Here is a 144,179-nt window from a genome sequence, read left to right on the forward strand (position 1 = left end):
AACAGTACATGGCCGCGTTGATTCTTTAACTCTTGTCACGCTAGACTCTATTCTTTACTTCTTATAAAGTGCAACAAATTTAAGTCTCCAGCCCAATATTTTTTTGTGTATTTGCTATTGAGATAGCCAACTTTCCTAGTAGGCAAAGAATAGTATAGAGTCATTACTTCTAGGTCACAGGGGTTAACTTGAGTTCACTTTAACAGTTAGAGATCTAGTCCATGGGAACGAGAGTGATAGGCGAACGTTGGCAAAAACAAAATGGCGGAGACTAGGAAGTTTCAAGTTTTAACTTGTAAAAAATGTGATCAAAACAAGACCCTCTGAGACCGGCAAATAGCAACTTTATTTTCGAAAATGTCACTCTTGGGACACGTAAAATCTGTTGAATTTTGTAAATCTTTTGTATTTTGTAAGTAGTTGGGAATGCAAATGTGACCTCCTCCATGTTTTGAGCATGATTGCGAAGCTGCCTGGTAACTACAGGACTTCGTATATGTGCTTCATTAGTTCGCAAATGTGTGACTAACTTCTGTCTCACAATGTTTTCAATATATTCACATACTTCATCGAACACATTGTAAGACAGAAATCAGCCCTACATTCGCAAGCTTATGACACACTTACGAGGACTCTTCAGAGTTGTTACTGGGTAATTTTGTCATTATACATGGTTATTCACTAATTACCAACAGGACGTCCTGTATGTATAGAGAAGGCACTGGAAGACCAATTATTTCTTATCAAAGGCACGTTAATTGTGTGGTTACCCTCAAGCTTCGATCTCATATGTCTTTTTGTTTATCTGGTGATCAAAGGATAGCAATGCCGATAGTTTTGTTCTTCTTGTGTTTCTCAAAACAACTACATTTTGTATATAGGCATTATTTTTCGCGTTATGTTTCAATTCTAGATCCTTGCACTGACAGCGAGTGTCTTTTTATATTCCAACATTTCATTACTAGACATGGTGACAGCACACTCAAGTTATATCAACTTATTTCATGCCGCCACCAACGCAGAGGACAAATACAGGACAGGACAATACTCATTTCCACCTGAGTTAAGTGAGGAAAGTCGTGTAAAGTGCCTTTCCCAAGGGCACAAGATCGGTGGCACGAGTGCTTCGATTGTTAATACTCGTAACGCCCTGTCAGTTGTTTTATATCTTCGCCAAATGCAAGCGTTTTTTTTCAGCTTAGGTAAAACAACTACTGCCACCAGAAAGCTGGAATTATTAAAGTTGGAACATGTAGAACATGTTTCCTCCATCTCCATGATTTTTGCTTCTATGTAATCCCAAAGCACATTTTGGGTAATCCACACTTTAAAACGTTTTGATTAATTATAGCCCCATGTGGCCTCAAGGCTAAGCTTTTATAGTGCTTTTGTGCATGTGTCAAGAGATTTACAATCTGTGAAAGGTGGCCCTTAGCTGACCAAATCGACCTAATTCTTTAAATACACACGCCTATTCCTAGTGTACACATTCGCAACAACTAAACAACTGTTTACAGTTCAAATATTCACGAACGTAATATGAAGGTTAACACACATAAAGTAGTCTAAATAAACACACAAGTCCGTAAGTGTCCTTTTCCCACATTTTTTTCAACTCCTTTCTTCACAAAAACATGCAATTCAGTTAGCTCGACTGTTAATCTTAAGAACTCCATAACCAACATTACCTTACCTTTTCTCTTAAAACCATTGATTAAAGTATATTTGCTGGTCATTGGTTGTGATTTTGCTCTAAACTTTGTTTTGCGTTTGCATTTATTTTCTGTGACCGACCCTGTCGTTTTTCCCGCCACTTTTCTGTCACGGTCCCGATGTAGCAGGCCGAAAAATACCCCTAAACAAAAAAATCCCTGGGTACATTCTCGATAGTACTACATTTTGGCCCAGTACGCCGGCTGTTGTCCTTTTCTTGTCGTTTTTCCCGCCACTTTTCTGTCACGGTCCCGGTGTAGCAGGCCAGAATATACCCCTGACCAAAAAATCCCCGGGTCTATTCTGGGTTAGGTGTATATTTTGTCCCAGCACACCGGCTGTTGTCTTCTGAGATTCATGCTTTCCTATTTTCTAGAACTGAAGCAGATGGAAGTGTGAGTGAAATGATACTTTTCCTCTTAAAAGTTATATTTTACCGTTAAACATCTATCTACCAAACCCTTTGTCAATCAAAACATCGAAATATTTTCCCAAATCTAATGTTACTACCACTAACATCTCCTACTATGACTATCAGACAAATTTAAGAATGGTTATTTTTTGCCATTCTGTGTCTGAAACTGCCTTTTTTCCTACGGTCTTCAATTCTTCTTACTCTTCTCCCAAGCTCGGCCATACTTCAGAAACTCGCGGGCTTCTTTGGCCACCTTGTTTTCCAGAGGAGACATCTTTCCTTTCTTGGAGAACTGCTTCTCAAACTCCAGCGTCTCCTGGAGCATGTTCAGGAAGTCGCTTCGCTTTTCCTTCGTTTCATCGATGGAGCGGCTCTCTGGTACCTTCAACCCCTTCTTCCTCGCTTCCCAGGCCCGTCCAGACTTGAGGTACTCGCCGACTGCCTTCGCCGCCTTCCGCTCGTGTGGAGACAGCTTTCCTTCGCGGGAGAACTGCTTCTCGAAGCCGGCGACCTTTTGCAGATCGGACAAGAAACTCTCCCTCCGGCCTTCGGCGTTCTTCCTCTCTTGCCAAGCCTGGCCATATTCGCGGTACTCGCGGACGGCTTCTGCGGCCTTCATCTCATTCGGGGAGAGTTGACCCTTCTTGCTGAACTTCTCCTCGAACTGAAGAGCGCTCAGGAGGTCGCCCATGAAAGCGCCGCGTTTTCCGACCACCTCTTCCTTAGAGTGGTGTTCCTCTGCTTTCAGACCTCTCTTCTTGGCCTCCCACGCTTTTCCAACCTTCAGGAACTCGCGAACGGCCTGCGCGGCTTTCAGCCCTTTGTCGTGCAGTTGCCCATCCCTGGCGAACTGCTGTTCGAAAGAATGCACTTTTTGGAGATCGGACATGAACGCATCTCTCTTCTCGCTGTTTTGCGGTTTAGCTGTAGAGAAATCACAAGCAAATCAGCTGTTTTTGAGGAAGACAATGTGTTTTGAAGCAAATGTTTTGACAAACATTCATTTGTGTGAAGACCTTTGCATCTCGGCCTCGCTACACTTGGTGGCAGCGGTGGGATTTTGTATACCCTACACTATTTTCCCAACAAAGCAATGTTTGTGTTTAAACAGATCAGGCAGTCTGCAAGAGGGGCTTTCTTTTTGTTAATATCCGATGAAATTTTACAATATTTTGTGAATTCATATCCATAACAATGCGACAATTTTCTGAACATAAAACTTCCTTCTATGAGTTTATTTTTTTAGTTTCCATCTAAACGGTCTGTATAGTTTGATGCAATTTCGATGCAGATTACCGATATAAACATACCATCTCGCTTCACTCTGGGTTTTCCGTGAACCACTGCTGTGGTCAGCACCAGGCACAGGAGGTAGACAGCCCTCATCCTGACAGCTCAATTTGTACCGTCCTGTGAAAGAAAAATAGACAAACATGAATCTTTGTGTCAGCCACAATTCCAGAGTGCTCGACTCGGAAACAAGAGGTCCTGGGTTCGAGTCCTGACATATCACCGATCTCGTGCCCTTGCTGCGAAAGGCACTTTACACGACTTTCCTCACTTAACTCTAAAAATGTAAAAATGAGTATTGTCCTGTTCCGTATTTGTCCTCTATCTGCGTTGGTGATGGCATAAAATTAGTTGATATAACTTGCGATTGCCGTCACATGTCTAGTCATGAAATGTTGGAATAAAAAAAAGCCACAATACCTCAGAAATTTGGAGAAATCTTTTTGATTTTCTGACTGTGAAGAAAGTGTAGGAAAAAGCATTTCTTTCCAAAGAATGTCAGATTTTGGGATCGTATGAGGGTTTTGGTGATCCTGTTCAATTTCAGATGATCTCTCTCTGTATGAAGTAAGCTTCGAAAGCAGACTTGTTTTATGCCCAAACTAGTCCAACAAGTCCTTTTAAAGAAGGTTGTAATTTTAGGGGGCGTATTCAGCACCATTCCTTGGTAGGATGTGTACTAACTAAAAACAATGGAGTTACGACTACCCATGTGTGTTTGAATTCACTAACACAATCTGTAGAATGTAGCATTTAGTTCGCTAATAATCAGAAAGGCAGATTAAATTTTTTTTCCAGGGCAGAAATTTTATACCTTATTCAGGGCAAGGTTACATCATCTGGGGTACCTTTTCAAAATCTTAGATATAGACCTGCATTTCATCTATCCCCAAAGGAATACCTGTGCATTGTGTTATGCCTTATTCAAGCCAAAGAAGGGCACAATCTAGAATACCTTCTTAGTAAGTTGATGGTTCAATTGAACCACACGAGAAAGTTCCCTTCGCTGAGATACACCCCTTCTTCCCATGCCGCCATCTTTACACATCTTTATAAGCTCACAATTATATGGGCCAAAGCCGTTTGCTTACTCCTACATCCAGAGATAGAACACCCCTCCCCTCAGTGAAACCAAATTCATCTAGTTATACGATAGCAAAGACAGAAGAATAAGACAACTTACCGTCAAAAATGAAGATACTAACCGAGACGAAAGAAGATCTATTATCTTCCTTTAAGATCTTCAAAGTAGACAGGGCGGGAAGACACCTGGACAAAAACCTGGTTTCCTAGTAGGGATCGTCCAAGTTGAGACTGGGGGTGAGCAGATCTTTTTTGTTTTCAAAATGGGTACAGCAACTTCACTTCTAAACAAGTAAAATAAATATAGGCGGGCAGCAAAGATGTGTAGCTATTTGAATACCATTGATTTATCTTTTTATTAAGAATAGGCTTAGAGATTGCAATCTGTAGATTTTAATGTCACCTCCTGGATTCCAGAATTGGTTCATGCCTTAAATAACAGGTCAGACAACTTTCTCTTTTGTTACTTAATTCCTCTCTCCTCTTACAGGCTAGTAATTAAGATGGGTTCTGTATTCATCTCCATTCTGTGTACAAAAACGTGATTTAAACCAGCAGTAACTTTGCTAGAAATCTACATAAACGGTCATTGGATTGAAAATACAATGATGAAAAGAAAAGCATAGTTCCATTGGTGAGTTGTATCACTTTGCTACATAATTCGGCCCAAAATACACCAAGATGTTCGAGAAAAAGCGTACAGAGCCCTCAGGTATACTTCTCCTCGCTTCCCGCGTAAGAAGAAAAGATGCACAATTATCTATGCTGTCATCAAAGATTGATGTAAAGATAACAAATATAATGAATACTGATATTATCATTTTTGTTTATCGTTTTTCAGCCAATTCGGTGATGAAACGATGAATTTTGATCCTTCAATCTCGTCTGCATCAAAATGTGTTAGGAGAAGTACATGGTTACCCGCAGTGACACTAGAAGCTGTACAGGTGTTAATTGTGGCCTCCATGGTGTTGAAAGCCTGAGGCGGTACCTTGATGTCCACTTTTCTAGTGCTGCTGAGTGCTTTACGACGCCAAATTCTAGTCCCCACCAGACTCCTTTGCAGGCTGAATAGATAGTAGAAATCGGTCTAAAAAGGGTTTTTAATTGGCTAGAGGAGTTGTTCGGACAGAGGTGAGAGAGGGTCCATTTGCCTGCACGGTGCAGGTGGAGACTAGCCAAATCCCAACTTTTCTTTCTGGCCTGTAGCCACTACTGCTATCACTGCTGTTCGTTCTTCGGTAAATATGATGACTGACGAACACAACATACTTTTTGATATCTCTAAGAGGACGTCAATTCTGTACTAGTTCTGTCGTATGGTAGCCCTTTGTACGAAAGTATGCAGTTAAACGACATAACAGCATACTGCCTAGAGGCAGGCTACTGTAGGGCTGACCTATAGTGTCAAAGGTCATGAGGTATCAGACGCACCAGTTACTCCTATGTTGTCTGTTTTAAAGGCATCCGGTGAAGTTTTTAGGGCTTGGAAAACCCGATTTTTCAAAGTCTATATTCTAGTCACTTATCTACATACTGAGTTGAAACCACACTACTCCAATGCATATTAACCCTCATGGAGCAAAGACACCCAAAATTCTGACAGAAAATGGATACTGGAAGAGCCCTTGGCTGATTTTTAGGTTACCACCCATAAAATAAAGGATTCATCTTGGGGCTAGTTTCTGCAGTTTTACATACATAAGTATGAAATAAAGCTGATTGAAATGTGCTAATGTGAAGCAGTATGTGTCAATATCATACAGATTGCCTTATTCATAATATTTCCAGTTTTGCTGCTCTGAAATCGCATTGGATTGGGGGGTCTCAAATAAGAAGACCGACAAGAAGAAGACTGCAAAGAAGAAGACCGACAAGACAGCATAGTTTCATATTATCTGTTCAGCATGGCATTGGGCAAGGTTAGTGGACAAATTAAAATTCCCACTATCAATGCTTTTGTATTATTCTGAGTGCACAAAACCACGTTGAATCTAAATATCACACAACACAAAACACACACAATCAAAATCCCATTTCAATTTTTAATATACATCACTCCTTATGATGATAAATTAAGTACATTTTCTTAAATTATGAGCGTATCATAATTCATCTATGTCGCAACAGTTGGTTGGAAAATCTGCTAATATATGCAAAAAATAGAATGCAACTGTGTAATTTGGCTACAGCTAGCTGCCTGAAATGTATCGTTGTTTTATTGTTCTTGCATAGAAAGTTGCAGCTGAGTTGAGATGCTTTTGCGAGTGTTTGTAGATCTACCACCGACGGAGCTTCCGAATAAATTATCATAAAAAATCCACCGTAAATCAATCATATATTTCAAGATTATTACACCAAAGATAGAAACTTACCAATGAAGCCGTTGCCATCTACACAGACATACTTGTATATGTGGACTCATCACTAGAGACTAAACTTTATCATGCAATGTTAGTAAACGATACCCTGTGTTCCAAAAATCAGAAGTATGCTTTGTATAAAATTACACTCTGTATTTTCAGATTTACATGTAAGAAAACAGCTTATTGTACTCATTGAATTGGATTGATTACAAGAAAAGAAGTCTTTACCAGATCAACATTCTGACATGTACTTTACTACGAATGACCGCTTAAATGTACACCATGTTAGTAAACCCGTATCTCTACTTGGCTTTAAGTCTTTAAGTTGAGAATTCAGAATTTCAGAATGACTTGGGTTGTCCACTGATGTCAGCCGCAGTAGGGCATGATCTGACTTTTACTGGAGAAAAAGAAAACAAAATACAACATTTATTTTACATTTGGCATCAAAACATACTTAAAACTGTTGTAACAACTGCAACACATTTGTATCTTTCCCTGTCGATGTATGTTTCAGCAGCAAGAAACAAACAATAAAGAAAACCCATGCATTCGGACAACTATGATTTGATCTACTGTTGAGGTATGAATTCACAGATACCGTGGCCGACAAGTACACACGCGTCGTTGCGCGAACACCTGCGTCGTGTACGACGCATGTGTGTACTTGTCGGCCACGGTACACGGAAATACAGAATAAAAGTAAAACTTACTGAACGAGCCTTTTGCAGGACCCCTGACAACAGTCGGCGTCTCGCTGACATGGAGAGAACGTGCGTTTGCAGACACCCTGAAAATTAAACAAAACTATTTCTAATACACGCGTATAGGTACGGTACAGGTTCCATATAGGTTCATGGTTAATTTCTAATTAGAACTAAAAAGAACTCATTTTTTTCGCGGTTAATTTCTTGCTTGGTCCTTACATGCTTCACCTCAAATATAAATTTTCAAAAGAACAAACTACACCTAGTTTAGCCTGTCCTTTCGGATGTAGAATTGAGTGTTAAATAGATTTAGCCTCCGCCCCTTAGGCGTCGCCAAAAATCACCAAAAGCCCAACCTTGAATGTTGTTGACAGTACATATTATATAAGTAACCACATCGCCACAGGCAGGTTTAGCTATGCTACGCTGGGTGGATGACAAAAGACACTAGTACTGGGATACAGCATATATATACCAAGCAAGCTTGCCAGACGTGTCCGAACTACTCTGGGAAATGTACAATACGCACTCCTTCTGTTAACAGTTCATTCAGCTTATGTGAAAACAGGCCATGTTTCATAAAACTTACAATACAAGCACGTCAAGTCCCTGACATCGCCCGTGAGGCACTTGCATGTCGAGCAGAGGCACGCTATAGCTAATTGGGGTTACGAGTAGAGCAAGTGGGGTTACGTTCCAGGGGTTAACTTTTATTGGGGCTCATTACATTTCCTCCGAGTTCAAACGAAATTATTCCAATTACACATGGTTTTCTCTTTTAGATTCGATCAAATGGACTTATTTCAGACTTATTGACTGTAAGTAAAAGGCAAGGTCGCAGGGTCTCATTGTTTTGTCCCTGAATGACTCGATTGTTAGGGTATACAAGCATATACCTGAACTGTGTCTGTATGCTTGAATGCCTGCTGCATTCTTTAAAAGATAGGCCTTGACATGTTTGAAGCAAAATCAAGTTATGGTACAAAATGTTACAAATTGATCATGTAACAACTACTGATATTCTGCTTACCTCGCTTTTCTTGGATGGTGTTTCGTCCTGATCCTAAAGGAGAGAAGAAACGTGTTTTATCAATCTGTGTTGGCCAGGAATATATCATTTTCACTAATTTATGGGCTTTAAAACCACTACCAATTGATAGCAACAAGTTCGTACCCTGATATCACCAGCAACGTGCTTACATCACCTATGAAGTGCTAGACCGTCGATACTATACAGTATTAAGTATGATTTTCATACCTAGAATGCTAGTAATACACAATGCACCATCTGAAAACTGCACCAATACCAAGCATAGCTAGTTAAATCACTAGTATCATGATTTTAGAAGCATATTGTCATCTCATACTACGTAATCATTTGTAAGGTAGTCTCATATAGTAGTGTGTATATTGTTATATAGCAGTAGATGCCACAAGTAGTTGTATCTTGTACAATTGGAGTGCTATCCATTTTCTAATGATTGGTTTGATTTGATTTGATTTGATTTATTGAAATTGTAACAATACAGGGGATACAGGCAGCTGTTACTGGTATTGTGTCCAACACATAGAAACAAATACGAGACAGGACAATACTCATTATCACTTGAGTTAAGTGAGGAAAGTCGTGTAAAATGCCTTTCGCCAAGATCGGTGGTATGTCAGGACTCGAACCCGGAACCTCTTGGGTCCGAGTCGAGCACTCCGCCGTTACGCCACCGACCCCACAAAGATTATAATGTGGTCACCTTAAGGTACATCTGGTAGACTCTGAGGCTCTCTGCGACGATGGTGTCGCGGTTTGTTTCCTCGTTCAGTACTTCTGACACGTCTCTCTTCTTGATCTCTCCGGCCGTGGTGTCAGACGTGCCGAGCATGGACAGGGTCTTCTTCACCACGTCCAGACTGTTCCCGAACCAGTCCGACCAGTTCGTCCCCTCCGCTACTGCTTCTTCCTGGTCCCCTGGCTCCTCATCAAGCGTGCTCTCCTCCTACAGAGCAAAACAAAAATTCATCTATAACCTTCTTTCACCTAGACGGGGGGCGATGTCAACTTCCAACAACCTTTGACCCGTTGCTGACGTCATACGTGCAGTCACGTGTCCTGATTGGGTCTGAAGAAGACCGAGTGATTCAGCTGAAAATTCTGTTGAGTCCAACTGTTTTAGTTGGAGAACAGTTTTACTCTCAGCTAGGAACCATTGATTCGCCAAAAATATTTAGAGCTTTAAAGTCAATTTTACTTGTTGAAAATTACTATTTTCATAACTTTCAATGGACAAATTCAACACAAGTGCAGATATTAATGATTGCTGATGACTGGATTTACCACATAAGTATCTTTTTCATCCATTGATATATATTGTAGTTTCTGGAAGGGGCATTGGCCTCCCAGCTGTGATTGTCTACTTACCATGTCTTGTGCAATGTCTTCATTGTCCTCCTCTAGTTCCGGACTGTGTCCTACGAACTGGACCATCCCATTGTCATCTTCTTCCTCTTCTGTTTCTATGTTCTCAAGTTGGTTCAGCTCTGCCGACATCTGGTTCTGGTCGAACAAACCACGAAGATTCTCGTCCGCTTGTATGGCTTCGTTCAAGCCGTTGAGGATGTCTAAGGCCTGGTCACCTCCATCGTACTCTTCTTCTTCTAACTTGTACATTATCTGCATGTTGTTACCCTCTTCTTCGTTAGTTGTCTGTGAGGTCAGTTGCTCATCGTGGTCACTTGGATCAGGAAGGCCCCTCGCAAGATGGAGAACTTCAGAAAGGACGTTCGCCAAGCTGCCGTTCTCTTCTATTTCTTCCACAGGGTCCATGCTGTCTGTGCTCTTCTTCCGTAGAACCGCCCTTATTTGAAAAGCTAGCTGCAGGGCCTCTGTGTCGTCATCTGATGTGGTCCCTGGCTGGTCTCTGGTAGACATCTGAAGACCCTCCTCACCGAGAATCTCCTGCAGGTTGTCGGTCTCCCCTGCCGCCTCTTCTATGAGCTGCCACGGGTGCATCTCTCTTTTGTCTCGAGGGTGGCTCTCTCTTCTGGTCTCGTCTCTGAAGAACAGGAAACTTTGGGAGAACAGTTTCCCCAGGGCCTTGGCCAGGTCTTTGAACAACGCGGGGGGTATGAAGGGCTCTTCACCACTTCCGTCATCATCATCTTTATCTTTGCCTTTAGCTTTACCTCTCTTCTCCTTCATATCCTTCAACATCTGGAGAAACTGTTCTTCCTTCTCATACAGTCCTTCTGGATCAGCTGATACCATGAGCTTCAGGTTTTTCGGTTCTTCTTCCAGCCGCTGTGTTAGAATGTTCAGTAGGAACCTTTCCTTCTTCTCTCTCTCCTGATCTTCGTCGTAAAGTCCCATCTCCTCTTCACGGCGAATGTGCTCTTCCAGAAGCTTCAGGATGTCCTGTTCCCTTTTCACAATCTCTGCTGTGTCGGGGAAACCATGTTTGGAACCGACGTGGTCCTTCTTGCTTGCTAGACCAGCTTTAGCCTGTTTATCCAAGCTCGACTGGGAGCTGCCTGACTTCCTTTCTTGATCTTGGTCTTCGAGAATTTCTTCTACCGATCCCTTTTTCTTTTTCCCTTTTTCTTTAAACTCTGACAAAGCTTCGGTCAGATCCTTGACTTCCTGTGATTCGAGCAGGCCTTTCCTCTTGTGTTCTTCCTTGCCTTTCTTTTCCTTCCCGAACGCGTCTTTAAGGGTTTGCCTCAGATCCTCCACGGGCACTTCCCTCCCGGACTGTTTGGGGTCTTCTAAGACATCCACCAAGTCGTCCTCGCCTGTAAGGAAGTGTATAGGAAAAGGGGTTCAAGATGCAAGAAACAATTTCTGTCGATCACAATTTTAACCAATGAGAGAATAGCAATTAGTGGTTCGACCAATGAGAAAGGGGCTCCATGTCTTTCAAATATATTAATTTTTCATGTCTTCAGTTTGCTTTTCTACATTTTGAAGGAGGTGGGCGGAGCTATGGGATTATGTATGTATGCTGACCAATTAAGTTGAAAGCAAATCGTATATCAATGTATTAAAATACATACTAGGACATGCGTTAGGAGTATGTTGTACCTCTACATGTATGTTGTTATCCTACCACCATAGTGAAAACTAATTGATCGTTATGACAAATAATGTAGAATTGTATTTATTCCTTGCTGACTTACCTCGAAGAAAAAGAGCAGGAAGATCCTCTGAACGTTTTTCCTCCGCATGTTTGAGAGCTCTCTCCGCTTCTCGTAGTTCTGCTATATGTAACATATAACGACAACATGTTAGAACATTCATAGTTGCATTCTGTAACAACCATCCAACAGCTGAGGAAAACAATACATGTATGTCTCATAACTGGAGACATTAATACGAATAACCAGTATGGACAATATACAGGACATGATTTCAAGATCCAATGTTTTAAGTATCCGTGCGTACACAAACCACATGGTCTTCAGTGATTGAGTCATTAGCCAAACTTCAAACAGGTGGTTTAATAGTTTTTATAAGTGAAAAATGACACAACAGACAGGTGTTTGTAATAACGTACCTTCTTCAGACGCAGGTGACAAGGCTGACACGACCACAGTCAGCATACACAGGGCAATCACAAGCCTCATCTTTGTTTATACTTTTTAGCAAGATGGCATCACACTCCAACAAAAGTCTGTAGCCGCAAAAAAAAATTAAAATTCTTTTTATAAACATTTTTGCTACACAATTCTATTCAGGTAAGTCTTACTCGTAGAAATATAATCCTACGGTCTACCTGGCTTATAATTATCTATTTTGATGTGCTCTCCTCAACAGGTAGGTCAACATACAACAAGACAAGGTTACGAGAACTATTGTTACTATGCCTGAAGGTGTGATCTTTATCTATTACCCGACCTCACTGGACGACGTTATTGAATTGATTTCTCTAAAAGATTGACGCTGTCTTTTGACTTCTGTACCTCCTAGAACATAAATATCTAGAAACCCTGCTTACGAAGTGGTTACTTTCGCCTTAGGTCGTCGTAGGGTTTATATTTCAAGGCGTGGTGACGGCACACTCAGTTTTTTAAAAACTTATATTAATGCCGCCACCAACACAGGGGACGATACAATACTCATTTTCACCTGTGCGCAGTGAGTAAAGTCGTATAAAGTGCCTTTCCCAAGGGCACAAGATCGGTGGCACGTCGGGACTCGAACCCGGGACTGCTTGGTTCCGAGTCGAGCACTCTGCCGTTACGCCGCACGACCCCACAAATTTTGATTTTGATTTTGTAGTATTACTTCAATAGGTAGTGACATGCCCAATAGACTCGCCAAGGAACTATGAATTTTTTGGTAACAACACAACTGAATCCACGACTGCCCAAGAATGCTTGATAATTCCACATGACCCCATTCTACTTGAGTGATGGTAACTTCATACCACTAGTCTCTTAATCCTTTTACTTTCTACACTGACAGGCATATCGTGTACATGTCTGGAACTTTCTCTATGTTCTATCTTGTAACTGGATGCACGTTGTCTCTTCGTTATATGATAACAATATGAATTCGATCTTGTTTTTTGCACTACATGAAGGATACCATTAATGGCCTATTGCTTATCTTTCTCGACAAATCTGGATAGTAAATACGAATTTCCAATCGTTTGTTACAATTTTGCCTGTATTGGCAGTTTCCTTTTTCTACTATGCAAAACAATGATACATGTGAAACTTTTGATTAAACACAACAAAGCGTCAAATAGCGACAACCTTAAACATCTGTTCAGTAAATTGTTCAGAGAACAGACCATGGAATTCCCTAAATGAATAATGATAGCCTGGCCTAGGGCTACTTTCTCTATAGGAGAGGTGTTACCTTTTTCCAAGGGTACCTAAAAAAGCCAAGAAAGATCTTAAGATTTTATTTCAATACATGCAGATTGAATTAGAATGTGATTATCATTTTTAAGAAATCATATTATTTTGTTTCCTACAATTACTAGATCGTTATTTTTAACGCTATGTAATATTAATATTTAATGTTCTATGCTGTGTTGTATTGGTATGCACAAAGACCAAGGGAAAAATATACCTTCTCATATTGTGAACCTTAATACCACTCAAGAATCAAACTTCTGCATATCTGCAAGCTCCCAACATATGATATATTTGGTACAGGTACAAATTAGTGATATGTAGAGTACGCATGTGTTGAAGTTGTATGCACCAATTTAACAAGACTAAATGAGACCGACAAAGGGACATATCACAATGCAGGACAACCAGATACATGTAACTTTTTGAAATTGCACAGACGAAAGACCCTACACCTACTAGTATGTCCTTTTTTTTAACAGAGTGGTTCAATGCAAGGCATATACGACTACATGTACTTCTCGGCATTGAACTAGAAATATGAGAGAAACATGGCTATGTCAAGAGATGGCGGTGAACGTTTGATTTGAAAGCCTGTAGATTGTAGGTTGGTGGGAAACACTTGTCAGGGAGGGAATTCCAAAAGCTTGACCGTATACGGGGAAAAAAACTGTCACTGTAAAAAGATTTGGAACAAGGAATTTGGACGGTGAAGTCCTACGTACATTCTGTTGATAGCTCTATTCTTTCGAATTTCATATAATGTTGCTTCCCACAGACTCTACATGTATTCCAATGTTTTTTAACTACATACTAATTTTCTTGATGATTATACAGACCATACTATACGATATTATTCTATAGATAGTCAGACCCCTGAAACTAGTGACATTGTTACTACAAAGCTATGCTGACAATATTTATTCGTCAAAACTCATTGAAATTGACGGAGGCCATTTCTATCGACTCCCAAAACTGTTAAATTATGCAAAAAAAATTAATGAATCAAAAGCAGCCGTTCGTATTTACTGTGTGAATACGAGAAACCAACCAGAAGACAGTGTATGGAACAATTAAAAGAGAGAAAAATCTCGAAAATTGGACATTGCGAGTTGGTTAGGTGTAAGACCTGGCCTGGGTCATTTTTGATTCACACAATGACTGACAACGACGACAACAACACATTGACATGAAAGACATTGAAGTGTAGCTAGCCATCCGAAAGCGTTATGATTTTTTGCCAACAAATCTATTCACTCGAATTCAAAATCTGCACAACACGACAACCAAAAAATTTACGTGAAGGCATTCTAGAAACTGGAGAAACACAATTGCATTATGCCAGCTGGTTGAATGGGTCATGAGGGGTAGTTAAAAATCGGCGAAAAACAATTAACTCTAAACATCAGACAAATGTACGTTTTCTAGCATCTAGGTTTTTACGAAGACAAGAAAATGGGCAAAACAGAAGCGTCCTGTGTCACATTGTCTATAGGAGGCCCTACTTTCTTCAATAGTTAACAATACGCCCCCTTTGGCCATGTCAAATGCTTCATCAATAGAACCTATAGTTACACTACTTAGCTTTGGTGTAAGGGCAATTGTAGCAATATTTCTGCAGCTTGTATTGTAAACTGCAATGTTAGACTTTTCAAGGACGTGGAGTTGTGAATCCTACCTTGTTTTTGGAGAGGAGGAGAGCTCCCGGACACACACACAGATTCTCCAGGCCACTCCTCAGCGGACATGTGCCATCTTTTCACACCCAGAAAGTGGAAGAACAACTTCGAGGGTCTTTCGCTGGGGTCACCCGCTTACAGCTGGATCGTCAATCACAAAGCGTCATCTACATAAACCCTATGCGTATAAAATGCATTCTATATCGTATATCATGATTGGTAGATTTTAGCCGATTTGGTGGGATACATGGTATGTTATATGACGATAGAAAAATGTATATTGTACTTCGAACATTTTTTTTGGGGGGGGGGGGCTGAAGAAACTCTGTTTGCTTGCTTGTGGAGCAAAGGTATTGATCATTTTCAAACTTAAGTTATGGTCACAAAGATGTTCACAGTTTTAAATCAGAAGACATTTTTTGTCTTTCGCAGAAAGTATCAATGTGGGCTTTCGGCAAACCCCATGAGGACCCCATAGAGAACCACCGAGTTGTTCTATTATCACCACCTGCCCTTTGCCCCAAATCACAGGAGAACCCATTCTGAGCTGATAGCAGTTCATCAGAAGATTTGTAGTAGCAAAATCAATTTTTCAACACACTTTCCAGTTCTTGCATGATTAAGGCAGTTAAGTTATTTTTACTCGTCATTTTTTGTCCAGGTCGATGAAATTATTGGGATGGATGCTTCTTAACAGACTGACAAATCCTAGCCTGTATCCCTTTTTCGGTATTTTTAGGTATTTTTCCGTAGTTATTCCACTCTTTTCCCAAAGGTTTAGTCCTACTATAAACGTTTTCATGGAAAGATGAAATGATAACATACTTAACCATACACATTAACAACGTAATCTGAACAGTAGCATTTTCTTGCTCCTAGTAAAAGGCAAAGTTTTTGTCATTGGTTTCAGACGATACAATTAGAAGATTAGATGGTTAGAAGTCATAGTTTGTTTTCCCTCCCAGAGCTTAGAGGAATTTTACGTGCCGGATCAAATGACATGGCCAGCCCACCGTGACAAACTACTCGCCAAACAACTTTCACTGGCTGAGACAAGCCTCGCTCTCATGATCAGTTGTTTGTTTGGCGCCATTTTGTGGTCGTCCGCCATCTTGCTTCAGGCTACGTGTTGCATCAGCCTGCGTTTGTAGCAAAAATTCTGTCAGAAAAGTCCAAATTGCTTCTCCAATCCATGTTTTAACACGGGTCTATGCGTCTACTGTGATGAAATTAGCACCAGAAAGTCTGAGTTAGTCTGGAGACACATTTTGGTTCTCACATGGCCCAGGTGATTAACTGTAGTGGTTGCGCTGCTAGTAGCCTCAAGGCAAAACTTACCAGTCTTGTCAATCCATCAGATTATCTATGGTCCTTTTCACTCACAGATGTTATCTATACATCTTAAAACTTACCTTGCCTTTTATACACATCCTATTAGTTTATAGACCGTTCTTACTGAACTTAGAGTTCGTCAAATTTCAATCTGATTCAAGATCTCTTCTGTAATTACGGATCAAAATTTGCGGTGTAAATGAATGCGCGGGTAACACCCTGTAATTATTGCAGTGATTTAACTTCTGCGTAGCCCGGAGGGAAAGCTTAGATTCTATTGTTCGTCTCGGTAATTATATGAAGTGGAGCTTTTCTCTTCGATCTGAGGGCAATGCAGGCGGTGTTTTGTTGGCTTTCGGAGCTTTCACAGTCTGTTAAAGCTAGCGTACAGTGCTTTCTGTACACGCACCAGAGACTAAAGTAGCCGTACATACAGACGAAGTGTCGAGATGCATTTGTTAGGTTGTAAAGTGTAGTTAGGGATAAAATTAAATTGCGCCCCCTATGAAGCCTTGGCATGTAGATATCAGTGTATGGACCATTTCTTACGGCTATTCTTTCTGCCATCCATGCTTTTTTTGGCGAAACGTTCACTTGTAAGATATATTTTTGAAGTGGGTGCCTGATGGCGCTCACATGGCTTACATCCGCCATTTTGATTGATAGACGTCATACAGATCCATGCACGGTCACAAAAAATGGCGGGGAAAAAAGAGTCCTCAAAGAAATGATTTTTTTGTGGGGCAGCAAGAACGAAAGTTGAAAGAATAGTTGAAAGGTTCCCTAGTAAATATATATCTAAACAAGGAGCTTTCATGTGTGAGGAAAGCTTCTTGATGTAAACGCCTGGCTGCTCTCATGGCTTGAGGGCTCCTACGCGGTTTTCTGCCGCCATTAGACGTCAAACAGCCTCCGGCGTGGTCACAGAAAATGGCGGGAAAAAACTCCTCACTGAGAATGCATCTTTTGTTCTTTTTTTTCTTCCCCAAGGGGGCACGCGTGATGGCAAAGAATGGAACGCGAGGAATGAAGATGAAGAAAAGGTGAACAGAAGGCATGGAAAGAAAATCTTGGTATCAAGAATTCAAGATATAATCGAAAAGGTCAATCAGCACTCTGAAACAAGCATCATCCTTAGTAGAGCTCCTGTTTTGCAGTGCTAAAATGGATACTTAGTAAATGTTAAGTCCTACAAAAACACTAAAAGTGCTTGACAGTTGACACCCTATATAACCTTTACGACAGATGCTACGGTTTGCATTTCTTAAAGGTTGATGTGACTACTTAAGTAACTATTCCTTAATCTTGTTGAGACCACAAGATGTTAGTGACTTCTTGCTGTTTCTATCGGACATGAGACAAATCTCGAACTATCCTGAAAGACCGATATAAAATGTAGCACTAAGTTATGGTTGGATAACATACAGGATTCTGACCCCCAGGCATCTTCTATGTATCCTCCAATATCCCCTATGTTTTTCTGAACTATAACCTTTGAACTATGTTGTTTACCTGAACAGAAAATAGTCTTAAAATTTTACTGACGTTGTAACATACCTATATCATTACTTTTCTGTCAACAACAGTTTTAGGTACATAGTTACTAAATATCTGGACTCTTTTTGAAAGAAAAGGTGAGGTCAAAGTTCAAACTATTTAGAACATGACAGTACTTGATCAACTGCTGTCTGTAGGACACATGTACCATATTTGAAGTGCAAAATATACCAGGTATGACTTTATATGTCTATATCATAAATAAACCATAGGATATACGTTTATGAGTAGCTTGAACTATTCTCTCAACCTAAAGAGTAGATGCATTGTAAAGGCATATTGATAGAATGGACCGTGTCTTGATTCTAGGTGAGTTATGCTACTTGTTGAGACCTACTGCCACTAACATGTAACTGTAGTAAACTTATATATATAGCCTGGTTACCAGACATATCATAGCTCCCGAGTCCTACATCCTCTCAGCAAAAATCCTCTATTTGCGGAGAGGATGTGGGACTCGGGTGCTATGATAGGTCTGGTAACCAGGCTAGGAAAACTGACATGTTAGTTGTTTATCATCAAGTAGTTAAAAATGAAGGAAGATTACAATGAAATTCGAGCAATTGAGATTAAGTTTCCATAGTCTTTTGATATACTCATAATACGTGTTTCTGTGACAGAAATGGGCAGTTTCTACGTCGAGAAAGAGCGGTTTCTTGAGATGGGCGGGAAGAAATAAAGGCCCTTGTGTTGGGAAACGCCGGGGTGGGAAGACGTGCCTCATCCGGCGGTTTGCAGACGACGTTTACAAGGACGGCGCGCAAAGCACGGTGGGAACGGACATGTTGGTGAAGACCGTTGAAGTTGACGGTCAGGAGGTGACGGTGGAATTCTGGGATACCGGCGGGCAAGAGAGGTTCTGGAGCCTGCGGACGCCATTTTACCGGGACACGGACGTCTGTATACTCAGCTTTGCTGTGGACGATGAAATCAGCTTCAAGGTGGGTCGTGGGGAAGGGAAAAATACAAAACATAATCCCCAAAACCCTGTCAAAAATCATACTTTAGGATGAGAAAATTGCCACACAGTTCAAATGATGATCTTGTGAAATTGAGACAGAGATAGTATAAAAGCACATGTGGCAATAATATTCCCTATTCTGAACACGATTTCACCCAAACAACATGGTTGAAAATAATAGTAGTCTTTAGCGACATAACAAAAGGGCAGTCTTTTTGCACCACTCTCTTTCAACAACCCTACAGTCAGTAAAGGAGAGAAAAGTTTAGAAGTCAACAGACTGAGATGGCAGCACTTGGTAAGATGCTTTACTAAGGGATGACATTCTCCTAATTATGTATCATTTCTTTCCAAGAAATTGACGTTATCTAGACGTCATAAACGTCTTTTCGTTTCCCTCTCAGTCTTTTTCATAATCACATTTCAGAAGCTTGATGACTGAAAGGACGAACTCAAGGTTTATCTAGACGTCATAAACATCTTTTCGTTTCCCTCTCAGTCTTTTTCATAATTACATTTCAGAAGCTTGATGCCTGGAAGGACGAATTCGAGTTCTACGCTGACGTCATAGACGCCTCCTCGTTTCCGTACGCTGTCATAGCAACCAAAAATGACGTCACCGACCGAGCCGTGTCGGAGAAGGCTGCCCAGGCTTGGTGCAAGGCAAACTGGGACATGCCGTACTACGAGACCAGCGCCAAGAACGGTCAAAACGTGCAAAAGACGCTGAACAGAATCGTCAAGATGGCATGTAGAGAGAAATGGAAGGTTAAGCAGCGAACAGCGTGCACGACTGGTCTTGATCCTCAGAATGAGATGCAGCAGCCAATCAAAAGGGCGATACACCTGTCAATCATGTCACCCCTCGATTCTCATTGGAACATTGGAGTTGATAAAGTTAACTCAGACAGAGGTAGAATTGATCTGGACCGTAAACCGATAGTCCAAAACGATCGGTGCTGCTGATGTAATCATTCTTGTTGATTGATAAACAAATGAACTTTTAACTCTACTTTTAACTTTTAACACTATCACAGCCCAACAAGCCTGAAAGTTAATCTGTGTTGGTAGTTTACAAAGTACAACGTCAGAACTTTGCTCTAACTTTGTTTTTATCAATCTTATGGTGATTGAGAGGAAGACAATAATTGTTCGCAAACGCCATTCTATACAGAATTTCTGTATTATATTTACAGTAATACAAGATTATACATGTAGCTTCAGATATTGATGAGTGATCAAACCGTATTAAAGATATGGCCAATTAAAGACAATCTATTGGTTGTGAAAAAGAGTGAGAAAGATGTGAGAAAGAGAAGGAGGGAAGGGAGCGGAAATGGGTAGAGAGAGAGAGATTCTCTTGTTTTGGTGTTGCTCACTTGAAGCGACGACAAGCGGAACTACTACAAACTGCACGTTGAATCGATACAGATTTTACAGCTGAGTGAACATCTATGCCTCCTACGTTAAAATCAAACATGGCGGTGATCATGGACGCTGACGATAACAAAATAAATTTAGCCATCGAAAAACTGATAATACTGTAGGTAGCTTCCGTTTCCATGATTTAGTCTCTCTACGTCTCCAATAATGAAAAAAATACCATAAGACATTATTTAACACAACCATTGTATTTATTGAACAATAACACACCACAAAATACAATAAGTACTGTACTCCATACATCATCTACGAAATATGATCATAAGTAGATACCCTTGTAAGTAATATCAAATGAAAAGTCTTGATAGTCAATCAGAAAGTAATGAATTTTGATAACAAATTTAAATTTTACTACCTGTTCATAAATTGATTAAACAATTGGCCATTTCAAACTGACATTAACTTGTTGTTTTTTCGAATAATGTAATAAAATTTTCTGTAATACTCTTGATTATTAATCTAGGAATCTAATCTAGATATAGTTTTATTCGTCTCGGGGATAATTATATTGGTGTGAAAAAGTAGCAAAAAGGCACTTTTCATCATAATACATCGTGCGAAAAGTTTTCTGAATCACCAGAACTTGTACATTGTTTCTTAAAGTTATCAACATTTATACGTCTACAATCCTTATACAATGGCGAGATGAAATGCAATTTTTTTCCTCTTTGCTGTCCGTTCAGAATGTTTTGAAAAGCACAATTTGTTGGTTCTTGGGCTAGACTTACGTCATATTGTAGAAAATTTTCTTGAAATTGATCTTAAACAAGGATATCTTCAAATGTAAGCATTGTTTCGACACTCACATTTCTATATGTAGATGTAATCACCACTGGTTTCCAACGGTCATATGTCGTATGCAACACATGCCAATTTCATTACCTCACAGTCTCACCATATACTCATATAGATGACATATAGAATGTCTTTAACCAAGGACGTTGAAATAAATGTCTTTAGAGCTAAAGGCATTATGTAACATTTCGCCGTTCAATCTCCTCAAGACTAGAAATGTAAATTTTCCTTTACTTTTTTACACAGTAAGTTGAATCAACTCTATAGCATTGCACAAGGATATTACATTGAAAGGCCAACTTGTTACGTTACTTCTATATTATTTGATTTGATTTGATTAATCATATTTCGTTACTTTGATTAGCTAACTCCACTTTTGGTTAATTATCTACTTTTGGTTGACAAACCTTTTGACCTATCGTTATGATTTGATAACTGAATGATTATGATTGCTTCTATGCTGCCTTGTTTCATTTTGGTTGTATAATGAGTTAGCTACGATTCTCATTTTGTTCACGATGAGTTTATCTATTTTAATTGACCTGTGTTAGTTCTTCTTTTATCTTAATTATTATGTAATGTAATTTTATGTTGGGGTTATCCCCCCAGGAATCTTTGAAAACCGCCATACAGGCGACATGTATATCCTGGATAAATAAATAAACAAACAAACAAACAAACATAACGTTCTTGCATTGCATTGCCTGACAATATCGTTGCAACATCGCTGTACTATACAAGCATGTTTTTAAAAACTGCTTTTGTTGCTTTTACATATGTGTTTTTTCTATCTATTATGTACTATCCTTGGTTGTTACTAATCATTTATTTTTGGATCCGTTTTATATCAATTAAGCCATGTTTAGAGTAGTAAAATCGAAAGAAATTTAGATGAACAGAAAGAGATATCAGGTTTTAACGTACCGTTTCTATATTTGGTTAAAAGGAAAGCTCTCAACATTTTGTTACTCAGAAAGATTTTAAAAAATGTACCGCACGTAGTTCACGAAAATGGTTCTCGAAAATATTTTCTGTTCTGGGGTCAAAATATTACATGATGCCTCCTTAAGGTAAGTCATCTAGCTCACACTTAATTTGTAAACATCTAACAATTAAAGAATAAACTAGAGTTCCCCGATCTCATACCTTCGCCAAATGATGTTAATCTTTATAACTGACAAAGTTTAGATTAGATTATTCTCCCCTGATTTAAGAAATAGGAACCTAATTTTCATGAATTATATCATTTTATCATAATCTCAACCAAAAGACAGTCTTATATTAACAAAGAATGCATTCTAGCATTTTTGTAATTGTATACATAATACAACAATAATTGTAAAATTTTCTCATTAATTATGCAAATTAAGTCATTATTAGCATAATCAACATCTTCCTGTGTTTCTCTCGTTGTCAATTACCAATGTCACAAGCTTCAATTGTCCTATCATGGAATGCAGCTGATTTATAGAATTTCCCCATAAATTATGCAAATTACATCCATATTTGCATAATAGTCACATAATTATATTAAGCATCATGTAAGCTACCTACATACCAAAAATCACGACGATCCGTCAACCGGTTCTTGAGTTATCCCCTTTTGAATATTTTCAAGAATTTATCCCTGCAGTTCCAGAGCAAGCCGCTAGGGGGCCTAAACTCACGTCACCTCTTTCCCAGCACAAGAGCTACCTACCATCTAAATTTCATCACTGTAGCATGTCTAGATCATGAGATATCAAAACCGGAAGTTCAGCTGCAGTACCATAACAAGTCGCTAGGGGGTCCAAAATCTAATCATTTTGAGGTCTCATCATGACCTACCCACCTACCAAGTATCAAGACAATCCATCAAGGCCTTCTCAAGTTATCGTGTTTACAGACAGACAGACAGACAGACACACACACACACACACACATACACGAACGCCCCTGAAAACGGCGAAGGTAAATATCTAGTATCAACTTAACTCTAAGTTACTTTTATTACAGAGATTTGGTTGAAGTTCAGGGACATTCGGCCATTTCGTAATCCTGTATGTTTATTTCGTCTATTAAAGAACCAACTACTATCTTTAGACTGGCCCTTCAGGCTTGCTCTTGTAAACTTTGTCCTGTTGGCATTTTTTACACAATAGGTTTCAATTATTTAATCAGGTCATAGACCCCTGAATTTTTGTCCCTACAGTTACTTCCACATTTGTTGCGTTTCGCTGCGGCGTGATGCGTTGCACGAGAAATACCCTCAAATCTCACATATACAGGTCGCTTTATGGGTACTTAGGCCACACCGACTTAATTTTTTGGATGACATCCACGCGCGCATTGATTTTCGCCTGTCCTCAAAAAAAAAGATCACGTCCTCCGAGGCTCTAGGCCTGGGTAGTCCATGGTAGCTAGCGACAATACGGAGGTGGTAACTCTGGAGGACGGCATAAAGCTCCACGACTCAAGAACTCATAAATTCCTCAAAAAGCCATCATGTACCGGCTTGTCGTATACGTCGCTATGTACTGCCGCAATTTCACAATACAAGCTTTGTATTCCTGTGGTTTAGTAGCATCTTTATTTTTGGCCGGATATATGGGCTCCGCAGTTGTCACTCAACTTAACTAAATCTCCAAAAGCACGGGACTACAACTACAGTACCTGTCACACATTCAGACTGACCTCCCTCCGACCGCCAGCCAACCAAGGTCTGACCAAAGTTGCCTACCATTCGATACGAATCGAATTGGAGTTAAATGTGAATCAAATTTGACTGCCAACCACCAGTCAGTCAGCTTACAACCATTGCCCTACCTCCCGCCCAACATTAACAACCTTGCCGAACATCAACCAACCACAGCACTCCTTGCTCCTAACCTATAGTCCTAACCATGGTTGTGTGAGTTGGGCAGTGTTAGGGCAGCCATATACTCAGCTGTGTGTGACAGGACCTCAAAATAAGAAACATACTTTCATACATAGCTACTTGACACAAATTGTTGGATGGAAGCAAACAAGTGCTTTGGAGGAGAGAACCATACAAGAAGTACATAACGCTAAAGTTCACCATATACGACCCACGTGCTTGCAGAGAAAGATAGCATTTCTCTTCTTGGCAAGACGATTGACTCACCGTTCTTAAAGCGATATTATGCAAGATTTTTGCGCCAAAACTGTAAAAATAAATAGATGATTTTTTTTCGTCTAGATTGGTATTTTCAATAACTTTCAACATATTAGCGTCACTATTTCGCGACTCGCGAGAATAAGTTGCGCCCGCTGTGTTTTTAGGAGGCTCCTAAAATGAATGTAAACAAACAACGGTTTCGTTCGGGTATCTTTGGCAGCTTCGACACGCAACGACGTTGATCTTTTACTCCCCAATTGTCCTCTTGAACGTAGGCAGGCTTATAGCGCAAGAAAACGTACGCGTGTAAAACAACGATACTTAAAATAGTGAAAAATCTTACATAACTTATAATAATCGCTTTAACAAGCGGAATAAAGATGGCACACTTAAATATACATCTAGAATAAGTAGTTTCTGCGTAAAACTTGACAAACCGTCACTTAATTGCATCTCCTACTAACGTTCATTTCGATGATCAGATCGAATCGCCATTTAGTTGCATCTCCTACCAACGTTCATTGTGAATTGCCACATCATTTTATCTCCTACCAACGTTTACTGCAATGATTAGATCAAATCACATTTAGTTGCATCTCCTACCAATGTTTACTGCGATGGTTGGATCGAGTCACATTTAGTTACATCTCCTACCAGCGTTTACTGCAATGATTAGATCAAGTCACATTAAGTTGCATCTCCTACCAACGTTTACTGCAATAATCAGATCAAATCACATTCAGTTGCTTCTCCTACCAACGTTCATTGTGATGATTACACAAAATCACCACTGAGTTGCATCTCCTACCAACGTTTACTGCGATGATTAGATCGAATCGCCATTTAGTTTCATCTCCTACCAACGTTTACTGCAATGATTAGGTCAAATCACATTTAGTTTCATCTCCTACCAACGTTTACTGCAATGATTAGATCGAACCACATTTAGTTGCATCTTCTACCAACGTTTACTGCGATGATTAGATCAAGTCACATTTACTGCAATGATTAGATCGAACCACATTTAGTTGCATCTTCTACCAACGTTTACTGCAATGATTAGATCAAATCACATTTAGTTGCATCTCCTACCGACGTTTATTGCGATGATCACATGGAATCACCACGTCATTGCATTATTCTACCAACGTTCATTGTGATGATTAGAGCAAAGTATTGAACAGTAGCAGCCATAACTATCGAGAATACGTATTGGTAGTTTTTTTAACTATGTCAAAACATAGTTGAGCTTGATTGTAATGCATGCATAAGAGACATGCATAGGATTTTGGCTGACCTACTACAGTCTTCCTCAGGGTTGGATGTTGGATGCCCAATCACGAAGGACACGTGATCTAATGGACATGTGACGTCTACTACTGGTCTAAGGTACCAGGAAGCACTTGTTTATGGCTTTTCCCTATGAACAAGATTTTTTTTCTTCTTTTTTTCTTTTTTTTCTTCTTTTTTGTCCTGTTGTATCTCATCTACTTCATTTATTGAGATTTGTGACATAACTGGTAAATGTATTGCCTTTTCAACACATGAAGAGACTGGAAGATTTGAGCCACTCACACCGGGAAGGACCCCTACTCTTTTAGACAAGTGTGGTGGGTTCTTTAACGTGCTCGAGGTGTGGCTCTCCCCAAACACAGGACCTCCAGTTTTACGTCCCTAGTAGGTACTCATTTTCACCTGAGTGGACAAAATAGGTGTCAAATGCCTTCCAAGCACTGACGCCTGCCAGGGTTTAGAACTTAGGAAAACAAAACCACGAGGCCGCTTTACACCCCTTCAATATCTCGATCATAAAAACTCCGATTCTTGGTTCGAGCACTAGCATGACAAGAAACCACCATATTCTACTAACGCTATTGCGATTCAAGATATACTTGAGTTGTATTTGAATCGTTACACTCTCTTCTATCAGTTTCCTAGAAAAATACTCTGGCGAATATGGGAATAATTTCCCATTCTTTAAAATCGGAATAATTTCCCAATCCTAAAAGCTAAGAAAAACCGCCCACTACGCGTTAGACTTCAACGCGAGATTGAGTCGCGTTCAGGCCTGCTTTAAGAATGTAATACCAGGCACTAGGAAATGTTGTGAATTTCCTGTAGCGTCATTGTCTGTAATCCCAGCAACACTGTGAGATCATGTAAACCGATTAGCCTACAAATATATCTCGTAGAAAATTTCTGTCAAAGCAGGGGATGTTTCTTTATCATCAAGTAAAAATGTGTGTACGTGAGTGAAAAAAGCTAAATTCCCGAAGTTACTGGTAAGAAGCTATGGCTATGTACAGTTAATACAAATGTATTCTGTTGCCTGGGAAAACCCATACTCTCACCCTATTGTGAATTTACTTACTGTCTTCAATTTTTCATAAGACATGATCTCTTAAGAATGCCGACGCCATATCTATTTTCTTAAGTTCAGTTTCTCAAACGCATACTTCGAAAATTTCTCAAATCTTCTAGTATAGCTTTAATAATAAAATAGCTATTCCTCAACTAGCCGCAAGACCAGGAGATTCTATGTACATTATATACACTAGTTATTAGTTCAATATGCAGGGAAACATTTTTTCTTGAGTAGGTGATAACTTTTCTCTCTTCGTTATGACTAAAACTGTTTCCATCGATGAAAGCCAACCTGATGGCGACGGGGGGCGCCACAGACTTTCTTCAACCTATGATCCACTGCTCACAGAGTCACGTGTGTTATCTGCGTGACGTCACGGAAGCGGTGGATTGCCCATTCCTTGACAAAGACTGGACTTGTACAGTCGAAAATTTGGGTTAATTCCAATTTTCTTGTGTTGGAAATTGCAGTTCAAACTTGTTTCATATTGATATGAAGAAATTAGATGGATGGGTGTGTATGTGGGATTTAGCTGAATCCTGTTGGCAATATTTTGCATTCTACGCGCCAAATATTCTTTTTTAGTTGTTCTCTGGCAGTTTCATTCTCTGCTTCTTCGGGAAAAGATTCAGACATCAATCCCGAAGTCGCCAAGGCCTTAAGGTGGTTAGAAGACAAGATAATCTCGCCTTTGTACTATAGTGTTTGTAGAACTGACGGGTATCTTGTGACATATTGTAGGATTATTCTCCAAGCAGATATTGGGGGACAGATCGCAATCTTTCCTATTGTGACTCCTATTTTCTCTGGTTGTCACACTGCAAGAAACTAAAACAGCTCATTGAATCATTTTTGGGTAGAAATACAACCAATGTGGCCTCGACCACTGCTCAATTTTCAGTGATGGCCCGATATTATTTGTATTTAGATTTATTATATCCATACATAATATTTATACATGGATGTAAAATCTTTGGTGAATAAGATACACTAAATTGTGACTTTTTTGAAATTCTGTGACTTTCTGGCGACCGACAACTTCGACCGAAACTGTGACGCCGACTTATACTTAGGTCACAATTACACCAATGCCCACGTGGGGTGTAGGTCCCGGTGTCAAGCCAAATACATGATCCTACCAAATACATGACTCCGTCACTACTTGGGGGTTTCCAATATACCTGGGAGACAAGGGGTGGGAGGTGTTTAGTCATGATGTGGGAGACTAAACCTAACATAACCCCAATCGTAAGTCTAACCCTAGCCCTGAACAATGATCTCAATTCTAACCCTAACTCTAATACCAACCCTAACCCTAGTCCTAAACACCTGACTTCTCACGTATGTGGCAGCTCAAGGATTTGGTTCAACACCAGTGAACTGCCAGGCACCGGGAGGGGGAATGTGAGGCTCAACACAATTAGGTTCCGAGTTAATGAGTTTAATTTTTACTGGCAGGTAGAAAAAAATCCGGGGCCTAAAACAAAACAGTCCGGTAGCCTAAGGGGATCCCATTGTCCGATAAACGACATAGATTGTTACGATCTTCCAATATCTGCTTGGAGACTGAAAAGGAAAATGCGCTCATGCAGATGTCTGCATGTCTTTACTAGTCGAGCTCGTTTTCAGAGTGGACGGGCCGGCCTCGTCGGGCGTCGCGTTGCCCGCCTTGTTGTTGCCGCTCGGCCCCGGCACAGCGAGCTGCAGCTGATCGTTGGCGGGGGCCACGGCGTTGATCTTGAAGCACTTTGGGAACGCCTTCTTGAAGTTCTTGCGGAAGTCTTCCCCCATGAAGCTGTAGACGATGGGGTTGACCGACGAGTTGGCGTAGCTCAGGCAGAGGGCAACGACCTTCGAACAGAACAAGAAACAGTCACGATCGCTAACACAAGAAGTTAGGTGTTCAAGATTTCCTTCTCCCCTAGAATTGTTGTAGAGTGAAACTACCCCCACTTGATAGCTTGTGATAACCTTTTTTATAATATTATATCATAAAGTCCTTCTTCGCCGATACTGTCGATGATGTGGTGCCCACAAAGCTCTGTGTTTACGTTGATATTGTTGTTTTTGTGGACAGATTTTAAAATTTATGTATAATGCTTTATAGTTTTAACGCCGGTGATCTTTTAAATGAATTGTTTGTCATAAATGTACTATAAAATAAGGCACAGAGGCAAATACACGCACAGAGACGAATACAGAAACAGATACAGACTGAGGCAAATACACATACAGAGGCAAATGCAGTACATTGGCAGATACAGATACAGACACAGAGGCAGGTACACATACAGACCTTGATGTAGTGGATAGTCGGGGTCATCGGTGCGTTGTGGTCGAAGAGGCGCCAGAGGTTGAGGACGTGGTTCGGCAGCCAGGACAGCGTGAACAGCAGCACCACTGTGGCCACCATCATGGCCACCTTTTGTTGAAGGAGAAGAAGAAACTTCATTATCAACTAGAATTTAGAAACGTAACGAAGCAAATGCATAATATTCACCTCCACCTGGTCTAGCCCAATAAACTACTGCTCTGCTTATTCTCAAAGCCAAATTCATGTATATGTATGTATGGTGAGCAGGCTTGCTACCCTGCTACAAAATGTAACCCAACACCACAGTGTGTAGCTACAGTACTAGTTACCATGGTGACAGACGTCTGGTTCAGGTCATTGTCCATATTTGTTTGGAGAAGAAGAGGAAGAAGAAACTAAGCAGAAACAATATGTTTTCCATCGAATTCTACATAATTGACGTCTGAAATACTTCTGCTAATTAACTTACATTGGCTCCCCTCCGTCTACGATACTAAAGAGAGGGAAGTCCTAGAGGATCCTAGAGCCTCCAGTCTCCTCTGGTAGGGGTAGGTCCCTGAGGTTCAGAGGGAGTTACACTTACCTTGCGCTTCTGCTGGGCCTGGTGCGCCTGGATCACGGCGTTGTTGCCCTCCGGCTGGACGGCAGGTCGGCGCAGGCGCAGCAGGATGAGGATGTACGACGTGGCGCTGACCATGAGCGGGATGACGTAGCTCATCAGGACGGTGTAGACCTGCGAGAACACGTGACACGATTGAGAGGACGCTTATGAAAATCCGTAGATCTTTTGTTGCTATGCATTTATATCACATTAAATCGATATTATGTGAGATTTTTTACGCCAACACTATAAATAATTGTAATTTTCTCATCTAGATAGTCATTGTTCATAACTTTCAACATATTAGCATCGCTATTTCGCTTTTCAGGCGACTCAGCCCAGCGCGAGAATAAGGTGCACCGGGCCCGCTGTATGTTTAGGAGGGGTAAACAAACCGACGAGTTGGCAGTTTTCCAACACGTTGTTGCGGCCGCGGCGCAACGACGTTGATCTTTTACTCCCAAATGTCATTATGAACCCAGGGTAGGCTTATAGCACAACAAAATGTGTAAAGCAGCGATGTTTGAAATAGTGAAAATCTTAGATAACATGAAGCAACGACCCTGGTGTATTGCCCTTTGTTCCGTCCCTGCGTTAGCTCTGGCAGGGGTGTCAGCCAATCAGATATTTTCGCTCTTAATGTTGAAGGGAAGGTTACTAGCCAATCACGTTACCCCCTGACAATATGGGAGGCCGTGATTGGTTGGGGACGCGCGTCAGAAGCGAGAAGAACGGCACGCAGGCCGGTACGCCAGGGCTGTTGTTAGATATCTACATGCGATGGGTCTGGTATGAGAGGATAAACCAACCAGCCAGCAAGCCATCTTACACTTACCATGAAGCCCTGGGCGGCTTCCAGGCTCGGGAACTGCCGTCTGCAGTATGTCTGAGGTCCGTACCAGTACCCCTTCACTTCTGTCTGGTACACGGCCACGGGGATAGACGCAAGGAACGACCCTGATATGAAGAAAACAATTAATCTACTGTAAGAAAACTTGGAAGAACTCAGTCACTCATTCTTTCTTTCCAATATGTTTTCTCTTACATTGAAACGGCTTTGCAGACAGACGGTTACCAACGAGACAATAGATAACATTCAGTCAATTTTCCTTGCTAAACTGTTAATTTGATCTGCGACCTACCTTAGAAAAAGGAACATATAGCGTTACGTACAAATATTTTGTATTGCAAAGGATATGATCTTACCCAGCCAGATGCAGGCACTGATAGCCTTGGCCTTGCCCTTGGTGCGGTAGACCAGAGAGCTGACCGGGTGTACGATGGCCAGGTAGCGGTCGAAACTCAGGGCAGCCAGGGTCAAGCAGGTCGCTAAGACGGTCACCTAAAAGAGCGAAGCGACGCGGATTTATTTATTTTTGTTTTCGCTCACCCCGTACACCACATTTAGGCGTAATTAAAACACCTTTAATTACCACCTCATCTCATTAAACAAGTCGTAAAACCTCCCCACCAGATAGCATCAAAAGCTAACATTAAGAGATGGGCTAGGAGTCTGATAATATCAAAACAGCAGCTACGTGGTTGAAAAGTAGCTGGCGCGTTACGCACACCGAAAGGCAGTTACCCAGGTTGATATGTCACATGGGACCGTTTTGAATGCGTCTTACAGAACTCAGCTGTTATGCTCCAGTCGTAGATCCTTGTTGTGACGCTTGTTTCTGTCATAGCCTGGCTAATGCTTCGGTCCCAATTAGAAAAATGGCACTTGCCGGGTACTTCCCGGGCTGTTTTTATTATAATTGTTTTTACACTGTCGGGCGTGACTCCTACGTGGTCCCGCGTGGGTCACTACAGGACATCGTCAGAGCACCTGCTGGGTCCCGGCCGGAGACTGACCAATGAGGGTCACAAAATTGCCAAAATGCCATTGAAGGAAACTTTTAATTGTGATTACGGCAACCGGTGCCCCCAGACTGCAGAGCCCGGCCGGGGCTACACCCCCGACGGGCACCGACATTAAAGAAGCATAAGGAGTGCCCTACGGCGAAATAAATTGCAAGACGAACTTGACCGCGCCATTACACAAACAAACACACGTGCACCTACCAGCATGAAGTAGTTGACGAACTTGCACATGAACAGTCCGTAGTTCCAGCTCGTCGTGGCGAACACTGACGCCGAAAACGGCACGCAGCAGACCAGAAAGGCAATGTCGGCAATGGCCAGGTTCACGATGTAGTAGTTGGTCACTGATTTCATCTGCTGATATCTAAAACAATGGGAAAAATGATATGAAAATGACGTAAAGTAAAGTAAATATATGTTTTGACCGATAAATATCCACTTCATAAAAAGTACATTATTCGACAATCAAACAAGGGCATTAATAGGCAAAAAGGTAAATGCCGCATAGCCTCTTTGGATTGTTAATCTACTGTGCTTAGGACATGATATTGGAAGAAGGCGTGAGTCTTATACTATAGAACTGTATCGTGACAGAAAACATACATTATACAAATTACATTACTTGACAACCAAACAATGATATCAAGAGCTAGGCCAAAAGGTATGTCCCCATAGCCTTTTTGGATTGTGTTTACGTGTAAGATATTGTAAGGCGGAGCCCATCCCTCTCCTTCCGCCGCATACTACCGCACCGGCCACCGAGGGAGGAAATTCGTGAATTCCCCGTGAAGCTGTCAATACCGTACCCACTAGCCGTAACCTGGTATCCTATCTCGTGGTTGGGGCAGGCTGTCTTCGGGCCTTTAATAGTACTATAGTTTTCCCCTGCCCTGTACAAAAGACCGCCCGGTAGGAGTGTTACGCCTGTGATAGAGAGTGGCACACCAGGAGTTGATTGTGGGACTAATCGGGCGGGATCGGCAGGGGCTACATCCCCGACGGGCACCGGCGCAATTGGGACCGAAGCATTACCGGGCCCAGTCCAAATACATGTAATCATAAGTCTTTTCTTACAAGTTGTCTTTCTATCCGGCAATTTTTATCATTGCCGCCCGACAGCTAAGTTATTGAAACCATCAACGTAGTGCTCTAATAAACCTGGGTGGGCATTCAACACTCCCAGCACCGCAGAGATACAGTGGGATGTTACGAGGCTAAGAAAATCGACGCAAATGCAACAATGTAAAATCGACCGCAGATGTATTCTTCTAGAAAAGTACACCAGTAGTCCTATTATCAAGGCATTAGAAAGCTTTCTATCCTGACTTAATCGCGCGGTCCTGGCGACCCGTTCTACTGAGGGGCCATTTAGCGAGAGCGAGAGATTGTGGAGAACGTGAACGTAATATGGCCTATATTCCACCCGATACGAACACGATTCACTGCGGCATTTTCCTTTCTAATCAGAGCAGCGATGCCCAGTCGACTTAGCACCAGAATCCGTAGTACCGAGGAGGATACTATTCGCCAAGCAGATGTCGGCAGGGAAAATCGTGACGTTTTTCTAACTGCCCGTTTCTTTGACAAACCGCCTCCTCAACGGTTTGTGAAAATTCTCCGGCGTGCGCAATTAGACCTGGACGGGAGGGCACCTCAGCACCGCAAAGGCACCGTGGAGCTCCTGATGGGATGTTAAACTGGAGTCACATTTCCAACGGGGCTTGCGCGGCATGTTCCCGATCCAGATGGGCGGATGTCGGCTGTCATGTTCACATGTACATGTAGGCTACGGCTTGGTCCCGGCGTATTTTTCTCGCCGGGCACCGGAACCCGGGGTGATTTAAAGCTCGAGTTAAAATCAACTCGGCGACCGCGCGGGGTCAAAGATGGACGTCGGGAGCCCCGCCAGTCTCCGTCCAGCTCCTGTCCAATAGTGTAAAAAAAAAAAAAACAGCCCGCCGAGACGCCGCGCGGGCCACGATTTTGAATTGTGACCTAGGCTTTACTAGGATTAGAAAATCGACGCCTCGAATGTAGTCAAATTTTGTACAACACACACACGACTATCTCAAGAATTTCTCACTAGGCTAGCGATCGTGTAACGATCGTACGACAAATTTAAGTGTGACCAGGCCCTAAGGACGGTGGATCGATAGGCCATTGACTCGCAGTATCGATCGACCTGTGCTACGAGGAAACCGCGAGACGCTGGAATCTTGAGGCAGCAGATGCCGCTCTCCACGTACCAAGGTCTCTTGGAGAGCCGGGCACAACCGGTAACCCGCGGGGCACAACCCGCCGTATGTACAACTGCGTGCTGTCTACGTAATTTTTTTTTGGTTTGAATCCGTAAGTGGTGAGCACTGCTTCCGTACGGAATCCAACGAATTGGGGAGCACGCAGACACGCCGTATCACGTTCTCTGCGTTCGGGCTTCGGATTGACCCCTCGTACAGGCCAGTGTGGGCGACGCGCGTGCCGTGCGATTGACGTACGTTGACGTACTCCCCTACCTCTGCTTATGCCAGTCCTTCCCCACGTTTCCAGAAAAACGTGGCGGGCGTGGACGTACGGATAAAAAAACACGTACGGCGGGTTATTACCCTCGCTTAAGAAAAGCTGCGTCGTGTAACACTCTTTTACATCACCGCTTCTCCTTAAAGAATAACGGTCAATAATCCAGATAAGTATCACCCATGTACTCTTAGCCTACTTTAAAGTATTGGACATAAAAATGAATGCATTTGATCTGCAAAGTACAGCAAAGGGATTCCATTATATACCATCTGTGCAAGAAAAAGGCCAATGCCCTCGTTTTGCTAAGCACTGTACAAAAACATAGTTGAAGTAAGACGCCTTAATAACGATTGACACCGCACAATTCTGTGTGCCCGTGGCCCTACACTAGACCTAAAAGGCGCTCTTTAGAGAGCGCGCATCGTTACTATACACTTATTGTACGTACACTAAGTACTTCCATGTACTGTTTCGTGAGTACAAGAATAAGAATGACATATCAAAACTGCTGGCAGTGACCGTATGAAACTTCTAGGAAGCGCATCATACATGCACGCCGTTAGCCTGGTGTCCATGCAGTCTATCGTGGTTGTGGTGGGTTTTCTTCGGGACTGCAGCTCTTCCCCGCCCGACTCAGCTAGGTTCCCCCGTTAGGTTTTTTGTTCAATTGTGGTAGGGCTAATCAATCTCCCGTCGTGAAAAACCGGGGGAATCTACCTAAGTCAGGCGGGGAAGAGCTCCTGCAGCCCCGAAGAAAACCCACCTCAACCGCGATCGACTGGACACCAGGCTAGTACGCCGTACTATTGCAAGAACATCCGGTCTAGACAAAACCAAGCGGATATGCTTTGACGAATATCACTAGGCCTTTAAACTAAGAGACATTCTAAAATTGGGGAATAACACACGCAGTTTAAGACATAATGAATTGATGAGACAGTCTCAAGTTGAGACTTACCTCCACACTACATAGATGACGAGCGCGTTTCCTGCTATGCCGATAGCGCAGATGATGGCGAAGACGGTCGGGACGACATAAGCCTCGGGCCCGAGGTCTGGCGCTCCGACCGCCGCTGTAGTGCCGCTCGTGCTCAGCGACAGGTTGCCGGTCAACTCATCCTTACCAGAGGCGTTGTAATTGTAGGCCTCCGTGCTGGTGTCAGGGACAAGCTCCGTGGGTAGGACGTCGCCTATCCCAAAGAGCGATCCGTTTTCGAACAGACCTGACATCTTTTCTCTGGATCCTCAAGTTACATGTCTCAAACCTGTGAAGCGCAAACAAATTCAACCTTCCAGACGTTGCTTTTCTGCCAATGACTGAAGCTTTGCTGAACTATACACATGTCTTTGTTATGCACTAGAATCTTTCAGTGGATGGGCTATTTTACTTACCCTTACGTGGTTGATGAAGGTTTAGTGGATGAAAGAAAAGGCACCACCCAATTATTACCAAGCGACGTGCATATGCGCGGAAATTCTACCGCCGGTTCTGCCACCTAGTTTGACTATAACCAAGGACGTTATATCTTGTTGAAGCTAACTAAGGACGTTATATCTTCCGTGAAGCTCCTTGCTATTACTTGTTGCAGCGGTGGAAAAGTACAATCTGATCCTAATGACAATGCCTAATCACGATCTAGTACAAGTACTAACTCTATCTTGATTCAGCTGTGTTCAGCCTTGTAGAACGAGTGGCACGTGGGCGATAATCATCACATCTAGTGAGTGATTACATACTATGAGAGCAAATGTAGCTCATTATATGATTCTTACCACAGGATACAGGGGAAAATTACGTTCTTCCATACGGTTAGTGATTGAGATCTAATGTTCACGCTTGTCACTTGTAATAAGCTCTCGGCAGTCATTATCGACAGAAGGTACAAGTGCACACGACTGAAAGTCGTTAACGTTCACAGTTAGACGGGCTATAAGGCCTGCTTGCGTCACAAGGCCACGGGTAAGTACATCATTCCACGAACAAACATGTGAAGGAGGAAGCAGTACTCGTGCACCTGTCTGAACCTAAGGCGTCGCGCCAAATTTCTGCTCCTGGCTGATTTTTGCTACGCCGTTCCTGGAGTTTAAAAGCGATATTATGTAAGACTTTTGCGGCAAAACTCAAATTTTCTCATCCAGATTGTGATTTCAGTAGCTTTTAACATATATGCGTCGCTATTTCGCTTTCCGGCGACTCGGCACAGCGCGAGAATAAGTTGCGCCAGGCCCGCTGTGTTTTTAAGAGGCTCCTAAAAGGCACACATAATGTGACAAACAGCGGATTTTGTTCGGGTATCTTCAGCAGCTTCCAACACGTTTTTGCGGCGCAACGACGTTGCTCCTTTACTCCCTAAATGTCATTATGAACCCAGGTAGGCTTATAGGGCAAGAAAATGTGTAAAATAACGATGTTTCAACTTAAGAAAATTTGACATGATATTTCAGTAGTAGTCAGTTATCTGTGGTTAGCACTGCTCTGGTTAGGGTTAGGCTTAGCATTGAGATTAGGATTCACGATCAACTATGCATCAAATAAAGGCTAAGGTTCTTTCAACTACAAAATGTATGCTTCAAATAAAAGCTAAGGTTGTTGGGAATCAGCATGTAAGTTGCAAGAGAGATGGTACGACTCCGTGACAAAGATAAATACATCAAGTCCCATTTTTTGCGCTTTCCAATTGTGTTTGAAAAGTGAGGCGTCTTTTCTTCAACATACTAGTAGTAACCATTTTCAACTCCGATGCTGCGCCGTCAACCAGTCGAGACGACAACATATCAAATGAAATATAAAAATCCATGGAAATCAGCACACAAATTTGATTCATAAACGCCATATATGCTCGCTAGCGCTCTTAGCATACAAACTTGCCATAAAATGCGTAACGTTCAGTGAAGACGTGTTTCACAGCTAACACCAATCATGGCTAAGCGCTAAAGCTTGTTCTTTAAGCATGCAAAATTTCATGGACCTGCAGTCAACTACCTTTGAGCCACGAGTATGAAAGTATAGAGTAGTTTCACGGGGGAGCCCGGGGCCCGTTACGCCAATTTTGCCGTTTTCTAGAGCATTGGTCATTTGACTAGTAATGCCGCCACTTGGATGAATCGTGTATATGGGATCGCTATCGATATCATAGACCTTTGCTGGACTCACCGATCAAAAATCGGGAATGCACATCTATACAGCCGTACACATTATTGTTCTTGATAGCAAGGCGGTTAAACCTCCTTGATGATGTTTTACACTATTGCACCCTAGTCTCTACCAGACTAACTACGCAGGCTATATATGTAGGAGAATATTTGCCAGGGGAGTTTGGCCGCCTTGGGGCTTGACTAGGAGGGAAAGAAACAACCTTCCGCGGCCTGACTCCTCTGCCCAGTTTTACTGTACTTTTTGCCGAATTCTACGATCCTTATTCCCGTAGAAAGGCCTGACGGAGGCCAATTGAACCCAACGGGCTTGCCACTTTGTTGCTTACCTTGTGTCATTGCCGCAGCGAGTCGCCTATGAGTGAAAATTTACAACATGTAGAAAAGCTTGACAACATATCAGAGTCGTGCGTAGAGAATATGTCGATGACTGTGAGCTTTAACCTTGCATATGTTGTAGAATAGTTGTTGGCAAATCTGCGAGCAATTTAATAGATTCGTCGATGAAGGTTAGACATCCAGGTAATAAGATAAGCGGTGCAAAAAAAACAGTTACTCAGGCAACTGGATATGATTTTGGAAAATCTACAACCGTACATATTATTTTTCTTGATTCTTGGTACCAAGGAGGTTAAAAAAAAGAGATACCTTAAAAATAAGGTCAACTGGATATAATTTCAACATCATATCCAGTTGTTTGTGTAGCTGTTTTTTGGCGTAATTATAAAGATTAGTCTCTTGGGAGACCGGCTTAGTGACCTTTCTCGGCTCAGTATCAAATTCCACTATCGGCTAATGGTTTAAATATACAATTTTAAAACTGGGATTATGTGGCCAACAAGGCCTCTCAGGTACAAAACTGGAAAGACTGAATTCGCGAAAGAGGAAGATGTTGAAAGCTTACCTGAAGAAGATCTTCGTTTACGAGGAGAAAGAGCGCCGCACGCGCGAAGACAGCGACGGGGTGTTCGCCGCTCTAGTGGCAGAGAGAGAGCAACTTTCACGTCGACCACCTGGGAATACGCGTTAGCGCGCTGTGCGGATCTTACACGGCTTACCGCGCACAGGCAGAGGACACAGTGTGGGCAGAGGAGGTGTTACTTGTCTGGAGGGCTGCATATATTAACGACACTGCGTCACGCCGTCTCCTGGATTCGTCCAATACGACAATGCGACGAACGATGGTAATAATTTATCCAGGCTACATAATTAATATGATCGAAAGAACCCACATATTATTAGCCTGGGTGCCATCCGCCTTGATTTTTTTCGCGGTTGCCGTTACAAATTAGCCTGGAATCCATCCGTGAACGCTTTGTCTCCGCTCCGTTCCACACACAGTGTGATAAAAGAAGTGGGTTAATTCGTCTTCCAATGCCTCAAAAAAGAACCAGTACCGCGTATGTTGTAGAATATAGTATAATGTTAGACGTAGTCACTTATATCATTGTATTTTCTTTCTTCACACGTTATTTGTACCCAGTGTCCTCGAGCATGTATTTGCAATACACTTAAAATCGATATATCCAAGTGGCGGTGTCAAAGCGTAACAAACCCTTCTCAAAAGCTATTTTCACATATATAGAATTGTCTTTTAAATTACTAAAGAAATCTTTGCCAAACACACTCACGGGCCTTTCTACTAGTAGGTTATTTTACATTCAGCACATCGCTTTAAGTGCAATGTCCTCTACGTAACTTGTATGTGGGATCCTGTCACTTCAGAACCATATGTTAACACGTTGTCTCAGTGACGACGTCGATTTAATAGATTTTCGCTTTCTACGAAAAGTTGTCTAATTCTGTCTTGATACGTCGGTGAAGGTTAGACATCCAGGTAATAAGATACGCCACAAACATTTACTCAAGCAAGTGGATATGATTTTGGAAACGGTCAGACGTTTCAGGTACATTTTTGTACCTGCCACTACCAGTGACGGCAGAAAGGTAGTGGATGCTACCTGAAACGTCTTACCAACATCGTAAATATTTTGAATATATTTATTTAGTGGTGGTGTCAAAATACGTTCCCAACCTGAATGCGCCACCACTACGTCCTGTATTTTGTTTGTGTGTATGATTGATAAGATAAAAAATAAAAACAAAATTCTGACCGTTTCAAAAACCATATCCAGTTGCTTGAGTTTGTGCGTCTTGGTTATCTATATCAAACGTCGTTTGTCCTTTGAATGCAAAGCTTGTTATTAGCGTTTATTGAAACAAAATTTGGGAAATTTGTGTTTGTTTCATGTCCCTTTTGAGCTTTAACAATGACGTGTGTAGAAATTACTTCTCGGGCTATTTTTGACGCTCTTAAGTTAAAATGTCACGACAAGATGTTATTTCAATGCAACGTTTTAACAGAACTTCAGTGCACCCATGTACGGTCTATGAAATACGCACGCCAGTAAAACAATTTAGGCCTCTATCAGGGCTTCGGGAGGCGGGTGGAAAGAGTAGAAATTGGCCAAAAAGAGAGATAACATGCGAGGGTGGTTGGCCCGCTTGAAAGTACATTTTGCCGCACCCGAAAATGTACCCTCAAGCGGACCAACTCCCCCGGTATGTTACTCTCTAGTTGGACAATTTCTACTCTTTCCAGCCGCCTCCCGAAGCCTGGTAGAGGATAAAGATATTTTATTCGGTGCTGTGTCTTAATTGTCCCCGAAAGTAGGCCATATTTAACATGTCGTGATACGAAAAGCTTTGTACTTTGAAGGGGCCGGGAGGGTTGGTATTAGCCTTTAATGACATCATAAACCACGGGTCGCTTGCAGAGGTTGAACAAGGAACCACGGCAAATGAGTGAGGTCAGGTATCAAGTACGAGCCAAATCAAACGTTATGATGTTCCTGACTCTCGTTATGGCCTTGGTTAGGGTTTTGATATTTGAACGCCTGTCCAGCTGCGTCAAACTCTACCAGAGACCCGCATTCACGAGTTTCCCATCCCCAGAATGCATTGCGAAAACAGGGGTCTATCCTCATTTGCATAGGACAGGAAAGCATCGGAATGATCCTTTTGACGTTAAACAGCTTGTTTTTCAGAGTGTTTTGAGGTGTTGGGGGCATTTTATGCTCAACGTTAATTCAATCACTATGGGTTGAATCTGACAACAAATAGAGAATGACTTTTTTTGGAATATGTGGTTTCTAACGTTGTAGTGGTAACGCTATACTGATGCTGTAACGTTAACTATTATAATTATAACCACATATTCCTAGTTGAAAAGAACACGAAAAATTCATTCTCTAGTTGTTGTCAGATTCGACCCAAAGCAATTTAATTCATATTGAGCATAAAATGCCACACACCTCAAAGCACAGTGACAAGCAAGCTGTTTAGACCCCTGTTTTCGCAATGCATCCTGGGGTTGGGAAACTCGTGAATGGACAAAAAAAGTCAACCCAACGGCCTTTACCGACATACTGTCCTTCACATTTTCACGCACTCAGGCTCTATCACCGTCCGGATCATCATGATCACTAATTGCTATTAACAGTAATGTGAGTTTTCAAGGCTCCATCAACTTGAGTACTATGATAAGCAGGAAGCAGCATGTGCAAGATGATTGCGTATTTTGTAAGCTTTAAGTGGCGCTTCTTGGCCCCAATACAATTATTTGCGTTCTGAGAGAGGGTGTATGTTTGTAACAGCCTCCAGTTTAATTCCGGACTACTTCCATATCTCAGCAACCTTACATCTAGATGGGCTGATATAGTTAACTACAAGTAAAAATAATGTAACAAATATGTACATAGCAGCCATCGAGGACCCCTTGGGGATTACTTAAACCATTATGGTCTAAAATGTGGTAGGGAATTTTCCCGTCCAGCCTCGTAACCCCTGCTTCTCCTATTGGGTCAGTTAGTACTCACTACTTGTGAGAAATTGGGCTGGTCTCAATCTTGATGTTTCTGACTCAGGGAGAAGAGTTGCTGTTACAGTTCTACTCGGTACCCCGTAACACAGGTGAGTGGTAATACCATTCAGGTGGTAATACAATTCAGGTGATACCATTCAGGTGGTTGAGGTGGCCTAATGGCCGTGTTACGTGGCGACCACTAAGTAAAAAAAAATTAACCCAATTCTGCAGAATTCTGTACAGAATTAGTCTCCTTCGCAGAAGGATTCGCGCTCCGAATCCTTCTCTCCGCGGCAAAAACTCAATCGGCAGCAAATCGTCCCTCGCGGCGGCATGCATATTACTCGCGTCGCTCACAGAAAAAAACAATAATTCTTAGACCTCATACCTCGCCTCCACCCCGCACATCTGTTTTCCCTGCTATTGTTTTTCTCTGTTTTCCCGGAAGTTCTGCTGCAGTACCAAGGTCAGACACCAGGAAGCCCATATTTGACCTTGACCTTTGTCTTCCAAAGACCTACCAGCATACCAAATATCATCACAATCCATAAAGGCGTTCTGAAGTTATGCTGACTACAAATGTGCGTATACACACACACAAACACACATACACACACACACACACAGACGCGCCAAAAACAATACCTCCATTTTCATGGAGGTAATAAAATAACGCCAGTCGACGCCCAACAAGACTGCGATGCGAAGGGGGCTTGGCTAAAAGGGTCCTTGATGGCTGCTACATATTTCTTACATCATTTTTTTTTTACCTATAGTTTACGATATTAGCCCATCTAGATGTAAGGTTGCTGAGATATGGGAATTAGTCCGGAATTAAACTGGAAGCTGTTTCACATTTGAACTATCATGGGGCAGTCTACAATGTAGAATCGATTGTAGATTCACAGTTAGTTATTTAGTCATCATGGTGACACTGACTTCTCTAATTCATGACTGCCCCGTGCGTTTGCCGACATCTCTTCGCAGCCCCTTAAAAGAGAGGACATTGCCCTTAAATGTAACATCTGCAGTTAAGTGTTTACAACCCACCGCTATTATCTGCCGCCTGAACATTCGAACGGTGGAATTATTTGCTCGTTTTCACCACGCTTACCATGACAACTAATGGACCCTGTTTTCCCGGGTTTTCTAGAGTAGTGCGCTGTGAAGTATGTGAAAGCCCATTACTTTTCTTATTCCTAACAGCTTTCGTAAAGGCCAGGATGACGTCCTACCATCTTGTGTAAACAATTAGGTACAATCAGTCAGTGGTATCCAGTCCATAGTGGTTGGGGTATAGTAGTTGGGGCACTCGGCAGGCTGTGTCTTCGGGGCTCCAATAGTTTCCCCCCGTCCAGTACAACAGGCCGCCCGGTAGTGTTACGGTAGTATAGTAAGAGTTTGGCACGCCTGGAGTTGTTGGGCCTAATCCACAAACTCCTGCCGTTAAAAACCTACCGGGGGAACCTAGCTCAGGGGGGCGGGGAAGAGCTCCTGCAGCCCCGAAGGAAACCCGCCCAACCACGCTAGACTGGGTACCAGGTTAATAAGGTTGTTTTTCCTTCCTACGCAGACTTCTAGGGGCCGAGGTAGCGTTTGTTTCTGTGAGTTGCTAGCGCTAATCCCCAAGCAGATCCTTCGGTGGTCGCAAAAGACAGTATCAAATTGGCCAGGCAGTATCCACCAAAGGCTGGCCAATGGATACTGTCCGGCTAATATTATTGATACTGCCTGGCCAATTTGACACTGTCTTTTGCTGCCAACGAAATATCTGCTTGGACATAAGCTATATCGCCGAATGGTCGATGAAATACTAATATCAGTAATATAACCATAACCATTTTGAGATAAAAAAAATTAAAACGTACGAAAAGGAACATTTCAACTGCAAATGTAAGACAGAATCGTGAAAAATTGTAAAGATATTTGTGAAAAAAAAAAGAAGTCTAATCCCAAAACCCCAATCCTATTGGGGTTAGGTTAGGTTTGGTCTTAACCCTCCTACCCTTTGCCTCAGGTATACTGGAAACCCCCAAGTAGTGTCGGAGTCATGTATTTGAAAGGATCATGTAGATGGCGTGACACCAGGTACATAGAACTGTATCCGCGAAGGTAGCTGTAAGGCGGGACGCCTTTTATCCTCATTGGAATGGTTCTTCAAAGAAACTCTTACACTTAATAACCAATGACAAACAACAGAACGATCAAGGCCCTACCTTTCAGTAAAACATTTTACAGACTGGCGTCTCCCAAGTAGTTTGCCAAGTTTCATTCCACAAAGTTGCATTCTACAACTACCAGAGGGTTTGCCATGTCGATTCTTAGTCACCTAGAAGACTTTGGACATGTGGTAAGGTAGTTTAGGTCGTAGGGCATGTCATCAGCTAGTTGTGTGTGGCCGTTTTTCCCAATTAATCACCGACAGGAACATGCAATTTTTGGCAGTCGTGCTGGATTTTTGAGGGTGGCGGTCATGCCTATGTTACTCTCCAAGCAGATGTTGTGGGGGAAAGATTGTTAGATTTTAATATATGGCCGTTTTTTTTTTGTCGCTACCCCCACCAACAGTGGCCGGCGACCTTCAGTGGCTAATGGACACTGTCTTGAAAAAGGGATCTGCTTGGTGATTAGCCTAGTACGTGAACCCGAGACCTAACTCCGATTCTGGAATTCGTTCTGTAAGAATTAGGAGAGTAGAAACAGAAAGACACTCCTGGGCCGGGGATCGAACCCACGCCAAACCCGGGCCCCAACGCTCTATTAACCGCTCCGGATTCCCTCTATACGTATATAACCATTCGGCTAAAAGGTCTAAACCCATCAACGGATCATTTGGTAGCGCATATACCCCCTCCCCACTGTTACATTTGCATAACCGCATTCCTCTACAGCAAAGGATTTGCCAATTTTGTGATTTAGCTAAAATTGAGTGACTGTCATTTTGTAGTTAATTGTACATTATAAAGACAGGAGAGGGATTCCCTCTATACTTATATAATAGATAAGTTCCCCAGCTTTAGATTTTTAGATCAAGCAGAAAAATTTGTATGTAACATTCTAGTTAATAAAACATCAAGTGCTACTAATATACATTTGTACTAATAAAACATCAAGTGCTACTAAATATACAATCGATGCAAGTAGGGCTTACATGTATCATGAGTTTGGGTATTTTTTTCTAATGAAAAAAATATTACTTCATTCGGTGATTCGATAAATGTGAATAAACTGTAAAATATCATATATTTATGGTATTCCAAGACAGTGAAATTCAACTTCAATTTGCTTTGGACAAAATGGACGGAATCGCAAATTGAAAGCATTTTTTGGACAGTCGCGTATTAGCCTAACCTGTAATTTTAGCCTAATTAACACATGTGCCGCTGCTATCCAATTGGCTATTATTAAAGCAGTATGAAAGAGGAATGCTCTAGATATGATGTCCTACGTGATAATCTATTCAAATATCTCACTTCAAATACGACAGATTTCAATAGACTTGTTGCTACAGATAGATTTGATTATATATTTAAATGCAACAGCGAACACAATGCAAAAATAGGTAAATACATAAAAGACTGTTTTGTTATTAGAAAGAATACTGATTTGCTGTCACATGTACCCATAGATAACTCCGCCTGATTGTAAAGCCTAAGCTAACTTTTGATTATTTCTTTTCTATATATAAGTTGTTAAGTTTTATTCTATACATGTACCTATCTATTTTACTATGCTACTTATTGTTACCTACTAGTATTTGCCATACAATGTACCCTGTACAATTGTCGTGCAATAAAGTTCTTCTATGAAGCGCTAACGGCAATACCGGATGATAAGAGCAAAATACATCTTCGGTGCCAGCTTTAGTGTTATTTGATCCTTCAATGCAAAAGGTTTTGCACAACATATTCACCGTACGGTGTAGTCGAACGCCAAATTGCCACCACAGCACCAAAATAAGCATCAATTTACTGTAAGTTAAGAGTTGCCGTTTTCTACTGAAAACCGGTCGAATTCCGTCTCATCGTTGTCATCTTCCCACCGCTACGAATGATATCTTATGCTTATAATTATTTGTGATAATTACTATATTAATGTTTGTCACACCGTTTCTTTATACAGATATATATCTACCAACTATGCTTATCTTCAGATCATAAAAGGCATTAAGAGGCTGCACAATATAAGAAGAACTCACCTCACGCAGTACCTCGGTATCTGTCACTCCGTACCTTACTGCGTTACTTAACCTAATAGTGATGCCACACGACAACTTGTTCCAAGGACAATATACAACTCCCCATCTTGGCAAGGTCACTTGAGGGACAGTGCTTCTCACTCAAGCACAGAGAACATTAACCTTCAACAAGGCCAGAGGCGACTATTTCCTTAGGCGTTACATGCGGCGCAATGACAACCAACCAGGAGTCTTCTTCTTAGCATGCCAAATACACCACTAAGCAAGTAAATTTTATGCATGACATCCTCCTCAGACTCCAAATCTAATGCGATAGGGCGAAAAGAAAACAAGGCGGGCCAGATGAATCCAAGATTCCTAGTTTTTTCAAATTTTGACATCATCAACATTGTTAAACAAGGAATGATACCTATATTGGCTAACGTTGCTAACTATTGCAACATCCATTGCCACTGAAAAATAAAACTTTTCAAACATTGTACAAATGGTTTTGATTTAGTGCTACATCACCTATAAAAGGAATAAAATACATCACTGCATCAACTTGAGTAAATGACAAAATATGATAAAAAAAGAGCCTTCTCTTGTCTCCTCTCTTCATACCCACGTTCCGGCATGGCAACAGACATCTTTGCCCATTTTCATCAACAAATTTTTTTCCAAATCAGGCCAAAATGAATGCGCACGCTGATGTCATCCATAAAAATTACTTGCTGTGGCCTAATAACGCACTCAGGACTTGGCAGAGACGCATTAACAGCTCCGGAAATGTACCCTGTCATCTTAATTTCCTGCCAATTCACCAACACACTTGTTGGTCTAATTTTGTGCTATAACTAGTGATGTGTTTTCTAAAACCTTTATTTAACCTTCGATAGTATACCATCCTTTGGTCTTTATCTTTAAGTCTCGACCAGACTCTAGCAGGTTGGTGGAAAATAGTAAAATTTGGCTAAGGCCACACCGTCTTAATTTTAGGGATGACGATGTGAAGACGCGGGCGAATAAAAAAAAAGAATTCAGCCAAAAATAAAAATGCTACTAAACCACAGGAATACAAAGCTAGTATTGTGAACTTGCGGCAGTACATAGAGACGTATACGACAAGCCGGCACATGCTGGCTTTTGTCGGAATTTATGAATCGACACGGTACCTATATGTACTGAGTTCTTGAGTCATGGAGCTTTGGTGTCACCGGTGCCATCCTCCAGGGTTGTCGCTAACTATCATGGACTACCCAGGCCTAGAGCCAGGCCAGACAATGCGCGCATGGATGTCATCCATAAAAATTAAGTCGGTGTGGCCTAAATAATCTGAATAAATGCCACTTGTTGAACATTTTTCAGCAACACATTGGGGTCTGGTAGAGACCATATGAACTGGTTAACTGCGAGTATATGAATCTTAAATAGGCCGTGAAGTATCCTTATAACCTCCGTGAACAGAGGTATTGTTTTCGACTTGCCAATAATCTTATCATTTTTAAATTTTGAGAACATCTACCAACATAGCAAATATCATAAAGATCCATCCACAACTTCTCGATCTATGCTGTTCAAAGATACAGACATAAGTCACACATGGGCAGAAAAACATAGCCTTCTCGATGAGGGTAATAATGTACAGTGTATTATGTAAATGGCATGAACAACTAAGTTTTACCAAGGCAAAGTTTCCATGTGTTTTGTCACACCTTTGCTATGAGATAGTAGCCTGGGTGCCATCCGTTTTGTAACAAGGCTCCTAACTGGCTACCCCGAAAAATGGGTCGTGTGGCGTAGCGGTAGCGCGTTCGGCTCAGGGCCAAGAGGTCCCGGGTTCAAATCCTGACCATGTCACCGATCTTGTGTCCTTCGGAAAGGCACTTTACACGACTTTCCTCACTTCACTCGGGTGTAAATGTGTACCTAGCTTCGGTTAGGGACGTCCCTCGGATAAGACGTTAAATGGAGGTCTGTGTTCGGGGAAAGCCACACCCCGCGAACCCACCACACTTATCGAAACCAAAGAACAACAGTGGAAAGAAGATGTTTACCTCGGATGCAACAGATCCACAAGCAAGGACGCTTTGCTGCAGATGTTGGGGTGGTTGCCCGTGAAAGAGAGGATTCAACAGAAAGACCTTTTGACTTTTCGCAAAATGATGGAGAACAGACAGCCCGTTTCCCTGTATAAACAGATCACGTTTCAGTCACATGGATACCAAACCAGATCAACAAAGTCACAAACTATCCGTCTCCCCAAACCTAGAACAAATGCTCAGAGAAAACGCTTTTTGCATCGGATGTCACACACCTGGAACACTATGAAATTGTAGAGGCATGGAACAATGTGCAACAACTTTTGGAGAAATGTAAAATAGGTATTTTAGGTATATGGTGGTCATGTAAGCTAGCTTTGTTCTGTCACTTGGTGTTTTTGTGGAGTTTCTGTACATGTTTATGTCTGTATAAGTTATTTTATGTGTGTCAGGTGTATATGTTAATTGACCACAGGAAGAATAGCTGCTGCTAGCAATATGAATTGTTAAGCTAATTGTGGATCTAAATAAACCAACCAACCAACCTACAGATGCGTAAAGCTGTGGAATGCACTACCAAATGAGGTTAAGGCTGTATCCGATGAGAGGCGGTTGAAGAGGTTGATCGAGCAATTGTATATGTATGCAACTTAATGGTTTTTAATTATGATGATAGTTGTTATATTGAATTTTTTTAGTAATGGTAATATTAGTTTTATACTTAGCCGAAAATTTGCTCATTCAATGATTATAGCAATAATTAGTACCTTGTCTGACATGTGACCTCAACGTGTATGCAAATTTGTAGTCATAATACTCATATGTGTATATTTGTACTGTGTGTGTAATGTGTAATGAGCCCTGGAAGATTAGCCCTAATGGGGTTAGGGCTAAAGGGTATCGTAATAAACTGAAAAGAGTAGAGGACCTTCCAGTCCTTCCAAACCTTACAGTCCGGTCTTACGCAGCTTGTACTTTACATGTACAAAACTGGTGTGTTTCGCCTAAAGGCGGTTTACTGGTTATGCGAAACAAATTAAACAAGAGTTCCGAGATCTCATACCTCCATGAAATATGGGCTTGCTTTGTCATCATTATTTATGCAAATAACCTCTACATTAACATAATATATGCATAGCAATGCAAACCTTACAAAATGTTACGAGGTATAAAATTCCCAGCATTCACCAATAAGGATTCACAGAATTTTCACATTTGCATTATGCAAATTAGGTCATCATTTGCATAATTGGTATCTGTTGATGTTCCGCCTGCCACAGATTAAATAGATTACAGGTATAGCAGTACCATTATATGAAACACTGTAATTATAGAATTTCCTCATTAATCATGCAAATTAAGTCTTCATTTGCATAATTTGCATTTAATCATGTACAACTGTCTCTCAGGTACCTACACACCAAAAATGATGAAAATACGTTATTCCAATCTGGACCTATTGGCTTTGAAAGTTTTTACCAGAAACTAACCTGCAGTTCCAGAACAAGCTGCTAGGGGGACCAAACTTACGCCACTTATTCCTGACAGGATAAGCTATCTGTCACCAAAAAGTCAAGACCATAGCTTGTTCAGGACAAAAGATACAAAAACCGGAAGTTCTGCTGCAGTACCAAGGTCATCCACCAGGAGGCCCATACTTGACCTTGACCTTTGTCTTTCCAAGACTTACCATCATACAAAATATCATCACAATCCATAAAGGCGTTCTGAAGTTATGCTGACTACAAAGTTGTGGAAACACAGACAGACAGACAGACAGACAGACACACACACAGACAGACATACAGACATACAGACAGACACGCCAAAAACAATACCTCCATTTTTCATGGAGGTAACAAATACAAAAGGAGCCCCGTTACAAAACGAATGGCTTATTTCATCTGCATTACTAGATGACCTACTTATAGGTGCTTCACCTTTCTAATTATTTTGAATATTCATGCCCTGAGAGCTGTGGAGTGTCACATTTGACACATGTTTATTCCCCTACCTCTCATCCTTCCAACTGTTTTCGACATCTAAGGCCACAGCAAGCTGCGTTTTACAAGACCCTTCTTTTAGAATAATTTTAACTCGCTTAAGTGTCGCAGCTGCAAAAATTACAATTTATAGATCTAAGTTTATCTTAAAGATTGTATATACAATTGTAGATGACAAATTTAAAAAAAGGACAAAATATTGCGCAATTCCATTATCATGATTTGGAAGTGTAGAAGGTACTAGTAGTTATTACAATTTAAGGCATTTGTAGATTTAATATGTTTTTAATGAGCGTACCGTGCGAGTTTTATGTGCAACCCTCATAATTCAGCTGTGAGGTTTGAGTTCTCAATTAACACTAAACAAACAACATACAAGTAAATTTTATGGATGACATCCTCTGCAGACTCTAAACTAATGTGATAGGGCTGAAAAAAACAAGGCGGGCTAAAAAAACAAGACTCCTACATTTTGACATCATAAGCTTTATTTAACAAGAAATATCATATAAACACATATCTTAGAAAGACTTAAATGTGGCCTAAAATGTGGTCAATGAAAAAAAAAGGAACCTTTACAAAACTTGTCCGTTTTAGTGTATGGACAACAAAATACAGTCAAACTTGCCCAAGTGACCACCTCTATAGGCTGGCCATCTGGCCATAATGACCGCTTTTTCTCTGTCCCGATAAGGAACTTGCCTAAACTGAGTGTCCAATGAGACAGCGACTGACACGATTTGGGCCTACACATGGCCAAAAGCTCTGTTACAACCGCATCATTTGCAAGCATAAAGTAAAGTGAAGTGATATCCAGCCCACTGAAGAGTTAATCTACCACTGGAGAAGAGAAGACAGACGCTATGTACAGTATTTACAGGTACATTGTACCAGGGAAATTCTCCTAGCGCTTTTCGACGAGCACAATGAACAGTGGACCACAGCTTAACATCCCGTCCCGAGGACTGCCAACCTTTCCAGTAGTGACAACAGCCGGGACTCGAACTCCCAACCTCTTGGTCCAGAGGCAGGATTGCTAACCACTGGACTACATACTAGTGTGTGGCCAAAAATGTCATCGAATCAGAAGAGGCTCCGCCAAGCATGCAACAGTTGATTTAGCTCATTAAATAACAATCATCACCAGTAAGATAGAATATGTGTGGATCCAGTCATTTTGTTAAAGAGACCAAGAGAGTGTACTGAAGCTACAACGGCTAAGTTGTGATGGAGCTTTGTGAATACAGCATCATATCTCTGCATCTGTAAGAGAAAATGTAATACATTTGATGACAAAAAAAAAGATTCAATTCCAACTAAAATTGTTCTAGTTACAGAATCTGTATCTGTATAGCCGGTATAACCGCCTTTTGTTTTGGTGTAACATATATGCAAGCTTTGCGGGCACGCGGCGCGGTGGCAGCTAGCTATGTTACACTGAACGGCAATGTAATGTGATGTTTCGCATTGTTTTTTCTAGAACCCATGCAGTTTTTTAATCTTTCTGTCCTTTAGACGGGCACATTTTAAATTTGGTCAGATGATCACATTTTACAAGACTTGAAGTAAACCTACCTGGTTCAGCATTAAAACTGTTCATGTGATGACCATACACTCAGGGAGGAGGCTGGTCATCACAGCCTGTATCTGTTTTGGCTACCTGCAGAAAGTTTAAGAAAGAATACATGTACAGAACAAGCATTGAGAAATCATTCGTGTTGTTAGTCAACGTAGTACATAGCTAAGTAAAAGTCTGTCCCAACACAAAGTTAGCACATAGAATTTCCAACTGTCCTACTGCAGTTGTTGACTTGTCGAGCTCAAAACAAGTAAAAGATAGATGAAAAGTCTTTTGGGATAGAATTGTGGTTAATATAGTTGAGTAATGTTAGTTCCCACTTCTACAACATAGCCATCACACATCCTAAAACTGGAAAATATAGTTCAGTCATACATCTGATTCACAATGAATTAAACTTGGCAAATAGACGTTCTGGCCTTGCAGATCATGGAAAACAGCAAAATCTTTATTTGTCTCTGTATCTGTACAGCCGGTATAACACACCAGCTCCACAGGCATGCGGCACAGGGACAGCTGGCTACATTACACTGAACGACTTGTTACTTGTAACCCCTGAACATCTAACTCTAAAAACTGTTTAAAGCTATGATAATGCCCCTACTGTACTTCGTGACAGCAAGTTCCACTCTGCAATAGTTCTAGGAAATAATTGATTTTTTAACACCTCAATCCTTGGTTGATAACTCTGGTACTTGAAGGCATGACTATTTCTTGTTCTTTTCTAAGCTGGTATGGCGTGGTCACATTTCAACATCGTTCATCATATGATTTTGATGTCGTAGACTTTGCAAGAAAACTGTGACATACAATATAACCAGCCAACGAAAAGGATACAAGACAACACTTTCTGTAGGCTTTGTACGACAAAATCACATTCCAATCTGAGATTCACAACTACCAAACACACTCAACCAGAACAAACACAATCAGACTACCAATACAAAATCCAACTCTCAGAAAAGGTGTTTTCTGTACAGAATGTCACATTATTGTGGAACACGGGCGACAACTAGCAAAAGTATTGAACTGTAAATAGTGTATTTAAGGAATTTTGTTAAGTTTGCAACATATTTGTAATGTTTTTGTACATTCCTCTTCAATTGTAATACATGCATGTATATATGAATGTACTGTCAGTATATGTGTAGACCACAGGAAGAATAGCCTCTTATGAGGCTAATTGTGGATCTAAATAAAATCTTAAAGCAAGACAGCTGAGTTTTGTTACAACACAGGTAACATGCATGGCTATTCCAATTGCAAGAATGTACTTTGTTCTTACGATTGTGAGACAATCGCACAACGTATGTGATCACACCCTTATATATATATGGACCAACCTGTAAAGGTACACCTCCTACCGCACCCTCCTCCTCTTCTTCTCCTTCTTCTTTTCTTCTCTCAATCTCTCCTTCCTGTACATTTTCCTGTTCCTCTGTTCTGTCATCCTATTTGTGTAATATAAAATTCAGAAATCAGGTATCAAGAAGCATTAACAGTGACCTAATGAAGTTATACAAAAATACAAAAGTAGTGAACATTTTTTGTTAAATCCTAGACCTGGTTATAGCAACAATAATGTACCTATGAAATCTGTACTATATTATATATTTAGTGAAAAGAAAGTTTATTCCAAGCGTTGATCAAATTATTTCTTCCAGTTAACATGATACGGTGCTTGATGTGATTTAATTTGATTTGATTTATTGAAATTGCAACAGTGCAAGTGGGACACAGGCAGCTGTTGCTGGTGTTGTATCCCACACATAGAAACAAATACAGGACAGACATGTACTTATTTTCACTTAAGTGGGGAAAGTCATGTAAAGTGCCTTCCCCAAGAACACAAGATCGGTGACATGTCATGACTCGAACCCGGGACCTCTTGGTTCCGAGTTGAGCACTCTGCCGTTGCGCCACACGACCCCAAAAAGTGGTCATATACTAAATATAGTGCTTGTCAACATTTCCTACAAAAACAGCCATGTTCTAGTAGTTGTTCTTCCATAAATATGTGTAACAGTCTCAAGAACTAATTCTTATCCACGCACAATTCTATTTGAGCTTCAATAAAATGCTAGCTTTCGAGCTCATACCTTCCCATGGCTAAGCAAGGTATTCTACAAAAACAGCCATGTCCTAGTAGCTGTTCTTACATAAATGTGTTTAACAGCCTCAAGCACTTTCTTAACCACGCACAATTCTATTTCAGCTTCAATAAAATGCTAGCTTTCGAGTTTAGATGTTATCGGAGCAAGGTATCGCCCAAGGATCAACGAGTTTGAAAACATGTTTTTCTATCACGCAGTTTTATTTAGAACCTGTTGTCAGGGGGTTTTCTAAACAGGGAAATAAGGGCACTGCTCCCTCATGTAATCAGCCAGCTCCCTCATATCAATTCTCACATTGAACCCTAAGTAGCTACTTACACACCATTCAGTCTTTCTCAAATTTTGTCAAAATGATCTTTTTCTAGTAAAGCTGTGTAAGCTGTGGCGTTGGCTGGTGAAGTGGTAGAGCATTCGACTGTGAACCGGGAGACCCGGGTTCGATTCCGAGTCGTACTCGGGGCATGTCTGAACATGCGCCCCGACGTTGTGCCCTTGGGAAAGACACTTTACACGAATTTGCTCACTCCACCCAGGTGTGAATGGGTACCTGACTTCGGTTGGGGAAAGTCGTATTGAGGTTACCTGGCGCCGAATGGCTGCCGTATAGACCCTTACGACTTTTTGTGGAACAAATATGTGTATCATGTATTACTTGTTGTGATTTGTATTGATTATTATGTGATACCCTGCATCAATTCAGCCGTATAAAGGCTGCGACTGCACGGGTACTGTTTGGACAATAAAAACCATTTATTATTATTATTATTATTATTATTATTAGAAACAATACAATAATACATTCTAGCAGTACAAACTGTGTTACTCTCATTTCAAAAATCCCCCTCGGTCACTTCGCTCCCTCGCCATGCTTGCGATCTGCTCTCTCATGCTAAATTTTTCTAGAAAAACCAGTGTTGTCATCAAATACTGTTGTACTGTAGAAGCCTCTTTATTAACAGTCTTCAAACAGCTGTTCCTGTCAAATATGAATATTTAAGGTTTTTTGGTATAATTCAGTCATGGCTTGAAATATGGGTGCATATGCACGTTTGTGCACGTAAAATTGGAGCTTTGCACCTAAGTTTTGACTACAGGTACACCTACATGCATAAATGTAGGATTGCACACTTACTATAACTGTATGATACAACATTTACTTGTCATTGAAGTGTTAGAAAAATGATAAATCCTGGCAGGGCTCGAAATTCATTTTTGGGAATAGGTGCACTGGTGCACCCAAACTAATAAATTAGGTGCACAAAAACATTTTTTGGGTGCACCATACAAAACAAAATCTCATTACAGATCTCACTGCTCCTATTCTGAGCTTGAATCTGAAATGGGAGCTAACTTCGAAATTTTCAACAAGTACTACAACAAAGATTTCATTATTTTTCTTAGACTTAGGTGCTAAGAATATCCTACATACTATTATAATTTGATATGTGCAAAATACCTACAAAAATATTTGGGTGCACCAGTGCACCCACAGAAAAAAATTGGGTGCAAAGCTCCAACTTTGGGTGCACTAGGGTGCACATGCACCCAGTATTTCGAGCCCTGTCTGTAGAATGTCAAGCTCCAGAGATAGGCAGTTATGTATGTAACTAGGTTAGATACATGTAGGTTTTGCTTGTCCTTGGTTTGGATGGGCCTTGAGTGTTGTTGTTAAGTGGGTAAGCTATACATATGGAACACAAGATTGAGATGTCACAGGTTTGATCCTTCGGATTTCCTGGCTAGTCGTTGAAAGGTACTTTACACAACAATTTTGCTCACCCAGGCATATACCTGATTTCAGTTGGGGAGGTACATTTTGTAAATGGCGATGAAAGGAGAAAGATGGGATTTGTTTTCAAATATTGTGCCCTAGATACAGTGAATAATCTACCAGTACCAGGGCTCAAAACAGGTGCAATGGTGCACCCAATTTTTTTTAAATTGACCCCGAATTTCTTGTCTACACTGCAATTATAGTGCACTTGGAGTGAACATAAGCAAAATAAAGTTCACTTCAACTTGAAGTCATACATGCTTCCCCCCCCAAAAAAACAGTTGGGACAGTTCATCTTCACTTCGGGACAATCAAAATTTATTTTTGGGACAGTGTTGGGACAATAGGAAGAAAAGTTAATTTCGAGGCCTGCAGGTGCTTTACCAACCTTTTCAGGGACTCAGAAGTGAATGTGTGACAGGGGCTTTACCGACCTGTTCAGGGCCTGCTGCAGCTGTCTGCAGCTGCTGGAGCATCTGACAAGCCTCCATAAGTTTTACTGACCTGTTCAGGGCCTGTTGCAGCTGCTGATTGCTGAAGCATCTGACAAGCCTCCATAAGTTTTACTGACATGTTCAGGGCCTGTTGCAGCTGTCTGCTGCTGCTGCAGCATCTGACAGGCCTCCTTGAGTTTTACTGACCTTTTCAGGGCCCGATGCAGCTGTCTGCAGCTGCTGGAGCATCTGACAGGCCTCCATGAGTTTTACTGACCGTTTCAGGACCCGTTGCAGCTGTCTGCAGCTGCTGAAGCATCTGACAGGTCTTCATAAGTTTACTGACCTTTTCCGGGCCTGTTGCAGCTGTCTGCAGCTGCTGAAGCATCTGACAGGCCTCCATGAGTTTGGACTGGAAGAACAGTGACATCTCTTCCTGCATCTTCCTGACCTCCTCAGTTTCCCTCACCAGAGACGAGTACTCCTTCTTCACCTCACCTAACCTCTGCACCAAGACTTCTTGAGGAACATCCTGAAGATTAGTTCACACCAATTTAATTTCTTGGTTAATGGATTTTTCTAGAAAAAAAAATGGAGCGGGCGGGCGGGCGAAAAAATAAAAATAAAAACAGGCCTAGACATCCTATTATGGCCCAAAATGGTACGATAGGAGCCATGAAGTCAACACACCAGGCTGGTTCAAAATTTCAACAATGAATTTTGAACTTTTAATGATCATACCACTGCATTGAAAGATGGAATAACTGTAACAACTAGGAAGAAAAGGACTGTTTTCAACTGTTCAGGGCAAAATATGAGCATTTTGCAGTTGATTCTGAATTTTTTTTTCTTTGCAAATCAGAAAAAATGAAGCGAATCCGTTAACCAAGAAATTAAATTGGTGTGGCCTTAGGCAATGGTAGAAATACTTTTTTTCAGTGTTCCGTAATATTATTGCAGAATGTCAACATATTGTTCTGCAATATCTTTGGAAATACTTTCTACAAATACACACTTTAAAGTCCGGACCTAAAGCAATGGCATATACAAAATTGCATGTTGGCAAACATTTTACATGCTATTTGAAAAATACATGCAAAATCACTTATTCAATGATAAAATCAGATTTTTTTCAGTCTGCAAAATTGAAGGTTGCCTAATTTTTCTTCCTGCAATATTGAAAATTTCTCTGCAAAATGCAGACTGCAAGTGGGTATTTCTAACACTTTTAGGCAGAGGGAATTCAATAGAATTTGAAGATTTTAGACTTCTGGGAAGTATTTTGGGTCTTCTTTGACCTTTAACTTTAAGTTCCCATGTTTCCTGTGTTGTGATCTTTTGACTTCCTGCCATTCTGCCTGTCAATCTCCCCCACCCTCATACTCTCCACCTACTCTCAACAAAGTAGAACCTTAATCAAAGACACTTATATTTTCAACGTCAATGTTGGAAATCAGTTGTGCAACATTTCATCACTCAGGTGTCAGATCATGGAGCTAGAAACGGTCAATCAGCTTGAAAAATTCATGTCCCTTGCAGGGGTCCATCCGAAAAAAGGCTAGGCAGTTTTTTCTAGGGTCGGTTGGGAAACAGGAAACACAATTTTTTTTTTCCTAGTCCTAATGTAACCCCACATTCTGACTTACTCAATAGTGTTAAAATAAGTCAGAACTAGAAAGTCACTAGAGCTGATTTCAAACAGCACCAATGTCTCAAGTTTCAAAAGCACATCAAAATAAAACTGCTTCAAAGCAAAGGAAATGGACTCAGGGCCTACTGCCTTCTGTTGGCTGGCAACATGAAAAAAACATCAAAATATGCCAAGGGGCAAACAGACATGTACACCTCCTTTGAACTATATAAATAATTACACCTCTTCGGCTCTTCTGAGTGCAAAGATCTCAAGAAAAGGTACTAGCACTAGTAACTAACTAACATAAAGGTGACATACTATATCACATTGCCTTCAAACTAAAGCCGCACCAATTTAATTTGTTGTTTCTCAGATTCACCTGTCCTTTTTTTTTCTGATTTACAAAAAAAAAAAAAAAAAGATTTCAGGTTCTGAATAAACTAAAAAATGATCAATGAAAGACATATTTTGGCCCCAACGGTTGAAGAAAGACCATTTTCTTCCTACATGTAGTTGTTAAAGTTTTTCTAAGTAATAATGCAACTTTGTTTCATTAAAAGTTCAAGATTTGTTGTTTTAATTATAAGCCAGTCTGGTATGTTGACCTCATGGCTTATATCGTAACATTTCCGGCCTTCATGGGGTGCCTTGGCCTTTTTTTATTTATTTTTTATTTCGCCCTGTCGCTTCATATTTTTTCTTAAAAAATCAGAGAAACAAGAAATTAGATTGGTGTGGCCTTATGAATCATATCACAAATTCACAGTTAATTTAAGCTTTGGTGGATATGGCAAAAATTCTTGTCTCTCCTGTCTACTTTTCTTTCTTTTTTTTAAATTCTGTTATACCCCAATTAAAAATGTATACTGCGAAAATTCATGCGTGCAGATATCATCCACATAATCCAATCATCACGGCCTTATTTGAACAAACAAACAAACAAACAAACACATTCTCAGCCATACTTTATCCAGTGCTGTTGCCTGCTCTTGTCCTTCAGACTTCTCCAGAGCAAAGTCGGTCTCCAGTTGATGGGTGACACGTTCAATGTCATCTTCCGTCTTCTGGAACTGGAAACATAACACAAGATGAACATAATTGATTTGACTTAGGCCACATCGTCTTAATTTTATGGATGACATCCTCTGAAGACCCCCAAACTAGTGCGCGCGGGCAAATAAAATAAAAATCCCACCAAAAATAAAAATGCTACTAAACCACAGGAATACAAAGGCAAAGCTGGTATTGTGAATTTGCGGCAGAACATAGCAACATATACAACAAGCCGGCACATGCTGGCTTTTTGCGGATTTATGAATCGACACTGTAGGTATGTACTGAGGTCTTGAGTCATGGAGCTTTGGTAGCCTGGGTGCCATCCTCCAGAGTTACCACTGACTCCATACTGTCGCTATATACATGTGTAGCAAGCTACCATGGACTATCCAGGCAAGAGCCTCGGATGACGTGATCTTTTTTTTTTTTTTTGAGGACAGACAAAAATCAATGCGCGTGCGGATGTCATCCATAAAATTAAGTTGGTGAGGCCTCATTGAAATTGTAACAGTACAATACACGTGGAACAATGGCAGCTGTTGCTGGTGTTGTGTCCCACACATAGATAACACGTTACAGGACAGGGCAATGCTCATTTTCACTTGAGTTAAGTGAGGAAAGTCGTGTTAAGTGCCTTTCCCAAGGGCACAAGACCGGTAGATGTTTTGTTAGCAATTTCCACCCTTCCCTGCACACTTTTCTTCATAAGTAAAAGTAACATTCGCGTGAAAAAAAATTATTTTTCCACTTGCTGAAACGCCCCCCTCCCCAGAAGCCTGTATAACACCGCCAAATCTACAACATTCCCTCGCGAAATCCTGACTTGAATATTTATATACAGCAGGAGGTAAACATATTGGATTGGACACAATAGCAACATCTTCCCTGTAGCCGTAAAAGTTGTTATTTGCCCACCATTTCTTCCAACTTGCTAACACTTTCGTCCGTATCAAGACCCGCCATTTTGTTTGAAAAGGATAACTAGCGTGCGATTCGTGGCACACCGATTCGCATCGACCAAGTCCTGTCCTTGGTGCTACAACTCCTTCCAATGACCAATACCATGCACGCTAGGCGATAACGGTTGAGATTTGAACTCTAACGGCCTTCTACAGCAGAGGCGATGTCACTAACTGCCAGACCATAAAAGTTCTGCTGTTCATTTCAGCTTTCCTTAGACTGACAGAAAATTAGAAACTTAATTTCTAAACTTTTCATAACCAATTTTCATATCTCTTCATGGTACTTTCGACTTCCTCTCAAATGTAGGTGGCTGTATGACTATATAGAGTTGGTTTATCGAAGGCTACAAGGTATAAGAATTTCTCTGTACTATTCCATTACTATTCAAATACCTAAAAAAATGGGAAAATTTACATACAAGGAATCGAAAATAATACTTCTTTCGCTATCATACAAAACGCAATCTACGATAAATTTGTTCCTCGACCTGTACTTTGCATAAACTACAAAATTGCGGCAAAAGCTCGTATAACGTTACATGTGAAATTTCAGCCTTTGACAGGAGTGAGAAATAAGTACATGATATATACCTGGCTTGGTAAAAAGCCATAAAAGGATTTAACGTGATGTCTTGGTCGACGAACGAACGCAAAGGACATAGACCATCCCTCAACAGAGACGGGAGGCGCCACAGACTTTCTGCAACCTATGATCCACGGCTCACGGAGTCACGTGTGTTACCTGTGTGACGTCACGGAAGAGGTGGATTGCTCATTCCTTTACAGTTCAAACTTGTTTCATAATGAATTTTTCCAACACATAGGAACTTTCAAGAACATTGTACCTAAACCTCCGACAATATGAGCCAATAAAATTGGTGTTTGATGATGTAAAAGGACCGGCGCCCGAGTCCAACTCCCACGCTCGCACGTCAGACGGTTTATCAAAGAAACTACGAAGTTTTGCTTGTGAGTGGGTGTTTGGGCCTGCTAGTCACTTTTATCGTTCGGCCGCCGTGCAACTACGCACCAGAGACATTATTTTGTCCTGCAAAATTCCGTTGTCTTGGAGATCCTTGTCAGCGGTTGGTTCTAGCTGTGACACCCTGCTTGAAAACTCATCAAAGTACATCAAATGCTTTTTATATCGTCTCTTATATGATGATTGGTTATAGAGTACTAGTAATCAGTTTTCAGGTATTTCTCTTTCTCTAATCATCGCCTCGGACCAGAACGGTAATTCGTGATTTACCCGGCCTTTTCAATTAACAATATTGAAATATTGAAATATTGAAATACCTTTATTGTACATTCATGCCACGACGGGCTAGGTACAGGTCAAGATATGACAGACACATAACAAACGTATATAGAAAATTGAAGACAAAAGATGCACTACTTGACATACATAAGGAACATACAAGGGTACTATACTAGGCAAATACAAAGTGTTCTAGTCACTGAGCTAACATAGAGTAAACTTCTTCTCGCTTTTTTGTACAGTGGAAAATGTGGGAGCAGATCTGTGGGAGCAGAGCATTGGGTACCTCCCTAGTTCCGCCCTTGATGCAAGGGTACAGGCTGATCTAGGAACGTTCAGAGACTGTTTACAGAATTTAAGGTGGACGGATTCAATGGGGCAGAATCTAGGGCTTTTGGCTGAGCCCCAAATTTCTGAGCCGTAAAGTAAAATAGGTTTTACACAAGCGTCGAAAAGTTTGTTTTTAACTGATAGTGAGGCGTACGCGTTGGCTTGATCTAGTGACTGTTTAATTCCGAATAAAGCTTTCAAACCCTTGCAACTCAAGTACTTATTCACAATGAGACAGCATGTGCTCCGGACAAGCGGGGGTGTGCAAAGTTGTACTTATCGGCCACGGTAGTACTAATGATCCCGGGTCTCCACCATACTAACTACGCTGGTTGAAAAATCGTATAAAATATAGCCAATAGTGAGATTATTATTTTTCCCATTCCAACATTTATCACAATACATGGTGGCGGCACACTCAAGCATTTTAGTTTCTGGAGAGAGATTAATTTGCCAGCCCATCTCCGGAGAGATGTGACCCTAGCGGCGGACTGACTCTCCTGTCCTCCAGCCTAGACACGGTTCTCACCCGGGACAGCCCTCCTCCCATACACAGCCCCCCAAGAAAAAAAAGAAGTGTTCGACTCGGAACCAAGAGGTCCCGGGTTCGAACCCTGCCACGCCACCGATCCTGTGCCCTTAGGAAAGGCACTTTGCACTGCTTTCCTCACTTCGCTAGGGTGAAAATACGTAATGTATTGCCCTATGTGTTGGTGGCGGCATAAGTTGAAAAAACACTGCTGAGTGGGTCGTCACTACGTCTAGTGATTACATATATATGTTGGCCGAAAAAAAGAACCGCCGCGCGCTAGCCGTGCTAGGAAGCAAACGTTGGCTGCTAGAAAGTTTGCACAGGAGGCTATAATGGTACTGGATAAACTGGATATTGGTACATACATGTAGGAGTTAGGCTCTTGCACGTTAAAGAACCCAACACACTTATCAGGGACTAGAAGAGGTAACCCGATGACCGGTGTGTGTAATTGGCTGAATTGGGCACATCGCAGACCCATGTCTTCACTCCCATCACTTAGCCTCCTTCGTAGACTTGTGGGGCGGCAGCGTTAATTTTTTTCGGGGAGCGATGCTAGTTATGCCGCGGAGGGACGGTTTTGCCGCCGAGGGAGTTTGCCGGGAGAGATGTTTTCACCGGGGAGAGAGGTTGCTCGAAGGACAAGGCTGCGAAGGAGGCTACCCGGCGCGGCCCATCACTTACGATGCCTCGGAAAGTAATCATGTTTACCGCCGGTTCATGTTACATTATAGGCTCCAGACAAGCTTAGAAGAATGCGTCTGGGTCTATAGATAAGGAATTTGCTGATGTATCTTGTATCTTCGTTCACAAAGAGATGATACCTCTGGAATCTCTGACAAAATACCCTTCTCAAAGGGAAACTTGGCACGGACCTTGTACGTAAGATAAGATTAAGAAGTGTTTCAGAAGAACGTATGAACAAGGGAGGACCAAAATAATTATAACCAACCGACGAGGGGCGACATCGACTTCCGACGAACTTTGACCCATTGCTGACGTCACACGTTGACAGAACCACGTGATCACAACATTTGGGTAGGAAAGCGAGTGATTCGGTCAAAAATTTCGGTAATTCTGTGAGTTGGAGAATATTTCAATGGTTCTTTCTAACGTTTTACGTTTCAAACAGGACAAAACTTGTGCCGCGTTGTGCAATGGAATAGCACGGGGGAATCGAACCCCCCATGACCAAGGCCATGTCGCCAGTTTGCTTTTCAAACCCAGCGCACAATGGGCAAAGCTGTCGATGTAAACAAAAAGTAAAAAAAAAACAGGTGATAGGAGTCTTAATCCGTTCTATAAAATTGCAACATGACGTAACCCAACACCAGTTACCATGGTGACAAACGTCTGATCCAGGTCATTGACCTTATTTGTTTGGAGAAGAAAAAGAGACAGACCAAAAACAATGTTTCCTTCGGTACACCCTCCAACAGAAAAAAATACAGTAAACGACGTAGGCACATTCGTCGTACGCTGCCGTACTAATTTGTGTCGTAGAATTTTCAAGCAGGTTGTGACGTCATGACAGAACCAACAACCGCCGACAAGAATCAGGCCCCATATTCCCATCAGGGTAAATTGTCCGGATCGAGCCGAATTGATTCGCTTTGATTCGGACTCGGCTCGATTCAGACAATTTTACCATACTGGGAATGGGGCCTAATGCAACCTTTTTTGTAAGGAGACAGCTTAATTTCAACATGAAATTGACTATCCTAAGAATGCATTCAGTATGCGATCGAAGGACATACAAATGTACCGTATGTGACACGAGCGCTGAGCCTATTATTTATTACAATTATTTAGCACTGTGTCCAAAATGCTCCCTTACTTCCCCACCATTCCCTACCACACAAAAAAAAACAATTTTACTACTAAAATCAAAGAACCCACATATTATAGAAGAAGTGGGTAAATTCGTCTTCCATTGCCTAGAAGAAGTCAAACCCAGTAAAGCTAGTACCATGTATGTTGTAGAATATAGTATAATGCTAGACGTAGATATAGTCTCACATACCACTGTATTTTCTTTCTTATGTTGTTTGTAACTGCAAGTAGCCCTCGGGCAAGAATTTGCAATAAACTATTGAATTAGCTCATCTGGAAAACACGTATGTGACGCGAGCACTGAGTCTATTAAATTAGCTCAGCTGGAAAACACGGGGTAACTAGAGGACGAAACACGGGGTTACTAGACGACGTTGCACGCTTGTGACCGCACCTGTTTCTCACTACCAGGGTTATATCATTATGAGTGCTACTTGTCAAGTCTAGTGATACGATGAGAGGTTACTAGTATTTAAGCCTAGCAGTCAATGGCATAATCTTGTACTTGACGCTAATGTGATGACAGTAGTTCTGTCTATCACAGTGTGTGAAACATGAAACTCTGCATAATATCAGCGTCGATAATGTCGATGATAGTGAATATTCTCAATGGTTAGGTTTACCAACGGGGCAAAGCGGGAAGAATTGTTTACGTAGACTCCATAAGAAAGAATTAATTGAACGAATACTCGTTCTTATTATAATTCAGAGCAAACAATTTCTAACCGGTGCAATCAGCCCAGTCTGAAATCCTTTTGCAACGTCGATACTCGATTTTGCAAATTTTGTACAAAATTCGTCGGATTCTTCAACGCAAACGCTACTACTGCATATACCGGACGTTCACTGACAATGGCGCCACCTACTGGTGAAACTTGTCTTTGCAGCCGGTTTTACGGTATTGTCAATGTACAGGACATCCTATACTTGAACAAAACGTCATTGTTAATAAAACAACTACTGTACCGAAGAAAGAACTGTGGAAAACAAGACGCAGATCTTTTCCCAGTATTCGGTTGGGTTGTTAAAATTACATGGCGATTAAACAAAGGGAACCCTGTGTGCTATAGCTGCGAACAGGAAAAAACAACTGCCTATAAACTCCGTCTGGAGGTCATGACCTTCTTCACGGAGTAACAAGGAATCGGCGATTTCAGACTTCCGGGCAGTATTGCGGGTTTTTGTGACCTTCACGCTCACTACATTTCCTGTGTCTGGCCTTTTTGACCTCCTGTCAATCTTCTCCTATCCTCGTGCTGTCAACCTACTTTCAAGTTCACCCCATTTCCTGTGTACGAACTTTTTATCTCCTGTCATTTTGCCTGAAAATATGACTTCCCCCACCCACCTTCTGTCAACCGAATAAAGATAATCCCGACTTACTGACCCTAATTTTTTTCCCTAGGCATTTCCTGTCGCCTGATTGAAAACTAGAGCTCTACATCAAATGTTTTTTTATATCGTCCCTATTATGATCTTTGATTGGAGAGTAATTACTTTCCCGGCATAACACTTTCATTTTAGTCGCCGCCACAGGCCAAAACAGTAGAATCTATTCGTGATTTTTGCCCTTCTTCGGTTAACCCAAAGACGTTCTGGAGATCGGTTACCCATGAGACAGCAAGTGCTTCCAACAAGTGTCCTTTACGTCTCACTTCATTTCCTGTGTCTGGCCTTTTGACCTGTCAATCTTCTATCCTCGTGCTGTCAACCTACTTTCAAGCTCACTCCATTTCCTGTGTCTGCACTTCTTTATCTCCTGCCATTCTGCCTGAAAATATGACTTCCCCCCACCCACCTTCTGTCAACCTAATTTATCTGGACAAGACAAACAGATGCACAAACCCACAGCTCAGCCACCCAAAACAAAACTTCCGTACCCGGACGTGAACATGGTGGTGCTGTATGTGCAGAACATCAATTGTTGTGCTCCGCAGGACAAGGGTTAAAAGACTACATCGGTATCCTGGTTCTTGTTTTTAAAACAAGTCCGTGTCCAGTGATTTTACAGTGCCATTGCAATACATTGGTGACAACATCTATGTGTGCGGGATTAGGCTTCCATCTGCTCATTTCAAATCTAAGTATAATGGAAAATGTCACTGTACTTCTACTAAACCCTGACGCTGATCTCTCAGACTTCCCTGAGATTACACGTTTCATTGGAAGATCCTGACTGTCCAAGACAATTAGCAGTTCATGGCAATTAGTGGTTGGACCAATGAAAGAACGACTACATATCCGTAAAAAAAATTGCATTTCTACGTTTTGACGGAGGTGGGCGGAGCTATGGGATGGGCCTATATTGCGTATTCGCACCATTGGTGTCACCGACTCTAGATCTTCCAGTGAAGATATAGGTACAGCTACAAGTATCTTATATGCGTTTGTATTCTCAGTCTGTGGTAAATTGTTTCATTCTGACGTAACGTCTTTGGGAAGTAGCTGAACAACCCTATGACGCTGTAGACCTACTCACGGTACTCGCATTAACTTTACGACTCCGAAAACTTTTGACCATCAGAAGTAGACCGTTCCCAATTTAACAGAAGAAAGCGGATACTTCAGGAAGGTGCATGTATTTCGGGCTTTCGTGACTTCAAGTTCACCCCATTTCCTGTGTCTGACCTTTTGACCTGTCACTCAAACCCACGTGCTGTCAACCTGTACCGTCTGGGCAGAAACACAAGGTCATAGTTGTGCCACCCAAGACAATACTTCCGTCCCTGGAAGTTATCATTACGCGATATAATGCTGATGGTGTCGTCTCTACCACCCTTTGAGGGCGCGGTAAGACCATACATGTATGTTACCGATAAGGCCATGTTGATTTCATTACATGGATGACATCCTCCGGGAACCCCAAAACTGATGCGCGCGTGCGAATAAAAAAAAGTTTTGCACAAAAAAAAGGTGTTTTCATTATGAAATCTACGTGGTCATGAGGGTTGTACAAATGGGAATATGAATATGGTTTGGCGAATAGTCTAGTCTTCAAGTTCATTTCTTTACAATTTCGTCTTTTTTCGTTTGATTTAGGCATTCTACGACATTGGTATGGTTTTTTTTTGTAACTTACGGTATATTTTTGCTCATTTTGCAACTGTTTTGTACGATTTACAGTATGGTTGAAAACTTTTTTTTTTGGAAACGGCCGAAAATCCATGCGCGCGCGGATGTCATCCATATAATCAAATCGACATGGACTAACGGCTATGTGTGGCTGACAACACCACGCAATGCCGACGTTTGACTGTTGTTATCAGCTCAACCTGTTATTTGTGCCCTTTTCGGTTCACCCTGGTCCAATCCACCATCCAGATACCGGAAAAGCTATCGTTCTTGGAAAACTCGTAATTTATGTGTATGCCAGCGAGACATATTACGTACGCCACCTGGCGACTTTCGTTGGAGTGATATTATATTAATATATAATATTTATAATTCATTTATTACGCCACGAATATTTCCTCTTTTTATAACGCAAAAAGTCCGAATCCTACAAGGGCGCAAGGAAAACGTTTTTTTCTACTTTAAACAGTATATCAGCTAAAAAAATTACTGACTAAATGAATGCCCAGCCAACCTGATAACGTCTTGACAATTGGTTAGGTTTTGGTGTTCCTTGTAAGATTTCGACTACCAAAATTTAAAAGTTCCTTGTCAGTTGCAGTGGTGTCGGGAAACAGACGTTTATTTAACCCATTAATGTACTAGTATATTCACTGTCGTTTTGAAAGATTCCGACAACACCCAACGCCTTCTGTACATTACTGTCAAATTAAAATTACCGTTGTGATGGCCTTTTGACTTTGGCCAAGTTTATGCAAGGTGTCAGTGTGTTGTATTCTCGTATGAATCAATAGTCGTTTTTCTTCGAGCAATTTTCTGTCAGCGGATGGTGTATAATAGCACTATAAGTGTTATAATGCGACTTAATTAAGGAACGGGAGTCAAAAGGTCAAGTGAAACGTTAACCTGACAGTTGACAAAGGATTGACAACTACACACACACAGCACTCAGTCGACACAAAAGCACTCATGGACCCCCCCCCCTCCGAAATAATATATATTACTAGGCTTTTCTTGTACTGTATTTACGCCACTATAGAATGTAGATTTTCCTGAAACTATTACTAAGCGAACATACGATTCACTTCATACATTCAGCACGCCATTACCTACATCGATTTGTGTGTATGCACGTGTTTCCCTTCAGTATAATACAGTATGGTTTGTTTGGATGGATAAGGTTAAAGGTCATGGTCGTACACTATCCCCCCTCCCAATCGAGCGTACAGATTGGAGGTTCCAGAAACGTCCAGCTCTACATAAGCTTCCTGCAAGAAATAGCCATACGTGGCAAATCTTTACGGCCAAAGTTATCTTCCCATTATGGAATTATAAAAAAAAAAGCGATCTGAACAAATTTATCTAAAAAAAGCGCGCACGCTCTAGAACACGGAGGTGAAATCTGGACTGCCCAGGAAGTACCACACTTCTTGTTGTTACTTTAAATAAAGTATGAATCTTGATTTGGAACCGGACAAATTGACTACTAGATGCGTAAAGGAGGCAATGCACGTCATGGCCCACCGACCCACTTTTTAAACCGGGACGGCGGCAGGTATCGACTTACGGTAACCTTTGACCCACTAACGACGTCACACGTCCCGAAGTTTGGTGCGTGGATACAGCAGACAATCCACAGGCGTATGAATCCTTCTCAACTACGTTATTGAGAACGGGATTATTTATCAATTAGAACCCTGCCCTCTAAAATCTTGAGACTTTCGCTCCCTTGTCATCAAACGATGTCGCCTCATCTATTACCGAATTTCAATTTATGTCCAAGTGGCGTATGCTAAACCTCACTTCAAATTCCCCAGTCCCTCTACTTTAATAGACGTACCTGGTAGATGATAACACCAAGTTGTCTCCTCTTGACGTTCCAAGATTCCGTCCTGCTGCCAAATGAACAGCTACAGATGTCTTCGGACGACACTTTGAAGCAAACTTGAAAAGTTCATCAGCATATAAATCCTCCTCAGAATTTTGCACTCGAGGTAGAGAGTCACTCATTTCTTCATTATAGAACAAATACATGTAGATCCTCTTCTTTCTTGTGCACCCATCAATGCTGATCTTCAAACCGGGGCTTCCTTTAGTGGATCCGCGGTGCGGTCTTCATTTTCCCGACTTAATTTCGCAACAACGACTGCTGGTAGCTGTGTACATGTACAAGTCTCAACCAGTACTACCAATGCGTTATTGTAAAATCATATACATGTATAAAGAAACGGCTTCTCACACACAGTATTACAATTGTGAAAATGTACAGACGTAGCTATACACAAACGTAGAAACTGTTGACAGTGATTTTCAACAGTAAAAAGGCGTCCTCATGAAGGTATAGGGACTTTTCACTGGGACACTGGATCTTAATTGTCCTGTATCAAAATACACCTACAAAAGTACTAACACTAAAATTGCTACATACAGTGGATTGTACATATGCTAATAATTTAAACAACACGTATTGAAGACTAAAGATATGCTCTTCCGACATCGACACAGTTCGTATTAGCTCACTTTTTGAGAATGCCTCTGAAAATTGGCATCACTGTTAGGAGGAAAAGAATGTTGCCCTCGTTGCTTAGGATGCTACATCAATTTTATGTTATAATTAATGGGGCCAAATGTAGGTTCCCTATTTATAATAATTTCCAAACTGTTGCTATTCTTTAACATTGCATGTTAGTAACACATGTAGGGTTAACAGGTGGCAAAAGTCTTGTCAGATTATAATGAAATTAAGAACATTGGCATCAGCCAATGACAAGGCACATGTAGACAACCAATCAGCTAACTGGAGAGGGAAGTACAAAATGTTTGAATAAAGACAGGAAAGTTTAGACTCACCCTTACTTCTTCTTTCTCTCTAAAAAAAAACTTCAGAGATGATTAGATCTGAAAAGCTGTGGCGTCAAACTATCAAAGTTACAAAGTTCAGTCGTGATATACATCACTATGTTTTATTGAACCATAATATGGGAACGGTACATATATTAGTGAGAGGACTTCCAAAGCAGCAAGTCCAGCGAATACCACCTACATCCAATAATGATTACTGCAGTCCTGTACAATTACATTTCAGATTCAAATGTAATAGATTCTACAATTTTAAAGAAAATTTCAGTGCAATAAGGAGCCTACGTGTAAGCTATATATTGTCAGTAATGTGCCTACGACATCAAAGTTAATGCTGATTTGTAAACTACTACATTATATTCAAGATAAGGAAATTGACTAAGTCTGTTGCATGTGAGTAGTGTATGAACTTGAAAGTTTGCAGGACAGCTATACTATTCTGATGTACCCCCTCCCCCAACCAACCAACACTTGTTGACAGCAGCATATGTTAGGACCACATTTTTAAGCAAAAAAAGGACAGAAAAAATATGTCACTGTCACAGAGTTTAACCTTTGAAATTAATACCTCCAGTCTGTAGAAGAGAGACAACTGTCAAGCACATCTATGGATTAATCGTGTTGACTCCGATTCAATAATTCCTCAACAATTGCACAACATCTAGAGATATCAAACATTACAAAGCCTTCATCCACTACAAATTCCATAACAAGACATTATTTTTCCCCATTTTTTCCCCTAACCCCAAAAATTAAGCAGAAAGTGAAAAGGAAAAAAACTAAATGTCGAAGAAGAAACATTTAGACATCTTTCAGCATCAACATAAACTTGAAATATTTTACGTCTTGAGTGGATAGGCGATCATTTGGTCACAAGAATATGAGATATCCCATAGACAACCAGGAAACTCATCCACTTCTGAAGCAGTCCATGCATCAGCCCCCGTTACCACCTGGTCTATACGTACTTTATATTCTACCAGTCTTCATTGCCATGCTCCATAGGAGGAAGAAGGATTGTAGGGGGGCTGCCCACTAGGTCTGCCTGGCTGGGTGCTGTCTGGAGAAGGTTGTTGTTGCTGGTAGCTGGTCCCAGAGTAGCCACTCCCACTCGCAGTTGCATAGCTCGCCGAAGTGCCTCTCGCCCCACCAGCCATCGGGACGTCTCCCGTCGAGCTCACCGCACCGACGACTCTCCCCGCCATCCTGTAGTCTACATCCCCAACAAACGCACCACCCGAACCGTACCCCTGCCCCCCTCCCCTCCCCTGCCCGGACTGGCTGGGTGCCATGGGCTTGCTGCCGCTGGGTTGGCCAGAGGTGGAGAACACAGAGTCCTGACTTAGCGCGTCTAGTATAGCCTGGCTGGTGACTGTTTCCTGTTGTAACCCTACCTGCCCACTACTCCCCACACTAGACCCAGACATGCTCCCGGGCGTGCCTGTCTGCCCGCCACTCTGTGAGGCCTGCTGCTGCTGTAGCAGTTGGATAAGGGCAGCCTTTACTCCCGCTGTGGAGGAGGACGGGTTCTCTGTGCCCCCCGGACCCCGCATGTCGGTATCCCCGTGGGGCAGGACTTTACCCCCCGGGGCGGGGGCCTGCGGTACGCTACCTACTGCCGCTGAAGCCATGCCTGCAGCCTGTGGGGGAACGGCGGACAAACTGGGAGGCTGTGTTTGGGAGGGAATTGTGGGCGCCTGAGGCAGAGGGGGTGCCACTGCAGCTTTGGGCGTGATTGGAGTTTTGGGTTTAGCCCCCGGGGTGCCTAGTCGCGCTCCCAGGGCGTCTGAACGAGCCTTCCCCACCACGTCCCCTCCCCCACTGGGCTGGGCCTGCTGTATGGCTGCAGCGAGCAGCAGCTGCTTATGGAGGTTGTCTATCAAGAGGGAGGTGGAAGGGTCAAGCTTCACACCTAGAAACTGGGCTAACTGGCTTACGTTGATGGTCGGCTGGTTCTGCAGCAGTTTCAGGAGACCCACCAGCTGAGCCTGACTTACGGTGGGATCTGCCGTCGTGGTCGTGGCGGCCTCGGCTCCGGCCTGCGGCTTGGCCCTGCGGCTGCTGTCTGCGCCCTGGGCGCTCCCCCGGCCCTCCGACGAGCCCGACTTCTGACCGGAACCCTCGGCTCCGATCCCCAGGTCCAGCCGCTGCTGCTTAGCCTGGAGAACAGGCTCCTCCATGCGGCCGTCCCGGTTGCGTCGTCGCTTCTTGCTCCACAACTCGTGACAGTCTTGCCAAGTAGGGAGCCTGCATTAACAACATAATTTAGCACATTATTCATTTCATTTCGAATAACCAGATACACTTGGAATGTCCTCTATCTTGAACAACAATGGTAATCAAATTCAAGCTGGCCACTACATCATGATTGTGTTTAAAAAGTGTGCTACCTTCCACTTTGAAATACTAGAGGAAAATATAGAATGTTGCACCCTGCCTGCGCAAAACCACGGCCCCTGGATGTTTGGTCAACATTACATCCGAGTTTTGTCCGTTGTGTATCTTTTCCGCCACAACATTCGAAAACTACCGACAGCGTATCATACCTTAATATGGAAACATGACCTTTAATGAAATGTAGAAATGTAAAAAGTGGTGCACCCCTCCCACAAAGAAAAGTCTGAACGAATTGTCACAGGCTAAAACTCTTACTATGTCAGCTATCATCTTTCGACCTTGTAGTTTTTATCTTCAAAATTGTAGGCAAAAGTAACTTAAGTCCACTATACGCTGATGAAATGTTTGGTACGTACTCTTGTGTTAGTCCCCTGTCAACATCAACTCCCTTCAGCCAGGACGACTCCAATGCTTGGTCTGCCGTGCATCTCTTGGAAGGGTCGAGGGTCAACATGTGATCCATCAGGTCCAAGGCCGGGGTAGGGAAGCTGTGCAGATCCAAGAACAGGTTTTATTAGTTGAAGTTCTGGATCAAAGGACCAGGGTTTGAATCCTGATCTACCTTTTCTACTATCTACTAGCAAACGGCTATGGTCCTTTTTGGAGATTACTGAAACTGTTAAAACTGTTAAGACTATAGTAAACTATGTGGACAGCATGATAAAATAAAAAATCTGGGACACTTCCTCCTTAGAAATATGCTCCAGTAAGAGAGCCCACAACTTTGCAATCTCCTATCAACAGCCTGAAAGTTGAACCTTCTCCTTGCTACCTAACCCCAAATTGGTGCCAAATGACTACCTGACCATGGTGAAGGTTAACACAACCTCTTGAGTACCATTTTGAGGCAAAAACAATGGCTTAAGGTGGTTTGTTCACATGCAATATAGATCTGGATCCCCAGTGCACTTACTAAGCGAACTCCTCCCTCAGCCTCCTGCGGTACTGTTTCTTGGGTTTGATGGTGTGGAAGTAGGGCAGCTTGATGACATCAGGCCACACAGCCGGGCAGGGAGCTCCACAGATACGACTGTGGACACACATTACAAATACAAGGTCAGGACACATAATCTTAACGCTACGGAGGACAGCACGTCGGCAGAATAAAGTGCGCCTGCGCAAAACCCTATGTTTTTCACGGTTTTCGGTGGATGTTTGATCAACATTAAATAAATGAAAGGGAAGACACAACTCTGGAATGTGTGTGTGTGTGTGTGTGTGTGTGTGTGTGTTTGTGAACATCTTATAGAAGACTTCAAACCTGATGAGCTCCAACTGAGCTGGCTCCTGATTGGCCTGGAAAATGGGCTTCCTGGTAAACAGCTCTCCCAGAATGCACCTGTTACAACACATTTCTTTGGTCAGTCAAATTCTTCTGCAGATACTACTAGTGCATAATACTAGCACATTATTCAGAAGCATAGTTTAGAAGGGCTTAGAGAATTATGCTTTTACTCATCCTGCTTGCTTGCTAGTTGATATTTCAGGTTTATAATTATACTCAAAACTACTGTTTGAAACGACTACAGCATGTTCTGTTTCTGTTGATTGTTTGTTTGTTTGTTTTGTATAACCGGTAAACCGCCTTTTTAGGCGTAACGCACCAGTTTTGTACATATACACATATAGGTACAATCTTCCCAAGACCAGACTGTAAGGTTTGCACCACTCACACCGGGAAGGACCTATTCTCTTTTCAATAAGTGTGGTGGGTTCTTAAACGCGTGTGGGGAGTGGCTCTCCCATACACGCGGCCTCCATTTAACGTCCTATCCTAGGGATGTTCCTAACCAAAGCTAGGTACTCATTTACACCTAAGTGAGGTGAGGAAAGTTGTGGAAAGTAGATTTCCCAACGGCACAAGATTTGTGGCATAAGGCAGGATTGGAGCCCGGGACCTCTTGGGTCTGAGCCAAACACTCTTCTGTTACGCCACAGCAAATGAAGAAAAAGTGATGTACAGTCTTCACTATTTTGCACATTACAAACACTGAATGTCGGCAGAGGTGTACCTACCCACAGCTCCAGATATCAATGGCTGGACCATACTGCTCCTCTCCCAATAGTAACTCAGGAGGCCGATACCACAGTGTTATAACCTTGTTGGTGTAGGGACGTCTGTAACAAGGAAAGCAATTCTTACACCATTGTTTTAAAATTTTGATATACAACTGATCACTTGTTTCCATGAATGCTTGGAAAGGTTGCACTGTCTAAAACAAGAAATCTGAGATTCTAAACCTAATGCGGACATATATAACGCACAATGTTCAACGCAATGTTATCAGCAAAGTGCCAGTATAACCCATAATATTCACAACTGTTGCGGTTGTCACAGCTTTTGATAAATTCAAACTTCACAACTGGGGTAAGAAAAACCTCAGTTAGGGACAACTTCCTTGGGGTTTTTCTCCGTAGATAACCAAACTAAGAGTTTGTGTTTCAGTATTAACAAAATGACATAACTATACAAGGGGCATGTAATAGAAATCTACTTACGCCTCCTCTGCATGGTAGAGTCGGGCCAATCCAAAGTCAGCCAGTTTCACTTGCCATCTAATGGTGAAAAAATATCTTGGTTAGTACACCACATTTGACAAAAACACTCCTTGTAGCATATTTACTGACTTTATTGTGTTGACATTGGAACGTTATGATGACTTTGATTTATGGACATGCTTTTATTTTGATGCACCAGATTTTATTTGACTGTTGTCCACCTTTTGTTGCTGACTAAATATAATCATGTCTTGTCCTGTTAACTAGCAACAAACACAAAAGGTCCACTGCACTGACATCGAACCCCCACAAAGCTCATACTTGGACCTGACCTTCGTATCCCCAACGGTAACCTGCCTGCCAAAAATTATGAACGTTGAACCATGCCTTCAAGAATTATGCCGCTAAATCAACAGTCTCCCACACTAAAGCCAACTGATTTTATAGCCTTCTAACGAAGGCAATAAATATCTGTACCTGTTGTTGATGAGGATGTTGGAGCACTTGATATCTCTGTGGAGGAAGTTCTTCTTGTGGCAGTAGTCCAGCCCCTGCATGAGCTGCTTCATCATGGACTTGATCTGGTCCTCATTAAACTGGACCAGCCCAGACTCCAGCAGGCCCATCAGATCGTGGTCTACGTACTCAAACACCAAGTAGAAAGCACCTACAGAAAGCAGGAAGATTAGCATGCATACTAGTAGTCATCCTTTTATCACCTAAAAGATCACCAAAAGATTGTTTTCCTTCTAAGATCACATTTTTATACCCACTTATTATGCAGAACGTGGGACTATTCATTATCCACTGCCTCATAAACCTCATAATAGCAAGCATAGTAGAAGATAAGTATTTTCCAGACAGTAGTTGTCTGTTTCCTATTACTGTATTGTACCGTATAGCTCTGTTCCATTGTTCATCGTACTTCTCAAATAGAGCCAGTGGACTTTCTCCAGTACAATGACAATGAACTGTATGATTCTACGTGAATACTACATGTATACAATTTGTTGTTACAATTCTGTTTTTCCCCATCTTTCTCACAGGTTGTATTTGTCACACTTAGTGTAAGAATGTCACTATTCGTACCGTTGGGAAAATGACAGCGATGAGACGGAATTCGACCAATTTCGACTTTATTCGTCTTTAATAAGAATGAAAAAACGTCATTGTTGCAGCAATCTTAACTAAAGAAACAATCTTTCAGTAAAGAAAAGGCAGTGCAAACCTTTGTCTTTTCTGAAGTCCAGGGCATCAGACTTGTCTGTGACTATCTCCTTCAGGTTGACAATACTTCTGTGACTGAGCTGTCTCAGGATCTTGATCTCTCGTACAGCGGTGATCGGGAAGCCTTCTTTCTCGTTGTCCAGTCGCACTTTCTTCAGGGCAACCACTTCCTCTGTACATCACAAAAGTTCCAACAGAGGACATCAAAAAACAAAGTCACTTTGAACTTCAACTCAATAACCTTATCATTAAGCTAAAAAACAGCTGAAGTTAACCTCCTCCCTGCTGCCTAACCCTGTATCCAATTACATATTTGCTGCCAAAATGTTATTGAAGCAGGGAGGTTAGTAGTTGCCAGTTGGTGTATCCATTGTCTAAGACGTCTTGAAATGTTCTCAGTCTTGAAAGAAAGGGGCCAAATGACAAAGATGGCCTCATCATAAAATGGCAGTTGAAATATCAATTTTCGATATTTGAGTGGTGACAAACTTTTTCTCTGTGATGATGTGCAAATGCGCAATGTACTGTCACAAATATATTATTACTAATAGCATCTGCAGAATTTTCCCTGGCTTGTATGCCTGTCTTTTGACTAACTTGATTGATGTATTTTTTCACATTCTCTACAGGTCTATCCCTGTTTTTGTTACAATTTTTTTTTGGTGACACAAACAGTAACAAGCTATCATCTATTATAACATTTACAAAAGTGAGTTGTAAAAACAAAGTAGAGCTAGAGAAGTAACCTTTGCAAAGCAAATGCATAATGTTTACCTTCGGACATGGTCTGCTCTGTTAATTCTTACTCAAACACACATGTACTACTAGTATATGGTGACAGGAGCAGAGCAGATCATGAAATTGCAACATTATGTAACCCAACACCAGTCACCATGGTGACAGGCGTCAACAAATCATGTCAGTGGTCAGGTCAGAGGTTAGTGTTTGGAGCAGAAGAGGAGGAAGAAGAAACTGAGTAAAAACAATGTTTTCCTTCAGTAAACATAACAATTATAAGGTTTCAAGAATAGGTCCCACTGACTTGTCTGCTTGTCTTTAGCCTTGTAGACCTGTCCGTAGGTGCCTTCTCCGACTTGAGACAGGATCTCGAACACGTCCACACAGCGTTCCCCCCACTCCACCATGCCTTTGTTCCTGGTGCTGGCTCGCGACGCTGCCACCCTGGGGTAGAAAAAACACAGCCAGATACATCAGGACAGAAAACACTGCGTTTTCACACTTCATACATCCAGCTCTGAACAGGCCTCAAAATTAACTTTTCTTCCTATTGTCCCAGCACTGTCCCGAAAATAAATTTCAACCGTCCCAAAGTGAGGTTGAACTGTCCCAATCTGTTTTTTGAGAAGTACTGTAAGACTTCAACTTGAAGTCAACTTTATTTTTTTGCTTATGTTCACTCCCAGGCGCACTATAATTTCAGAGTAGACGGGATTTTTCTGGATAAAAAAAGCCTGGACTTGTGCCTGATAAACAAAAGAAGGGCTGACATTCTGATGTTGATAATTTTTCTATTGTCCCAAAAATGTCCCAAATTTCTTTTTAGTTGTCCCAGCCTAAATTTTAGAGGTCAGTGGCCATTGGACCACTTTTAATTTCGAGCCCTGTCTGAAGAATATTCATTGACCACGCGTTATGATTTTGTTTCAAATCCAATTGAGTGGATACCAGGTATTGTTCAACCTAGGGGGCTTGTGTATCCAATCACATTCAGGGCAAAGCGGATAGTGTCGGGCACGAGTCGGGGACGGGCTACCACGCACACTCGTAAACTCTCCGTCCACTGCCTTACGAGTCTGGCTCCCAGGCTAGGCAGAACCAGGAAGTGTTCAACAAAATTGCGGTATACATGAACCGTTTCCAGCGAGGGTGCAAGTTTTGAATCGCAGATGCAAAATGTAATTCCGTATCATTTCAGTTTATGGCCAAACCGAAACAGATTTTGAATTGAGAACGGGGCCTAAAATATCATGAACTATAAACTTGTACTGTACCAAACCAAACACAGTACCAAACCAAACAGCTATCAAGAAGTGAGAAATACTACAGGATCCTTCCTACTGGTAACATAAACAGCAAAAAACTATCAACTTGAACACTTGAAAAGTGACCTGTAAATGAACTCAAACTTCACATTTACTTAAAGATTAGTATCACTTCTTTATTATGTTGTTTGTATTATGTATCTGAGACTGGACTTCATGCAGATCTATGGGGAAAACTGATGAGAGGAAAAGTAGTACTATGGGGAGGCATACAAGTAGTACTATGGGGAGGCGTACAAGTAGTACTATGTGGAGGCATACAAGTATAATTATGGGGAGGCATACGTCGCACGGACTAGTGGTGGTCCCACTTACTTAGGAATCTTGATGGAACCGGTTCGCTCTTCCTGATACTGGCGGCGGGAACTAGAGTAGAAGACATCGGGAAGCAGACATTCATATTGTTACACATCAGGGAAAAACCTTCACACAGAAGCAAGGCTTCAACAGCTTTCGGCAAGCTCAGATGTGGAAACCATGTTGGTGTACGGAAAGAGAAGAAATATGAAAAACAGTTCTTGCAATGTAGAATGTTCACAAAACAGCAAAGGTGACGAAACGCCAAGGTTGATACGGAAGGAGACAAGGAAAGTACAGTTGAGGGATGGCAAACTCTTTGTGAAAACAAACATCTGGATGAGGAAAGTGGGCAAGATGGAAGACTGAAGAGACGTATTTCCTCTGGACTGAGTGTGCATCATGTGCCATAATGACCTGGCAGTGGGTTCCTCCAAACTTTGTGAAAAAAAGCTGTTTGCTGCTCCCAAAGGCTTGATCAGCAAACATACCACATCATCAAGTCTCTTCTTCACATAGTACCATGATGTACTTGAGTTTCTTCTATGGTTTTCAATTCATTTTCCTACTATATCTTGGCCAAGCAGGAATTGTCCAGTGTTTATGAATGTTCTTTCAAATGTTCTACAACATTTTAAAGATATTCCACAATCCACTTCCTACATTTAGTCTCCCATTGCCCCTTTCCTTTATTGGCTTTATCTCTTATAGTGTTGTATCTTCAATACTTTAGAATTGTTGTGTGTGTGACAATGAAAATGAAATGGCTGATGATAATGAGAAATACCAAGGCAAGACACAACAGAAAAAATTCCCAAATCTACTGAAAACAAAAGTGTCTTAATTGTTCCGTAATGATATTGTTCAAAGCTAGTGTAATTTTTAGTGTCACACAACTTGGCTCTTATAGATAAAGTCGAACATTTTACACATGCATACATACACATGCATGGAACCTAAATGTTTTTTTGTTTCTATCACTGTAGTAAAAAAGATCATATCTGTGCCTTCACATTAAACGACAACCAACATTTTACAATTGCAATGCTTACTTTTGGTCACACTGATTTTGACAACTTTCCATTTCCCATGCAAAGAGAGCTTAGAGTTTAAACAAAATTTACCGAAATTCAAGAATTTGGAGATTGAATTTGAAGAGTACCTCCAGAACAAAAGTGTAAGAAGAAGGCAACACTCCTGGTTGTGTTTTTTGTGCAAGCACAAGGAAGACTACACAACAGTATGTAGTACATGTAATATGGTACTACATGTAGTACATACTGTAAGAGAGCTGAAATAAGTAAGTACCCACTTTGGTTTGGTCCTAGGCTTTCTGTCTCTCGGGAAGGGTTCCTCTTCGTCCGGAGGTGTGGTCACGTCAGGAGGCAGGGGCAAGTCTGTCAGTCTCTTCGGTTTTTCCTCCACTTTTATCTTCCGTGGTTCTATGATGGGACTGTCAAACTCGTCTTCTTCTAGAGGCACCACTTGTGGGAGAGGTAGGGGAGGAAGGGTGGGCATGGGGGGCTCCGGGGGATGTTCCGGAGACGGGGGTGGGGGAGGGGTGTCCACTTTAGGTGTGGGCGGAGTCCTTGGTTCTTGAGCCTTCGGCGGCTCGGAAGGAGTCAGTTCAGGCTCAGGCGGCGTCTTGGGTTCCTTCTTCACCTCCTGTCGGACACTTAAAGGAGTGGAGACTTGGGAAGTACTCTCACTTCCCGCCTTGGAGCTCTCTACGTCTTCTTGTTCGTCCTTGACGACAGTCTCGTTTGAGGGCTGCGACTTTTCTTTCTTGACGGCTCCCTGTTTGGACTCGCGGGCTTTCTCGTCTTTTCGGAACTTGGTGTGTTTTTGGAGTTCGGCAGCCAGACTTCCCGCGAACATGGCCCGCGTTTTGTCCAGCTGCTCGCTCTTCAGGAAGCTCCGTGGGGAGAAGCTAGAGGACCGCCGGCGCGACCGGCTGCCCGAACGGCGGCGAGACCGGCTGTGGGAGCGCCGGGAACGGCTTCTGGAGCGATGAGAACGACCGTGCGAGTCCTTGTAGTACGGACTGCGGCTTCTGGAGTGTTTTCTCTTCCGTCTGCAAAACAGAAAAGGGACCATAGAATTTCATAAAGCGGCTACCACAGATTAAACTTACAGAAACATGCATAGCAAATAAGACATTTCATAGCTGAGCACAAACAAATTTCAAGCCTTTCTTTCTCTCAAAGGACTTGAATGTCAATTTCACCATTGCTCGCATGCTATTCCATTGGAAACCTACTTGACATTAAGTGGAACATTTTCATGAGAATCAAAATTCAGGAACCAGTTGTGCATAAGATACTCAATCCAAAAGTATAACAATACTCAACGCAGTATTGACATATTCTGTGGTAAATGGATTCAAAAGATAATTAGTCAGCAGTCTGCCTGTCATACCTACTCTGTAAACAATGCAATGTTGGTAAGTATATGTATAGGGTTAGCATTTAAAAAAACATCCACCAATTTTTCATATCACACAAGCAATGTCATGCTAACAGGGCAACTGCTTCTGAAATCAGTGAGACTAAAAGGTTTATTGTTTGCGGCACAACACTTCTGGATAAAAAGCTTGTTCATGTTTCAAAACTAGAAAGACTATTCACTGCTGAGCTCTGCTTCATGAAAGAGAAATAAACTTTTTTTCTGCAAAGTGCTGTCATTTCCTGATGCAATCCATGATGAGTACGTCTGTTAGTACACATGCTGTGTTATCTACCTGTCATGGTCATACCAACATGGACTCCATGACAACAAAGGTGGACTGACTTCCATGTACCTGAACACAGTAGGGAGAAAACAATCATCATCAGTACAAGTCTGATTGGCTGATGGCAAATCACATCACAGGACAGTCAAACCTGATTGGCTGATGGCAAAACACATCACAGGACAGTCAAACCTGATTGGCTGATGGCAAAACACATCACAGGAGAGTCAAGCCTGATTGGCTGAAGGTACAAATGCAGTAACCATGATTCACATTACAGGAGATTAATGGTTGACTGTACATCAGGCAATCTTCACAACACCATGACTTTTCTTTTACTTAACCTTTACCTGTCCTATCTAAGTACATACAGTTAAAATGTCAAAACAACATCACAAAAGATGTGAGGTACAAGTCAAATTACATGCTTACATCACATGAATATAAGAAATAACACCACATTCTCATTACTGGCAGTGAAATACTAGTAGTGTATAGGCAAATCTTTATCGTCCATTGTCTAATTTGATGCCTGGAGGTTACTAAAATTGGTTACACTGCTACATGTAAGACACAAAAATAGGTACTGTTACAAGATAGAGGGACTCAATCCAACAGCCCAGGTAACTGTCCCAAACTTCTTGTGGTAAGGCCGTTGTGTTTCCTGTTTCATTCTTGAAAAACTTAGGGTCGGTAGGTGGGTAGGTATTTCTTTTTTTTCTTTCTTTATTGAAACTTTGGCAATCTCTAGTGATCCAACTTATGATCCTATAAAATACAGTTTAACAAAGTAAAACTTGCATGAGGACACTTGTCGTTTCAATGTCAATGTTCGAAAACTGTTTTATCACTCAGGAGTCAGATCAAAGAGCTAGAAAATGTCGATCAGCTTGACAAAAATTATGTCCCTTGCAGGGGTCCACCCACAAAAAGGCTAGAGTCAGCACTTCTTTCTAGGGCCGGTCGGGAAACAGGAAACAACTTTATCAACAAGGCCACTAAACAGTGCTAAGTACTACCAGCATACAGAATTCACAAGACCTAAAAGCAAAAAAAAAAGAAAGCTAAAAAAAATACAACAGAAAGCATTAGGTTTCAATACTATCCCTGTACACAGCTCAATACAGCTCCATATGACCATAGCTTGAAGGTGTTTTACTAGATGAGGAATGTGAACTTTGCCCTCAACAAACAAAAGGAGGAACGTACTAGGACTAAGACTAAGAACACTTAAGCTCTGGTAAGAGAGAGTGAGTGAGAGTAAAAGAGAGAGAGGGGGGAGAAAGAGAGAGAGAGAGAGAGAGAGACTTCTTCCAGACTACACTGCCACCAACAGACTCAAGAGAAACAACCACAAGTTTTAGAAGAGATCCAAAGGTAAGACACCTCATGGCCAGCAAACCCAAAACAAGACTATGGCTATCCTAAGATGAGAGTTCAAGTATAAACCATTATAGTGCATGTAGCTAAAATGTAAACTCAGGGATGGCAGAGAGAAGGGGGCAATGTTCAAGAGTGGTGTCACACCTTTGGTAAGCATGAACATCACGTCCTCTTCTCCCAGCTGAGCTGGCAGCATGAGGCTGCAGTTCAGGGCCTCCCTGCTGGGAGGCGCTGCTCCACACAGCCTCAGTCCTGCAAGATATAGGATATTGACAGTGACCTCATAGTCTTAAAAACACACTGTGTATTCATTTTTAAGGGATACCGGTCTTATTTCAGCCTGCTCTCTCCTTGTTTGTGACAAAAGTTGTTGGAAAGCTGGATAGGATATTAAAAATCATACAAGTTATGGTGCTTTAGATGGACAGACCCTCCCTCCCACTTAAGTAAGTTTCCAAAGACAAGAAGCAAACTCAATATCAGAGAATACTTGTGCATTAGAACTACATAGAAGTTGGGAATGATGCCACATTTGTAGCCAGGCTCTGCCATGCAAAATCACAGCATGTATAAGAAATATGTTCTATGCATTTATGTATTATAAGTTATACTTATAGTGTCATACAATGGTTAGATACTTTGAGTTCATATCCTTTTTAGGAGTAAGTTAGTGACCTAATCATTAACAAGAGCAACTCTCAATCAACCCATGCAAATGAGCCAACCACAGCAAAGAAAGTTCACCACCGAAGCCAAGCAGATAAGTTAAACCAAATAAATGCCAAAACTCCAAGTCCTTGAATTTCTAATTTGCACAAGCTACCTTTATCATTGACCTTAAACCTAGGCAAAAAAGATGCCTACACACATTTGCTAATAGTAATTGCCATGATTAAGTAGTAGGACTGGCAGATGATAGTTTGGTGGTTTGCCTACCAATAATTTGTATACTCATACCAATACTTGATGTAAACAAAACTAGCAATCAATCGTATACCCTGAAGCCTAACCCAAACAATGCAGACCATCAACTTTCTCCTTTCCTGATATATCAGGAGGTCATCTACATCAAGATAAGAAAACTCTTTCCACCTTTACTAGAATATAATAGCAGCCCTTGGGCTACGTTCTGTGGCACCTGATGTCAGCCAGTGATCACTATTGGCTGTTATAAATTATAGCAGGGTTTCAGGAATTTTTGTTCAAATAGCTGCACTGGTGAACCTTGCCTAAAAATTTAGGTGCACAGAAAAAAATTTGGATGAGCAACATAGACTATGTAGACTCATAAACCTAGCTTTGAAATTTTGAATGAGTAACTTACATTTCGCCTTAAAGTTTGCATCCTGATTTAAGTACGTACCCCCAAATTTGGGGCTGGTCGCAGACAAAAGTTTTATTACTTTTTCGGATACTTCTAAATGTTCAAGACTATGCTGTATACTAGTGCATGATAGTAACTTTAATGGTGCACAAAGTATATACCTGTTCTTTCACCCAGCATTTCTATCTGATACGTAACCCTTCATAAATATCTACCGTAGATGGCAGTCAATTCTAACTGTGAAAGTATACAAAAGTACAAGTGCACCCACAGTGAAAAATTTTGTGCCCAGTGTCAATTTTGGGTGTCTAGAAATGCACATGCACCTTGTATTCCGAGCTTCATCACTCACAATCATATTCAACAAAGCAGAATAAAAAATCATTGCATGAAGTACCCAATGAATGTGATGCTGGCACAGGTATTTTGGGTTAATGACCAAATTTTTTTCTCCACAATTGGACACGGAAAAGAAACTTACTTGCCATCCCTGACAACAAATGGCCTAGCAAATTTTACCAAGTGTTTGAATAGCAGACAATTGAGCTTGAATTTAGCTCAAACTGAAAAGGAACTGCTATTGGGAAGTCAAACAAAGCAGAAATGCATGTGGTCATTCCTAGCAATGAAACCAGGACAGCATTCTGAGGCTATAGTAATTTGACCTTGACTTCACAAAATAAATAACCTTGACCTTTCAATGATAATGATGCAATGATGCCTTACAGGAACAAAGTTATCTGAACTAGTCTGAGACTTTTTCAAGACCACCTATGGCTTTCATCAGAAAAGGACTCGAGAATTTCAAACAAAGTGAAATTCTTCCATTTCTTTCAACTTGCTTGAACTCTTTGTTTAAGTTAGGCCACACCGACTTAATTTTATGGATGACATCCACGCGCACATTGATTTTCACCTGATCTCAAAAAAAAAGCTTCAGGCCCGGGTAGTCCATGGTGGTAAGCGACAACGAAGCCGATGGTAACTCTGGAGGACGGCACCCAGGCTACCGAAGCTCCACGACTCAAGAACTCAGTACATATGTACAGTGTTGATTCATAAACTTCCCAAAAAGCCAGCATGTACTGGCCTGTCGTATACGTCGCTATGTAATGCGCCAAGTTCACAATACCGGCTTTGTATTACTGTGGTTTAGTAGCATTTTTATTTATGGCCGGATTTTTCTTTTTTTCGCCCGCGCGCACTAGTTTGGGCATCTTCAGAGGATTTCATCCATAAAATCAAGTCGGTGTGGCCTTGTTGTGAATAAAAAAGAACAAGTTCACACAGTTAGTTGTCTAGCTTTCCCTGTATGGGTAGAAACTGCAGTTCAGTACAACCAAGGACATAACAAAGCTGATATTGACAGTGATAACAGATGCATGCTGGGTAGGTTGTTGAAGCTTCTCTGCTTGAATTGCTGCTCCTGAATGTGGTAAATGTAAATGTTATTGTGGTAAGTTCCATGTATACACTGCAAAATCAATTAGTCTTACAAAGCACTACATGCAACTTATTATCTGATGATGTGGTTTTCACAGTTCACTACATAAATGTATGTTTGCCTGCCTATTCATGATGGTATAATATAAACAGGAAGTTGAAATTATGCCTGATTTTTATCTCCGCTTTAGCAAGTCTATTCTCGAGTGCGAAGAGCACCTTTCTCATTTTAACACTATCAACTCGACTACTGCTGACATTGAAAACTGAATGAAAAGCACTACAAGACCTCACGGCATACAAATGTACATGTACTACTCACTACCATCCACCTCATTTTAAAACTACAAGGGGATTCCCTGTTTTAACTTCCTGTAAATAAAAATTATGAGCACACAGAAGTGCAGTCGGATTGTTATCTCCAAGCAGATGTTGGGGTGAACAATTGTATTTTTTGTCAGACCTTTTGACAGTCATCTGCCCTTGACCAAGGCAGCCTGAGAATATATTGTGTCTCCCAACATCTGCTTGAAGATCTAAGTCTGCTGTGTACCTACCTCCTATCTGGAGTGTAAGGTGACCTCTCACGTGACCTCCTCCTGTTGTAAGGTGATGGGGAATGGTATGGACTCCTGGACCTGTACCCGTACGGACTTGGCGTTCTCCTGTGCTGCCCGTACGGGCTGTAGTATCCGCTGCGCTCGTACGCGTACGGGCTGGGGGTCCGCCTTCCATGGCCATACGGACTCTGGCTTCTCCTCCTGTAGGGACTGTTCGGGCTATGTCGTCTGCCGTACGGACTGGGGGACCGATGTCTATATGAGGGGCTCCTGCTGTAACTATGATGCCCCCTGGATGGCGGAGTTGGACTTGGCGAAAATGACGATGACCGTTGAGATGGAGAAGCTATTTCCTTAGGTGGGCTAGGATCAGTCCTGAATGCTTTAGGCAATTCTTTCACACGCGGTTCTTTCTTTACAACCTGTGGTTTAGAAGTCTCCTTGGAATCTTTGTCCTTTGACACTTTGGAAGTTGGCCTGCTGCTTGTTTTTGAATGTTCAAGACTTCTCTCCCTCTCTTTCTTTGCTTCTTGAGACTTTTTCGATTCCGGCTTCTTCTCTGGTGATTTTGGCTTCCTTTCGACTTTCTCCAATTTAAGCCTTTTCTCTTTCTCAGCTTTTAGTTTTATCTTCGCCCTCATTTTTTCTTTTTCCTTCTCGTCAGTCCTGCTTTTGGAACTTGTTGTAGTTGAAGATCTAGTCTCTTTTTCCTTCTGCTCTTTCTCTTTTTCAGTTCTTAGTTTTTCCTTGGCTAACTGCTTTGCTTTCAATGCTTTTTGAAGTTTCTCCTTTTCTTTTCTTCTTTCCCTGTCTTTGTCTTTAGTTTTTAGGAGAGTCTTTATGTCGTTCTTTTAATCTTGTTGCCTCTTTGCTGGCAGTGCTTGATCTTGAATGAGATTCTCTATGCTCTGGTCTAGGACTGGGGGCCTTGGAGGTTTTTCCACACGGGGTGGGGTGATGATAACCCCTTCGTCCGAATCAAATCCTGCTGAGTTTGAACTGATGTCATCATATTCAACCAATGGTTTTACCTGAGAGTCAGTCGAGTCCTTTCTCTCTCCATCCTCTCTTGTTTGCTGCTCCTGTTTTTCCTTGGATCGCTTGGCACGGCGGTGTCGTCGCTTCTGAAGCTTCGCCTTGCTGCGTTCCTTCCGCCTTCGGGCCTTGGCTTCGGCGTCCAGCGAGTCGGACGCCACGACCGACTGTTGCTGCTTCTCCGCCCGCTCACGTCTCTTCTGGCTTCGGCCATGTTCTCCGTCGGGACGGGTCTCGGACTCTTGATGCGAATCGCTTCGGTCCCGACGCCGCGGCCGATCGGAGCTGGGCATCTTCCCGGATGTAGAACTCATCGAAGTCGACCGAATCACGCATCCATAAGGGAAAATCCCACACGGAACCAAACGCACAGTCCAACGATGTAACGTGGGCTTGTTCTCGGCTGGAGGCGTTCCGTTGCCCGTAGGCTGCACCACTGGTGTCCCCCAGAAATAATCGTCAGTCTTGAGAAGTAATCCAGGAACCAGAACCAAGTTGTGGCTGTGTTGAAACTTGAAACAGTTCTCACTGTAGCTACAGCCAATGCATCAACGCCACATGCTATGACCTTTCACTCGGCAAATGAGTTTCTAAAACGCCGGCCATTTTGGCGAAGCCCTAATTTCCCCGTGAACACAATTGCTTCAACTAGTTCATCTGCCTCAGAGTTTTCTCTCCAATTGTAAAGAATGATGACTGATACTCTTATCTTTGCTTTGGTAAATCTTTATGACTGAAATCTTTAATTTGGAGACGATGGCGGCGGATTTGGCGCGACAGTATCACCGTACAGTTCTAACGCCTCTACGCCATTTCTTTTCGCACGGCCTGCCGGGATATCCTGTTTCGTGACGTGTACACTGGATCATACCACTACGTCAGACGTGGGAGGTAATCTCCAAGCAGAGGTGTGATGTCATTTGCTGTACGAGTGAAACCTGTAGGAGTGAAACATCTGCTTGGAGATCACGACCAAAAATATTCGACACCAACCAATAGGGATATAGTTCTCCTTTTCTTCATGGAGGAAGAAAAAGTTCTCCAACCCTAAAATTTTAAATTTTCATCTTATAGCTAGGACATGTTTTAGTCGCATATGGTAATTTAATATCACATACACTGTAACAGAAAGTTGGATCTCTACATGTAGGTATAACATATCAACTCTTGAGACAATGTTTTCATTGTTCAAGCTTTTATTGCAGTAGTGACAAATAATTAAAAGTCAGTGATTTACTTACATGAAAAGCAGTTTACAACATATCGTGGATTCATCAGTTAAAATCATATTTCATACCAAGTAATTACAATGTATAAAGTGTCAAAATTCGGGCTAGATCAATGAAACATGTAACATTACATGTATTACTATTACTCTTGCCATGTACCTATATGACAATGCATTTGTTGCAAATTTGTAAACCACATACAGACTTAATGTGTTGCGACATTTTGGACATTTGTACACAAATTACAACTGATTCAGACTCAACTGTCATAGACATGCTCAGCAATTCTTTCTAAATCCCCCCACCCAATTATCATTAATGGAATATCCCAACTGAAAACAATGTTCTTTTGCTGTGTAAAAGCCATCATGCCTACACCATGTTGTGTATGGTGTAAAATCCGGCTTCACAACAGTACAGTAGTAGTAGCTATTCTTATACAGGGTAAGCCTGGTAATTTTGGTTTCTATTATGTACTTCATCAAGGCCAGCTGGAAACATCGGCTGTCAGAAAAAAGGCCTTTGCTTAGTAGAACTGGTGCCCATGCAGGCTGGTTACCAGGCTAATACATGTACAGATGTAGTCTCCACCTGACTCCTTTGGGCTTTCCAGGCTAAGTCCCCTGGTAATTCATTCTAACATCTGACCAATTTCTACTCTTTCCATCCCCAAAGGAGCCTTGTGGAGAGAAATATCAGATGTACAGTACATCTTTTATGCCACACCAAGGAGGTTATATCCTTTGGTATATAACCTCCTTGGGTACACAAATATGGGCAGGGGAAGTCAGGAAGACTTTCTGTATTGTAGGAGTCAAGATAGTCTATGTATGTGGGAAGATGGTAATCAAAACTATTAAACATGGGCGGACAGAGGGCCCAAAGTTTCCTGACTACCCCAACATGTTCAATGTATTTTACCACTTTTGCCTCAACATAGGTTAAAATCTGTGCCTTCCAATATACAGACATTGAATTTGAAGTCAGTTTCAAATAATAGTAATTCACCATGGGTGTTATTACTTTTCAGACTTAAAAATCTTTTGGACATGCTTGGGGGAAGAGGGCCAGCATGGCATGGTTGCCAGAGCCACTACTTAAACGTGTACAAGAATAAGAACCATGATCAGGTATTTGCCTGTATCTATGTGTTGGCAATTATACATCTAAAAGAGTCATTCAGCATGTGTAACACACCAGCTTCACAGGCACACGGCAGTAGCTGATTAAATAATACCAGAAGTTTTCTCACATATAAACCATGAATGACCAACTGAGAACTTTTATAAAGTTATGGAAGGAAGAAATACATCTGTTATCATTCAATACTTATCCTGTTTGGAATTTAATAAGCATTGTGCGAAAGCGACCAGTTTTAAACACTGACATCACAATGTTACGCTTTTTACCAAAGCAAACAAGATGTACATGTACTGTTAGCGCCATTAATACTTTATTTGTCTTCAATTAAAAACTGTACAACTGTCGAATGCTTTAGCATTCCCACGTGCCCACATTGCCAGAATTCCGTCAAAGTTCAGCAAGTGAAAATCAGAGAAAAGTGCATTGGTTGCATAATGTGAACAGAAATGTGCAACATGCCAGAAGCACACTGTACAATCACTGATTCTACTGAAATAAATGCACACTGCCCCTCCCCATATCATTTACCTCAGTGGGTACAAAATGTATCTGTGAGGAGGAAAAGAAATTACATCCATAGTACTAATTATAGTGTTTAACTGAATCAATTAAAATCTACCTAATTTGCTAACCTTCTTTGGTGAATAGGAACATTTTTTTCTCAGTGTACTGGTCTAATGTCATATAGTGCAATAAAGTGTTTTGGACCCAAATTTTCTAAGCGTTGTTCTGTAGATATGGTGTTATATCTTATCTGAATATTTCATTTTTCATTGTAGGCAAGCAAGTTGTATGTTAATTGTGATATCAATTTTCACTGAATGATATTTCATGCCAAACAAGAGACTATGCAATGTGGTGTATTGAAGCATCCTACCGGACAAAGTTCCTCTCAAAAACATTAAAGTTTGCTGACAAATTTTTACATTTCCGTTGACAAAACTCTACCATGCCCCCTTTTGCCATCGCCCTTACCCTGCGAACTTACTGTCAGTCATTACGGAAGTTGCCTAACATAAGATTTTAGGTGCATAATTTCATAAACAGTGATATAAATACAATTAGTAATATTATCATCATCAGTGCTTAAGATTGCAAATATCTTAATATGTAAATTAATGTAATTAATCAATTATACAGTAATTACATGTTTGTTGAGAAGATTACAAACTTTGGAACCTTCCAATATCAAGGAAGAGTAAATGGTCATGATTTTACATTTTGACAAGCTTGATTTCATGCATCTTTTTATGGACTATCAACAGAAGACGCATTACAGATTCTGACCAAATGATACCCCACAGGGATATGAGACAACTTTTCCACAAAATTCATAGTGTTGCTAACTGGATATGATTATGGGTCAGAATTTATACACATGTATGTCTATCAATAAAAGGATCACCCCAAGAGAACAATGTTTTTTCTACATTATCAAAACTGACTGGCTTTCTCAACATTGTAAAGCTTCTAAGATTAACTTCTAAATGCCATGAAGCAAGAAGGAAGCAAGACATTGAGAAATTACAACAACAACAAAAAAGAAAGTCTTGCTATTCCTTTGGAATTTCAATACACAAAGTAACATGCTCCCAAATTGTCTCGCTCTCTTTTCATTACTTTTCCTTACATCGAAACTGTTCAACATATTGAAATTAGTATTCAGTCAGTGATGCACAGTAATGCATACTTATGCACATATATGCTCTTTGGAGTAACATCACAGGACAATTTTCACAAATTCAGGGAATTGATAGTTATTCAGAATTTTAGAGAAGTAAAACAATAGGATGTAACACAACAGAGAGGAAAGGAGAACCATGTGTTTAAGACTTAACTTAAGGCACACCCATCCCAATGTTGTAACACTGATGACTTGTGTCCTTCTCAGAAGTTAGAATTTGCTTTCAACTTAATTTCTACCCCATTAAAAGTTGGCTTGACCAAGCAAAGCCAATCAGCGAATGAGGATACAGAGTGTTGGATCAAACCAAAGTCCAAAGGGGGATGTGACCAAAAACTCACACTAGTGAACGGAAAATGCTTTGCACATTGAGAGTGGGTGAAAGAAGAAGATCACAATATAACACATTTCTTCTTTCTTTTTCCCTCCTTTTTGGTTTTCTTGTTCTTCTTCCCGTCGGGCTTGGCGGTCTCTTCTTTCTTCCGATCGCGGATCTCGCACATTAAATCAAAGAACACCTGCACAACACAAGAAAACATCGTCAGCAACTTTCCTTCTTTCAGGCATAGGACACACGTGATACTCTATTGCTTCTCAGATAACTTTTTTTTAAATCACGGGCTCTCTTTTATTTATTTCTCCTCCTTTTCAGTCTGAGAAACAATATCATCTTGAAGCTGTGTGCTGATGACCTGTTAGTAGTGTAACTGAACAAAACATACATAAACATAGAATAACGGCAAAACACTTGTTGTTAGTAGAGTACACGGCTTTGTACTGGGCTAACATCAGACAAGAGAGCTTTCTGTACATGTTTCCCTTTAACAAACTGTGTCAACATTTTGAAATGTTCCACATTCCAGGAGCGAAGGTATCTGTTTAGGTCATACATGTACATGTATAACCACTTGTAGGTCCATGTTCATAACCTAAAATTGCAATGTTCTGTCCAACTGCATACAACTTAATCCAAATAACCACTGTTGACCGAAGAACACTACTAGTATCTACAACTATAAATAAACAGGAACATGCTTGTCAGTACAATATACATGATAAGTCCATTTTACAGACACCTGTGAGTGTGAAAAGCAAAGGCCAGATGGGCGCACAAACTACAAACAAGGTTATACATAGAGCTGCAAAATAACAGGAGAATGTAGATGATTGAAATATTTGAATCTAGCTGAACCGGAACAGGCAAAATGAAAAACAGTTGCACATCTAACTGATTAGTAGCAGGCAAATGATTTTCCATGTAGCAGGAAATAGTTTTTGATACAAATCTGACCAATACAGATTGTACATGTATGTTGTTATACTGCACACTTAAAAACTCTGTTGTGAGACCAAAACAAACTGCAGTGAGAGGCCCTCTATCATTAAAATGATAGAGATGGACTGAAGGTAAAGAAGGGAAGAGGGAGAAATAAGAGACAAAACTATCAACAGGAAAGAAAGGAGCTGCAAGGATTGAACTGAAACTGTAGGCCATTGGAAAATGTTAGTAGAACTTACTATCTTTAAAACGTGACCGTTGGTGGGGCCACTTGTGAAATGTTGGGTTTGACAATTGTTCCTACTCATATGCAATCCTCCTTCTATTGTAAGGGATCTTGTTCTCTGAAGTTTTGTTGCAGCTATGAAACAGTCATGTGTGTTGTCTGGAGACCTCAGGAATAATTAGATTGCTTACTAATAACTACATGTATTAATTAAAGGAAACAATCTTAAGACAACTTGTTTAAAAAACTCGAAATTGCTTCAACTACTCTAAATCCTCCACAATGACCTCTGGCTGGATGTATATAGTTCATGTATATGCTTTTGCTCATTTCACTTTACATAACAATACTCCATAAATGTTGTAACACAGTTCATTTGATGAAAAAAAAATGTTCCTATGGAAAAATTTGACAATGTTCTTTCCTATAATATCAACTGAAAGTTTCTACAAAAAATCTTCCTATTTGGAGTTTACTTTTTTTTGGATGATTCTACTAACACAGTTAGTAATACAGTTTGTAATGTATTTTCGTAATTTTCTTCACCATTTGAAACTCTATAAAAACTAAATATTCTGGTAAAACATAATGATTCCATAGTTCTATACACAAAAACTTCAAATCAATTTACATAGACAACAAGAAGGTGGATTGCAGTTGTGAGCTGGAGGGAGAGCTATAGAAACCATGTATCAAACCCGACATTTGCTGGTGTGCCCAATGGGGTGGGAAGAGAACATAAGGTGGGCCTTACATCTGGAGGCACCCTCGCTTGTTCCTGTTTCCCTGTCTGTCTGTCGGACCGTTCGCCTTTTTCCTGTCCCTGATCATTCGCATCAAATCAAAGTAGGCCTGCAGCCCGCACGGGGGAGACCAGAGGGAGAAAGAAAAGGAGAAAACACAAGGATACATACAGTTCCACCTGCACCAAGAATCAAGGAAAAAACCTCCAAAAGTCTAGCCAGGGAAAACCTCGGTAGAGTACCTCTCAACCATGCATAACAGCAACATGCAGAATATAGGAAAAAGTAAAGTTGTGAAGAATATGTCCTACGTGGCATGCAATACTCTGTAAGCAGTAACTTAACATTTCACTTCACCTTACCTGTGGAAATGCATGCAGTGTTGATATCAAAACTACATAGCAGTTGTCTCCTCATTACCTGTTTGTATTATTATTATCCAAATCAGTAACAACTTTTGAATGTGCAGCAGAAAATAACCTCATAAGTACCAGTAGCCCTTTATCTTAAAAAAAGAGCATCACCTTATGATTATTGGAAAGCATCCAAATTCATATTATAATTATGAAGCACTGGAAAAAATTACATTTAGATGAGGTAGGGAGGGTGAAATGGAAGGAAATAAAAAGAAGAACAGATTTTGCATTCCAAAAAGTTCCAGACATTTTGTTAGTGATAGTGTCAAGTCACATAAGAGAAGGAGTAGTTTTCAAAAATGGCAGGTAGCTTGTGACGACAAGTACTAGCATAAGAAAAATGGGGGACAAAAATGTGAAGTTTCCAACTTCATAACTTGTGCTTTTCATTTTCTAGCATGTGGCTATGGTATAAATGTACAACAATGTTTTCTGGTTAGGGCTGACATTCTCGAATATTCTATTCTCTTGAAAGAGGTAGGAAGACTGGTAAAGAAAAAAAACATTGATGTTGGAAAAGGTAGGGAATAATGAATGCTAATGCAACAGAAATGCACACAATTGCAGACATTCACATGACACAAAGTCAGCATGAGAAACATTGGGCAGTTAGTGGCTAACCAACATAATGAGAGGCACAACAGGAAACATAACGTAACATTCTGATGAAAAAGGTATAGAGAAAGTATAGACAGTCTATCATATTTCATCACAGATATCAAATCAAGGAATACAACCTAATTTATCAAAAGTCTTTTAAGACTTAAGTCACAATAATTTTTGGCCAAATTGAATTATATCATCTTCTAGTTTGGACATTGTTTTTAAACCTCTTTTGCTGCCAGCAAAATGTACAAATTTGACTGACTTTATCTTCCTCTTTGATAACAAAAATTAGATGATACAAATCATTTTCACTGTCCTTATCTTTGACAGGAAAAAATACAGATAACTACACATAGAAGCTGGCAAAGTAAAATTGGGAGGTAGCATATCCTACCAACATAATTGTACTACCAGCACTGTCTAATGCTATCAAATCATAGATCTTTAATAAGGGGTTCTTGACAAAGTAATATAATAATTTCTCCCTTTTCAAAAGTGACAATTAGAGAGATAAGGATACAATTTTTCTTTCACATCAATACTATAGTATAAAGCTTTTCCTTTGTCTTTTTGTTTAATTTTTTTTCAATATTAGTACAATTTTTTGTACTTTTGTATCCCCTCCCTGACCATTCCTAGCGTGAATAAATGAGCATGTCGGCAGAACGTACTGCACTTGCACAAAACCATGGTTTCTGTTGGATGTTTGGTCAAAGTTGCATCAGAACTTTGCCCATAACATATTTTTTCCAACACATGAAAACTACAGAAGGGATGTCGTCCCTAAATACACAACCTGAACCAATACATTCTGCAGATCTTAAAAGTTCATCTGTGTTGGTATAAATCATTATAAAGCAAGTTTAAGCTGTAATTTCCAACACAAGAAATTGGACTCACCCAAAATTTTCGACTGTACAAGGAATCCCTTGACAAAGACTGGAGTTGTACAGTCGAATCTTTTGGGTGAGTCCAATTTCTTGTGTTGGAAATTACAGCTTAAACTTGCTTCATAACATTTTGCAGATTAGTGCTATGATTATCATCTGGATTTTGCGCAGGTGCAGTATGTTCTACTGACATGCTTGAATCAGTAGGTAGCAACTAGCAATTCTTTCAGCCCAGGTGACACACCTTGTCCACATTTTGCCGTGTTTTTGCGGAGGTCTCCACGTAGGGCACGTTCCACTCGCCTGCCTTGGCGGTGGCGGTCTCTATCGTGACTTGTCTCTTGTCGAACAGGTCGCACTTGTTGCCCACCAGGAGGAACGGAATGTTCTCGTCATTCTTCACCCGCAGAATCTGTTCCCTGTGAAAATGACAAAGATGAAGACAACGTTAAGGCCACACCAATTTAATTTGTTGGTTCTCGGATTTTTTTCAGAAAAAATAGGAAGCGACAAGGTGAAAAAATTAAAAATAAAAACAGACCAAGGCATCCTATGATAGCCCCAAATGGCATGATAGGAGCCATGGAGTCAACATACCAGGCTACCTTTAATCAAACCTGAACTGCATTGATAGTGGAAAAACTGGAACAACTCTGAAGAGAAGGGACCTACTTTAACCATTGGGGCCGTTTATACATTACTTTAAGTTTTACCTGGCAAGACTGTCATGTCTGCAGACACCATGTATCAGACCCTGTTTGTTTGTTTGTTTGTTTGTTTGTTTGTTTGCTTGTTTATTTCTATTTGCACAATCATGCACATCGCTGAACAATGCTTATGAACAATTGAATGGCAGGATTCGAACCTGGGACCTTATGGTTCCAAGACGAACACACTACCTTTACGCCACACAACCCCACATGATCTAACTGAATCTACAGTATATCCTGACCTGAAGTCTGCCGTCGCTGCGAAGGACTCCTGTTCTGTGATGGAGAAGACACACAGGAAGCCCTCCCCACTGCGGAAGTAGTTGTCCCTGATAGCAGCGTAGTCCTCCTGTCCTGCTGTATCCAGGATGTCAATCTGTACCTCCTCTCCATCCAGCACCACCTTCTTCCTGTAGCTGTCTGCTTTGGTGGGCTCATAGTCTTCTACAAACTACGCACAACAATTACGATATAATAAATGATTGGACTCCTTTGGACAATGTACACATGTATAAGGCTGCAAAATGAGGAATTATATTGCCTTAGATTGCCAAAATATTGGAAAACGATACTAATGTCGTAGAATGCCAAAATCAATTCCAAAGGAAAAGAAGAAAATGTGAAGAAATGAAAATGAAGAGTCTATTATTCACCATACCATACTCCGTGTGTTTAGTCATTTGTTCAGCCTTCATGGCAAACTTTTTCAATTCGCACACTCACGTCAGTTTTGGGGTTTCCAGAGGATGTCATCCATATAATCAAATCAACATGGTTATGCCTCAGTACTAAAAATCTAGAGCCTGCCTGCAAACATTAAGCATAGGAAAATACAATGTGTTTTCTTTGGTTAGGTCTTGTTAAGTACCCCACCTACCTCATCATACATGAACTGCAGGGTGAGGGCTGACTTGCCCACCCCACCACTGCCCACCATGATGACCTTGTGTAGCGCCATCTGCAGAGGCTTCGGTTTGGAAGCCATGGTCCAACACTACGTCTCTACAGCTAAACACAACCTGGAAAACAATAAACAAACAAATAAATTATTGTTTTCATGTCTATGGAGGCTTCATTTTTCCACATACATGACTAGCTTTTCAGGTTCAGATACGCTTTTCTCTATTATCAGAAATGTTTGCCTGTAACATACTGTTACCATATATATATTCAACGCTGGCAGAATTTTTTCCCTTTCTATTGCAAATCAAACAAGTTTGGAATAAAAACTATCATAGCATACCGGTAGTTCTACTAACAATTGCAACCATTTCAGTTTGTACAAAATGTATTTCCTACTTGACTTCTTAACCCTTACATAATATGTAAATAAAACTATGAATTGAAAGATGATGAAAAACAATAAAAATTTAGCTATACATGTAGATGTAGTACCCTCAGCAGCCAGAAGATGAAAATTCCTTTCTCAAACAAAACTCTTTTCCTTCAAAAGGCTCAAGGAAAAATCAGTCCACTTCATCAACCTGTCATTTTAGCTGACCTCTCCTGCCAGTACTGACCCCATAAATATCACACCAATAAAGAAGTCATAAAAACAATGATGAGTTTGCAATAACGGTGTTCCCTCTGGTCCACCATAGCACGCCCTACTGACACTACCGGTACCTGGAATCACTGGAAATTCATCTAACTTCGCGGTGGTTTTATTTTTAGGAAGGAAAAAGGCGGTTTTCGCAGTGTTTGAAGTTCACACTTGAAACAATTCTGTTGTACAGTAGATCTATAAAACAGTGTTGCAATTTCGTGGTCAAAAATAAAACCACCACAACATTTATACACATCAGGGCTAAAAATTCATTTTTGGGAATAGGTGCACTGGTGCACCCAACCCAAAAATTTAGGTGCACAGAATTTTTTTGGGGGGTGCACCATATAAAAGAAAACCTAATTACAGATCTTACTGGTCCTCTGAGCTTAAATTTGAAATGAGGGCTAACTTCATAATCTTAAAAGTAAGTTACAACAAAGATTTTATTTTTTTTCTGACACTTAAATGTCAAGAATATCTTGTATACTACTATACATTTGGTATGTACAAAAATACCTACAAAAAAATTGGGTGCACAGCTCCAATTTTGCGTGCACTAAGGTGCAGTATTTCGAGCCCTGCACATACAGTAGATTACTTGTAAAGATCCATCTAAGGCTTACAAAAAGATTATTAGCAGTACAGCATCACTACAGCACAGTATAATTTTTCAGGGTGATGTTATTACTGGTCGAGGTTAATTACATAGGAATCTATAGCAAAGATTGTGTTGACTAAGCCCTAAAGACTATAAGCTTTGATTCAGATCATGTACTATCCCAGACAGCATACTGTGACTCATGTCTAGATGTAGGTTTGTTTTCGTGATAGAACACCAGACGTATAATAAATCAGGGCAAATTTAATCAGGCTCTTGACTACCGTAGATTCCTGTACGTTTGCAGGGACAACTTCACGGTAGGGGGAAAAAGGCGTTCACACAATCACAGTGTTTAACGTTTGCTGTGGGCACACAGAGCACATTACTGAACAAATGTTTACAGTGGGATGATTTTTGCAGTGGAGAGGCTAGTCAGTAGTCTTGTGAACATAAAAGTATTGCAAATATTTGCAGAATTACAGTATACAATCTTGCCTATACCTTGCATGATCATGACAGGTAATAATATACCCCTCCCTGATACAGTCAGATAGCTAATACATATGAAATATTGGTTTGAAACAAATTGGAAAAATTGGAAGGAGGCAATATGTTAAATTTCACTGGTCAACAATCTAATATTTATTTAACTCCTTCCTTTTGCCGAATTTGTTTATCATAAATAATACAAGTTAGGTGATTGAAAAGCTAAGTCAGCATGGAGAAGATTTTAAGTAGCACAGAATATTAATAATAAATAATATCGACAAAAGTGAGCAAGTATTCTTTTAACGTTAACGTTATTAAGGGGTCTTTTGTTAGTTTGGGAGTGTGGATAGCAGATAAATATGAAGACAGGAGACAAGACAAGGCTATGATTTATTGTTTTGTCTTTAACTTTGATGTAGTGACCAGTGCATTTCATTCCTTTTATTAATATCAAAAATATGTGATGTTCACTGATTCAAAACCATTTGTACCATTTGTACTTTTATTTTTCAGTGACAAATGTGGTTCAGGCAGTGTGCTTAGCACAATATACGTATGATGTCAAAATTTGAAAATGTACCAATCTTGTTTTTTTGGGCCATCTTATTTTTTTTCTGCCCTCTCGCATTAGATTTGGAATCTGCGGAGGGATGTCATCCATAAAATTTACTCGCTGTAGCCTATCCAGAAGCACAACATTTTTACCCCAGGCCCAGGCGCCATTGCTAGCTCTGTTCCAGCATATGTCACTATACATTATTAAGAACAACTCCAGACACAACCAATTATAACCAGACAACTGTATCCCCAAGTCTATCTGTGTCAGGGGAATTGACTAGAGGATAAGACCCTGTTCATACCAGACTTATATTTAGCGGTTTCAACCGGTTTTTCAAAAACCGGTTTTTATTTAACCTGGTGTGAACGCAAATTAACCGGTTTTTAGGGGTTTAAATCCGATTTTGAAAAACCACCTCGGGAGGTGGTTTTTGAGGGGTTTTTGTGGGTTTTTTCCACCGAAAAACCTGGTCTGAACGCTAAGGGTTTATTGAACCGGTTTTTTGCGTCATAATTCCGGGGTCACGGGGTCAGCATCCTGGCCGTGTGCGACCTGCAAGCTTTTTTGAGCGCGTTGTTTTGACCAACTTGAGTTCTTTTCCACTGTTTTTCCACGGTTTTTCTTCATTTTGCGATGGAATCAGCAAACGCAACCTGGTCGGCGAACGGGACGCTCCTGATACTTAGGTTGGAGAGCAGGAGTCGCCAAATTCGAAAAAGGCTAGGGGGGGGGGGGGCGAGGGCTCTACCGAAACAAAAATGTTGGAGGAGGCTGATTTCTTGAAGATAAAGGATCAGTGCCGCACTAAGGTAAAAAAAAAAACTGAAGACGGCATACAAGCAAGAAGGCCAAGGAAAACAATCAGAAGAGCGAGAGGAACGGTTATTCAAACTGCAGTCATGGCCGATTAATTGGATATTCACCGGACAGGATTTTTACAAAACCGGTTATCAAAAGTCTGGTATGAACGCTAAGGGTTTTAGCCGGGTTTTTGAAAAACCGGTTGAAACCGCTAAATATAAGTCTGGTATGAACAGGGTCTAAAAAATCAGCCAAGCTAAATTATTCATGTTGGAAAAACACACAAACCACTGAGATGGTAGAAATCAAATAATCCTACCAGTGACCAACTTGTGGGCTGATTCTATCACCAATTAGATTAACAGCCAAAAAGGAAGGTTGTATTTTTAGCTTTCAGAATTCCACGTCTACTGTAGAATGTAATGAATTTGTACAGATAGAGAAGGATGCGTTAGAATGGAAGAAATCATTTCAATCAAAGGAATTCTTAGGAAAAATGTTAAAAAGTTGGATAGAAAGTTAGAAATTAGGAAATAGACTTTGCATTCTAGTAAGTACACTGTACATAGATGTGATTTAGATGCAAGATATTTGAAAAGCTATAATAAATTCTACCCTGACACAGATAGAAGACAAATTCACAATATTAGATTAAATCTATCAGATTTAAATTGAAGTGGACATCCTCTTTTTCTGCGTGATGACACAGAGGAAATGTTTTAAAAGATGATTTTACAAAATATTCAACAGAATGTCTGATTCACGACCGACAGTTTGCATACAAGTGATAGCCAAGACTATGAATGATTTGCATATGTCTTCAAATAATTTGCATGTATATGATGTAAACAAAAACAGCAATCACTCCTTTACTTCAGTATCAGACCCCCCTGTTTTCCTGAATGGTTCGACCCAATGACTCACCTGTGGGATTTATTGACAAACCAGGAGGGGTCACCGGGCGGGGCCACAGACATGACAACACAGACATACCGCTTATCACAGACAATAAAGCTGCCTAAACACAGCCCAAACAGTCTGGACACTTCTTCTGCTACCTGTAATTTAACTCAAACCAAGATTGGGAAAGCTGCTATACTGTTAACCTACACGAGGGCCTGCATGGGGGTTTCCAACAACGCTCTACGTTAGTTACATTTTGAGAGCCTATTACATTGAATCCAGGAATTCAGTTTGTAGCTACAACACATTACGTAGAATCAAATGGTGAATTATGCTCTACGCAAAATGCGGCAATTACGCTCTACGTTGAATTAGAGCGGTCTGTCTACGATCTACAATTCTACATAGAATTAAAATGGCCAATTACGCTATACGGAAAAGGGCATGCAGGCCCCCTCCTTTTCCCTCATAAAAAAAAGCACCAGGAAAGTAAATGGCTAAATGCAGTACAGAACATATCCTACTTCCCAGGTACAGTGGACTCATTTCCCCATCTGGAATGCCTGAATTTCTGACCCCCCTATTGGGAGTAATGATTGAACACACCCCAGAGGAAAGGTGTGGGTGGAGGGTGGAAGGGAAGTCCTACATTCCAAGCTAACAAAAATTTGGGCACAAGTCTAATTGTCAACTATTCCATCTGGTTTTCTATCAACAACCTCATCATATAGTACATGTATCTTTACCAAAACGTGTTAAAGAATAAAAACAGGACATTTCAGCTTCATTTTCTCCCAAAACTACTCTATGCTACTAGTACTAGTACTCTATCTAAAATGTTACTCTACTCTACTCTAAAACATGTACAATGCTCAGTTATTGAATCAGTATTTGTTCAACTAGCTGCAAAATATTTCCAGTACTGTCACCAGTGTTGGTTTAGTTGACATGTTAAGTATGATGTCTGCCTTTTCGGGATTTTCCTGCTGTTACTAGTGTGTGTCCTGTCAAAATAAGCCAGTCACTCAAGTTCACTCAGTTGAGTTTCTTCCTGTATTTTGGCATAGAGTGTACTTACATTTTGAGCTTATACAGTACATTGTATACACAAGTTTAACTCATGTTATATATGCTTCCTTGTAACACTGTTACAGTGATCCCTAGATATACTTTTGGGACTGGAAGTTACAATAAAGGACTTTCATTTATTAAAATTTATTATAATATTAAGGAAAAACCTAATTGAAATCCCTCAATGGAGAAGCAACTATTTTTTCCTATACCCACTTGTATCATAAGGACATAAAACGTAGCAATAACTGTCAAACTCTCCCTTCCTCGTCTTCTCGATTCCAACACACACAAAGACACAAACAATAACACAGACAGAATACCTCAAATACAATGACAACACCTGGATTTACAGACAAAAGACCAACTGCTAAAATGGGGAAAAATCAAACTTCAAACAATCGCTGCACTTGGTTTCCTTTGTGATAGTTTATTCACTACAGTAGTTCCTCTCTTGGATGATAATGATTCATGATGATGTGAAGATAAAACACAGAATCAGGCCAATCTTGAATTATTTATGAAGCATTCAGTCCCAGTTTGAAGAAACGTGGACATAAAAAGATCAAAATTGTGACTGTTTATTTGTCAGTTGCACTACAAATATATGTTTGTGTAAATGAATGGAAACTGTTGATCTTGCCACCTGTGAAAATTGTGTTTTGAGTTCAATTTGAAATTCATATTAACTTCTGCTTTGTAACTAAGATTTGTATCAATGTACCAACCTAACGTTAGATGTGTTTATATCCAAAAGCTTATTAAAGAAATTAATGTTTGGATCTGGAATGTAGGATAGAGGAAGCGAAAGAAATTTATGTTATGTCAACTCAACATGTACTACATGTCCCACCCTAAATTGAAAACACACTTTTTAAACACTCACTACATACATGTATAACAGACATCGTTTTTTGTCGTGTCTGGGCTATAATAAATTCAGTATACCCAGGGGCGAACTGTTGAAAGAAATCGCCGTATAAAAAATCGATGACTACTAAAGCTGTCAGCCCAGGAGATGGATGGAGGAGGTCCCAGCCGAAATTATAATTCGGGGCTTCCCGTCCAAAAATTTGTTACATGTTTCCGAGTGGCAAACCGGAGGGGTTTCCTCCCAAGAAAAAATGGCGTTGTATCAACGGGTTTAACGACATTAACTTGGACAAAAAGAGTTCAGATGGTAGAGAAGAAGTCACTTAACACTACGGCCTACCTTAAATGGTCTGGGGGTCTGTGAAAAGTGATCCTCGGCGCCCTACATACAAGGCTACCGCAGAGCGCTCGGCTCAGCTCGGTCGGTCTCGTTACAGGAACCAAAATGGCGGAAGGGTGGGGCGCATGGCATCATGGGACCATCCTTTCCTATCCTGTCTTTTCCAATGATATCGCCAGAGGTCGCTGCTGTATGGTCCCTCCAGAAAATATTATGTAGCCTCTACCAGGCACCGCGGATGCTGGAAAAATGGTAGAAATTAGCCAAAATAAAGGGAACAATATACAGGGGAGTTAACCGGCCAGAGAGGGTACATTTTGAGACCCACATTGACCCACGTGGCAAAATGTACTCTCTACCGGACCAACTCCCCTGGCCCTGGCATGGTACGGCAAATACTACCGACCGTGAGCAAAAGTCCTGCTGGGTGACTAGTTGAGCCCGGCGCCGGGTAGAGCCTAGATGTCAGACCCATAGCACACTGGACACAGGATAACTTGCTAGTGTGCTATGGGTCTGGCACCCAGGCTAGGCGTCGGGGAACTTGTTTAGCCCCAGCAACGACATCTCGCCCAAACTACGACTGGATACCAGGCTATGAGATATCGGTAATCTCCAAGCAGATTCGGCGGGGCAAAGGGACTTTGGCTTCCTGTATCCACTGGCCTCCTGTATCCATCGTCCGTCCCACAAATTTGCCGCAGAACGGAAGAGTTCAAACATTAATTACTCTGACACGTTTTCGGCAGGAGTTTACTAACGTTACCTCCTGGTGTCTACCCGCACACTGTGGGTGATCGGACCGTTGTTTCAATTTGTGTAAGGCCGTATCACCAATGTTTTCATCAAACTTTTGGCAATGAGGAACTTTTCAGCACCAAGGACAGGACAATATCACCCAAGAAATCGGACCGTTGTTTTTCGTTACGTTAGGTCATTTCACCAATGCTTTCCTCCAACGTTTGGCAATTGAGGACATTTTTCAGCACCAAGGACAGGGCAATATCACCAAAGAAATGTGACCATGCCAAGTCCTGCCCTTTAGATGGTCTCACAGCCAAGCCAAGGCTATCAACCCCCTTTGAGTGTCCCATGGCCAGGCCTGTTCCAGGCTATCAATTCATTTTGAATGGCTACAAGACCATGGCCAAACCTGTACAAGGCTGTTATGGTTTGTATAATAGCATGACGCAATCACGCAACCACATGTGTTAGTGACTCGTTCCCAGGTTTCGATATCAGGGGCTAAAATAGAGATTTACCGAATCCCGGTATAGTGGAATATTTCGCTAACAATCACCCCTTGCATACCCCTCTTCTTGCTCGTAAGTTTATATTGTTCCGATTCTTATAAATTTATTTTTCTTTTGGACAATATGGGAGATCTTGATCGTCCTACGACAGAAGTACGAAGAAGTGCAGTACGCAATCATCCCCTATGCGAGACTCCTTTGAAACTCCTAGAGTAACATGCAAACAAACATGGCGGCCCGGTTGTAATTAACGTCAGTACGGCAGAATATCGGTCGTGCTCTGGAGTATTTAGCGGGATTTGAAGACTACCAACCTTCCGTGCACCGAGTTAAGAGAGCAGACAAGCAGAAGGGACAACCATAAACCGGGATGAAAACGTATATAATCGCGCAGACGACGGGTGTCTGGTTCGGTCAACAAAATCTTATATTGTGAATGCAGTAAACTGAAAGGAACGAATGAATGAATGATTGAACGAACGAAAAAGTGAAACGTGTCCCTTGCCTATGGCATGCCTACGTTTTCAATCAAGGAATGATTCCATGCACACGACTCGCACACAGTAGACTGTTGTTGCACGTCACAAATAGCCAGAGGTCGCTGCTACACGGTACATCTGCCGGATCGTGTCAATACGTTTCACCGACGTCAGGGCACTTTGCAGTGAATGGGACGCATATTTCCAACTCTATTTAAAACAAAGTCTAAAAACATGGGACGGTGAAACATATGTTGCTGTGAGTGACTTAATTTAGTATTTTGTACAAAGGTTCATCACAAAGGCCAGTTTGCAACTGCACTATAGTACTACAGTACGTCATAGTAACGTCAGCCACTGGTAAATGTGACCCTGCAGTTTGGAGACAAATCGCTAGAGGCCACTGCTACACCGTCCTTCGGCCAGGTTTCGTCCTGACGTTTCGCCGACGTCAGGTTTTGCAGTCAAAAGAACGACTATTTCACACTCTAACACTAATTGATTCTAACAATAGCAATAATCATAACAACACAATTTCAGCTAAAATCATGGGACAGTAAACCATAACAGGAAACTGCAATTTCGGCGGCGTTTTCGGGAATGTTGCTACGAAAGACACGCTACATTTACTATTCAACATGTGAACAAACACGGCGGCCCGGTTGTGTTTGGTGCGCGACACGGTAGGATTGGTCGTGAAACCGGAAGAAACTACACAATATATAACTTAGCATTTGAGTCACGTTTTATGGACATGTGTAGCGCCACACTGCGTGATCTGCATAAAAATCATCTTATTTGCATGTTCGTGAGATTTAAATGGTACAAATTACTCATTTGCATGTTTGTGAGACTTAAATGGTTCTGACCGCACAACAGAGTATTCATGGGCGAACCCCGTACGGGTACCAAGTAGTGCTGCACAATGCTAGAGAAAGGTGCAGACATTGTTCTGTGCATGGCATCTAGATGGAACCTGTGGTAAATGTTAGAGGAATAAGCCAGTTTTGAGACTGTAAAAGTTGAATTATGGTGCGTGTTCAGTCGTCGTAGATTTGCGCTTTGATACTTGTACTGTAAGTTGTGTAGTACTACAGTTACGTCATAGTTACGTCAGCCACAGGTAAATGTGACCCTGCAGTTTGGAGACAAATCGCTAGAGGCCACTGCTACACCGTCCTTCGGCCAGGTTTCCTCCTGACGTTTCGTCGACGTCAGGACGTTTTGCACTCAAGGGAACGACTATTTCATACTCTAACACTAATTAATTCTACAGAGTTAACAGAGCAGACAAGCATAAGGGACAACCATAAATTGGGATGAAAACAGATAAAATCACGCAGACGAATTGCACAGCGAATTACAACAATAACATGCATGTACAGTGCAGTGGTAGAAAATACGATTTGCATATGAATCACTGCACACACAATGCTAGACCATGCAGCAGCGACCTCTAGCGATTTATCACACTCCTCAGCTCTGTTGGGTTTTTCTACTCCAGGCATCTTGATCAGCACCAAGGTCAGGAACAGGCTTGACCGTGCGGCTTTTCAGAAGGATCTCGTAGCCTGGAAGAGCCTGACTTTGCGGCGATTCAGAAGGATCGAATGTTAACTGACCGTGGGGCACTCAAAGGGGGCTGATAGCCTTGTAGTTGTACAGGCTTGGCCGTGAGATCATCTAAAATGAAGTGATAGCCTGTATCAGCTGACTCAGCCATACACTTCGTAGCAACATTCCCGAAAACGCCGCCGAAATTGCCGTTTCCTGTTATGGTTTGCCGTCCCATGTCTTAAGCTGAAATTTTGTTATGATTATCGCTATTGTTGGAATTGATTAGTGTTAGAGTATGAAATAGTGTTCCCTTGACTGCAAACCTCCTCACGTCGGCGAAATGTCAAGACGAAACCTGGCCGATGGACAGTGTAGCAGTGACCTCTGGCGATTTGTCTGCAAACTGTAGGGGCACATTTACCTGTGGCTGACGTATTGTATATTCTAACCAAACTGATAGGAGCATGAGCAAAATAATTCATAGGATATTGTAAGTTTAAAACTATTCAAACAATTTTTTTTTCAATAAGGCCATGTTGATTTTATTATTTTAATAACATCCACGCGCTCACAAATTTTCGTCCGTTTCTAAAAAAGTTTTTGACCATACTGTAAATCATACAGAGCAGCTGCAAAATTAGCAAATATATGCCGAAGATTGCAAAGAAATATTGGAGAATGATACTAATGTCTTAGAATGCCAAAATCAATTCCAAAGGAAAAGAAGAAAATGTGAAGAAGATTCTATTATTCACCATACCATACTACATGTATGTGTTTAGTAAATTCTTCAACCTTCATGACCATATAGATTTCATAATGAAGGCAACTTTTTTTGACAAATTTTTTTTTATTCACACGATCGCATCAGTTTTGAGGCTCCCAGAGGATGTCATCCATATAATCAAATCAACATGGCCTAAGTACCAGGTTTTTGATCAATGCAATATTTTCAATGGAATGCAAGACAGAGAACCAAATGACACACACTGATAGGACACTGATCCTTTATTGTTTCTGGCACATCTTAGGAAGGATAAGAAGTAACACTAGCTGTCAATGCAGCTCACAAGGTTTCTCCAGAAAATCTTCCTCACCAAACCGACTTTTTCGTTTAACTGAACCGTGAAGCAAAGAATACAAAGTCTCATAAAATCGTCCACAAAACATCCATTTCTGTTTAGGCCTCTGTTAATCAGTTTATCCATATGCTACAGGATTGGTTAAATAAAACTCATACAATAAGAAAATTCAGTTTGTTTGCTATAGAGACCATTTATGTTAGGTACACAATGGTTTTTAGAATAATACCTGTTTTCAAATAGTATTTGATATACATTGTTAAACTGTTAAATGAATTTGCTAGACTAAGTACAACCCAGTTTACACATCTAGCACATATATGCTAATCACCCGTAGCAGAACTGTGCCATCGCCATAGTAACATATGTTGCTATGGGAATATGTAGTTGCTATGGTAACAATGAACTGATACAACAAACATGAATCCATCTAGATGCATCTTGGATGTTATACATGTACCATTTTTCCAAACACATGTCGGCATTCTGGTTTGTAAAATACATGTTTACCAATGTGATTAAAGATAAATTAATATATGTATAAATATATACACAACTTCGCAACCTAATTTAAATGCAGCGATATCTATATCGTAACACTTTTTATACCTCTATGAATGCTTGCTTCACAATCATTTTTTCTGTAACTCTTCAAGAATTATGCTACAAGCAAGATATTATATTTCCAAAACATAATCTATATATGTACACAGGATAATATGATACTGACAATGTATAAAGATAATGAACTGAAAATGAAGAAAAAAACACCTATTACGCATGTAACACATTATCCATATAGTTCAACAACTTACACAGCTTAAAGAGCTGGAAACATTTCTTGTCATTATCAACTTGAAGGAAACATCACTTCTTTATGTAACACTATATAAGCTTGTTTAAGTGATCGACATAATGCTTAATAGGACTTATTACTGACAATGGAACTCTCCTACCATCTACTTTCACTTCTTGATCCTTTGTTCCATCCACTTTCCCTTTTATCAGTGTTACATACTATTAGGTACACATCTTTTACATAAGAAAAAGTATAGCAATGTCCCTAATTACATTTATGAAGTAGTGATCCTGAAATTATTCTTCTAAGTCCAGTAATCGCCACATTGTATACTTTGCCACCAGGGCAAGATATATTTCTCGCAACTGTATTCTCTGATTTCTCACACACCCCATAGTGAACCTCACGGAACTATGTAGTCTGTACACTGTCCCTAATACACACCCTAAATATATCAAAATTGGGTTCTATGGGGGCCACCAAAATACTTTTTTTCTTTTAAAGGATACATTTAATGCTTATAGAATACAGCATATATACGGAGCACTAGTAACTCAAAAGAAAGCAGGTTAATTTTCACATTAGAAAAATATCTACCTCTAGACTAATGAAAGATATTCTAGAAGTACATTCTGTACTTTAATAATCCTCTTACAAAGTTTCTACACAATTACATGAGAAACACAAAATGCAAAAAGATCTATTAGGAAGACTTGAATAGCAACCATATGTTCATGGCTCTACTAACAAGCACATACTATTTATAATGATAAACAGTTGCTTTTTTTTTAAATGGCATTGACTTTGGTGGACTTTCTAAATTGCATGTGGTGACCAAAAACTACTTTATCAGAATTCTTACTTAAGTTAGCTGTTCCACCATCCACAACTTCTTTAAAGTGTCTGAAAATCAACAGATTCTTTCATGGTTGATGAGAACCAAACGGAAGTTACAGAATCAAATCTTTTTGAACATGGTTTGAAAACAAACCAAAGCGACCACTTTGCAAGATAAATAATAACTCATTGTTATAAATTAAATAGTCTTAACTCATATACACGATGTAACTTGCTACAACATTTTTGTTAAGTGAGGCAAATTAAGGAAAAAGTTACAAAGCAGCATAAATAACATAAGATTTATAATCATTTGCTAACACGCTGAGTTCAAAATATTGACTAGCTCGACTCATTTACAAGCGCAGCAGTGATTTCAGCTTGCTTGAGTATCCTTTATGGCTAAATTGGTAAATGATAATACATGAACATGTACTACAAAAGTGTACATAGCAGGGGCCAATGTGTGCACAACTCCTCACCACACATACACAGTCATATCATCAAATGTTAAATTCGACTTTACATTTACTGAAATCACTGACCTAGTAAATGTCTTGAAAAGGGAAAGAATATGTGAGCGATCCCGTAGTCATGTGAATGTATGCAGATGTACCACGTCTGCAGAATGTACTGTGCCAGCCAGAAACCCAGATTTTTCACAGATTTCGTTGGATATTTGGTCAACGTTGTATTGGAATTTACAGACAATATCTTTTCCGATAACATTTGAAAACTATTACAACCTTAGATAAGACATTCTGTCGAACTGCCATGCACAATACATTAGTACATGTTTTGCGCAGTACATTCTGCAGACATGCTTGCAGGTGTGTCCTAAGTTGGCCAGGCGTGTGCTCTGAGACACCTGTACAACAGCTGCAGCTACACCAGGTCCACAGGAGACACCTGTACAACAGCTGCAGCTACACCAGGTCCACAGGAGACACCTGTACAATACCTGCAGCTACACCAGGTCAACAGGTGACACCTGTACAACACCTGCAGCTACACCAGGTCCACAGGAGACACCTGTACAACACCTGCAGCTACACCAGGTCCACAGGAGACACCTGTACAACAGCTGCAGCTACACCAGGTCCACAGGAGACACCTGTACAACACCTGCAGCTACACCAGGTCCACAGGAGACACCTGTACAACAGCTGCAGCTACACCAGGTCCACAGGTGACACCTGGAAGGTGTTTTCCTTGGGAGACACCTGTGGGGGAACAGAAGCAGGGACTAGTGGTCATTTGCTAAAAAGATGGAAGGTCATTTGCTGTCAACTTAGATTGATATAACTTTGGATCAATGAATTTGCTTCAAACTTAGGATTGATAAATGGCCACAGCAAATATGAGATTTGGAGTGGTCACTTGCTAAAAAGACATACATGGACAGTTCTGGTAGTCATACATGGACAGTTCTGGACTCTTGTCCATAAATATCAACCCTAACCTTCTCCCCTTCTAAGCCCAGTACATATGTAAAGAACCATAGAATGCACATGTGGTGGTCATCCATAAAATCATATTTGTGTGACTTTTGCAATCAAACTGGACATGTGAGAGCTAAAATTCACATATTTATTAACGATTCTTAATTACCTGAATAAAAATGACAGCCTTGCCTCTCTTACCTTGATGTGTGGTGTACATGTACTTAATCTGTGTTAGTCCATGTGAACGGGTTACAGATTCAGTGATGCAAGTACAATGTAGAAAGGGGAACTACATACAAACAACTTGAAGTAAGTGCACTCAACACAAAGCTACACATGTATGCTATTTTATGAAATTACCATAAGGTATTCACAGATCCCAGAAGGCTATCGGTAGTTGTGTTTAGTGTTTTCCCACCTTTTTAACCGTTGAATTCAGGTTTCCGGCCTTAATGGCCTCCATAGCAGCTCTACGTGCGTTTACTGCATCGTCAGAATTTTGTGTACCACCGGAAGACGTCCGACTTTTCACCGCCATAGCGTGGTTGTAAGGCGGCGGTGGCGGTCGTGAGGGGGGTGGAGCTGGCACACTACTACCGTTGGAGGAACCGTTTGTTTGAGTGCTCGGTGGTTTGTCGAGGACGTGGCCTAACGAAGCGTCGTGGGGCTCGGGACTGGAAACCTGGACACGGGGAGAGTGAGAGGTGTACACACCCAAGCCATGCAAGGTTATTGCTAAGGTACGTGCCATGCACAGCAGATACAAGCAGAGGTACAGGTGGCAAACTGTACATACAGCATCTACACACAGAACACTGAACATTAAAACTGCAAGGGCTAACATTTCAAGAACAAAACAGTGGCAAGGGAGGCAATAGAAAATATCCTAAATTTGTCAAAAATATCTTTTTCAAGTCCTGTTTTAACCATTTAAAACTTGCTGCATTATGTTTTTTGCTGTGTGTAAAGCTCATCTACCTTTTGCCAACCTTCCCCATATTTTACAACAGACAGTTTTATACCACAGTAATGTGCAAAACAGTTGTTAGTGTTAGGGTGGTGACATGGATAAGGTGGGTCAGTAACAGCAAAGAGTGAATCAGCCATCGCTGTGTTGTGTACCCATATAAGATACAAACCCTGAAACTCTGAAGAAATGGTATTAGTAGAGCTGAGACCATTAAAACACTGGTAGATGCATTTCCATTCAAATGGGAAAATGATGTCACAAACTACATTGTACAGTGTCTTCTACAGAACTGGTTTGGGCGAAAACTTTTAACAATTGTATGAATTTGGGTAACAAATTTGGAGATTTTACACTACACAATACAATGGGACCTAAAGACAAATGTGGTTCATTCAAAAATTGTGATTCTTTTTAGCTACAGAGTAGCACGGACACAAACTTTTCCATTTTGAATGAATAATGTTGTCAATCTGCAGCAGCGGAGACATTTATCTTTTTATTCTTCCAGCAACATTGTCACCACCAGCACCACGGGAGATTCATTATTCATCCCCACAGCACCATAAACAAGTCTCCCCTGGGGGAGAATCATTTTTTACCCCTACTGATGGACCCTCGTAGCCAGCTGGGGAAGGTGGTCTCGGTGGTGCCTCATCGTTAGGATCGAGAGCACCATGCTCCGATTTCTCAATGACACGACCATACACAACTTTGTTGGTCTGAGGTCGGGGTACCTGAAAATGTTGAGAAGTTGCAAAACACACCACATTTCTTAACTTGACTTAGTGTCTATACCTTCTTAACTCTGTGATAAAGTCTATCAATTCATACCCTTCCACAGACAACTCTAAAACTTGACACAATATAAAAGTAATATCTGGACAATGTAAAGATTTAAACACTGTTTGTTGACAGAAAGATGGCCCCTACCTTCCGTAGTTTGACGGTAGCCTCTACGCCACGTATCGCCGTCATCAGCTTCTCATGTGGGTTGTCTGGTTCCTTCTTCGGCAGCGGTTTCAGCCTCCGCTCGGACACCGGTCTTAAGCCCGCCGCCGCCGCGGGACTGAAACTCTCGTCATCAGGATCCACCGGCTGCACGGTCTCCAGGTACTCTGACCTTGGGCGGTACTTTGTCTTGAACACGGACGCACTGCTCTGGGTCTCCGTAGCGAAATGGGAGGAGTAGTTAGCCGAGGCCGGCCTGAGTTTCGCTCCGAAGGCGTAGAAGCCTTGTCTCCGGGACCCTTCTTCTTGTGAGTCTGGTGGGGTGGGTTTGATGGGGTGGGGAGGGGGAACGATGAAGGCTGGTTTTATGTGAACGTCCAGTGGTGCAGCTGAGTTTGCTGCCGCCCACGGCGGCCTCGGCTCACTTTCAGTCGGAGATGCAACATTGGGGGGCGAGGATGGCTTGAGGGGGTGGGGAGGGTGGACAGTGTGATACGCTGATATGCCCTGTGGGGGGGTCGGGGAGGTCACCTTGTGATAGCTTGGGGTGAACGGGGGTGATTTGTGCATGGAGCTCTTGGAGAAGCTGTCACTTCTCTTAGGTGGGGCCGGCTTGTGGGCTGTCTTCTCCTCCTTAGACACGTCCTCCTTGTCAAATGACCGACTGAAGGGACGTGGAGCTGAGAAGTACACCGCTCTCTTCTCCGCTGCAGTGTTCCTGCGTACAGGCTCGTTCTTAATGATGGGCTCGCCAGTGTGAGGGAACACTATGACTTCCTTATCGGGCTGAGGCTCTGCAGGGGGTTTCTGAGGCCCTGCTCCATCCTCCTGTGAAGAGTCTTCCGTGGGTCTGTCTTTGTGCACCTGCTTACGCAGCTTTGTCATGTCTACATGAGGTCCTGCTTTGTTCATCGAACTTACTGAGATCACTTCTGGTTTTGTGTCTGCCCTCTGTATCTGAACCGGTTCTGATTTAACCTGTGGCTCAGGGGCTTTGTCGATTGATGTGCTACGTTTCCTCACCACCCTTTCCACAGGGATGGCATTGTCTGGAAGAACTTGGAAATTGGTGAGTCCGATGGACGACCTGTCAGGCTTGTGAGCAAACTTGATGTTACTCAAACTCACAAAACTCCTCGGCTCCGACTTTTTCTCCTCTGGCACTTTGCCTTCATCCCTGGAATCTTTACGCACACTTTTCAATGGCTCTCTCTCCTCCTCTCTAACTTTTGGCGCACTGTGTTCAACTGTTTGCTGTGGGGGTCTGCTCTCCTCTATGGCTGTCTCTTCTTCTTGTACATTCCCAGTTTCTTCGCCTTCTTTATCAAAGTCTATGTCCACAACTCTGGATTTCACATGACCTTTGAACCCGCGTACCGACCCCTCCAAGCTCACAATGTGGTGAGAGGGAGAGGACAATTTCTTCTCCTCGTGTTCAACTTCGATAAAAGAGCGAACACGCACCTGCTGGGGTCCTTCTTTCTCTCTCAGTACCACTTTCTCAGTGTCTGGCACATTCGTGTCTTCCCTTTCCTCTGATTGGCCATTCACTGCCTGTCCATTTGAAACAACCCTGTTTGATTGGTCCATTTCTACCCATGCCTTTGACTGGTCACTAGCCACATGTCCATTTGGAATAGCTTCCTTTGATTGGTTGCTAACTTCTGCAGTCTTTTGCTGTGATTGGTCGGGTGCTGCATTAGACTCTGATAGGCTGGAGAGAGAGCTAATGGAAGGGGAATCTGCCCGTCCTACTCCCACTTTCTCCTCGCTGCTTTCAGTTAAAGATGAAAGTTCCGCATCGTCTAATTCACTAGATACATTTGGAGGGGTTTCAACAGTGTGTTCAACTTCGCCAGTTTCTGGCTGTGACACAGCATGTGTTTCTTCAATCGTACGTGTCTCCTCTCTAATTTCTTTTAAGTCCAACTGGCCACTTCCGTGACTTACACTTGGAGATTCGTCCGAGCTGAAACCCTCTGTCAAACTGTCCACTGTCTGTGTCAGGTATTCCAGTTCTAATGGGTCTGACTGAGTGGCCTCTGATTGGTCAGATGTATTGACTGCTGATTGGTCAGGATAGGAACCGGCTGAATCTTCATTCCTCTTTACATCCTCTGATTGGTCAGGATAGGAATCTGCCAATTCCATAGTGATTTTTCTGTCCTCTGATTGGTCAGAGATATTGACAGTTGATTGGTCGGAAAAGGAGCTTGCTGATTGGTCAGAAGCTTTCCTGTCATCTGATTGGATAGTGCTCACAGTGACAAATCCTGTGTCGTCTGAGTCATCTCCACTGTCAGAATCTGCCTTCTCTGCACCAAAATACATGGAGGCCACATTGCCTTCTTCCATCTTCTCCTCTTCCTTAAAGTCAGCATCTATGCTCACCTCGGATACATCTATCGCCTCATTTACTTGTGTGATGGTGGGTTTCTCAGCTGTAACAAAAAGCAAACATTACAATAAGTGAGCTGCTCATTCTAGGACGACTGGTGTAACTTCTGGGTCACTCATAGGATCACTCTCATTTCTCAAAGGCAACATATCAACCAAGATCGCCTTTCAAAACTGCATGCCACAGTTAAACCCCATGCCTGACCAATCTGGCATGCTAGTAAGTCAGCATGGTAAGAGATGAGGCTTGAGGTAAAACATTCGGCCACAGCATCATTCATAAAATCTCAATCATGCGAATTGTAGTCAAACTCCTCCATTCAAAAAAACATCTCATGTTCTTCCTAAGAGAAAGAAAATCTACTTGTTAGACACAAGAGAGTCTTTTTAAAAAATCATTCTTTTGAGCATTATCTATAAATCTATTAGATGGCACAGCCAAACACAGTTTTTGCTGGTCAGTGCTGCTAGATGACAATTAGCAGCTCAGGTTATACACGTGTACATTCTGCAGCCCCAGCAAAAAGGTACCAGAAATGTATCTTTCCATGCCAACAATGTGCAGAACTCAATCTGTGTACTCAGTACATGTATTACCAGCTGCATGGTCAGCTCTCAGCTGCAGTCTCCATTCTCAGTCAGATTGGACTTTGTAATCTCGGGATATCGGGAAGGAAAATCAGCACCCTAGTCCTGTTACAAACTGACCTGGAAGCCACTGTCTTTTAAAAGAATGCCCTGCCTAGATCCTCCTTCTCTTCTCTTCAACTTTTAAGCTATTTTAACACAATTTACCCAACAAGATGGTTGTCTCTGTTTGGTTCAGTTGTTGCAAGGAGGTTGAATACAAATATTCAATTTTTAACCTTGTGGTTGTTATAAGGAGTTTCCAAAGTTCAACTGGCATTCATATATTAAGAAGTGGAAGCATTTGTTCTTTTGGTCATTTGGCTACATAAAAAGTGAGCTCCCTTGTAGCTCAAATGAATTGTACCCTGGTATGTTAATGTAAAATTTGATTCTGCTTGGACCAGTGTTGATCTAACAATGAACACAAGTCTTAGATAAAAGGCAAATAAGGTTCCTCACATGTCTCTTTGAACGTGTATCACAAAAAAGGGGAAGACTTAGTCTTTTACTTTCATCTGCCCATTTTCAAGCACAATTTTGATTACTAGTAAGTGCGTAGGTATAGTTAGGCCGCATTCATGGAAATATGTCTTAATGTCACCAACTGGTATTTTATAGATCCCACTATCCCTGTTTATTTATTTATTAATCTTGAGGGTCGCCCCTTCAGTTGATAAACAACTGATTTCCAAGGGGGCCCTGATAACTCCATAACTCCTGTCAAATAACTCCATTTTCCTCCTATTAAAGACTTCTTGCCAAATAACCATATCAATGGGGCTTAAACCTGTTATTAGTGATCTTTCACAGAACCAGTTTTTCCAGTGTGATGACAAGGCCGGTTCATCCCAGTTCACACAGGTGGGCTGTAACCTTTGACAGTACATTAAGAACCAGCGGAAGTTCTCAGTGCAATGATGCATACCTGGGGCATGTTTCCCACGACAAATGATGACCTCAGTCATCTCAAACATTTAGAAGCTTGATCAGCAAATCAATGTCAAATTTGTTGAACCAAGGAGGTTACAGTGGACACTATAACCTCCTTGGTTGAATAGTATCATCATTCCACACTATAAATATCTCGTTTGACTTTTTAATCTTCCTTAGCCCAAAATTATGACAATGAGCAGAGAGTTAATTATAAAAACTAATTTCCAAACCTGATGAATTCTTGGTGATTTGGAACAGTTCAGGCTACTTTTCCATAGAAATAAGGCTCTAATATATACAACATAGTGACACAAAGAATCAGTGTAGTGTAATAATATATAACTCTACCTACACATCAGGTATATGTTCTGTGCTATAAAATTCAACTATTAAGAAAGGAAGAATGAAATTGAATAAAAATCTTTTTGCAATTTTATTGCACATGATAATTATAAGTCTTTGTTTTCTACCTCTACATCGATATCTGCATATAATATATAAATATCGACATGCATACGAAGTATACCAAATATAAATCAATGTCTTGCCCACCCCTACCTTAAATATGGTTATTGGATATTTATAATACATGTATCTAAACTGTATCATCCTGTCCAGCTTTCAGTAAGGTTGCATGATATGAAATAAAATACTATATCTGATATGACCATTATTCAACATCTTCCTACCTATATTCACTGCATGCTTTTAAGAATTTGCTCACTGACGTTGTTACCTTCTGCTACTTTCCAGTTGATGAATTTTCCTTGCATAGTAACTATATGTACTTTGAAAGCCTGTACAGTTTCAGAATCTATATACTGTGACTATGGGTACTTTATAATTCTCTAGGAAGGTTTTTACATAAAGAATGTTAACAACACATAGATTTGCATAGTTTGCCTTCCTACATTGACTGCACCAAAGAATGGTATGTTTTTTTGGTATCCAATAAGATAACAACTACAAAATGGATTTCCTAGCTATAGCACCTTTAGCTTTGATAAATAAGTTGAGATATGGGATTTATATGCTTGGGTAGAGGAGCTCATATAGCGAGTAGATTGCAAAAAGAAAACAGGCTTGGTCACAGGACTGAAAACAGCCTTTCTGTGACAGCAGGCAAGTACAAAATTTTATATTCCTATGAGGCAAGAAAACTGAAAGTATAAATAATCTACAGTCACTATAGAACACACAGAATATAAACCAAAAGTGGTGTTGCCTGGCTAGAAATCGAGCAATGTTCCATTCAAAAATCATCTGTAATTGTGGAAGTCATTATCAGTAATCATGCACATCAAGCAAGAGTAGACATCAAGACACTAAAAGACGGTTTCATCAGTTGACCAATCAGCATGCACATGCATCTGTCAATCATTAGATGGCTTCATCAGTTGACCAATCATCACGCACATGCATCTGTCAATCATCTGGGAGGAACTGCATGCTGTAGGTGAACCACAACTCATTGTAGGAGGAGGCTCCTCTCATACTCATTTACCACTTACGGTATGTCACTAAAGATATTGAAAAAAAGGAAAAGAAAAAAATGAAAAACTTTCATGCCACAAATGTTTTAAAAAAGGTTTGATTTTTTTGCCAGTTTGTTTAAAACCAAGTGTCTAAAGTAAGGTAATAAGGCCACACCAATTTAATTTGTTGGTTCTCGGATTCGCCTCTTCGTTTTTTTCTGATTTGCAAAAAAAAAAAAAATTTGATACTGGTCCTGAATCAACTGAAAAATGCTCATATTTTGCCCCCAACAGTTGAGGAAAGTCCTTTTCTTCCTAGTTGTTACAGTTTTCCCATCTATAATTGCAGTGGTTTGATTAAAAGTTCAAAATTCAATGTTTAAATTTTAACCCAGCCTTTTGTGTTGACTTCATGGCTCATTCCGTAGCATTTAAGCCTATAATGGGATGCCTAGACCTGTTTTTATTTTTATTTTTTTTTCGCCCTGTCGCTTCATATTTTTTCTAAAAAATCCGAGAACCAACAAATTAAATTGGTGTGGCCTAAGCTGGGCTTTGTCAACAGTCAACAGAGTGAAGTTTACCACAAAATGTTTTAAAGATTTTGTTTGCTTGCATGCTGCAAGTCGTGATAAGTTGTCACCCAGAGCAATCAAAAATAAAAACATAACAAGACTCAGGTATAATAATAATCATAACCTCCTCCCAGAAGACTTGCAACTCTCCAAATTTTGTTCAGACATGCCTACTAACAGGTCTGATTCAGACTAGAAGATTCTACCTGGAAGACAACAGTACAGCAAAAAGGGGGATGGAATCTGAGAAAAGATAGCTTCTTTACTAGTCAGTCGACTGTAGACAACGTTGCTGAAATGGAATGCTGAGCAAGGTAAATAGCTGCAAAGAAGAAACTCAAACTCATTAAACGAAGAGCAAACAGGAAAAATCCTGAAATAAAAGAAGTTTAGTCGACATGTACAGAAACTCAACGTGGGTGCATGCTATGGCTCAGGAGTTGGGTCCACAGGAGAATCATGGGAACTGAGGCTGCCAGTCAGAGTATTGGGTGAGAGAGGATCATGGGAACTATCAGCTAAGCCTCTTCTCCAGAGGTAGTTCTCATATATACTGGTTTTAATATGATTGGGTTGAAGACTTCGACGTCGTCAGGAAAGCTGCCGGTGCTTTCCGTGTCCGAGAGGTCGCTATAATCCTCGTCCCATTCGGTGAACCAGCCTGCAATGCATGAAGGGATTGAGGAATGAGCACCTGTCAGATTACCCATAATTCTCCTGGGTCCCCAAAACAACTAGAAGGGCAAGGTTAAAACAAAATATGGATGACATTAAGTTTATGAGTAGTTAGAATGTAAGCAGGAACAAAAGCAAAAGCCCAAACCGATATTGTGTACAGCATTAGAAAAAAAAGCAGGCTAGCAAGTCAAAGACAGACAACCAAACTATTTTCTGATACTCATTATATAGTTTGTATAACTCCCTTTACTTCCTACACACTTCGTGTAAATGCTTTCCATAATACACGCCACATATAATAAGCTTCCATAATGTGATAAACACCACACTTCATAATTTAATATGAAAACTACACTGTTGCAAGTATGTGACATCCTAAAGATTCTACCAAGCACACAGCAATATGCACTTCCTATCAAGTTCCTTAGAAATCTCTTGCATTTCAAGAATTGTTTTCAACTTACCCAAAGCCATGTTTGGTACAAAAACAAATCATGCAATACATTTTCCATCACATTCTTCCATGCACAGAAGATGAAAACTTATAAGAAACTACTTAACTACTATAGCACTGCTGCACAGGTAACGTTACATGTATACAACAAGGGACATAGAAAAAAGAACTAAGAAAGGACTAAGAACAATAGAATACAGTTTCTTCTTCTTCAGAAAGTTCTAAAAGAATGAGAGAAAAACACTTTTTGATAACTACAAAATGATTTGGTTTATCCCTTAAAAGTAGCAGAAAATAAATTTTCCTTGTATCTCCGTGCCAGTTTTTTTGTTGTGAAGAGCTAAAAAATTTGAAGGAGAATGTTCGAATGATGTCTACTGCACAACAGTATATAAAAGAAATTAAACTTTCTTATTCAGCATTTCTGTGATCATCTTTCACCTTCGGCTTCAGGGCAACAATGACTCGTCATCAACAGCAGTAACAGCTGTAGTATGAATCAGAACCAGTAATTGTTTTCTGAAGGTGACAGACAGTGAGGGAAACGTCTGACATGATACAGTCTCTTGCCAACCTTGACTCAATTATTCCCAGATATACGACACAAGAGCTAGAACTTAGTAGAGTCAGACTTACTGGCAGCTGAAGATGCCTCTCCGTACTCTGAAGGAGGAGCCAACATGGCAACGGCTTCATCTTCCTCTTCCTCCTCCATCTTAACTTCCTCCTCTCGCGGGGATGGGGAGGGGGGCACGTCAGGAGGAGGGATGTCGGGCGGCGGCGGGATGTCAAAGGTCGCAGGTCGGAATTCCAGGCTGAGGTCGCCTGGGGCAGCATAGCTCATGGGTCGAGGCGGCTTGGCCGGCAAAGTGTTGTATCCTGTGGTCAGGCAATGCATGTTAGAAAATATCACAACCATTTTCTATATGAAAACCTATGAAAGGACTATACAACACCAACACATAACTTCTTCAGCTGACCTTTCAAAAGAGATGAGGTAGCTTGTTCCAGTTATCTTGGTTTACAGAATGTTTTTCATCTACAATAGTTATAACTGTTACAACAACACCATCAGAGTCAATGTACCAGAAAATTCAAAATTTCCCTGTTATTTTCATGTGCAATTATTAAGAATATGGGGCAATGTCCAATAGACGGAAACCCTTTTTCCTGTCCAAGCAATTTTAGGCTTTGATATGAACTCTTTAAGTCCCAACTCTCTTGTCCAGGAGCAGGGTTCTAGTTGCTGAACCAAAACATACTACCGTGGCACATGTAGTACAATTGCATCTTCGTTCCTAATAACTTGAAGTTCTCTCTTCTGCTTAACTACTACGTATACTGCTTGGTAGAATTAATAGCCAAGGCTTATAAACTGATAAGTATATGACCTCTGATGTTCATGTCATCCTGGTACAAGTCTCCATCCACCACCTCAGGGGACCTGGTCCCCGGGGGAGGGGGCGGGGCTCGTCGCTTGGATCTCGGCAGGGTCAGACTGTCACCTGTAGGGGGGACAAAAAGGCCTCTTAAACCTCATGTTGACGTTTGATGTCTAAAATAAAGCTACAAACTGTATTTGTACATCTACATGTGAAAAATCACCATCATCATCAAACAGCCTCCAGTTTAATTCCGGACTTCCAGTTTAATTCCGGACTGGCCTCCCATATCTCAGCCACCTTACACCCTGATGGGCTAAAATTGCAAACTATAGGTAAAAATGATGTAAGAAATACGTAGCCACCATCGATTGCCCCCTGGGGATTAATCTAAATTTGCAACATTATGCATAATTATGCATAATTATGCATAATTATGCATAAGGGTTTGAAGGTTATGCATAATTATGCATAATGGTCAAGAGTTATGCATAATGCTTCAAACAGTTATGCATAATTGTTCATAAGGCTTCCAAGGGTTATGCATAATTATGCATAACTGTTCTCAGGCTTATGCATAATTATGCATAACTGTTCTCAGGCTTATGCATAATTATGCATAACTGTTCTCAGGCTTATGCATAATTATGCATAATAGTTGGAATTTTCCAAGTTACGCTCTGTTTACCATTGGTTTTGCTGTTATATCTGTTGTGTTGTGTTGACTGTAGTTTGTTTGTTTGTTTGTTTGTTTGTTTTAGGATCTCCATCAGTGTGAATTTCACACTACTCCTGTCCGTAGTGAATAATCAGATAAGTACTAGTATTTGGACCATCGCACACCAGAGCATGCCCCTTCTCTTTTTCAAAAGGTGTGGTTTGTTACAACACTACATGGACTCTTAGCTGGTGAGTTACACTGGCCAAAGGGTGGCCAAGGTTTAACTGGCCTTTCTTATTAGGTAGGTCAACTTCTCTCTGTTTGTAGACCCCGTTCACCTTCAAAAAGATGGATCCGGATTGACCACAGACCCCGATCGAAATTATTGAAATTCAGTCAATCCAGATCAGTTTTTGCAGTGTGAACACTCAAATCCAGATTGATTTTCTCCCATCCCGATCCAAAAGTAATCCACCTCGAGGAGGTAGTTCAAGACACTTGCGGCGGGATCAGGCGTAACCGCGAGTGTGAACACAAAATGGATTGGCTTCCGATGCCTGGTGTGATGCAAAGTACCACAAAAATAACCGATCAGCCTATAATATCATTAGACATGGACCTTGTAAGATGCTGAGAATACATTGCCAATCAAGTATGAATAGAAAACACGCAGTTACATGTTTTCCCCCAAGTTACTAACTTTACGCTCGAAAGTTGAATGGCGAGTGGGATCACAGTCTTTTTAGTGAATGTTACAACCCACAAAATATCAGCCTTCACGCAACGGGAGCTAAATCCTGGCCACTCAAACATGTTCACAGAGGAAATCAGTCCTATCTGGCAAAATAGATCCTAAAAGGATATAATTTGTTGAAACTGTCACAGATGGCCTAATATAAGCTACTTCTAATACTGCCCTAACGTTAAACTGTTACATCAGATGTATTCGTTTTCTTCTGTCGTTGGTCTATATTTCTGCCTAGATTCCACGTTGTATAAACTTTTTGAGTTCCTTCTTAAGCAAAATTTCTGGCGCAGTTGCAGCGGTTCTGGCGTGGTCAAGATGATGGGCAATCTGCATTTGAAATGCGGTGACTTGAAACACACAAAAAAGGCAATTTAACTGCAAATCTAAGTGTTAGCAACAAGGATGTAGTGTTTGCCCACACAGCTGAGCAGCATATACATATTGTATAGTCAAATTTTTATAATGGAGCATTGGGTTTTTCTCTGCTGCATAGAAGTTTACCCTTACAGTCATGTTACGAGAAGTTTCTAAACGGGAACAAACTATGCGGCTGCAGATGTCTTACTGAGGGACGACTGTACTGTGTGTGCAAGATGTTGGTTAGCTTGAGGAATGAATCCCCTTCAATTTATACCTCTAGATCTGGGAGGAGGTTTGAAACTTTTTACTGAGCACAATGCTACTAAAATTGGCTCACTTTGCATATTGATTCTGACAAGAGTTATCCTACAGGTATGAAGTGGCACAGGGAACAATTTTCCTGCAGCCTTTTTGTAGTGCCCATTCATGCTCTCCATGTTATGAAGGACAATCTTCCCTTCCCCCTGTGCAGTGCTGAAAGCGTTTACCATCATCCAACATGGTAGTCATTTTTGAATTACATTGATTCTGGTAGTTTGGTACAAAGTTTCCAATAGTTGTCAGAGAGTAGATTCTATTTTATTCAACTGGAAGAAGTGAAAATTTCATGTGCATTGTATATGCCTCAAGAAAGGCTTCACATGTCTTAATTACACGCTGGATTAGCCAGCTAATCCTTGGGAGACCCTCACACTCACAGTGCAGTTGGGTGGACTCTGGTACAAATGTAGGCCCTCTGGTCAGGGGATAAATCATTTAGCAACACCAGAAGCCAGACACATGCTGTTTGGGGACCACCTCTATTTATTCTTAGGAGGTCTCCTGATACCTCCTTATCTAGGGCAGATGAGGCCATGACAAGCAAGCCCACAATTTTCTACCACAGTTGCTTCTTGGAGATCATGTTACAAGCCAACCCTAGCATGCTAACCAGTAGTAGGCATTTTGTTGGTCTACTAAAAAGGTTACGAAAAATTGCAGAACTTTTGAAACTTAAAAAATCACTAGTGGATGGGTTATAGTATTGAAAACTAAACTTGTAAGTAATATTTTCATAATTTACCAAGGATATACATTTTGTAATGTCCTTCTTAAAGCATAGTCTTGATGTCAGACTGTTTCCAGTATTTTAAACACATTGTCTAGTATACAGTCAAACTTGTAAAAGTGACCACCTCTCCGTGAATAGTTTCATCAGGTTAGTAAGTCACTGAGTAGAGAGAGACTCTCTTTACACAAGTCTTTTATTCAACATTTCGGTGACTGTCTCTCACCTTGGCAACCGTGGACCTGTTCTCTGTCTTCTGGGCCATCTGGTCATAATGACAGCTTTTTCTCATTCCCAAATTTTACGGCATACATGTATGTTGTAAGACAACCACTTGTCCAATGCCACCACGACTGGCACTATATTTGAGGATGCACATCATGGCTCAACCTCTGCATATGACGACCATGCCATTTTCAAATGTGGCAGAAAACGTTTTTTGATGATAGCTAGCAAGAAGTCTTGATGGAAGCGGCCAGTTTGCCATTGATTAGACAGCATGGCCATCTTTGTGCAATACAAAATCAGGTACCAGCTGGGTCACTTTGGGTCAGCAGTCTAGAGTAGAGTAGAGTATTGTAAACTGGGTGGGAATTTTGCTGAGGTTTTCTTGGCTTTCACATATCTCCTCGTCCTTGCCATACTTTTTGTATAAGAAGACCACTTTTCCTTGGTCCCGAGTGCTCGAAAAGTTACAGCTGTTACAGTATGTACCTGTACATGTACAAACGTAGGTCAGCTCTTCTGCCCCATGTCCAACAAGGGGCAATTGTACATTTTGTAATGCACACACATACTGGCCAGGCACATGTAAGATAACTACATGTATAATTTTTATGTAACTGTAAGGCAGATTTGGTTCCTCAGGAATAAGGCAGTAATATGCTGGATTCCTCCCTTGCTTGTTTACTGAAGCACTCCACCCTGGCAGCTAGGGTAACACAAGTGTAATCCTCTTCCTCTGACTTCTAGCAGTAGAGGTCGTCACACCAAATTAACACTCAAGTCAATGATTGGCCAGGAGTTTCCCCACTGGACATCCATGTGTGGAGAGAAACTAGGTCACCACAGGTCACCCCTATCTCCTTACACATCCCTAGGCTGGCCTGTGTGTCAGAGCTGCCCAGGCAGTGTCTGTAACACTAACTTCTTTAGTCACCTTGTGAGTCATTCAAATTCCACCAACAATTTCAACTTTGTGGGTAACTTCACATGGATCATTTGAACAAGGAGGTTAACATTAGAAGGTTCATCTTTAACCTCCTTATTTAGGCCACTGCAAGTAATTTCTATAAACCCTCATCAACATATGTATATACATATCATTGACATTGACATTAGACATTGGTGGTGGTGTCAGACAGCCGATACTAGAATAAAGAAAGCCCCTCTTTTCACTGATCCTAACCACCAGGTCAATATTACTGACTGCCCAACATAGTCACTCTAGAGTTCCTCTTTAGACGGTGTGGTTCCCTAGCCTGGGTGCCAAACCCATAGCACACTGGACACAATATATCTCAGTGAGCCAGTTGTGCTTGCCTTCCAGTGTGTTCAGTGAATTCTCCAAGCAGATGTTAGGCTACAAAATTGTGATGTTTTCTAGCTGGGTGAGATGCCTGTATCCAGTGTCTAAAAAAAGTAACTTTTCAAGCATTTGTTGGCCTAGAAAATTGGCCTCCCTCTAACTCATTTCTAGAAGTTTCCAAAGTGTGGGAGGCCTGGATAAAAGAAATGAAAGGCCACAGGAAAAATTGCTTTCCTTTGATGAGATTATTACTATTAGAATTGAAGTCAGTCTGCTGCATGTTGGGTAGCCTCAGCCTGTGCACACAGGATAACTTTCAGCCTAATGTGCTGTGTGTCTGACATCCAGGCCAGCTTTTGGTGCTGTCACTATTCTTTACAGTAAGTTTATTTCAGCAGATTCACAGAAAATTAGACAGAGGCTGGGATTGATATACATTTTGACATCAATGTTGTCATAAAGTGATGAATAGAAATTCTTCAAGATGCAATTCAATAACTCAGAATTTCAGTTTCCTCTGCAATTTCTATTAGTATGAAACAAACTGATGAGGTGTGACTTCACGAACCATGCTCACTGAGATACTTTGTCTAGCCTGGGTGCCAAACCCATAGCACACTGGACACAAATAAAGTACCTCATTGAGATACTTTGTGTCCAGTGTGCTATGGGTCTGGCAAACAGGCTATACTATGTCCAGTATGCTATCGGTTTGGCACCCAGGCTACACGAAAGCTGGTTCACTGGGATAACCAAAAGGTCAGACTATCCTTGGAACAACAAAGACCTCACTGGTGTTCAGTCCCAGTGGGATGTCTCAGCACACTCACTCAGGGCTGGCATGGCTGGGGTTAGGCTGAGGTCACAGAAAAGAAAGGTGCCATATCATATGTCATTGAGTCTCCATGTTCTCAATGTCAGGCAATCTGTTCTGGTACAGGGAACTGGGAAGAGTACAACTATAGTTCACCCTTTAAAGAGGGGCCTGGCAAGGGGAGGGGGGGGGTCCGGACAACGCTCTACGCTGAATTCGGAAACCCTCGATTACGCTTTACGATAACTTCCAAATGGCTACAACGCATTACGTAGAACTAAAACGGCGAATACGCTATACGTAGGAGTAAAACGGACAATTACGCTCTACGGAAAAGGGCTTACGGGCCTCCTTTAACTTATTATAGGACCTACATTATAAGGCAAGTTGGGTTTAAAATTGCAGAGATGGGAGGTCAGTCCCAAATTATACTGGAGAGTGTTTCCTGCACACTAGAGCAAGCTGGAAGATTTGATGGCTATGCCAAATTTTGTACAAAAGGGGGTTCTAGGAATACCAGACGAGTATATTGAGAATGTGTTCACTTAAAAAACAACTTCAAAACAGTCAGGTTTTTTTTTTATTACTTGTATGTCTTTCCACGTTTGTCTTTCTACATTTCCTGTTCAGAACAACATGCCCCCAAGGAAATTACACGACAGCCCCCCCCTCAGTTAGCACTTAAACTCTGGGAAGGAAATAGTGTTCTGTTGTACACAGTACAGGAACTTTAATCTGCAACTAAATGTTGCAGTGTGTTATATCATTGTTGGATATTAGAGCCTCGCCTTATAATTAGTAACATAATGCTACAGTACAAGCAACATTCCAGTCAAAGGTTTTGGAAATAAAATGCTGGCTCAGAGATCCAGCCCCCAGGGAGCACTGTTTGTTTAAGAGGATAGCCATTTCACAGCCATGAGACTTCCAGCTATAATAGATATGGATACTAGACTAACACGCTCTATGATATGGCAAATCAGATTTGAAAGGAAGGGTTGGTGAAATTGTAGCCTCCACATCTGACCAGTGTTATGACATACATTACATGTAACATTACTACACTGATTGTTACCAAGGATAGCAAGTGGTCATAACCAAGCAATGACAAAAAAAAGCATGTCTCAGAAATAAGCTATTTGAGCTGTGAACCATCCCGAGGCGGGCCTAGTCATTTGAAGGGGAAACACACTTCTCCATACAAGTACAGGTACATGTAGGGAAGGCCCTGTGTGCTTAACACAAAATGCGGGATATGGCAGAGCTTTTACTGTATTAGCATTAGAAGAATGTGGAGACTTCTGAGTCACTCTGCTATTTTCATTGACAACCCAAGGTGTTCTTCAGAGTTCTATCTCAGCCAGAGGGCAGAGCCTGCATGGGAGGCTTTGATACAAATCAATCTGTCATGCCCTGTTACCAATTAATCCTTAAGTAAATACATGAAACAGCTTCTGGTTTTTCATGCTGCTTAGCTGCTGCCTATCAGGAAACACACTTCTCCATTCAACTTCAAGTACAGGAAGGCCTGGCCCTCTGTGAAAAGGTGGGATTATTGGCAGAGTTTGGCATTTAGCATTTAGCAGAATGTGGAGATATGACTATGGAGAAATTTTTTTCCCTTATCAATAGCTTCTACATGTGTGTACATGTAAGGTATAATTTCTGAACCCTTACATACAGAGCTCTGATGGAACTGGTGTTTCATACCATACATGTAGATGACTATTGTTCCTATTGGGTTCTAACTGCACAAGCTAAACTTGGTACAAGACTGCCATGCAAGTTGCAATAAAGTCAAAGTTATCGAAGGCTTTTTCAACTGTGTTAGGTTAACATAAAATTCCCTTTCAAACCTCTGTCACATAGTCGAAATACAAGGGAAACACAGGGGAAACACTCTGGACAGAAGAGGGTAAGTTTCCTCTGTGTGTCCTCTCCTTTTTCCCTCTTCAGAGGGTCCCTAATGTTTGTTTTAGAGGAGGTATAGTGGAAGTGTTTCCAGTGTGTTTCCTTCTCGCCAATTAGAGACTGTGTTTCCAGTGTGTTTCCTCTGTGTGTCCTGGTAATTAATCACTTCCAGGAGCAGAGCCCTGCAAAGCTGAAGGACAGCAGGCTCCTGCCTTATCCCTGGGGCTTGTTATGGGTGAAAAATCAATTATCCATGCACTGCCAAGGCATAGACAGAACAGTGAAGGAATGTATAGTGGTGCCATGACAGACCACCTTACCATGTGGTCACACAAGTCACATGATACAGACTATCATTTTTGTCCCTTACTGTGTGTTCTAAGGAACTAGAAGGACCAATTCTCTTTCAAGGCAATGCATACCCATCCAGATACAGGTTTAGAAACACTGGTGATAGAACACAGTTACAAATGTACTTGATTTATGAATGATGGATAGAAATTCTGCCCCTTGTACTCCTTGTATATATATATATATAACTACAGGCAAAAATTTGGAACAATGAAGACATTGTTTCATTTTGTATATATGTAGGCGAGGGGCTGGAGTCTGTCTGATATTGCAACACAATTTCTGAAAATATAACAGGTGTAAAAGGGGAACGAACAACCGGTACCTCAGACTGTAGACAGTTTTAGGTCAGTCAGGGCAGCTTAGGGGCCTTTGGAGGTCAAGCTGTCAAATGTTGCAGGGAAGTAATTAACACTGGTCACTGGCTATGCCTGATTTTCTGCTCCAGTCAGAATCCTGTGACAGCTCCTTGTGTTTCCATGGGCGGAGAAGTTGGTAATGGATTATCTATATGTTTCCTGTGTGTTTCCTTCTGTCCAACAATGGAAACATAGGGGAAACACATTCTAGTGTGTTTCCACTGTACGACATAGGTTTGCGAGTGATTACAGTCTTCATGAATGGTGGTACTCACATGTTAGAGACAACCATAAAAGTCTCTCCATGTTTGTTGGTTGTACAACAAAGACCTGATCTTACTGTAACACATGGGCAAAAACCTGATACGAAAACTGTGTGCTCAAGTGAGCATACAAAAACTGGGCATGTTGGATTATTGTCAAAAATCTAAATCAATTAAAAGTTCTCCCAAAATGGACGTGCAGGTTACATTTGTGGACCTCACGTGTGCCTTTAATACAATAGGCCATGGCGGTCTCCTCCACAGTTTGTCATGCGTAGGGATAAGACACGACTTATGGCGGCGTCTGAACAGTTACCTGAGCAAAAATATTGTGTTCAATGCGAGAATTGGGGAATGAGCATCTCTGCAGCTAAAGCCATTCTTGCAGGCACACCTCAGGGGGGAATTCTGTTACCAACAGGCAACACCCTTCATCATAGCGATTAACAACCTAGACTCTGGGATCCCGCCCAATGTCACACCTGTGAAATATTCCTGATGGCATCTTTACCACATGTTAGAGACAACTGGTGTGTTACGCCAAAAGGCGGTTATACCGGCTATACAGATACAGATACCAGGACAAATGCAAACTATTTAAGTCTCACTGGACAGTGTTGACTCATGGGCAAATTCATATTTTTGAATGAAGGCGAATGCAAATAAGGACCAGGTGACATGGTCATCAGTTGCCGTCAAAATTCAGTTATACCCCCACCACTTACATTTTGTACCTTAAGGGGCGAAACCGTTGAGAGGGTCTCTTTATAAGCTCCTTGGAGTAGTCGTCAGATTTACACAATGTCATACTATTAGGTAAAAGTTGATGTACAGTTTTCGTGCACTTTTGTACTGCATGTACAGAGTTTCCATACTGTCAGGTTTTTGCCCATATGTAAATTGGGACTTTTGTGGACGGTCAGACGGCTTAAGCTTCCTGCTACGTAACGGGACTGAGGATGAGGAGAAAACAGGGTCTTTGAGCTGTTGCAGCTGCAAACATGGCTGGCACAATCTAACTTTGCAAGCATAACAATGATATGACAGCAAAACCACGGTGTAACTTGGAAAATCCCATGTGTATTATTACGCACTAAGAACTATCATGCATATTTATGCATAACCCTAAAAACACTTATGCATAATTATGCATAATTATGCATAACCCTGAGAACAGTTATGCATAATTATGCATAACCCTAGCAAGCCTTATGAACAATTATGCATAACTGTTTGAAGAATTATGCATAACCCTTGACCATTATGCATAATTATGCATAACCTTCAAAACCTTATGCATAATTATGCATAATTATGCATAATTATGCATAATGTTGCAAATTTAGATTATTCCCCAGGGGGCAATCGATGGTGGCTACGTATTTCTTACATCATTTTTACCTATAGTTTGCAATTTTAGCCCATCAGGGTGTAAGGTGGCTGAGATATGGGAGGCCAGTCCGGAATTAAACTGGAAGTCCGGAATTAAACTGGAGGCTGTTATCACCATTCCAGACTTCCAGTGCAAAATTATGTAACACTAATGGAGATTATAATAAAACAAACAAACAAAATTGCACTTTGTTACAGGCAGACTAAGAAAGATCTTAAAAGTAAATGTGAGGAAAGAATGTGTTCAAGAAAGTTGACAGAAATAAAAACAGAGCAGCAAAGAAAAAAAAATACTAGATGAGCTCTTGACCTACAAAAGTTAAATTCTGTAACAGTTCATTACTTATTTTATAACAGAGGAAATTAACAGCTATGTTCCCAGTAATCTTCTACCTGAATTGAACTCAATGCTGGCCTCTGCACCAGGAGATGATGCCTGACTGTCTGCTCCGTGGATAGTTTCCCTGGTTGGGCTGGCCTCTGCGGCACGATAAGGTGCCTCCATAGCTGCAGTCTGGGGCGGCCTTGGCGCAGGCTTCCTCCTGTTTCTCTCCAACGTGGTGTCTCCTCCCGCGTACGAATGTCTCCAGTCCGCACCAGGCTTCGACGCTCCAGGGGGTGGGGGAGGGGGTCTCTTCTTCCTCCTCTCCACCACCTCTACAGGGGGCTGGGCACTTGTGGAGGGGTGATCGCTGAGGGGTGTCTGCGGGAGGCTGCGTGTGGGGGAGGGGGGGGACTGGGTGGAGGGAAAACTGGTGGAACGAGCGTACTGGTGTGACGATGACTGAGATGCTGAGTCTCCGAGCTGTGAAAGAACAAACTTTGGAAATTATTTCATTTGTACAGAATTCAGTTAGCATCTAGAGCACCATATACAGACCTTACGCTTTAAGATGTACCTTGTTGGTACATTTTAGGAACACCACGTTAACACCATTGGTCTATGATTTGAAGGCATTCGATTTATGTGACAATCAATATTGAAAGCCCTTTGCACCATGACACCAACTTGGTATAATCATGAATAATTGTTTCTGGAACATTCTGTTCAAAAAGTTTTTGTGAACAGTAAAAAAATTGGCATATAATACAAGTTTGACACCATTTTTAAGTTGCAAACCTTGAAGTTCTTTCGACCACTTTGCACCACCTTATTTGCATGTGAGTTTTTTTAACAACTTCCCTCACCTGGCAATGAATGTAACAGATAGTAGGTGACCAGTTAGTACAAGTTAATACCATGCCAGTGACTATACTGAAACCAATACTTGGTGCCACCTGATATAATCATGGTGTTCACCTGATACGGGATTTCTCCAGAAACTGTTGACCTCCTACTCTTAAATCCCTATAAAATACAGTTAACATCAGCACAGACATACAACACATACTTAAGATGGTCTTAGTAAAATTTTTGGTCCCTTGGAAACCTCATGATTCATACATATTGTGTATATGGCATAGATGCATTGAAAGTCTGGTTAGAAATGGACAGACCAGGATTCTAATTTATAGGACCAAAAATTAACAAAGTCCATCTTATACAAGATGTATCACACAGATACACACAGATGTGTATTCACCATAAAATGCAGAAACAACAATTATTTCTAGAAAGTTTAAAGTTTACGGAAACATACTTCACTGGAACATCAGAATTAGAATAGACCGATGCCCAAATCCCACCCACCTCTATCGAAATGACAGGAAAATGAAAATATTTGACAGACATGCAGCTACTGTTTCATTGGCCGAACTGCTAATTCCCATGCTCTGATTGGTTGAACAGCTAATTGTGATGGACAGTCAGGATTGGTCCATTACAGTACCATGATGGCAGGCTTGTATTGTTTTGTGGTTTTGTGTACAGTATAATGCAGTCTCTGCAAATCAATGGTGAATACGCATCACAAAGTTTTCCAGATCTGACGATCACATTGATTGGTTCTTATAATCACCTTATACTCCACCTCCCCAGTGTAAGAACCACCATCTTCACCCTGCGTTAGAGAGGTAAGGGTGCACAGCTACATGTAAGATTCAGTGGTGCAGGGAAACGCAGTTAGCAATTACAATGATAGGATTAAGGTAGCAGAACACAGTTTTCGCCCTATGGGGATTCCTATAGTTAAGCACCTCGAGGTGACTCACTTCAACGCGGTAAAAATTATAGTAGGGTGCACTATTGAATCACGGCCAACTAATATGTTGAAATATACGGTATATTCTACAAAATAACTGAAAACCAAAAAAAGTTATCGTTTTTTAACATAATGACGACCACTTTGATTTGGCCCTCTATCGGGGTCAACGGAACTGCAGCCGGCTCACCCTGGAACGTGGTTGCGTAATGCCGCGCATTTATACACAAACAGGGAAATCTTCACAATCCAACTCATACTATGTACAAGCCGATACCTTTCCTTACCACACAGTGCAGTTCATTCATGGCTACCTCTCACATAAGTCGCTTTAGACAGGATGCGAGAGGTTTGTCTGCACTACTTTCTATACCCGCGTCATAGACTCCGGGGGTCGCGGATAATTACTGTGTTCTGCGACCTTAAGCAAGCAATCAGTGCGACATGCAAATTAGATATGGTGCAAATGTGCAAAACAGGCATTCAGTGTGCAAGTGCAAAATACAGTACATGTACATGTAGTAGCAACCTCTTCCACTGCCTAAATATAAGCATGTGTAGTGCTTTTTTTGTTAAGTTCTGGTTAACCTTCTCCTTGCTAAAGTAGCCCATTGGCACCAATTTATAGTCTGACCGTCAGTGGTTATAGGGTTATATAGGCAGCAGGTAGATGTTTAAGTCTTTCTTGATATACATGTACATTGTATCAACTGAGATGAATCATGTTCTCTTGAATTTTCCTGTGCTTCTCTGGTAAATTTGATGGCCATTGTCAACCTGCTTATCATAGCTTTAGTCTTTAAAAATTTTGTTTGCTTCACAAACTCAAAGATACTACAAACTCTTGATTTTCAGTGTGCCAAGGACTGAGATTGCATGATTAATATACAGTCAAAATACTGGTGACACCAGGCAATTAATTATATGCAGTTGACTTGTTCAACTACTTGTTACTAATTTGGACTCAAATGTCTAGAATACTCAAAGCTTGCTGCAAGAAGCCTAGTCTGTATAACGTAAACTCTGCCGTCCGCGGCTTTACTGGCCGGATGTTGGGCGGCCGGCAACCGTAAAGCGATTTAATGAGGCTACAAGAAGCCAGAGACAAGAATGCTATAGGCATGGCGTCAAGCAGAGTCCACCGTAAGGCTTAAAAAAACAATGTAGTAGCAAAAACAAGCTAAGACTCGATAGAGCTGCAGTTATCAAAAAGCATGTAGTAAAACATCATAATTTCACATACACCTTTTCATCAATATATGTACCTTACCTGTGTGGCAAAAATGTAACGTGGTTATTCATCCTACATACTACCAATGGCATAAAATGATATTCAAAGGAATACTTACAAACTTGAACTTCCTCTTATTCTTGAAGGCACCGAAGCTAAAGAGGGACTTCTTCACTTTGTCCTTGAAGCCGAGAGAGGTCATTGACTGTGACTTCTCCAGCGGAGCGGGTTTGTACGCGGCGACCTCGTCGTACGCAGACACGGGTCTCGATGGAGACTTGTACGGTGAGGGCTGAAATCTTGGGTCTCCTGCTACAGGAAAGGACAGTACTTTAACAATACACCACTATTTTTAATAGACTGTAGGACTTACAACTTTACTACATGCACATGTAATAAACTTCAATATTCCTCAAAGAAGCTCAAAGTGGTTCAGGCTAGAAAGGAAGAACTTAGTAAAAAATATGAAGCATAGGGTAGAGAAAACACTGGATCGCAGTACAGTGTGGTTTAAAGTCGGTCTACTCCGACCCACAAACCCTGTAGCCATGTGATCATTTCAACTGGTAGGCATATCTACTGGGAAGGGACTTTCGTCAGGAAAGTTTGAAGTGACTGACAAGTTCACCAAATGACCACACTAACCGTCTGGATTCCAGGTTATGTTGAGGGTATTTTACAACAGATTTCATATTTTGGATCTGAACACAAAGGAACATCGCATGCAGGCCCCACGACACGGGAACAGCTATGTGGGAATCAGTACCACTTGAAAAGCTGCCCTTTTTCCTCCGTCTGGGCAGCCAAGGGCACCAGACCCTTCTCTTGTTTTCCGGTGTGTCGGGTAAGAAGTCTAACTCTACTGGTGACGCCAGGCTAGAGTGACAAGATCTAACAACTACAGAACAGAAGCAAGACAGTCAGAGCTGGAAGAGAGGAGTTAGTAAGTGTGCAAGTGCTGTTTTCATGTGTAGAATTTAATATTTTTTAGTTAAAAAGTGGAGAAATTCTAAAGTTGTTAAAATGTATGGACATTGTGCAAGTCAGATTAAGATTATAACTGACCATAACCGTGAGTTTTCACTAGATAGCCTGGGTTCCATCTTATTTGTATGCCAGGGCTCCCATACTCACTCCCTAAAAATAATAGAAAGTATGGGAGCACCAGTATACATGTACAAATAGGATGGCACTCAGGCTAAGTTTTAACTGTGGCTGAACAAAGTTTGACAACATGAAATATTCAATAAAATGTAAGATAATACAGTCACATGCTGCCATACAGTTATGGTCTTTTGCATGCAAGTGCTACTGACCAAAGAAGAGAAGTTGATTCTTGTCATCTTCTACATATAGGACACAAGGAGAACAGAAAGGACAGTGATGGGAAGTGATGTTAGTACCTTCGTGGTCTGTCTCACCCCCCACAGCATAGAAGGTGGGAAGAGGAAGGTCTTGGAGACAGAAAGAGAAGTATTTACTGTAAGAAGCTGCTTTCTTTCTGACTACACATGGAACCTTGGATGACTGGCACTCCCAAAGTTTTGAACAGCAAAACTAATTAACTCTGAGCTAAATTTTGATTGGAGAGAATACAATGATGATAATACATCTAGGTAGAGAGGCAGCCATCCAAGGCAAGTGGTCTGAGCACAGCTAGTAAGACAGAGTGGAAGCTTCTTGAAGATAGAGACAGGTTCTTGAATGAGACTTGAAGATAGTGTACAGCAGTGCTGTAGCAATGAGCATGCTTTCAACAAGTAACATAAATGACTAGTACACAATCATGCAATTTTACCTCTTACCCATGCACAAAGAAGTAAGTTATCATAATTGAGAATTCATAAATGGCCCTCAACAGTTATATTCTTCATGATCAAATGATGTCAGCTTTTCCTGTCACCTTTTAGAAACTGCAGCATATCAACGACAGTATTGGAGATTACGCTTTTGCCTTTTTGTGATATGGGATAATCAGCACGTTGGCAAAAGGTACTACACCTGCGCGAAACCCGTAATATATTGTGCATAGTGCTTCGGCAGAACATCTCATATATATAAGGTCGTATTTGCGCATATAAGGCTAACACTCCGCCTGTAGTTTTCAAATGTTATATCGGAAAAAAATATTGTCTGCAACATGCAAAATTCTGATGCAACGTTGACCAAAAATCCAACGAAAACAGTGGAAAAATGGGGGTTTTGTGCAGGTGCAGTACATTCTGCAGATGTGCTGGGATAATCCAGTTACGGATATACAGTGTTGGTAAGGCCTTGAGCCATTATGCACACATTCCTTATTTACCTGGTCTGGTGTCCACCACCAGTACTTCAGCCATGTTATAGTCCTCTAACGTTCGGCTCGTGTCCAGAACTACCTCGGGTTTGTCCACCTCGCGCAGCGCGAAGCGGGCGGGGTCCATGTTACACTTCTCACAGATGACCGGATACAGCTCGGCCACAGTCAGCTTACGACTCACGCGGACAAACGTCTTCTGGTTCTGCGGAAGGTTCACGACCAATCGAAACGTTCTCTGGAAAGACAAAATACAGTATATAACATACACCCTATCTTGTCCAAGTCTGCATGCTCTCATTGATATTAACAGGCACATTTACAAACTTGGCATATCTCAAAAAGGACAATTTCTACACTGATTTTGTCTCAACCTATTAAAAGGCTTATCTGTATCTGTATCTGTATAGCCGGTATAACCGCCCCTCGGCGTAACACACCAGCTTAACAGGCATGCGGCACGGCGGCAGCTACCTATACTACACCTATACTACACCGAATACCTTTGAGCATCTAAACCTAAACATTGTTTAAAACTATCTAGTGAGGATGCTCCCACTGTACTTGATGACAGCCAGTTCCACTCTACAATACGATATATTATGTTGTCACGAGGTATAATATATCAATGTTTTCCTTCCTTTCATATGCAGATGAAAACCAAAACACAAAAATCAATTTTTGTGACCTTCGGCTACAAAGAAAAACAACACATTCTTTATGAACTACCATTCTACCTGTGTTATGTAAACATATCATGTCTGCTATTGCAATATGTTTGACCTTTTCCAAACCTGTTTGAATGTTATTGTGGCTGTTTGTAAGGGAACTGGACATTTGGGAAAAAATACATGAGAAGAAATATATTACAAGTTCTGCTGTTTTCTTATGCTGAATACTTGGAATGTCATTTCAACATGTGAAAAAACTTCACCTCCCCACTATATATCTCTTCTTTGTCCACTACTGACTGTAATACCTGTCACACATAGCCAGCCATGGCCTCCCAACCTTCTCCAGATCATGATAGGGAGTAATAAGTTGCGAGCAAGATCATCGGTGGTTGGAACTTGGTTGGCTGTGCCAGTCAACTACGAATTTAACTAAAATCCAGGATCCCAACCTAGCTCTAACTTTGGTTGGGGAGTGGTTGAGAGCAAAGTTATGGGAAGGTTCTGAATGTGTGACAGGGTCTTAACAGAAAAACAACATGCATCGCTCACCTCAGGTGCACTCGGCACTTTCGGTTGTACGGGTTTCCACCTATCACGATCCTCGCTGACCACCTCGTTCTTCGGCCTGACCACGACTTGCGTGACATCGGGAAGACGGCCAATGGGAGTGCTGGGCATGTACGAGATGATTTCGCCGTCCTCGGTGGGCGGGATGACCATGGTGTGAGAGGAGGGGCTGAGGCCGGGGTACTGACGCTTGTACTTGGCACAGATCTGAACCAACAGGTCCATCATATGTGTGCTGCAAGGGGAAGGGGGGGGCGATAAATGCAGTCAGTTAACTCACTCACTCACTCACTCACTGCACGGCTTAGCGTCCGTTGTTCCCCGTCATGCAAGGGTTGGACGTCGTAGGATGTCGTTTAGGTCTAATAGCTGCTCTCCAGCTGCATCTGTCTAGTGGGTTGGCCTTCTGCAGTTTCAAGCTCTTGACATCTTCCCCAATACTGTCTACCCATCTCTTTTTTGGACGGCCATGCCGGTTAAAGTTAGAAATATTGTCAGTTTCTTCTTAGTACTGTTTCATGATGCACTGTATTCTGCAGTTTCTTCGTTTCCTTCCACTGTGTCTACTTCACTTGTTAGCTTTAGGATGGTTCATCAGTGAAAGAAGTTGTAATTTTCAAACTTTCTGTACCCATACACACTTCTAACAAATGTTTAGTGTTAGATAGTCTGATATGCTTCTGAAAGTTTTTTTAGCAATGCTCATTTGCTCTACCTGTTTTCCCACCAACTTAAACCCCTTTTTAATTATTTGTGAATAATTTCATTAGGCTGTCAACAGACTGTATACAGTTTAAAACTGCAGCAGTGACATCTAGCTGCAGTACGAATCAGAACCAGTCATTGTTACAATGAAGAAGCTGACAGACAGTCCCCCAAATAATGTAAGTCTTATACAACACTTTTCAATCAGAATTCTGTAATTTGTCAAGACGTAAGTCAAGACTCTAAGATACAAAATTCCTTTATACAAAGTGAAGTAAGAATAAACTTGAAGATGTTACCTTGCCATAAACTTTGTTGTCTTGATCTCTCCTCCAGGTAGAATCACATCCAGGTCAACAAACCCATCCAGGTCCTGTACCGGGTCCACGTTTTCATTAGTCACGTGACTGTTCTCTTTCCCGGGGGCCAGGCCGTTCACGCTGGGGCGGACGTTTCCGTTCACGTTCCCGTTCATGTTGCCGTTCATTTTCGCGTGGGGTTTCCTGGCCGGGGGTGGGGGCGGCGCTCGGGCTCTCTTCCTATGGAGGAAAATAAACAACAAGAGAGTCAATAACAACAGGCTATATTCATTACTATGGCACAACACTGTTTAGTCTAAAGCATTATATATTAAATCATCCAAACTGATCCAAACGCATCATGCCAGCCTTTTCCTGTTTGAATATAAGTTTTTCAATGTCTTTGGGATTCAAATGATTTCAAATGATCTACGCCTTAATTAAGCAGCTTCAATTAAGTCTGTTACGACTATTGTTGCTATTAGGCCTCTGTATAGAAGGCTCGAGAACTCCTTTTCAAAATATCCCAAGGCCAACAGACAAATACCAGTATAACTCAAGATAAAAGTTATCTGCACCGTAACATCAATTCTTCGTGTCATATGACATGGGCTAAATGTCAGTTTGATCACTGCCTTGTCCTATTAGCCTGGTTACCAAACCTATTATAGTGCCCGAGTCCTACGCCCTCTCTGGGAGCTGAAGTAGGTTTGGTGACCAGGCTATTGTCCTATTTTATGTGTGGATAAAGGATATAGCCTTGTGACTGGTGGCCATGTAACTTTTGTCCTTGAAAAGTGTGATGTAAATTTGGATTCAGGGCTTGAGGAAAAGTAGATAGTTGACAGGGCTGTGGGGTCATACTGTATGTAGCAAACAATGAAGATAACATGTGATACTTTCAAATTCAAGTACATTGTACCGGTACAATCTGGATATATTACAAAGAGAAATGGAGGCAGAAAGACAGGGATTCAAAAACATTATGACATATTACCACTGCCTATTTGACAACCTTCAATTTGAAATACTGTTCAATGTACCATATATGCAAATGTATATCTATGACTAATACAATTTTTTAACTTGTACTAGTACACACATGGTTAAACACTGTGTTCAGTCATTTAAAAAAAACAATGTTCATGTACAGAGGCATTCAAGGCTCATAGAGCAACAAAATTATAGTGTAGATGTAAAGTTGAGGTTGAGTATCATTTTAAAAGGTACACACAAGTGCATTTTAAGTCTAGTGGCTAGAATGACAGTGATACTCATAACTACATGCACTAAGATAACACCAGCGACCTTGAACCATTGTTATGTCCTTGACTCCTTGTTCTACCTGTGACAAAGTCAAATATCAAGCTTTCCTGTCTTGTTTGTACTTGGCTGAGTACTGTAGTTGGTTTGTCAGCCATGAATGGCTAACTTGTTCAACTGGACAGCCCATGACAATATTAGGGGAAAGAGCAGTGGTCATAGCAATGTTTACAAGTGGCCAAGATACACCTGTACAAATCTGTCAGACAGAGAAGTCTTTGTATTCTAAATGAGAATAGGAACATACATGTAGGAATGATATACCACATCGTAGTCAACTACTACACAAAGTGCTTTAAAACTTCCTAACAACAATTTCTTCACGTTCTTTGTATACTTTCCCTGCACAATTATTTCTACTGATGCACATATACATGGCACAGTTCCCTTGCATTGAATATCTGTCTTTTTGTCTAATTACATGTAAAAAAGACAACAAACACACAAATACATTTTTACCATGCAAAATCTCCCACAATTTTCTTTCTTTGCATGTTATTATGTTATTTATGCAGAAATGGGTATGTCTATATGCCTTGGGTTTGGATGTTTCTGAAATTTTACAATTTGACCATCAAATCTGTCAACATTGAACTTGAAAACACTGTAGATAGATATATATAATATACAGATTGCCATAAATCTAAAACCTGAAAAGGGCTGTGAGAGCTAGGACAGCATAACTACCCAAAGATAAAGCAACTACTTAAGTTATATATACTTAGAATGCCCTACTTTCGTCTAAGTTTAGACCAACTAAATTCCATACCTGCAAGCTAAGAGACCCTGTTTACAAGTTGATAATTATCATTGTTTTCACAGCACATTTTGAAAATGACATAACAAAAATATTTGCGTACAATGATATAAGTAGCCCTAACAAAAATAGCAATTAAAATTTAAAGAAAAAGAATGCATAAGTCTTCCTAGAATCCTACCAAGCAGGACAAGACAAGATACTTCCCTCTTCTTACCTCATCTCCCAGGCTAAGCCTCCAGAGAACATTCTAGTCATGCCTGAGTTACAAAGTAAACAAACTGTTGCACCAACTATGAGGGCCTGCCTCCTTACTAAAGACCAGTAGCTACAGCTAACTAATAGAATCAACATTCTCATTCTTCCCACAATATTCTACATCATTCTTGCTCCAGAAAATCTTGTTTAATCTGCTTGGTCTTTGTTCAAGCATTAGTTATCTTGTTATCTGGAATATTTCCTTACACCAGTGTTTATTTTTTTCACACCCTGGCATCTAAATTGTGGTCTGCAGAGGATGTCAGCCATGAAATCAAATTTGCACAGCCTAAAAACACTTCCCATGGGTAGATAGAGGAGGGGCAGTGTGTATACTACAGTCTGTAGCACTGGAATCAATACGGAAACAGACTGTCACCATTTTCTGGTAGAACTAAAAAGCTGCATGCAAGTTTCAAATATTTCTGCCTTGCTCTTGCTATGCTCTCAGTTAAGTCACATATCTTATGTATGTATAGGTCTATACGTATTCAAAGCATAAGATATGTACTAAAAAATACATTGTACTAGTATTATGTACTGTATCCCATTATGGTTCAACATTGACTTTTCAAAAGATGTTAAGAAGACTAAAGTTACTAGTAATGTTATCACATATGATAATGCAAAACTATAAAACCCAGGCATGACGTAGAGTCAAGAACTTATATCCTAATTGTTACAAGTATAATTTCCTAAAGGTATATGTCTCACTTGTTATGAGTATCAAAACAGAATTGAAATCTCAAGTGAACTGCTGAAATACTTGTTTGTTTGTTTGTTTGTTTATTGTTTATTAACCAGAGAAACATATCGCCCAGGAGGTTGAATACATAGTATTACTTAGGTATTTGACAACAAGAGAAACAAAAGAAAAGAGCTCATACCGGTATTAAAAAGAGAATAACGTATGAAAGAAAGAGGGACAAAAGAACAGTACTGGAAAGAAAAATATCAGTGGGGCTCTGTACAAATACAGAGAATGAGGCAAAGTACACAACTGAGAGACATTTTGTGACAGGTCACTTGCTATGGAACTGGTGCATAGCAGTCTAATGCTAACAAAGGTCCCGGATTTCCAGACATTTTAGCCACCCAAGAGGCAAAAAATAAATCAACAAGCCCTGGAATTGGAGTCCATTTCATATTCAAATAGAACAGTTCTAGATTATTTTTTCTTCACTTTGAATCTCTAATCATAACTTCTATTCAGTTTGTAATTTCCATTTAGTTATACTTCAAAGATATTTATTTAGCGTTTGATATTTGACACTTGTAAATAGAAAGAAATGAAAAAAAGTCTACTGTAAATTCCTGCAAGTTATTGATTTTCTATAACGGACCCATCACACTTATGTTCGTCACATAAGCCATAATGACAGCTCATTTAGAATTCAGTCGATAATAGCGATCAATTACTTCATTGCCATTATGTCAACTTCATGCATATATTATTGTACATTTTGTGTATACGTGTATACACACAGGAGTATTTTGACTTTTCATATTGATCACCAAACAAATCTTTTCTACATTTGTATACACTGTACCAGGATCTCAAGATAAAAAAAGACACTATACTTGACCTTATACATGTAATTACATACGTCATCTTTACAGTGAAAAATTTTTATCCACTGTAATTTTTGATGGTACGTTATAAAAACAGCTCAAAGCTAAGACCCAATTATGAACAAAATAAAATCATTAAAAGTAAAGATAAAACAAAACCTGCTAGCAAAGATAACTTGAAGACTATAAACAAGTCATAGCTCTATTATACACTTTATGATCACAATAATTTGAAAATGTCGCTATGCATGCCAAAGTGCATACTGCATGCATGACCATGCATGTACCTGGAGCCATGACTTCCCTATCATGATCAGATATCTCCTGATGATAACACCTTAGACAGACACAGAAGACACCTCTCAAAAGACAAGCCTAATTGGTTCTAATGTACACTAAAGACAGTAACAGACAATGACAGACAAACTGTGTAATCTAAATTAAATAGACAGCAATGTTAGACATTACAAACACCAACATTTTTTTACCTGTACATACCTATAGACTGATCACAGACTGATAACAACTCAACCACAGCACAGACAAAGGTGTCAGGCTGTACAGTTGTCTGACAAGATTTTCTACACGTACCAGATGTTTGGAGGAAGAGTCAAGACACCCTGGCAACCTACCTTGTCTATTGCACAATGGCGTCTTCATGAATGTACACCGAACAGTCCTGATGACACCACTGACAGCAATTAACTGAGGTGAGTCTCTGTCACGAACCACACCCCTGCACTGGCTCTAATTTACATACTTTCACACTGTTCTGCACCACCTATAAGGTAGTCCTACCAAAACATTCCAACCGTGGGTGGGACCAGTATTCCTTCTTTACAAAAAATCTTCCCTAATCCTTGTCCTTGACATCAAAGACACGAACCTTTTGAAGAAGCGTCTTTAACAGTAAGATGCAGTTCTACCTGATAATTCAGACAGCTTGCAATAGTTTAGTATCGGGTGATGCAATTTTGACCCACACACCCACACGTATGCAAAATGGTACGTTCCTGTGGCGGCTCTATCCATGTGAAGATTCGCATGAGATAGAACACCAGAGGTCAACGTAGGTCACTGACAAATGACAGAACAAGTGAATTGTTATGAGTTAAATGCCTCTCCCGGGTAGAGGCAATGGTGCTTATAATACTTATCACTCTGTATGGCTGCAGATAAGCGAAATATATTTCAGACAGATACAAAACTATGTAAACATTTTGGGAAGGACCTAGGACAGAGTTAGATGGTTTGTTTGCTGGCTGGCATACCGATATGTCGCGGTATTGTCGGGTTTCCTTGAATAATGGGGTTGAATAGGCAAGACCAGACAATTGCTGAGCTCAATGCTTTGAGCTATCAGTGACTGTAACAGTTCTGGTTCACTTGGTTTGCAGAAAAACAGCCCAGGTAAGACAACACCTGAAAGAGAACTTCCTGTTTTCTTACACCGTGGATGTCAAAGCTGATAGTCTTTTGGCATCGTGTTTTTATACATCATAGTAAAACCCATCATTTAATTGCCCCCCTCAACACTGCAATTCGCAAGATCCAGTCTTATATGTCTAAAATTGTAGCATATTTACAATTTTAGCTACTACATTTTTCTTTCTTCATATTCTGCCTATCTTCTCCCAACCAGGTGCTATCAACCTACTCTGTCTAGACAAACAGACACACAAATGCACAGCTCAGCCACCCAAAAGAAATGACTGCATTTATTGCTCAAGAGTTGTTTAAATACAATGTATGGCAACTACAGCTAAGGGCTGAGCCTATGTATTATATGAAAAAGAGCAGGCTTAGATTGGCAGTTTTTAAATGACACTTCAAGTTACTCATAGCCTTATTTGTGCATACCGTATTTATTCCAATAGCGTACGCACTTTTTTAACTTTTCATGTCGCAAGCAGGTGTTCCAGACCAAGGCCAAAGTCGGGGTGCGTACGTTAAAGGGGGTTCTGTCCCCAAAAAATCGGAAAGAGATCGGAGCCAGCAAGGGAGCCGGCCTCACAATGTGTCCAGAAGTACTTGTTACGCACCACTCCGAAGAATAGTTCATGTTATACTTCAAATAAGAGGTTAAAAATGTCCCTGTTCAAATAAAGACATATTTTATACCTTGAGTAAGTAAGTGTGATATGAGAAAATAAAATACGATGTAGCATGATTTATTTAGAAATATAATTTTTACAAGTATCGTAAGCTGACTCGGTGCACCATCCGCCATGTTACCGGTAAGTTGGCCGCTTTTCCCGATGAATAATACAGCTGAAATGCCAGCACATCCACAAATAATTTGATCAAATACTTAATTGCTGCGATCTAAATTGTTACAGGGTTCTCTTAAGCGGGAGTTGTTTATTGTTTTGATTGGTAAAATGCAGGGTAAAATACGCTAAAATCTAGCGTGGGTATTAAAAAGAAAACCCACGCCGCGGTCCACACTTCCGGGTTAAAGGAGTACTAACCTCCAGAAGGCGGTGCTATATTCCGACAGGCATTAATTTTAGGAAGTGAAAAATGCATATTACTTTACAGTATACAATTAAATGCCCATTTTGTGCGCAAGTCTTCAAACGCATCGAATCCAGGACAAACTCTCCAAATACCCTCAAAACTATCCCAGAATACACCACGCTGCCACATTGGTGTCTATGTTTTAAACAAAAAGTTGCGTTACAGACTTTATTTCAGGGGCGATAAGAAAAATTTGTACCGTTTTGTGTTCTTTGGCATCTTACCAATCATTGCCCTTCTTAAAGTCCTTATCGCCCCTCATTTATGCCGAAAATATTGACGATGAAAAAAGCGGGGTAATCTAGTTATCTTTTCAATAAGTGGCGTAATCTAATTATGTGTACAATTAATACTTACATGCAAATAAGTTGAGAAAATCAAAACACGCAGGATGAAACTGGCGCTCTGCATTAGACATCCTGATATTATAGTATTCAAGCCACAGGTCAAGCAAAGTAAAGCAAGTAATTTCTCAATAATCAGCTTGTTAGTGTGCTTGTCTCCTGCCATTTTCGCCGAAAAATGTTTATGTTGACCTGAAGTGTATGAGTATTGCGTAAGCCAGAGTTCCCGGATGTATCGATTGTGGTTCAGCATGGGGAAAATTGATATTGATATCGCTTGACAAACATGCGTCGCACAAGTCGTACAAGCAAAATTATGTGAAAAGTCGGCTAATTATGTCTTCATTGCAGCATGATGAATCGGAAAATAGCACTTCCTTCTGGAGGTTAGTACTCCTTTAAGTGACGACAAAATCACGTCGAAAACGCTAAAAATCC

The 144,179-nt window shown here is 41.1% G+C and overlaps 8 protein-coding genes and 1 pseudogene across 18 annotated transcripts in view; 2 read left to right on the forward strand and 7 right to left on the reverse strand.

The window, feature by feature from the left end:
* Positions 1–2,124: 2,124 nt before the first annotated feature.
* LOC109478651 (glutamic acid-rich protein-like) lies at positions 2,125–15,225 on the reverse strand. The gene is made up of 10 exons (XM_019780317.1): positions 15,106–15,225; positions 12,119–12,235; positions 11,742–11,822; positions 9,988–11,357; positions 9,323–9,565; positions 8,605–8,637; positions 7,581–7,657; positions 7,242–7,267; positions 3,452–3,538; positions 2,125–3,052 (listed from the first exon to the last, which is right to left on the reverse strand). The coding sequence occupies exons 2-10, from the start codon at positions 12,186–12,188 to the stop codon at positions 2,316–2,318; spliced, it is 2,724 nt and encodes a 907-aa protein (XP_019635876.1). The 5' UTR covers positions 12,189–12,235; positions 15,106–15,225; the 3' UTR covers positions 2,125–2,315.
* A 3,057-nt stretch (positions 15,226–18,282) lies between these two features.
* Positions 18,283–20,091, forward strand: LOC109478652 (annotated as a pseudogene).
* Positions 20,092–28,261: 8,170 nt separating this feature from the next.
* LOC109478653 (G-protein coupled receptor 54-like) lies at positions 28,262–35,401 on the reverse strand. The gene is made up of 7 exons (XM_019780318.1): positions 34,934–35,401; positions 31,660–31,822; positions 30,799–30,934; positions 30,428–30,549; positions 29,575–29,724; positions 28,974–29,099; positions 28,262–28,528 (listed from the first exon to the last, which is right to left on the reverse strand). Exons 1-7 carry the CDS (start codon positions 35,203–35,205, stop codon positions 28,262–28,264), a joined length of 1,236 nt encoding a protein of 411 aa, XP_019635877.1. The 5' UTR covers positions 35,206–35,401.
* Positions 35,402–50,374: 14,973 nt separating this feature from the next.
* Positions 50,375–58,786, reverse strand: LOC109478732. The gene is made up of 6 exons (XM_019780450.1): positions 58,721–58,786; positions 57,715–57,819; positions 55,463–55,648; positions 52,138–52,245; positions 50,791–50,875; positions 50,375–50,478 (listed from the first exon to the last, which is right to left on the reverse strand). The coding sequence occupies exons 1-5, from the start codon at positions 58,766–58,768 to the stop codon at positions 50,831–50,833; spliced, it is 492 nt and encodes a 163-aa protein (XP_019636009.1). The 5' UTR covers positions 58,769–58,786; the 3' UTR covers positions 50,375–50,478; positions 50,791–50,830.
* A 9,960-nt stretch (positions 58,787–68,746) lies between these two features.
* LOC109478694 (cyclin-dependent kinase 12-like) lies at positions 68,747–85,297 on the reverse strand. 3 transcript variants are annotated; one of them, XM_019780385.1, is made up of 13 exons: positions 84,576–85,297; positions 81,396–81,503; positions 78,450–79,211; positions 77,156–77,206; positions 75,820–75,959; positions 74,779–74,949; positions 74,028–74,217; positions 73,551–73,607; positions 73,068–73,169; positions 72,313–72,390; positions 71,965–72,081; positions 71,408–71,539; positions 68,747–70,901 (listed from the first exon to the last, which is right to left on the reverse strand). In XM_019780385.1, exons 1-13 carry the CDS (start codon positions 85,217–85,219, stop codon positions 69,641–69,643), a joined length of 3,813 nt encoding a protein of 1,270 aa, XP_019635944.1. In that variant the 5' UTR covers positions 85,220–85,297; the 3' UTR covers positions 68,747–69,640. The 3 variants fall into 3 exon arrangements, with proteins under 3 accessions (XP_019635944.1, XP_019635946.1, XP_019635945.1); XM_019780387.1 differs by lacking the exon at positions 81,396–81,503; XM_019780386.1 differs by lacking the exon at positions 77,156–77,206.
* A 51-nt stretch (positions 85,298–85,348) lies between these two features.
* Positions 85,349–86,038, reverse strand: LOC109478731 (multiple myeloma tumor-associated protein 2-like). Its single transcript, XM_019780449.1, has one exon. It carries the CDS (start codon positions 85,925–85,927, stop codon positions 85,430–85,432), a length of 498 nt encoding a protein of 165 aa, XP_019636008.1. The 5' UTR covers positions 85,928–86,038; the 3' UTR covers positions 85,349–85,429.
* A 2,235-nt stretch (positions 86,039–88,273) lies between these two features.
* Positions 88,274–101,900, reverse strand: LOC109478727 (ras-related protein Ral-A-like). 2 transcript variants are annotated; one of them, XM_019780443.1, is made up of 6 exons: positions 101,726–101,900; positions 95,417–95,558; positions 94,782–94,990; positions 94,074–94,248; positions 91,929–92,026; positions 88,274–90,187 (listed from the first exon to the last, which is right to left on the reverse strand). In XM_019780443.1, the coding sequence occupies exons 2-6, from the start codon at positions 95,522–95,524 to the stop codon at positions 90,172–90,174; spliced, it is 606 nt and encodes a 201-aa protein (XP_019636002.1). In that variant the 5' UTR covers positions 95,525–95,558; positions 101,726–101,900; the 3' UTR covers positions 88,274–90,171. The 2 variants fall into 2 exon arrangements, with proteins under 2 accessions (XP_019636002.1, XP_019636001.1); XM_019780442.1 differs by lacking the exon at positions 91,929–92,026 and having other exon boundaries at positions 101,726–101,899.
* Positions 101,901–108,780: 6,880 nt separating this feature from the next.
* The window catches only part of LOC109478692 (protein cordon-bleu-like), a 56,008-nt gene continuing 20,609 nt past the window's right edge, over positions 108,781–144,179 (reverse strand). The window contains exons 1-13 of one of the 8 annotated variants that reach the window (XM_019780365.1): positions 141,510–141,606; positions 136,968–137,207; positions 135,946–136,198; positions 134,732–134,960; positions 132,545–132,738; positions 130,355–130,402; positions 129,448–129,859; positions 119,629–119,742; positions 118,874–119,116; positions 111,078–113,536; positions 110,747–110,881; positions 109,597–109,859; positions 108,781–108,957 (exon numbers count right to left, since the gene is read on the reverse strand). In XM_019780365.1, coding sequence (XP_019635924.1) covers positions 108,864–108,957; positions 109,597–109,859; positions 110,747–110,881; positions 111,078–113,536; positions 118,874–119,116; positions 119,629–119,742; positions 129,448–129,859; positions 130,355–130,402; positions 132,545–132,738; positions 134,732–134,960; positions 135,946–136,198; positions 136,968–137,155 — 4,632 coding nt within the window. In that variant the 5' untranslated portion in view covers positions 137,156–137,207; positions 141,510–141,606 and the 3' untranslated portion in view covers positions 108,781–108,863. Of the gene's footprint in view, positions 108,958–109,596; positions 109,860–110,746; positions 110,882–111,077; positions 113,537–118,873; positions 119,117–119,628; positions 119,743–129,447; positions 129,860–130,354; positions 130,403–131,012; positions 131,055–132,544; positions 132,739–133,192; positions 133,347–134,731; positions 134,961–135,945; positions 136,199–136,967; positions 137,208–141,509; positions 141,607–144,179 lie in introns of those variants that run through there. The other 7 variants (XM_019780361.1, XM_019780360.1, XM_019780363.1 and 4 more) reach the window with 7 other exon arrangements.
* The window catches only part of LOC109478729, a 26,145-nt gene continuing 23,464 nt past the window's right edge, over positions 141,499–144,179 (forward strand). The window contains exon 1 of the mRNA XM_019780445.1: positions 141,499–141,587. The gene's annotated coding sequence lies outside the window, so the exon portion shown is untranslated. The remainder of the gene's footprint in view (positions 141,588–144,179) is intronic.

The sequence above is a fragment of the Branchiostoma belcheri genome, unplaced genomic scaffold (genome assembly GCF_001625305.1).
Source record: "Branchiostoma belcheri isolate BF01 breed outbred unplaced genomic scaffold, Haploidv18h27 scaffold45, whole genome shotgun sequence".
Lineage (NCBI taxonomy): Eukaryota > Metazoa > Chordata > Leptocardii > Amphioxiformes > Branchiostomatidae > Branchiostoma > Branchiostoma belcheri.

Coding starts and splice junctions, on each gene's coding strand:
- LOC109478732 (XM_019780450.1), bottom strand. CDS start 58,768: ATGGCGGGTCTTGATACGGACGAAAGTGTTAGCAAGTTGGAAGAAATG. Junction 57,820..58,720: donor TTAGCAAGTTGGAAGAAATG/GTGGGCAAATAA, acceptor TTATGTTTCCAG/TTCCAGAAGACGGAAGATGA. Junction 52,246..55,462: donor CTGCAACAGGCCCGGAAAAG/GTCAGTAAACTT, acceptor TTACACAAATAG/GATGACAGAACAGAGGAACA.
- LOC109478653 (XM_019780318.1), bottom strand. CDS start 35,205: ATGTCAGGTCTGTTCGAAAACGGATCGCTCTTTGGGATAGGCGACGTC. Junction 30,935..31,659: donor TCGTCAACTACTTCATGCTG/GTAGGTGCACGT, acceptor TCGCTCTTTTAG/GTGACCGTCTTAGCGACCTG. Junction 28,529..28,973: donor CGACTATCCACTACATCAAG/GTCTGTATGTGT, acceptor TTCTGTTCGAAG/GTCGTTGCCCTCTGCCTGAG.
- LOC109478694 (XM_019780385.1), bottom strand. CDS start 85,219: ATGAGGGCGAAGATAAAACTAAAAGCTGAGAAAGAGAAAAGGCTTAAA. Junction 75,960..77,155: donor GGTTCCATCAAGATTCCTAA/GTAAGTGGGACC, acceptor TTTCTACCCCAG/GGTGGCAGCGTCGCGAGCCA. Junction 73,608..74,027: donor AACATCCTCATCAACAACAG/GTACAGATATTT, acceptor TTTCACCATTAG/ATGGCAAGTGAAACTGGCTG.
- LOC109478727 (XM_019780442.1), bottom strand. CDS start 95,524: ATGGCTTCCAAACCGAAGCCTCTGCAGATGGCGCTACACAAGGTCATC. Junction 94,991..95,416: donor TGCAGTTCATGTATGATGAG/GTAGGTGGGGTA, acceptor TGTTGTGCGTAG/TTTGTAGAAGACTATGAGCC. Junction 94,249..94,781: donor GCAGCGACGGCAGACTTCAG/GTCAGGATATAC, acceptor TCATTTTCACAG/GGAACAGATTCTGCGGGTGA.
- LOC109478731 (XM_019780449.1), bottom strand. CDS start 85,927: ATGAGTTCTACATCCGGGAAGATGCCCAGCTCCGATCGGCCGCGGCGT.
- LOC109478651 (XM_019780317.1), bottom strand. CDS start 12,188: ATGAGGCTTGTGATTGCCCTGTGTATGCTGACTGTGGTCGTGTCAGCC. Junction 7,658..8,604: donor CACCATCCAAGAAAAGCGAG/GTAAGCAGAATA, acceptor TTTAATTTTCAG/GGTGTCTGCAAACGCACGTT. Junction 7,268..7,580: donor TCCTGCAAAAGGCTCGTTCA/GTAAGTTTTACT, acceptor CTTTTTCTCCAG/TAAAAGTCAGATCATGCCCT.